The sequence below is a fragment of the Stegodyphus dumicola genome, chromosome 9 (genome assembly GCF_044657685.1).
Source record: "Stegodyphus dumicola isolate Sdum_Otavi_A_Nest chromosome 9, ASM4465768v1".
Lineage (NCBI taxonomy): Eukaryota > Metazoa > Arthropoda > Arachnida > Araneae > Eresidae > Stegodyphus > Stegodyphus dumicola.
Window position 1 is genome coordinate 22,397,427 of NC_140776.1, and position 121,896 is coordinate 22,519,322.

The 121,896-nt window shown below is 33.2% G+C and overlaps 1 protein-coding gene across 3 annotated transcripts; it reads left to right on the forward strand.

Annotated features, from left to right (window-relative positions):
• The first annotated feature begins 7,768 nt into the window (after positions 1 to 7,768).
• LOC118198685 (stomatin-2-like) lies at positions 7,769 to 121,628 on the forward strand. 3 transcript variants are annotated; one of them, XM_035370422.2, is made up of 9 exons: positions 7,769 to 8,191; positions 54,913 to 54,984; positions 80,297 to 80,403; positions 99,727 to 99,799; positions 101,785 to 101,867; positions 104,960 to 105,163; positions 107,575 to 107,630; positions 110,275 to 110,353; positions 117,180 to 121,628. In XM_035370422.2, the coding sequence occupies exons 1-9, from the start codon at positions 8,101 to 8,103 to the stop codon at positions 117,387 to 117,389; spliced, it is 975 nt and encodes a 324-aa protein (XP_035226313.1). In that variant the 5' UTR covers positions 7,769 to 8,100; the 3' UTR covers positions 117,390 to 121,628. The 3 variants fall into 3 exon arrangements, with proteins under 3 accessions (XP_035226313.1, XP_035226314.1, XP_035226315.1); XM_035370423.2 differs by lacking the exon at positions 54,913 to 54,984; XM_035370424.2 differs by lacking the exons at positions 7,769 to 8,191; positions 54,913 to 54,984 and adding an exon at positions 76,875 to 76,990.
• Positions 121,629 to 121,896: the final 268 nt, after the last annotated feature.

Consider the following 121,896-nt stretch of genomic DNA (forward strand, 5'->3'; position numbering starts at 1 on the left):
CTTTCAGTGTCAAGTTGTAACGTTTCATGTTCAATTCCACATAAAAAAAATACTAGACAGTGTCTGAGATATTCTTGTTTCTCGATTATCGCGCTATGTTGATTTCTTAGCATGGAGTGTCCACTAACGACCGAGCAGTCAAGTCTCTGAACACTGATAGCTAGAAACGGGCTCAATCGAACCGAATGGACAGGTTACGATGGACATTTTCGTGACCTTTCCCATGTGTGAGGTAAATAAGAGCCAGTTTCCCTCATAAAATCCTCTCTGAATGTATCTCTTCTCTTAGGGAATAGCCCTAGCGTGCTTTACCATAACTAAATAAACCAAAACCACCTTAACATGGAAGGTAGAAGTATACTTCTTACCTTCGTGTTTCTTTGGCGGTATGAAAGAAAATCTTATCTGATTTTTCTGCATTTTGCTCATTGTTGGCATGATTTTCCTATATCTAGACGATCAATTACTGCCATTATCCATGCAAGCTCTGAATGCTATTAGCGGGTGTTCAATGAGTTCCAAAGCCGACACCGAATGCTGAATGCCTTTCACTGAAATCTCAAAAAGTTCTATGTGCAAAAAGTTACTACTCTAGAGCAACTGGCCTGTACACATATTTTCATAAAAACTGATTGGCGCTCTAAGCTTTAGAAGCTCTGAGCCTCTGGGTGACGCTTTAAGCTTTAAAAGTTTCCATTTATATTTTAAATAATATGAAATGTGTATTAACTTAATATATATCACACTAAAATGCAAAATATCTATATTAAACTAGATCACGTTTAATGGATATGGAAATACGCTTTTCTGAAATAAAATAAATTATTTTGAGCAATCCAGTATCCCATAGATAGAAAAAATATTTACTTTTCAAATAAAATTAATAGGAAACTATTTTACATAAAGGGGAAAAAATGGAAAAGAAATATTGTAGTTCTTACACTATACTTTAGTGCTTTACTTGAGGAATTTTAAATGAAGTAAGACAGCAAAATACACTATTGACCAAACAGAAGGTCATCTTATTCGCAACAGCGATAACACGTTAAATTATATTCTGATTTTAAAATGGTTAATAATTTTTACTTCCTGGTAAGTTCGGATTTCATATTTCATCAGAAATATACATTTCCATCGCAATTCTGCAGTTTGAAAGATATTTCCTATAGGAGTGGGAGGGATTATCCCAGTCCCTCATTGATTCCACGCTTTATAGGTGTATAACATTGCTTTCCGCTTCAGGGGATACCATACCCCTGATGGAAACTCATTTGTATCCGAAAAATGGCATTTTTTGTTTACTTGCATAATATGCACAGATTGCACATTTTCTGTTTATTGACAAATATTGTCAATAAAATAAAACTATTTCTTGTACGTTGCTTCTTTTTCTTTCCTGATATCTTACGAAACCTACTCATCATACAGAGTGTTTCATAGATAATGGGACAAACTTGGAGGGGTGGTAGAGCGTACTAAAACATGCATTTTTTTGTATAGGAATGTAGGGTCTAAAGTGACGGGTTAAGGTAGAAACGCACAGTATTCACAATAAATATTTAAAAAGGGGAACACTAACAGTAATAGGAACTACAGCTGTGATTGGCTGGCAATGCAGCGGTAGAGGGCGGTACGGAGCGGGACAAACCCACGATCCGGATACATCAGAAGATCATTCGCAACTCTGGATGTCGAGCGTGGTGGGTGAGTTTGCGCACAGGGAAAATGCTGACATGCATCTCATGTATGGCGCTGCTAATGGGAACGGCAGAGCAGAGTTACGATTGTACAAGGAACGGTTTCCGAACAGACGTATGTCGAAGCACATAATGTTCGAGAGGTTGCATCGGTTTCTATGTGAAAACGGGTCATTTACACCCACCTCTGACACTAGGAGTGGAAGACCCCTCTGACATTAGGAATTCAATGCACGAAAACCTCGCATTGAAGAATCCGTCTTGAACATTCTGCATGAATCACCTCAGACAAGTACAAGAGCTATTGCACGTCGTCTGCAGCTGAGTCATTCCACCGTTTGGAGAGTATTGCATGAAAATGGTTTGCACCCATACCATTTGCAGAGAGTCCAAGCCTTGCAAGAGACAGATTACCCTCTTCGATTTCATTTCTGTCATTAGTTCTTGCAGCAGTATGCGGTGCAGGCGGATTTCCCATCGGATGTGCTATTCACGGACGAGGCAACTTTCTCACAGGACGGCATCTTCAATAGCCACAACATGCACGTGGGGGCAACTCATAATCTACCGGCACACATCCACATGCATTCCAAACCCGCTTCTCCGTGAATGTGTGGGCGGGTATTGTTAACGAATACCTCATAGGCCCATACCTGCACGTACAAATGGCTTATCATATTTTTCTGCAAGAGGTGCTACCGGAATTGCTGCGGGATGTTCCGGCTGTCGTTCGTGATCGCATGTGGTTGCAGCATGATGGTGCACCAGCCCACAACCATGTGCGGTCCGCAATTATTTGGATGGGACATTTCCGGGCCGATGGATTGGTCGTGGTGGACCCGTTCGATGGCCACCCCGTTCGCCAGATTTATCCAGCTTGGATTTTTTATGGGGCCATATGAAGAGCATCATTTACGAGACTCCCGTTGACTCATTGGAGGACCTCGTTGTACGACTATCCATTGCGGCTGCAAGCATGCGCGAAATGCCTGTCGTTTTTTCAAAATGTTTGTCAATCCCTTCTGCGACGTTGCCAAGCATGTATTACTGCTGTTGGTCGCAATTTTGAACATTTATTGTGAGTACTGTATTGCTACAAAGAAGCACTTTAGATTGAAATTTTGTACATAAACACATTTTCCTCTCGTGTCGTTTTTTACGTTCCTGCCTTAACCCGTCCTACATTACTACTTTAGATTCTACATTCCTTTAAAATGTAAATGTTCTAAATTCCTTAAAATCCTACAACTTTAGATCCTACATTCCTTTAAAAAAATGCATGTTTTAGTACGCTCTACCACCCCTCCAAGTTTGTCCCATGATCTATGAAACACCCCGCCAAAGCATTTCCTTGCCCGCAGTTTATATCCAAAATCATAATATCCTCTAATTGTTTTGAGCATTTTATATTAGGAATGTAATAGTAATAGCTAACTAGCTGCTGTATGTTGATTTCCTTTTCTTCAGTTATGATATTAAATCTAGCAAAATATACCATTTGAAGATTTTTGATTTCGAATTAATGTTTATAGGTTCGGCGAATGAACATTTTAATCGGTTTCATGGCACTGAAATTTGTATTCAGTGATGATAATTTATACAGTTTTGTAACGTCTAGTGTTCTGAAACATTCTTGATCTTGTCCGAGATTTCAATGCATATTGTAACTATTATAACTTAAATAATGTCAATATTCCGACTGAAACAGTTTACAAATATGAGTGAAAAAAAATTTACAGCGTGACACAGCCAATAGTAATAAAATATGTCATGTCAAAGCATAAGAATCAACATTATTATTTGTGAGCCTAGAAAATTAAGCACAACAGCCATAGACCATTTTGGAGCGGAATGTAAAAAATATATATACAAAAAGGAACAACAAAAAAAAAAAAAAAAAAAAGCTTTGTTGCAAATGGTCATAACATAAATCAATTTCAGACGTTGGATGGGAGTGAGATCACTTTCTTTTTATGAAACTTTTTATACTCGCTAATGTTTTAATTTTCAGGAAACACTTAAAATGCTGCCATACCACGGAAGCTGATTTCAGATTATATGGCACAATACATTTATGTTCCCAAATCATAACAGCAAAATGTTTACTTGTGAAATGAAAAGAAAAAAGGGTCAAATGGAGATGTTCGTAAATACTATTCGCAGCAAGTTATTAGTGGAATACTTCTGTTTGAATCACTGCTTCTAAACAATCATTACATTGATGTTTGAAGATTATTAAAATTAATTGGTTTAGAAATATTTAAAGCGTAACTATACATTATTAAAACTTTACCTTTCTAAATTCATAAATTACATATCACAGGTATAAATGTTCTCTCTACCTTACGTACCTGTGCACTACAAAGTTGAATCGTATGCATTAATTATAAAAAGTTAATGATAATAATAAAATTCTATAGGAATTTCTTCTTGTTGCTAATGCTTACTTGTCTGACCTGTGGTCAGCCCAAGCCCACGAAGTTTCCCATGGCAAGAAGCGCAAGTTTTACACCTATCATTGGCAACAGCCTTGAGCACCTTAGAGGTGACAGTGCGATTTAGCTCATTCCGCCCCCAATTCTGATGGAGAATACCCCGGAAATACTACCAAAATGACCACCGACACTAGGACTTAACGAGTCTCTCAGTGCAATTATTAAATTGGCAATGTCTCCAAAAGGTTACAGTGTCACATATACATACAATTTTACGTAGATATTTTTACATATAATACTATACATTTTCGATGTTAGGATGTTAAATACAGCTATTTGCTATGACTTATTTAGCAGTTAAATTTCCTATTTGTTGGAAATTACTAAAGATTCAGACAGGTTCGAGGGATCTCCCACCCCTCTTTTCCTACCACTAATGTCTCGAGAGTACTTTCGACTCGCCGCATATTTAGAGTGTTCCCATGCCGCATGGACACCATATATTTACAAACATTCACGCCTTCTCCGAGATTCGAACCCAGACCCTACAGTACGGCAGTCAGCGACCCTACCCCCTACACCGTTCGGTAGACTTAGTGATTTATAGATCGCTGATTATGCTTTCTTTAATTAAATGGTAAATAACTAGTTTCATTAGGGGGTAACAGTCATAAAGCCTTTGTATGTTGTACTACTGGTTAGCGTTTCAACAGAATTCAGTTCTTAGAATTTGGAACCTGCTTAATTCCTATTTAATTTATGTAATGTATTTATGTATATAATTTATGTAGTGTGCTGGAACACTCCTGGCCGGTAATAATCGGCCTCATGGTGAAAGCGGCACACCAAAGCAGATTAAAACAAAAATTTAATTTATGTATCACACTTTAGACTGAATAAATACATATATGAAGTTGATGAAGACCTTACTTCAAAAATGAATTATTTGCTTATTTGCATAACAAACAGAGAACCGAAATCGTTTTTATGCTCGATCGATAGCGTAAGATATTTAATCGAAAAGAAAAGCGGCGACCGGAACTGCGTTTCCCTAGATCTTTGCCTTTTCTCTACTCCTGGATTCTTATTTTCAGCGGAACTTTGAATGTGGGCCTATCTGAATGAGAGAGAGTATAGGGATAACTGGAGAGCTGTGGCCATGCATTTGAAGAACATGCAAAGGTACTTTTGCGATGTTTGGCTTCCAAATCTAACTTAAAAATTATTTTGTTAATATGTATACTACATACTTGGACCTTCTGCCTGTTTATCAGGAATAGTTAATTAACATTACAGTATTTCTTGGGGTTTTCTGTTGGTGTCATATATTGGTTTTGGTTCGGTATAAAGAAAAACCTCGAGGGCTATTTGCCTTAGGGGAGGGATGCTTTCGTGGAGGACTTTCTAAAGGAATACAGGTTACACATGGTGAAAACCACGAAAACGTCCATGCGGCCAGCCCGTTCGCGGGATTCGAAACTTTGAACGAACTACCAGTGCTCAGGGACATTACCGCTCGACCGCCGGTGAGCTCGTTATACATTGGGATCTTGCTGAATGCTGGAAGAATTTCCACCCTGCAGAATGTAAAAAATGCTTTCACTGCATGTTGTATGACATGTGTAGCCACATTACAGGCATAATATCCTGAATTAAAAGTGTTATGTTTTATTCTACGTAATCCATGATTCCTTTTAGATAATTTCAAACGGAAAAATAAAGGCCTGAAAGCTTTCAGATTTTATATTACGCCCATAAGGGAGTTTTTTTTTAACGTTTTGTGTGTTACCTTTATTAATTAAATTTCATGTTTTTTGCACTTAAAACACACAAAACTCAATTTAGCAGCAAAATCACAAAATATTTAAAAACCACAAAACAGCATATCTTTAGAATTTCCATACACAGTCTCGCGCGCTGGAGATAAAAATATTTTTTTTGTTTTGTTTTTTGTTCGTACAGTGTTGCCATTGCTCCCTTTGAAATCGTTGATTTGCTAATAAGAAGTTTCACAAAATTTGAAATAGACAACAAAGCAAATTCAAAATTCAAAATTCGGGCTTTTAAGTGCCCATGTTAAGTTGAAGGGCTACGTTATTCAGAATTGGATGGCTCTAGGTACCATTGTTTTTTCACAATGCGAGAAACATCCATTCATTTATGCAGATTCTTCATTATTTAGTTTCTTTAAATATAATACAGGGCGATAATATTCGGTAGCAACAGTTTGAAAAGTGAATCAATGCAAAATGCCAATTCAAACTTAATAGTCCTTCTGGGCTAACGCCCTATGGGCTAAAAATACAAAGTCTGCAAAAGTACAAATTAAAATGTGTAGGTCTAGTATAATGCACTTTGCATTTTAAACCTTCCACTGAACATGAAAAAATAATTGGTCGCACAAGCTATGCAAATGCCTATTTTCAAAGCTACGGATTCTGGATTTTACGAGCATTCATAAATTTCTAATCATTTATATGAAAATTTTTGGAATTTTCAAACTGCATCTATAACGGATTATAATTATCAAGCTTGAAGGTGCTAATCTAAATGATCAAATAATAGCTCCCTTTTTAAGATCAAAAATATAAAATGTCTAAGAAACACTTAAAAATTAATACTTTTTCTAAAATTGCAAAAACAGACCATTGAAACTGTTCCCTCCAAATATTATCGCCATGTATTATATTTAAAGAAACTATAAATAATGAAGAATCTGCATGAAATCATAAAAGTTTCTCGCATTTTGAAGAAATAATGTTACCTAGAGCCATCAAAGTTTCAGTAACGTAGTCCTCTAACCAAGCACGAGCACTTCGAAACCCGATTTCGAATTTGTTTTATTATCTGTTTCAAATTTTGTAAACCTTTAACGAATTTTTGATTAAGAAACTCAACGATTTTAAAGCGAGCAATGGCAACACAGTACAGAAAAAAAAAAAAAAAAAAAAGTCTCCATCGCGCGAGACTGTGTGTCGGAAATTCTAAAGATATGTTGTTTTTAAATATTTTGTGATATTGCTGTTGAATTTAATTTTATGTGTTTTAAGAGCGAAGAACATGATATTTAATAAATAAAGATAACATACAAAAAGTTAAGAAAACGCCCTTTTGTTCGTCATATAAAATCTGAAAGCATTCAAATTTTTTTTAAAAATTAATTTCCATTTTTTTATCGTTATAAAGAACATGAGAAAAACAGCTATATTTATTATTTATTCGGAAACTTTTACTATTTTCCTTTCAACATAAGTTCTTTCACTATATAGGATAACTGAAATTTCAAAACAGCACTCAAAAATTTGAATTCTTTTAATTCTAAATTAGCTATTGAGGAAAGCATGTAGCACGAATCAGCTTTAAATCGTCGTTCTTTTCCCAGAACATTGTTTTTGGAACATGGATAAGAACTTCAGTTTCCCTAAGATAAGCAGATTATTCTTACTCTTATAATGTGCCCATTGTGACAGTTTGATGCTGAAATTAGTTTCCAAAACACAAAATTTATTTTTCTGTTTAATATGCATTCCCGAATTTTGGCGAAACAATTGGCGAGAAATCAGTATCTTGGCAACCCGAAGATCCAAGCATACGCGTTCTCCCGAAAGCTGGATGCAAAGCCGGTTTTCTTCGAACTGTAACTGTTGTTTGTAGGGCTTCACTACTGACAGATGTGTACAGTTTAGCTATTAATATCCACCAAATAACTTTGCAATTGCTTAATCACGCGATTTAACTTTTATTTCTTTTTATCACGTTTAAAAGAGAACATTTTACTCCTCAAATCCCAGATAATTATGTTATAAATATATTCAGATGTGATTTATTTGGCTTTGCGTTTTTCATAAGAGTAAATTCGTAAATAACCTTAAAACGAAATAAAATTCGGAAGTGTTTGATAAGTAGATACATAGAAGAAACACACGACTAATACGTGAGGAAAATTTGCAGATTCATTTTTAAAATACATGCAGGCAAAAGTGTCTCCACAAACTGATGAGGAAGAAGCAATGCCGCAAGAAAAAGGAACGAAACATGTTGAAATACGCCATTTCGGAGGTATGTCAATATATATAATTTAAACTTTAATGTCTAATGTAATCTCGATGCATATTTCACTTTACCATTGCACTTTTAATTGACGCATGAAACTGCTATTTAATTTATTAGAAAGCTTAATGATTATGTATGCTTTGATTGTAAGATTATAATTTAAACAAGAAGTACGCTTTTAATTTATGTGATATGTGTAAAATTTATTATAATTTTAAATATTGTAACTATTGTAGCTTCTTTTTAAACGAAGCATATTCACAATACTCTGATTCCCGTCGTTAAAGTAAAATCGAGTTTAATTTCTTTTTATTATTTCATAGCTTGCGAATATTCTAAATTTTTATTATTTTAATAGTTCTGCACTAGTATTTTCGTACTTGTATATATGATTTTTGAATGAAATTTGTATTCACCAACATCAGAGTTTTAATAATAATTTTTCAAAGTGTATAGGAAAGCACATAAAATGGAAAGAATAATATAAGAAAGAAAAGTCTAAGAAACCAAATGTGCTTCACAGAACACAAAAGACGGTTAAAAATAGAAGAATTCAATTATCCTTATTATTCTATATACATGTCTTAATACTTTCCTGTAAAATTTTCTCCTAACTATGTATTACAGAAATGCTCTCATACACAAAAATCTTTTTCTGCAGAAATCTGTTTTACATGTAGTGTTTCATATACTACGTGTATAAGACTGGTACTATTAAATACGTTTTCTTGCTTAGATTAGATTTATTCTGTAGGGAAGGAGTTTTTAATTTTCAGGGTTCTGATAATATTTATATTATTAATTCAGTGCTCCAGATAATTTTAAGCTTACAGAAACAATAAATCTGTCCGAAAAAATGTATTATTATAAAAAGGCTATACTTCCTCTCGACAGAGTAAGAGTCTGAAGAAAATAATGTATCTTTTTTCACTTTTTGGTAATTTCTACAGCTACATTTTAATTTACATAGTTTGGCATATATTATTTTAACTCCATTCTTAAATTTTAATTAAAAAATTTAGTTTTTGAAAAATTTTAATTTTTAAAATTATCTTAGTTAACTCTATTTATAGTTTGCTGTGCTCTCAATTTGTTCAATTAATAATATAATGTTTAATTTTTTTTCTTGCCTTTCTTTTGCCTGTTCAGTTTTTAATTTGAACTTAATTGATATAGCTGTATATATATATATATATATATATATATATATATATATCTGTATCTATCTTCTATCTATATATTTATAAATATTTCCCAAATATTAGCATTTATGAAAGCCAGAGGAATAATTTCTCCGCGTGTTTTTCCCGGAAGCATAACTATTCATATAATACAAAATTAATGAAGAAAGGGCTATCAGATTTTTTTATCCTCATCTTGGAAAATGAAGATTTTTTCATTTGTTATTACATACATCAGTTATAAAACATAAGTTATAAACTTTCCTTATTACTTATATTAGTTATACCTTCTTACCTATCAGTATTTCCTTTTACTTACTTGTTATTTCTTATAACATTTATACATGCCAACTGTTCTGGGAAAAAATATTTCAATAATACAGATTAGATAAATAAATACTACTTAATAATTTTGTAATTTAATAAATAATTGATATTTTCATGTTATTTAAACAAAAGGACTCTTAAGCTGAAAATCAAATTAGTAGAATTTGTTATAATAATGCCGATTACATTATTTACGTTCCTGCCGAAGTTAATTTGCGTATATATTTATTGTGTATTAAAATTAGCATTTTGGAATTTTTCTAAAAGAGCAGTTGTTATAAATATAAATAAGCTAACTAAGATAAAACCCAGTAGGAGGGGGGCTGCCATGGGATGAGAATATGTTAAAACAGTTGGTATAAATCTTTTCTGCTGGGAAAAGCAATTAGAGTGAAGACAGGTATAACAAGTAACTTTCATACTTCCTTCATAGGTTTATATTTATTGTGTTCAAGAATACAAGAGATTTTCATCAAATTATAGTTGTGTATTATATGTTTCATCTTCAAAATATAGAAACACGGTACAAGAAGAAATGGTAATATGTGTGAGTAAATACGGGATATGTAGAATAAATTGAAAGTTTAGAAAAAGTGTGTATGAGAGAGAGAGCTAAACTTCAAACTAAAGATAAACTTTAAGCAGAAGACCAATAGCCCAATTATGTTCAAAATAAAAATGAAAGCTGTTAAATTTTTATTAGCTAGTTGTGCATTTGTTTTCAGGAAGAAAATATTTAAATTGATAATTAATTCGTTAAATATGTAAGGTTTATCTTAAGTTTTTAACAGTTATCTTTAGTTAAAGCTACCTTCCTATCTCTCCTAGTTTCAGCTTACAGTTTTCTAACAGAATGTGTTTTTAGATTCGCGGTTAATGCAAATGCGTAAGAGAGGTATTTAAATCGAAGTTCCACTGACTTTGTGAGAGAGCCAGAGATTCTGACCAGCGCGCGTTTGCGTTTTGGCTACACTCTCTCTAAGCTATTACTACGCTCGGCTGTATTTCAGGCCCTTGATAGCTTTGCCAGTATAGTTGATATAGAATTTTGATAGATTTATATATATTTTTAGTTAAGTTTTATTTCTTGGTACTCTTGAGTTTAAGCCCAAGTGGAGGATTTGCTGTACTCTCTGAGAAAGGAGTCGACTGTTAAATTCTTATTTTGATAAATAAATGGTAATTATCCCTTCTGGAGTTTACGCCTCTGTTCCTGAACTAAAGCGAATATTCGATTACCAGTTCACGAGGTTCCCACGCTTTTTGCTGTTAGATAAAGGTTGGAACCCCACAAATATCTGGCACTAATTTTCAGTTACTACTGATTTGATAAAACTGGCAGATAAAATCAGTTTACTAATAATTTACCGGTATTCCTGGAAACAGGTTTTGTTAAATATAAAATAAATGATGAAAATTTCGCGCTTTACTTAAAAGTTATTAGGACACATTACCACACATTTTTGTAATGCAAAAATGTGTGGAAATTAATTTTATTTTATAACATAAAATGTAAAATTATATAGCATGCATTTAACTGTACTAGAGCCATCAAATTTTGAATAATGTACGTCTCCACCCGAATATGGACATCTGGAAGCCTAAATTTGTAATTTCTTTAATTATCTATTTAATATTTTGTAAAACACTTATGAGTTTTTGATTAAGAAACTCAACGATTTCAAAGCGAGAAATGGCAACACTGTACGAAAAAAAAAAAAAACATTTTTATCTCCAGCGCGCGAGGCTGTGTATCGAAAATTCTAAAGATATGCTCTTTTAAATATTTTGTGATATTGCTGTTGAATTTAATTTTATGATTTAAGTGCGAAGAACATGATCTTTAATAAATAAAGGTAACACACAAAACGTTAAAAAAGTCTCTTTGGGCGTAATATATAATCAGATAGCTTTCAGATTTTTTTATTCATGAACTCTTTTTTAAAAAGTAGAAACTTAAAAAACATTGTTTATGAACTCTTTTTTAAAAAGTAGAAACTTAAAAAACATTGTTTGTACAAACTATGACTTAACTGAGAATCTACCTTTTTGTATGAAAATACGTCAACTGACGAGAAAAATGTTTCAGGTACAGAACTTGTTGTTTGGAAGTTGTTAGAAAATTAAACGCTGTTTTAATATACTATTTTCACATTATTTTCTTTCTAAATTGCTCCATTTCATTTTGGAAATGAGCTCATTCCTCAAGGGATACAAAAGTTTGGTCTTTATTAGGAAGAGAACTTTTTTTTCATCGATAACATAGCAGACCTGTGGAGTTCGGTCTAGAAATCATTCCACAGCAAACCATAATTTTTTGAAATAGTGGGTTGTCATAAAGTATTGTGTTTTATTATTTACTCACTGTATTATATTTTAGTATGTATTACTTATTTAACTGACGGAAAAAAAAATATGTACGTATTTTTAAGGTACAGTCAGTGAAAAATACCATATTTTAAAAATCATAGTTAATGAAAGAACATTTATTTTTTATTTTAATGAAAGGAATGAAGAAAATCTACAAAAACAAAATCTGAAGTGTTTCATATTTTAAATTACGTTCAAAGGGGCGTTTTTATAGCATTTTGTGTATTACCTTTATTTCTTGAATATCATGTTCTTCGCACTTAAACCATAAAATTCAGTTCAAGAGCAATATCGCAAAAACATTTTAAACACAGCATATCCTTAGAATTTTCGATATACAGTCTCTCGCGCTGAAGATAAAAATATTTTTTCTGAACAACGTTGCCATTGCTCGCTTTGAAATCCTTCAGTTTATTAATAAAAAATTCGTTAAAGTTTTTCAAAATATAAAATCTATAATAAAATAAATTCCAAATTTCAAATTTGGGTTTCCAGATGCCCATATTCGCAGTAGGATAAGGTCATTGTCTTCATTACTTAAGTTCTTCATATATAATACAGCGCGATAATACTGTGGCAACAGTTTGAAAAGTGAAACGCACATGCAGAGTGATTCGACGCAAAATCGCAAAACGAGAACAATAGTCCCTCAGGAACAAAGCCCCTTTGGACTTTAAAAATCAATTTTTCCTATATATATATATATTCTTTTTGTTTTAGATAAGTAATTTTTTAAATATGATGTTAAATATTTTTATTTTCGTTAAATAATTATGATGTTTTTAACTATTAATCTCCTATTCTTAGTGCCCTTCGTGAAGCTTTCCAATAGTACTGAATTCATAACTTTTAAAGGAGAACGTTTCATAAAACTAAACGCTTATTTCAGATTTATGAAGCGTTCTTCATGGATTAATTATCACATTCAAGATTATTTATAAAATCGTTGATTGCACTTGTTTTCTAATCGTACTCCAATTTCTTATTAAATGAAAATTATTTACCATGATTATTCTTAATTTTCCAAGACATTAGGTTTTAACTATTTCCTAAGGCATTCATTTCATTACCAAGGTGCTTCTGGCCCAAATTCAATATTTTACTTCATTCTCTTATATTCTGTTTTTGGTCAAAGAAACAGTCAAAATTGTGGGTTAGAAAGGTGGAAATGTTTTATTCCAAATACAATTCAGCATAATTTGTTTTCCTTTCCAAAATACAAAAGGCTGCAATATTAAGGCGTTTTATTTTGCCAATTGCTTTTTATTGTTATCTTTAATAAGCAGCTTTTTTAAATTCAAGGGAATGCATTAGCTATCACTCAAAGTAATATTTATTGAACCATTTATGCACCATTTAATCGAAAATTTGCAATGTTTCCAATTACTTTGTCTATGCTTGACTTCGTAGAAACCTAGCTGAACTACGTAGCGATTTATCGCGGAGTCCAGGTGTGTAGATGAAAATGTCTGGGGAAGGGTTAAATTCAGCCTTTATTATCTCAAACTAAGGACACAAACACGCGCCACTAAGGATTTATAATAACAAAATTCTCGGGAACTACCCACCTTAGATAGGATGCGTTCATTATATCCTTTTCAGAAAAACTAGCTTATAACGCCTGGAGAAGCTACAGAAGGCTTTTTTTTTTTTTTTTTTTTTTTTTTTTCTTCTCAGCAGGGGGGGGGCACTAACCATTATAAGCGTTGGCTGCAACTAAGGCAGGAAGCGGTGGTCACTTTATTATGGAGGCGCTTAATAGGTAGGCCTTTGTTGCATTTTACGAAAGGACAGATAATTTACATCCACACCTTTATCGAGATTCGAAACCGCGCAATTTGTGACCTCAGTCAGAGTCTCTAACCACTTACCATGCTCACCAGCGGCCGAGCGGTATTGCATATTGGTAATTCGGTCCAATCGCTGAGTCCCAGCGAAAGGGCTGGCTACATGGGCGTTTTCGTGGTTTTCCGCAAATTTAACGTAGTTACTAGCCAGTTTCCCTTAAAAAGTCCTTCACGGACATCCCTTCCTTTCCGTGTAATACTTGAGCGCGTAAAAAGGTCAGTTAACCACTCGCCTGTTTGGGTGGCAACTGCAAAAGTTCCATGAAGTATTCTGTTGATCTACTGCAGTTGAAATTTAAATGAACTATCAGTAATCAGAAATATTTTGTTTTCTCGGTGATTGTACTACTTGTCTATGAATACTTTATATCTACTTAAAAAGAATCCCTTTTTTATACGAATATAAAATATTAAGTCTTTCTGAAGTTTAATGATGATGTTCTGCGGCATTCGGCTGGTAATGTTTAAAGTGTTTTATCGGTAGAATTCAGACTGACTTGTGACGAAAGAAAATTGAAAATAAAATAATGGTAACTAAGGGCAATATTATCTAAAAGATAGAGTAAAAAAAAAAAAAATTAAAAAAAAAAAAAAAGAAAAACCTGAAAGTTTTCAGATTTTACATTACGCCCAAACGGAAATTTTTTTAACCTTTTATGTGTTACATTTATTTATTAAATGTTCTTTGAATTTAAACCATAAAATTCAATTCAACAGCAATATCTCAAAATAATTTTAAAATGAACATATCTTTAGTTTCTGATACAGAGTCTCACGCGCTGGAGATAAAAATGTTCCCCGCCTGTACAGTGTTGCCATTTCTCGCTTTGAAATCGTTGAGTTTCTCAATCAGAAATTCTTGAAATGTTGCAAAATATGAAATCGATAATAAAACAAATTTCAAATTCCAAATTAGGGTTTCCAGATGCCCATATTCGATGAAAGATTACGTTATTCAAAATTGGATGGCTCTAGATACCGTTGTTTTATCACAATGCGAGAAACATACATACATTTATGCAGATTCTTCATCATATATTTTTTTTAAATATAGCACAGGGCGATAATATTTGGTAACAAAAATTTGAAAACTGAACCGACATTTAAAAATTTCAACACAAAATGCCAAAACGAAGTTAATAGCCCATCTGGGGTAACTCTCTTTGGGATAAAAAGAAAATCCGATGTGTACACCATATTACTTCCTTGTACGGAATATTAAATTACACGCACTTTTTGCTGCATTTCATTTAAACTTATTTCCTGGAATTCCATTAGAGATACATATCTGATTCAATTAATTCTGTCCGTAGTTCGCGACAAGACAAAAATATATAAATCTTCAAAATATCTTCACTAAAAATTGAAAAATATAGAAATACATTTAAAACAATAAAAAATTACAATTTAAATTAGAGTTTTTACGCAGAAATAAATAATTCGGCCAGCCGGCAACAAGGCAGATTTTTCTGTGCACAAAAATGAAAGTTTAATTTTGATCCTTTTTTTTTTATTAAATATCATGTTATTAACACTTAAACCACATAAAATTCAATTCAGCAGCAATATTACAAAATATTTAAAAATAGCAAAACAGCATATTTCTAGAATTTCCGAAACACAGTCTCGCGCGCTGGAGATAAAAATGTTTGCAGTATTCACATTGCTCGCGTTGAAATCATTTAATTTATTAATCAAAAATTCTTTACAGTTTTACAAAATATGAAATAGACATAAAATAAACTACACATTCCAAATTTAGGCTTACAGATGCTCATATTCGAGTAGAACATTATGTTATTCAAAATTTGATGTCTCTAGGTATCGTTGTTTTTCCACAATGCGAGAAACATACACACATTCATGTAAATTCTTCATTATTTAATTTCTTTAAATATAATGGAGATGTAATATTTGATAGCACTAATTTAAAAGATGAAACGTCGTTTTATAATGGACGACTCAAAATTCCAAAACGAAATTCATTTGCCTTGTGGGCAAATTGCTCCTTTGGGTTCAAAATGCATACTTTAGAATTATTTTGTTTCATTCAAGATTAATAGAAGAAACAAAAATTGAAATATGGCGCATTAAAAGATTAAAACTAAATTTTAACGGTAAGCAAATTTCTTTTATAGAATTTTGCTTTTTTATTTTCGTTTTTTGTTATTGAAAGAAAGTTTATAACTCATGTGGGGATTTTCTGAAAAGCATATTCTTTTCCTAATAGTTTTCCGAAAATAAAGCTCTGATATACTTCTGAAGTTTGCAAATATTTACTGTGAAAAGGTTATAGAGCTCCTTTTCTTATTTTTATCGTTAAAGCTTGTTTTTTCAAGATTTCAAGTATAGAATGTAATGTAAGAGAAAAAAAGATTTATTAAATGAAAAATAAAATTGCGTGTAAGTTTTCATGCTCCGTAAATATACCGAGCGTGAAAAGAATATTATATTCGCGCTTACACTGAAAAAATATTTTTTGAAAATAGATTAAGTGAACGAAACTTTTTCTTAAATTTAAAAATATGTACTTGGAAGCGAAGATCTCCTCCATGGCTTCATCTAAGGATGCTGTTTTGCATGTTTATTAAAATATTCCTTGAATTATATTTATTCATTATATTTATGAGAGCGATATGATCAGCCAAATGCCAGTGTTCAAAGTTAAAATTAATTAGATTAAACAAAAAGGGAAGCTAGTGAACATTCAAATGATATCTTCTTTATTCCATTTTTATAGCATCCCAGATGCCGCTCTTCAGATCTTTAATCAATATATTTGTTGTTCAATATATTTGTATAATCGTCAAATATATTTGTTGTTGTTGTTGACTAATGCTCACTTGTCTGACCTATAGTCGGCCCAAGCCCACGAAATTCATCGTGGCAAGGAGTTCAAGATTACTATTGTCGTTGGCAGCAGCCTTGAGCACCTTGCAGATGATAGTGCGCGGTCTCCTACAGATCTTTCCCCTACCCACAACCTCTCGAGAGGACTTTCGGCTCGTCGAATATTTAGAGTGCCCCCATGTCGAACGGACAATATACATTTACAAACATCCATGCTTTTTCCGGAATTCGCACCTGGGCCCTTCGGCACATCAGTCAGCGACACGTTAGGTTGGGCGGCACGTTAGATAAGTAGGAATTATATGCGAACTCGGATATTAAAAATAAAAAATTCAGTTATTTTTAGTGATTCTGATTAAAAATTCCCTATATTTCATGATATAAATAAGTAACCTGTCTATTTTGATAATTTGCTTCTGAAAAAGAGAAACTGCTCTTTAATTTTTCAACACATAATGATTTCATTTGACATCTAAAAAACTTTCCTGATTGATAATTTGTTGTGTGTGCTATAACATTTGCAAGGGCATGTCGCCCTTACAAATGTTGTGCATATCAATGCTAATTATTGTGCTTATCAATGCTAACTGCCACATCACCAGGCCCGTGTTCGAATACATGGGAAGGCTTGGATGAGTGAAAGTATATAGTGCATTTGCGGCATCAGGTCCTTAAAATGCACCGGTGGTGACTAGTGACGGAGAGCAGGAACACCTGATGTCTAACATAGGTAAGCAGGCGTATGTCCCACGCCCTCTCCAATCCAGAGCAACAGCTCCCAATACTACAACAAGAGAGCCTCACTGGAAACCTAATTCCCAAGTGCACATCAGTATCGTCACTGAGAGAGGGGATTCAATAATGGACCAATGAACTTCTGTTGCTCTTGTGACGCTGAATCCCTGAAACTACGTATACGCATGTTGTTGTTTACGTTTTGTTTCGCAGTTACATATGTATGGCGTATAAATGCTGCTACCATTTTAGAAGAAAATCTCGTAGTACTTTCATTTTATAAGTTTATGTAATTAGTACTTTCATTTTATAAGTTTATGTAATCCTGAACATTTCGTTTTCGTAAAACTTATCACGCGTTTATATTCGGATTAATGTTCGTAGCATATTATATCGAGAAAATGATTCAAGGTACAATTAGCCCCGAATATTATTCGCTTACTAACACCTGTGGATTAAGTGAATTCAAGTGTACATTTTTTATCAAGCTGAGAATACCTGGAAGTATTATAATGAATCTGCACTGCTGGCCGTTAAAATTGCAACACCATGAAGGAAAACAAACACAAGAAAGATACTTAACGTGCGTAAACAGTACATGAAGACAAAATAATTAAATTTATAAGCATTTTGAGCGTTTACAGGGGTGCGAAATTAATAGAAACAGCTCTTTCACGGTTAGGCATGGAGTCGAACTGAGCTTGGATGACACAAACTGCTTCAAGTCTATACCACACTTCATCAACCGTATTAGTTAGAGAGGGGTGGCGGGCTAGTCTCTCAGCAACACATAGCTAAATGGTTTCATTGGGTAACAGGTCTGGAAACCGTGCAGGCCAAGGCAACAACTGAATAAACTGTGCATCAAAAAAGGTCAGAACACATCGTGCAACATGTGGTCTTGTATTATTTTGTTTAATGATGGCGGTTGGCAGGTCTCGAAGATAGAGCACAAACACTGGACGTAAGATGTCAGAAATGTATCCATCTGCGTTTAAATTACCTTGGGTCCGAAGTAGAGATGTGCGTGTTGTATACCCAATGGCTGCCCAAACCATCACACCAGGTGCAGAGCGCCTGTGCCGCTATCGAGTGCAAACAGGCGACGTGCAGCCTTCTCGGTTCAGACCCGTATACGGCCATCAGAATACTGCATGCTAACTCGGGACTCGTCTTGAAAAGACGACATCGTGCCACTCCTGTATTCAGCTTTGTCGTTCGGCGCACCAGAGTCGCCGTCTCTCTCTATGCTGCATTGCCAAGGGAAGACGAAAGTAATGGTCGCCGTGCTGATAGTCCATGCTGTTGCAAATGTCGATACACCATACGAGCGGATACTGTACGTGCTAGCCAAACATACCTATTTCCTGACTAGTGGTCCGTGATGTGGTTGCATGTTTTTACAGGGCTAACCTCACAAAATGTCTGTCATCTCAGGGTTAGTCATGAGAGGGCATTGAGATTCTGCATGTAATTCAGTATGACCCTCAGCAACCCATTGATTCCATATTCGCAGGGCAGTGGTTGGATTCGACTAATGCGACGGTTGATATCACGGATGATAATCCACACGCTTGATAGGCAACGATCCTGCCTCTCCCGAATATTGACATTTGCTGGTAAGCATGTCTTCCTCTTATTTGAGGCACAACACGATATTCTGAGCGAACTCCGACCTTACAAAGTTAGTTAGAGAGGGGTGGCGGGCTAGTCTCTCAGCAACACATAGCTAAATGGTTTCATTGGGTAACAGGTCTGGAAACCGTGCAGGCCAAGGCAACAACTGAATAAACTGTGCATCAAAAAAGGTCAGAACACATCGTGCAACATGTGGTCTTGCATTATTTTGTTTAATGATGGCGGTTGGCAGGTCTCGAAGATAGAGCACAAACACTGGACGTAAGATGTCAGAAATGTATCCATCTGCGTTTAAATTACCTTGGGTCCGAAGTAGAGATGTGCGTGTTGTATACCCAATCCACTACATAGCTAAATCCACTACACAGCTTTTCTTTTATGGAATGCTTCAGATGTAATTCCTCTCTCCAGCGTCGTCTAAATGCGCTGAAACGTGGAAAGCACTTGAATTTGGGAGAAAGGATGAATTTAGGCAGGTGAACATGAAATCTAAAGTAGTTATTTTAAGGTCGTCAATCATTTCTTAAAGCAGCTATCGTATTTTGTTATACCTTACCTATACATAATTTTCCTCTTATTTGAGGCATAACACGATATTCCTCTTATTTGAGGCATAACACGATATTCCTCTTATTTGTCTCCATTTCTTCCTCGTGTTTGAGGCATAACACGATATTCTGAGCAAACTCCGACCTTACAAAGCGCTAAATCCACTACACAGCTTTTCTTTTATGTAGTGCCGTACTCGAAATCTACACCTCTCAAATACGAGTCGAGCATGTTCCCAACTACACAACGAAGGCATGCATAAAGAAAGGAAAAAATAACTTATAAAATAACAGTAAAATGATATTCTAAAAATTGTAATATTTTTTCCGAAAGTGAGTCATATCTGAAATATTTAATTCTGAATTATGTTGTCTTAACCTTCTGCACTGCATTTCGTTCTTAGCCAATCAGATTAATGAAAACTTTTACAATAAATACCGCTGCAATCCAGCTACGCACTATCTTTTGCTAGCTAACGGACATCTCTTGCCTGGCTACTTCTGTTCGTTATTGAAAATGTAATACATCGTAATTAAAACTGGGTGCAGATTGCGTTCATTGTGCTGTGACCTTCCATACAGTAATCAACAAGTAATATATATATATATATATATATATATATATATATATATATGTTGGGATTATCAAGTGATTTTTTAATTCTTCAAAAGTTCCCGGCATCTTCTAATGCGTAATCCATCTCTACTCACGACCAAATAATAACATCTGCCCCAGTCAAGCTTTCATCTGATATCAAATGATCTGCTCTGAACTAAATTATCATCATATGTATATATTGCATTACTTTTATGTAAGATAGATAAATAATTAAACTATTAATTGCTACATCTTAGAGTAGCGACAGCAAAAGGGAGAGAAATGTTATTTATTTCTGGTACAGAAAAATAACAACGACAATCGCTCTTCGCTCAACTAAATAATAAATGAGAGAGAGAGAAAATCGATTTCTCGCTTTCCTAAAAGAAATAAAATACAAATAAAAAGGTGTTTTCCTATTTTTGGTTCTGTTAGATGCTGATGATAAATTTTGATGCTTTGGCTAGACAAAGTATAGCAAATAAATACGACAAACTATTTTTAACTGCTTATTAAAATCACTTTCTGTATAATATTACAAACTTTAATAACAAATTATCAAACAATAACACTTTTTTGAAGCATAAATTATAAATAAATAAAAGAAACATCTGAAAGCTTTCAGATTTTGTATTACGCATAAAGGGGCGTAATTTTAACGTTTTGTGTGCATGTTCATCGCACTTAAACCATAAAATTCAATTCAACCGCAATATCACAAAATATTGAAAAAGAGCATATCTTTAGAATTTGCGACAGAGAGTTTCGCGCGCTGGAGATAAAAACGCTTCCCTCCCTTATAGTGTTTCCATTGCTCACTTTAAAATCGTTGAGGTTGTTAATTAAAACGTCGCTAAGGTTTTACAAACTATGAAATAGATAATAAAACAGATTCCAAAATTTGGACTTCCAAGATGCCCGTATTCGAGTGGAGGTCTACGTTATTTAAAATTTGATGTGTCTAGTTTCCGTTGTTTTTACACAATGCGAAAAACGTACATACATTCATGCATATTCTTCATTATTTAATTTCTTTAACTAAAATGCAGGGTCCTAAATTTGTTTTGCTATCTATATCATATTTTGTAAAACTTTAACACATTTAATTACTTATTTATTTTTGCAGTTATTGACTTTATGATTTAACAAAAAATGTTGCTTTATATTTTCTAATACCATACAATACTTTTATACCAGTACTGCCTATTTTCTGTAAAAATCGTGCTCCGTAACTCATTTCTTTTTTTTTTTTTTTTTTTTTTTTTTTTTTTTCTAGAAACTAAATATTTTGATAACGGGTACAAGGCACTACCTAAATTTGATAAAATAGGATGGCGGAAAGGAATACCACTTTTATGAATTTTGGGAAGAGCATATAATCTGGTACAGTTCGCAACAGATGGGATAAGCGGCTGTTGTTCAAAAGGATTTGCGAAGATTTGATCCCAGTTTTTATTTTTGAGAGGTCCGAAGGTGAAGAGTCTTTAAGAATCCGATTATATGGTCCTTCGTTTAAGAGTTTAGCGACACCATTCAATATACGTGTTCTTGTCCATGACGACTATCTCTCTACCTTTGTCGGCCTTTGAAATGATAGTGTCCGGGTTAGAATTAATTTCGCGCAGTTAGATTTGATTTTAGATTTGATTTCAAAGGCTTATTGTTGAATTTCACATTATTGGCGATATTATTGGCGCTAATGATTTATTTCTGTGTATCTGAAACTTTACTGAAATTGAAAGCTGTTTATTGTTTGACTTCTAAATTAATATTTTTTGGCGTGCTATATATGCCTAAATTCTGTATAACTGTTAAAGGCACCTATTATTATATATAAAAGAATATGCCGAAACATTATCTGCTTCATGGTTACAGGAGTTTTAAAAAAGGATTAAAAACATTGGTTTACTGCGATAATTTTTTATCATTAATTAATATATATTATTTACGAATTAAAATATTCATTATTTCTCTTTAAACACCCTAAAAAAGCTGCCTTCTGTATTTGTGAAATGCTGTATAGCAGAAATCTACACAAACATTTTCATCACAAATATCACCTGGGGTAAAAACGTCTTCTCCAAAATTTATATTTAAGCACGCGTATGAAAAATATATTAGCTGATACGGATAACAAACAAAGTATCGATGACGAAAATGTATGATGTCATACTTACCTTATTGAAAAACAGATCAATATTATTCACTTATTCTTAAGATAAAAAAGCTTGTAGGAGAGCAATTTGTAAAGGTGAACGGCCTTCGGATAAAAAAAAAAAAAAAAAAAAAAAAAAAAAAAGGCTGTTACAACTCTACAAATACAGAACCAAAATGAAAATAAATTACTTATTTTCCTTTAGCTAATCCATTTAAATAGATAAAACATTGGGTTAATAATATGCGACTTTTTTCTATTTAAATGACTCCAATGCTTAAAATGTTAAAATAGCTTTGCATTTAAGATGGAATGTGTCGGACTAGTATTTAATTAATTAGCCCAAAGGGTGTAATTTACACAGGGCTATTTATTTTGTTTTGGCATTTTGCGTTGATTCACTGTAAACGACGTTTCACTTTTCAAATTGTTGCCATCAAATCTTAGAGACCTGCATTATATTTTAAAAAAATTAAATGGTGAAGAATCTGCATGAATATATGTATGTTTCTCGCACTGTGGAAAAACAACGGTAACAACGGTAATTTGAATAACATAGTCCTCCAATGGAATATGTGCGTCTGGAAGTCCAAATTCGGAATGTGGTTTATTATCTATTTCATATTTTGTAAAGAATTTATGTAGTTTTGATTAAAATCTCAACGATTAATTTAGAAGTCAAACAACAAAACTCAAATTTGTCTTACATTCAACGATTTTAAAGCAAGCAATGGCAACACTGTACGAGGGAAAAAAAAAACATTCTTATCTTCAGCGTGCGAGACTGTGTATCGGAAATTCTAAAGATATGGTCTGCTCTTTCTAAATTATTTTATGATATTGCTGTTGAGATAATGAGAGCATCGGTTTCGAATTCATGGTAATTGATAGTGTTTTGCCATTTTAACGCTAACGCCTCTCTTATGATTCTAAAAAGAAATTAAATGGTTTTGCCATCACGATATTTTATATTTTGTCATTATAAATGAGTATTTTGTCACTACAATAGAAGAAGATAAAAAAAAAAAAAGAAAATTTAAAAAATCATACCAATAGAATATGCTGTTCTAAAGTCATTAAGTCTTTGATTAAAATAAATTTATAATAGAAGAAAGGAGAAACAAAATAAATAGGAATTGTTTTCCACAAAATTTGAATTTATTCGTGTCATACTATAACTTCAAAATAGAATAGTGAAAGGGCAAACATGTTTACAGCTAACTACTATCAAGAGCTGTGAAAGAAAAAGTACTTGAAATAAAGTCATTAAGTGTAATAACATATTTCCGAAGTTGTCTGTAAAAATTAAGCAAGTTTAATAATAAAATGTTTAACAAAAGCTATGAATAATACATCACTTTACTTTTGTTTGCAATACGTTACGTCACGGTATGTTACTTCAGGTTACTTTTGTATCAGTTACGAAATTTTTAAAGTTGTGCGTTTATAGAATTAAAACTGCTTTTCGTTGTCTCTATAGCAGACTCAAATCAAAATATGACTAGGAAAAAAAATAACGCGTTGTTTATAAGCTGTCAAATGATAATGCTATGACATAAGGAAAAATATTTCCAATCAGTTTCCAAAATATTTCCAATTTTTTTAATGTTATCTTTATAAAGATAACATTAAATCGTATGATCATGCAATATCCTGACATGCATCCTGGCATCAAAACATCTATGCAGATGCATTAGATGTTTTGATGCTAGTGATAGGAAAAATGAGCAATGGGCTCACCAGAACTCGAACCTAGACCTCTCGAATACGCGCCGAGTGTGCCACCGTTACACCACGAAGGCATGCTGGAAGGGGGGGGAGAAAATACCTTATATATTCCCAACGGCCATACCATGCTGAAAGTACCAGTTCTCGTCCGACTACCGAAGTCAAGCAGCATCAGGCGCAGTCAGTACTTAGGGTGACTTTATATACTTCCCCTTTTAAAGGGTGACTGAGAATTAGAGGACCCAATTGCCAAAACCTGGTGGTGACGAATTATTGTCCACCATATTTTAGTTCGGACGACACTCTAGAGTCAGGTTATTTTGAAGCAGGAGACATGAGAAATGAGCAATCCCCTCGCTGGGACTTGAACCTGGACCTCTCGAATACGCTTTGGGTGTGCTATGATTACACTACGAAAGCATGCTGAAAGGAGGGGAAAAAAATGTAACTATTTCCATTAGTTACTGTTCCCAACAAATTTTGAAAATTGAAGGTATTAAATTATTGAAATACGGCAAACCCACGGCTATCTTTCGATAAGAAGGGATATCTTTGTGCAGGAATTTCTGAAGTAAGGTAGCTCGTATTTACGCTACACATGGAAAAAGCCAGAAGATCCAACCGTACAACCAGCTCATTCTCCTGATAAGGTAGCTCGTATTTACGCTACACATGGAAAAAGCCAGGAGATCCAACCATACAACCAGCTCATTCTCCTGGGTTCGAGCACCAAGCCAGGTCTCCCTACTAATATTCAGCAGCCGTAACCACTCGGCCACTTGAACGGGAGCGAAAATTAAAAACATAAACATTTATAAGCTTCCAAACGTGTGCCAAGGGTAACATAGAGAAATACAGCATCCCAAGCTCATAACGCAATGAATATTGTCTTCCCATACCAGCCTCAATCTCAGATAGGAATATGTGTGCGTGATTCACAATGATGCTTCAATGATAATGCAGCGCTTTGATAGGAAAACATAATCTTTTTATTATCATTTCATTCTTGATAGAATAATACACAGAGCAAGATAATATGCAGTACAGGAAAGCATTATTCCTTTGCATTATTTCTAAACTTTTAAACTCCAGAATGCTCTTCTTTGATGTATATGTTCCCTTATCACAAAGCACCACGATCAAAAACATTTATACCTTATGAAGCTTGTTGTGGAAATGGAAGCATTCAGCTTCCTTTCACCGTTATACTATCTGATGCAACAAGTGTCTTCAAATATCTTCTACCAGCTTCAATTCTTCGCTAAATTAAAATTGCCATTTTCCCCCCTCTGTAGACTGGGGCGGATTTCTCTGTTACTTCTTGAAAAACTTTGGTTCCGAAATCCCAGTTTCATTAGGTATGCGAATTTGGAATTTCTGCAATATGTTTAGCATTGATTTGCTATACTAGGTTTTTTACTTCCTTGTACGAAGTAAAAGAAGTATTGTAATCGCGAAAAATTTTAGTAATCATATTTCAAGGAGAATATCCATATTGACCATTCCCGAATCCATCTAGACGATTGTTTTGGTGCTATCTGTATATACGAAAAGAAAAAAGGACCATTTTACTATTTTTTCCAAACCAGATTGTCAAATGATTTAAAATGCGTTCAGAACGGACTTTTTCGGGATACCTGTACGTGCATACATACGTATATATATATATATACATTTATCTCGCATAACTCAAGAGCAATTGGCGTTGAAATTTTGTATATGAGACTGCTGTAATATCTAATTGGGCACTCCCTTTTTTATTGCTATCGGCCGCAAACAAAGTAACCACCCTCTTTCCGGCTCGGTGAGCTCTGTTTTGTTTTCTTATGTCCTGGTAAATTGTGCATTTTTTGCTTTAAAAGTGATTCAATTATGTTGTCCTTATGTTCCAGTTAAGTTTTTATGCCTTTAGTTAATCTGCATGCAATAATTGTAGAATTATCGACAGTTTAAAAGTATGCAACTAAGCCTAACGTGGCGGCTCGTCGTAATGTGACCGCATATTAAGCCTAATGTAACGACTCGGGTTTACATCTGGAACTCACATTAGTATAGTAAATTTAGTTGGTGCACCTACTTCAGTGTCTTTTTGCCTAGTGGGACCAAAAGTTATCTTTAAATTTTGGTTCAATAAAAATTTTGTCTCTTCTCCCGTTAAATAAATTGCCTGCCTTTTACGTGAAACTCTAATTTTAATTGCAATTTTTTTTAAGTGTTTTTATTTTATTAAGGGTTTTAGATTTTTGTATTTTACAAATTTTAATGAAGATGATTTCAGTTTTTGTGTATTTTTTTCTCACCGCTGAATGAGAACTAAATTCATTGAATAAGAAATACATCTTTAATGCAATTCGACGAAATAAATTTAAATTAAGTGAAGAAAAAAGCATGTACCATTTAAAGAGCCGTACAAGGAAGTCAGTCATATGGTTAGCACATCAGATGTTTTGATACTCATTATCGTTCAACTCTTTTTTGTTTAGGAACTGCTAATTATTAGCTCACTAAACGATCATTTAATACCAAAACAATAATGAAAAACATTTAAAAATTGATTCATATTTTATTCCTAGAAGAAAAGAAAGATGGTTTCTAATTCAATTTAATTATCGTATTAAAAAGGTGCTACAAATTTAGCACTATCGTTAAAAAATAATTTCCTCTGATCCTTACTTCCGTAACAAAGGCGATAAACGTTGGCCAAACTTATGATTTATTCTGCCTCTAGGGGAATAAAAAAGCAAGTGGAAAGACCCTAATAAAGGAAAGTACATAACAACCCATTTATTGAATAATGGGACGCTGTTAGTCGCACTTAAGTGAGATCGCGAAAATAACGCAATCACATACATCTTAATTTACTCCGATGCTTAAGACTTCATTGCTTGAACAAATATAACACGAGAGAAGATTATTCAGCTAAATAAAACATTTAACAGTAATTTATTCAAATGTATCGATTCCTTTTGCGAGAATATTTATAAATCTTTTACCTACTCTACCATTCTTAAATCTTAAGTTTTCTATTATTACACATAAATTCCATTTAAAGAAATATTTTTACTTTCTTGTACGAAGTAAAAGAAATATTGTAATCACAAAAAATTCTGGGTACCATATTTCAACAAAAATATACATATTGACGGTTATCGAATGCAATTTAATGATGTTTTTGCATGGCATCTGTACATAAGGATAGAATAAAGGACTATTTTTCCCAAAACGAATTACAGAAGCATTTAAAATGTATTCAGAAGAGATTTTTTTCGGTGGCGTCTATATATACACCCTCTGTTACTCCGTTCAGTGAGCTCAGTTTTTTATTCTTATATGTTGGTAAACTGCGCATTTTTTACTATAAAAATTATTGAATTATGTTGTTTTTATCTTCCGGTTAAGGTTTTAATGCCTTTAGTTAATCTGCGTGCAATAGATGTAGAATTATCAACAGTTTAAAAGAACCATCCAAACTAGTCCTTTGGAAATTTGCGAATGTAACGCCGAATTTTGTTGCTTGACTTCTAAATTAATACTTGTTCGGCGTGTTATTTTATCTTAATTTAAAATTTGGTAAAATACTGTTAAGCCTAATATTTTTTTTTAACCTTAGCAACCATATTTGTTTACATTTGAAACTTAGAGGAATAGTGAATTAAGTCTTTCTGCATTTTCAGCGTCTTTTTGCCGAGTGGGACCAAAAGGGAACTTTTAGTTTTGTGCATCGAAAAATCTGTTTTCTTGCCTACTGGCTGAATTGCTTGTTTTTGCGTAAAAATTGTTTTTTTAATTGTTTAAACTGTATTTGTGTTTTATGTTTTTCTATATCTTTCAATTTTTAATGAAGCTATTTTGAGTTTTTATGTATTTTTTCCTTGAAGGTGAAGTGAGAACTGAGTTAACAGAATGAGAATTATATGTCTAATGAAATTCGAGGAAAGAAGTTTAAATGAAATGCAGGAAAAATGCGTATGATTTAATATTCTGTACATGGAAGTAATGTGGCGTACACATCAGATTTTTTTAGTATTTCAAATAAGCTGCAGTGACCGCTTTAAAAGTGTTAGTTTCAGAGGTGTTATTGAAAGCATTTAGAGAAATGAAGTTTGGATGCTATTATTAAATATTCTAAACTGCTTCATCTCTCAGGAGAGTGAAATTGTTCTTGTGACGTTATTATCGGCATAGATTGGCATTTCGGAAAACCTTCAGCTCAGCAGCGGCTGGGCGATAAAATCACTGAATATTGGTAATTCTGATCTGGGTTCGAGTACCAGACGAATGGGCTGGCTGCATTGGCATTTTTATGGTTTTTCCCATGTGTAACGTGTGCAGGAGCCCTTAGAAAGTTCTCCACGAAGTGTGCTTAATAAACCAAACCAAATCAAACTCAAAATATACATTTGGAAAATGATATTCTATTACAATAACCGCTCCGGAGGTAAGCAAATAACACGTACCGTAAGATTTAATTGCAGTTGATTATATATTAAAAGTTGTAATAAATTTAATCTGTAAATTGTGTAAGTATAACATCTTAAGAAACTGTAATATTTATTATTATACGTATGTACACATATTTTAAAATTTGAAAATAAATATGTTCATAAAAACCTGTAACTAAAAAGAGGTTATGGCTGCATTTCTCGTATCCCCAACCCTCTGAAGAATATGCTACGAGAAATATAAGAGCATGTTTTGGGTTTTCTTTCTTTTTCTATTTCTGTTTTATGCTCTGATGTGCCTCTTTCCTCTCCGCAGTTGATTATAGTACTCTTTTATGTTACATTTGTTGTTGTTTTAGGATTTTTAAACTAGTTTCGTTTACAGTATTTTATTTTTGTTGTTAGGGATTAATATGGTTTCAAGGATTCAGGCTCCGCTTATTCTGTGCACGTGTGAGGATCACCAGTTGCCAAGTGGTATAGCAGCTGAAAATTTGTAGTTCAGTGTGGGTTTAGAATTCCAGCGAATGGGCTGGTACCTGGGCGTTTTCATAGTTTTTCCCAAGATTTAATGTTCATAGTTTTAATGTGGACAGAAGTCAGTTTCCCTTAAAAATTCTGCACGGGACATCCCTTTCTTCAGCAGAAACGGTTATGTGCTAGCTAAAAATTAGTTAAAATATTAACTTTAATTTGCTATAGTCCTTTAACTCTCCCTCTTTCTTCTTTCTTTTTGATTTGGATATTTCCCCTATCTGTCCTAAAATAGTTATTGGTTATAATAAGTCTTCCTAACCAGCATCGTTTCAAAAATAATATTCCCCACATTACTGCTGTATGACATTCATGAGGCGAGTACTTCCTCGAAACTCGAACAGCCAATCCAAAGGAGCCTGAACCAGAACTTGTTGGTTCTAAACCAGTGTTGCATATTAAACACGTCCCATTTCTTCTCTGGCTTCTTTGGCTTGCAAGTGGGCTGTCTGTTGACCACTTGCAAGCCAGAGAAGCCAAAGAAGCCATTTTCTTTTACTCGAACAATCCTAAATGCTGTTAACCCTTTCCGGCATGCTACCTTTTAAGTCGGAGTTTTGATTTAAAAAAAGATAGGCAGTCTAATTATGCATAGAGGATTACACAAGTGAAATTTTGTCAAGATAGCACTTATCTTTTAATTCTGTGGGTGTGCCCAAAGTGGGCACACTGATTCAATAGATCTTCAAAAAGAGTGCTGAAACGAGCATTGGTGTCAATGAACTGACTGATGAGATGCGGAGAAACAAACAAAAAAAAAAAAATACAGACTCTCAGTTGTCCTAGATTATCGGTGAGCCTGGTCTGCGCACACCAACGGTTCGCCGTTTGAATTTAGGCAACATTTCAAGGTAAAAATTTAAAACTAATATAGAATAAGGAGATAATATATAGCCAAAAAAATAACATTTAAATTTCTTTTCAAACAATTCCTTTTATACCCTAAAAAATCTGGAAGATTTCTTTGAAAAATGAGGGTCTTAAAAAAACTAAACATGGCTGAAATATATGGACTGCTTTGTGTTGAGCTGCCATCTACTATAAATAAAGAAGGTTCAGAGTAACCTATAGTAACCTATAAATCCCTTTTCATTCAATTTTTCTGTGCGTACAGAAGGAAATGTTTAGGTGTGTCCAGACCGGACATCCTGTGCCGCAAATGGTTAAAGAATGGGTGGGCTAACTGCGCCAGTTTATTTGTATCTACATCTAAAATATGATGTCAGCAATGAAAGAACTGTTCAACTGTCCTCGATTGCAAGAATCTTTGTCTTAACATCTAAGTTATCTCATGCAGTAGCATATCTCAACAGGTAGCAACTATACCTAGCCCATTGCGGATAATTGAATTTATATTTCTGAACTTACTTGTTCATGTTTTGTGATGCCATCTGTGGGAACTCCAGCATGCTAAATCCATTGGTCGTGTTTTTGATCGATCGGACACAATTAAATAATGAGGAAACTCGTACAGATTATTTACAGCAGATCTTACACATACCCTATACAACAGGTCATACACAGGCTGGTGGTGACGATATCATGCTTCGGGGAACTTTTTTATGGGCTGCTCTGGGACCCTTTTTTGTGGTAAAACAGACCGTGAAAGCTGCGGACTATCTGAACGTAACTGCGGTTTAATTGTACCCTTACATGGCGTCTGTCTTCCCAACTGGAAATGGGATCTTCCAGCAGCCCCATGTCACAAGGCTCGAATTGTGTTGGAGTGGATCGAGGAGCATAAGGATGTATTCAATTTAATGCCCTTGCCACCTGACTCGTCGGATCGTAACCTGATAGAGCATATTTGGGATGTCAAGAAGGACAGCTCAGAGCTCAAACACACCGATGTTGGAAAATCTCGACTTTCCTTTACCACTGCTGATACATTTGGTACAATTTGTTTCCAGTCATCTTCCAAGAAGTTATGGCAAGAAGCAAGGCGAGTTGCAGCTGTTTAGAGGACAAAGGTAGGGCAAGGCGTTAATGAGTAGGTGGACGTAATGTTTTGGCTCTTCAGTGTAGATTGTTACAGGTCTTTCTGGTTTCTAAAATGGAGCGTATGGCGATGAGAGACGTTGAACTGCAGATCTTTTTTCAGCAAGATTGAAAAGCACTCTGTTTACTGAATAACATGCAAGACGAGCGTAACTCACGATTTCCAGGATGGTTGACTGGTAGAAATGGATTTCTTCCATGGCCTTTAAGAAGTCGTCTTATCCCACAAGCTATTTTTCTTTGGGCCTTTGCGGAAAGTAAAGTTTATAGTGACAGAATTAATTATTTTGATTACCAGACGCTGTTGTGAAACGAAATTGAATTTCGCTTAATGACTTTTCTTCTGGTAATGTTGCACGTATCGAAACTAATTAATTTTGAGCTTAATCGTTGTGAGTAAATGAATTAAATAAAGGCCCCTTCATTTTTTCAAGCAATGCATATTTCAGCAGAGCTCAGGAAATTCCCATCATTTATTCTTGGAGGCTTGCATTTTCAACATATGTTGCGCCCAGTTTATAGTACCGTATTTGCCGGCATATAAGACGCCAACGGTCTAAAAGCCCCCCTTTTTTATACATATTTTTAAAGGATAAAATTTCATTACTGATCATTATAATGAATTTACAGTATTTTAAATATAAAGTAATACAAATACAAAGTAATACTTTCTGCAAATACCCAATCTATCTGAGAAAGAACACCTTTTAATCTTCTTCGTCAAAACCCAGATACTCATCTCCAGAGTTAAATGAAGAGTCACTTGCAATCTCTTCTAAATCAAACATCTGAGTCCTCATACAACAAAAAAGACTGCATCTAGCTGTTCCACTTCTCCTTCATAAATTCCTTAATAAGTTTATTAAGGCAGACGTCTAAAGGTTGAAACTGACTAAGTAGGCCTCCTGGAATTACAGCTAACTGAGTTTTCAATTCTTTGAGTTTATTTTTAACATCATCTGCTCTGTGAGAACAAACTGATCCCATACTAGTAGGGCAGGTTTCTTCAACAGTCCGCCAGGTCCGCTCGACCAAATTTTATCTATCCATAAGACGCAGTATCGAAGTATAAGATGCACTCCGTTTCTCGGACCTATTTTCAAAGAAAAAAGTGCGTCTTACGCCGGCAAATACGGTACTTCCAGAAGCAACTACTGGTTGAAAAATTCTATTAAAAATATTTTGTTTTTTTATTTACTTTACTATACTTAAATTTTATGTTATGAAGATCAGAATTAAGCTACAAAAATTGGAAAAAGATTATGCTATGAAAGTTAGAAAACATTTTATGCTATGACACAAAATGTTATGGTGTCAAAATTATAATTATTTTTGAATTATTCTAATTTTTACAGTTGTAGGGTTTCCCTTAGTTTGAATAACCAGTTATTCTAATTTTTGTTATCTTTTCTGAACTCCTCAATTTCCTTCCTATTTCCTCGCCAGGATGCAAATTAAGTTAAAGTGAAGGAGAGTATTTAAAAGAGAAAGTTAGTCAAAGCATGATTTCTCTAGCATAGCGCACGTTGCTCTTCTGTCCTTTCTGCTCTTACTCTGAGTTGCTGATACGCCTTCTGGCCCTTTAGTTAAAGTCTATGGAGGATGTAGGTTGCTGAGTCTGCTAGTTTTAGGTAGTGCAGCACTACGTTTTGCCATTTAAAGTTATTGTTAAATTATTCTTAAGTTCCCACACCTGTGTTATTGTGAGTACGATGTACGTGGGTTTCTGTTAAAGAGTTTAATCAAATAAAAGGTCAATTTAAACCCTTTCCCTGCTTGCAGAAGTCTCCTGGATTGTTATTAAGGACGCATCTTTGCATCATAGCTAAACGAATACGAGCCTCCAGAGTTAAGTAATGTATTAATTGAGATTATAAAGTAATTCCATTGAAGTACACTGACAAATACTCGTCGAAATCGTTTCTTTTCATAAAAAAAATCCTAAGTAATATCTCCTGAATGTATTTACGTGTTATTTAAAGGAAAAGCGCATTTAAATAATATGCCTTAAGATTCGAAATCCATTTCCTAGATTCTTAAAAATTCTGGAAAGCTCTTATAATGCATTTTCGCCTTTCTGTTTAGCACTTAGAAAGGGAAAATGCATAAAAAAGTGATTGATGGGCTGCCATAGTTAAGAAAGAAACGAGCAAAGATTTATAATCAATAGTCATTGCATCCTAAATGTTGTGTTGTACAGATGCAAAGTTTTCTTAAAGATGGGAAATTCTGTGTTTATTATAAAAAGTGAGATAAAAATTTTAGTTGTATGATTTTATGGGAATTTAATTTTTTACCGTTACTTTAAAAAGTAGGAAACATATTTTTATTAGAATTCTTACAATTTATAAAAATCTAAGATTACGGGTTAATGTGCGTAGCACACTTTCTAAAGTAAGCTGTAAAATCCAAGCCGAGCATAAAAAATGAAATAATAAAATTATTTAAAGATTAAAGCTTTTGTCATTTTATTACTTTACATAGTATTACGGCTTTTGCATTTGTGTACTGTAGCTAGTTTTAATAGAATTTGTAATAAAAATTGTTTTATATTCCGGAGCAATGCAGCACGAGACTTATTTGAAGAGAAAGCTGCGCCGGAAAAGTTAAAATACAGGAGCACGCGCATTTAATAAATAGATATCTCGTAATTGTACTCTTTGGCTTTCCATAAAACTCGAGAAATTACGAGAAGCTTCTCGTGACAGATTAAAAAGCTTATAAAAGCTGGAGGAAAACATCTCATTTTAGTTGTTTAGAAGACTGTTGTTGTTCACTGTAGCAAATTCGCAGTAAGATCGGATTAGCTTTCTCTACATTTCTCTGTTTTGAATTGTGTTCTGTAAAACGTTTTAGTAGCTACGTACAGCTACTGTGAGATATTGGGATATTGTACGATTACCTCTGAGGAAATTTAAGAATTTTGTATTTATTCTAGGGATAAGAATACATTTTATTCACTTTTCATTGGACTTGTGCATTCAATTCATTACGAACCCGCACACATGCAACAATAGGTATCTAATTAACAACTTCGGTAAGTAATTAACAACTATTAAAATATATTTAATTAATTATTTCGAAAGAGTTAAAATTTAAGTATAAAATATTACATAGTCACAGTTTATAACACACTCAGATCCAAATAGTTTCTTTGTTATAAAGAATCATCTCAATTTCAATTATATATACTTTTTTGAATTCATATATAAAAAGATTGTATTTTAATATAATCATAAAAGAGAGTTTATGTTCTTGGAAAAGTATTTTCATTCCGAATAAAATAACGTTAATCGTTCTATTTCTTCATATTATGTATCAGAGGTTTCATAATAAGAAAATATCTGATGCCGCCTAACTTCCTTCCTTGTAAGATCTATTTAAATGTAGACGTAAAACGTATTAAAAGTTCTAAAAGTATTGAAATATCAGTCATCCAACAGTAATGTTAAAAACAATAACTTAAATTTACGTCTATTAAAAAAAAGTTTTCAAAATGTAATTAATGAAAATATCATTATTGCAAGTTTTATTTAAAACGGTTGCTATGGCGATGTTTTTTTAAAAAATATATCTATTTAGAATGTTAGTTTTTAATGAATGGATTTAAAAACTGCTTTATAAGTATCGACACTTTTTTTTTCACAGTAATGTTTATTTGGTGACTACAAAATTATATACTATTTTACCGCAGTTCATTTAAACTTATTTCTTCGAATTTCATTAGATGTATATTTCTATTCAATCAGTTCAATTCTCACTTCGCGGCAAGGAAAAAATGCATAAAAATTAAAAACAACTTCATTAAAAATTATTAAATACAGAAAACCTTAAGAGAACAAATGCAGTTAAAAGAGCTGAAAAAAATTTTACAAATAAAATTAGTTTCTAAGTAAAAGCAAGTAATTCGACCCGCGTTCTCAAAATCAAAAGTTAACCTTTGGTCTAACTATGCAAAAGGACACTGAAGTTAGTGCATCAAGTGACTTAATTTACAGCTTTTTTAAGAATTTCAAACGTAAACAAACGGGAGCATCGTTAGGCATATCGTCACTTTAACTTTTAAATTGTTGATAATTTTACAACTCTTACATGCAGATTAGCTAAAGGCATAAAAACCTTAACCGGAAGATAAGAATAACACAATTCAATCGCTTTTAAAGCAAAAATGCCTAATTTCTTAACGTATAAAAACAGCCAAAAAAACTGAGCTTACCGAGTCGGGTAACAAAGTGGAAAATATATATATATATATATATATACATATATATGCGTATGTGTATATATGTATATATACTGCGGCCTCTAAAAAATCGTTCAAATGGATTTGAGAGCGATAAAAATGGATAATTTCTTTGAAATATGCTACCCGAAATTTTTTGCGATTACCACCCTTTCATTGCTTCGTACAAGGAAGTAAAAAAGGTGAGGTAGTTGTTTATTATTGTGAAAATTAAATGACTAAATATTTCGTAAACTCTTAATCACAAAGTTCATTAGAAACGAATTTTAATCTTAATAACGATTGCAGCAGAGCTAATATTATGAGTTTGAATGTTAACTAAAATTTTAAAACATTAAGACTTGAAAATTAAAGAAAGGGATTCCTGAGAGGATGGTAGCGTACATTTTTATAAATTATTATTATGATTCAAGATTTTGCCATATCCATATATAAAGCATGAGTACTAAGTGAAAAAAATTAAAGAACACGAGAAACATAAAACCATCTTATTTGGAATTTTAATCACTTAAAATTTGTTCATGTCAAAATAAATAGATAAGATTTTACACGAAAGAGGATAATTTATTTTCTTGAAGTGTATTTTGCATGAAATCTTATGAAAGGGTTATTTAAGAAGGTTTGGTTATCTTCGATAACCTCGCAGAAAAAACAACGCGATGGAAAAACTTCGCCATGCAGAACAGTACGACAGAAAAGAAAGCAAGGAGAAAATAGAGCAATTCTAAAACACTGTGGTAAAAAATTCGTTACAGAAAATAAAGAGGAAACAAAATTTCGCAATTTTAAAACATCGCTGTGTAAAATTTCTTGATAAAAAATAAAACAACTGTAAAAACGTGTGAAATGGATCGAGAATATGAATTTTATGTAAAAATAAAAAATTGTGCAAAATAAATTTCTGTAAGAACAATATTATTGTGATTTTTTTAACTAGAAAGGGAAAAAATATAGTTTTCAATTGTTTTGTTTTGCTTCTTCTGCTCCGGAATTTTATATGTTTTTGATGTGCAACTCAAAATTATTTATTAATGTTGTAGAGATATTAGGTTATTTGGGATGTCGGGAAGTTGAAGAAATGAGTAGTGCCCTCGCCGGATCTCTCAATTTCCGAGCATGCTGACCATAACACCACGAAGGCGGGAGGAATACCTTATAACGTTTTTTAATACCTCTGCTTATTTATATTATGTGTTAAAAGTCAGAAATTTAAACATGAAAGTTTCGTATGCTTAAATAATTTTGACATAGATTTATGAATCATTGTGAAATAATCTATTATTCTCTTAATTACCCAGAAATTACTAGCATCTTACAATTTTTTTAAAATTATTTTATGATTATAAAAAAATTAGCTTCAAAATTATCATCGTTTCGCGAGAATATCGGCATCAATGTCGCTTTTTAGGTCAAAACTTCGAAAGCTGCAAATAATAATATGAATTTAAATTAAGCTAACTTTACATCTCTTTGGCAATTGAGTTGTGAATTAATTTTTAATGATATTCATGAATTTTTAACCTTGTTTATTAGTCTTAAAATTTAAAAATTATGTATTCAATCAGCTTGTTAGGAAATATGGCTTTCTAAGGGAAAACGCTTTTGGTTTCAAATAAAATATTGAGTTGGCAAAAAAGTAATTTCGGTTTTTCGGTTTATTCAAATAGGTGACATTATATTCTTTTTGTTATTCTTCTGTCAATCTTACGTTTTTTTCTTTTGAGATTTGGCAGCTGAGGCTTTTAGGTTGCTAAAGAAACAAATTCTGTGTTCTTTATTCGCAATTGTTAGTTTACTGTCAATTTGAACACGTGGGACAAAAATAAACATTTTTCAACATATTTTTACATTTTTACTTTCATAAAATTATTGAAATTATTGAGGAAATTATTGATGTTTGATTGGGACGTGAGGTCGCATTCCCCATATAGTCCCGACCGAGCATCATCGGTTGGTTTGGTTTATTTGATTTGCAAAGCACTCGAGGGCTATCTGCCTAAGGGGAGAAAGCCGCCTTGGTTGAGTTTTTGCTGACAAAGACCAGAAGTTGTATGAGTGCGGAACCTTGAAAATATCAGAAAGGTAACAAATGATTACAAAAAAGAATGGAAAATATTTGACCGATTAAGTGATGTATATTTAATACGTAAATAAGTTTCTTTATTTTTTTCTTTCATAGAAAAAACTGAGTTTTATTTCAGACTAAAAAACCGAAATTGCTTTCTGGCGAACCCAGAAGAAACTCTACATAGATTTATTTGTTTCTTTCTTGAAGTCACGCTTTTATTTATGTTTCGTTACTTTTGGAAGCGTATAGGAAATCCTATGCATAGACATTCTAGAAATCAGTCAAAGTATTTTATTTAAGGGTGATCTTTCCCTGAGTAGATAAAACTACAATCTAAAATTCAGTTTTATCATCAGATAAACACAAGATATATTGCTGAATGTCTATGTATTTATATAGTTTATTATGTGATGTTTCATAGTTTCTTTTATTTTTTACCACAATATTTTAAACAAAAGTGTTTTGAAATTGCGAAGCTTTCTAGTCTCTTTATTTTTTATTCCAATAGTTTAGAATTCCTACGTTTATACTTTCTTTTTTCTTCTGAAATATTTTGTATAACAATGTTTTCCCGTCCTATTGTCTTCTTTACGATGTTTTCGTTCGTAATATTTTTGATGTTTCCCACAGACACTAAAAATTCAACAAAAGCGTGTCCAAGCATATGTGGCCAACAAATCAAAGCACATTACTTCGGTTTAAAATGCTTGAAATTTTTAGTTTAACCAAGTTTCTAAGGAATTTCGGTGATAAAGGACTTTAAAGAAAGTTTGTAGCAAACATTTAAAAATCCTTTCAGTCTTTATAAATCTTTTCTATAATCCTTTCTTTCTGTCGTAAAATTCCTTCTTCAAGCAATTAAATATTTGATTCTCCTCATGATATCAATTTACGTATTAAATGTATATTAAAGGTGTAATAGCTTCAAATATGGTCACTGTTTAGATTTGTGATTTAATTAACATGCGTGTCATACAAACGTTTTTGAAAGTTAGGCAGTTCATTTGGGACTTAAAGAAAATACTCTACTCCTATGTCAAATTGATGCATAGTTATTTTGCATAGTAAAAGTGAAATTAGTAAGTAAATAGTGTAATGATTCCTGACACTGAGAACCTTTATACATGCAAATACAGCAAGTTTTTTAATCATAAATTCTCAAAATAATGTGCATAGAGCAAAACAGTCCTTGTTTCCCTTTTAACAGAGATTCAGGATCATTTTATACAAGAAATCTGATGTGGTCATCACATGACTTGTACGCCTATTAAATTATACACATTTTTTAGTTGTACATAATTTAAACTTATTTCCTTGAATTATTTTGACTAAGCAGTCCCTTAGGCAAGTTGAAAACGACATAAAAAATTCCACATATTTTTATTATACTGAAATATCCCGGTTATTTTTTGGCCTTCAGGAATCAAACCCATTGTAATTTTATTTTTTCATAACTAGTAAAAACCATCTCCCCAAATATACGTATAGGGAGTAAATGGGTATCTCAAATATAAAGAGCGAGATCGCATTACGAGTTATAATTCGTTATTTCCGCAAAAAAAAATTTTTTCATTTGAAATTACTCAAATATGAATATTTTCGTCATTTAAAGCATGCATTCGACAGTATATATGTACCGACGATTGCATAAAAATTAGGAGGTGCACAACTAAAAGTTACACTTGTCCCATATACACAAATCCAACGGTCTATAGGTAATCGTTTTTGAGTTATGCGAGGCACAGACGTCACGAAAAAATCCATTGAAACCAGATCGTTTTCGAGAAAAGAGCCCTTTATTTTGACTGTACGTATAGATGTCATGTAAAAAATAGTCAAAATAGATTCGGGAGAGGTCGAAACGAATATTTCCGTTGAAATATGAAAACCGAATTTTTTAAGTTACCTCAGGTTCTTTAATCATAAATTTAGAAAATATGTGCATATAACAAAACACTATTTTTTAGTAGGAATTCAAGACCATTTTATAGTCCATATTATTAAATGTGCCTGAATTGAATCTTTCCCAGAAAACAAAATTCAGTCATGTGTTAATTTGTTTATAATTTTCTACTTTAAAGATGAAATATGCAAAATTGTTTTTTAGTTTTAAATGTTGTGTATGTCTAAAGTGTTAAGGCATGTACGTCTCTCTTTCTCATACAAAATTTATACCTTTAGTCTGTGCATGATATTTCTAGTCTCTTTCTGGATTATGACGGTGTCAGCAGTCGTATCACTTGAAACGTGTTGTGCAAAGTAATAATTTTTGCTTAACTTTATATAAAAGCTAGGAATAAAATGTGAAATACTGATAATCTTACCTTCCTCTTCTTTGCTATGTTTTGAATTTATCCTCACAAGTCCCAGGCTAGATAATAAAAACAATTACTTTCATGAATTTCATTATTCAAAAACAGCAATTTTGGAACCACGGAGGGGGTTTGGAATCATTTGCCGAAATTGTGAAGAAAAATTTGAAAAATATTTCTCTGTAAGAATCTGCCTTTTTCACAGATAACTCTCACACGCTTAGTTCATTTATTACCATCCAGTGACATTCCAAGCAGGAGAATTTTCATTGATCCTATGAAAGGTATTTTACAATGTGTGAAAATGCAGGGATTTTTATAAGTCCTGTATTTGTGAACCATTCTATTCATTTAAAGTAATCATACTAAAATTGTGTTTTCTTCTAGAGAGAATAAATGTTTTAGTATGATTACTTCACATAAAGAAAATGAATGTTAAACCTGTGAAAAAAAGCTCATTTAAATTTAAATTTTGCATATATAGTGCACGATATTAACACTTATTATTTGAAAATGATTTGATTTACTTGTGATTATGAAAAAGTACTTACAATAATCGTGGAATTAGAAATTATTAATACTGAAAAACATTTCACACTTTTCTGCATCAAAACGAGCCTTTCAGAGAAAACTTTGAACCCGTAAGCAAATTTCTCTTACTATAAATTCACTTCAGTGGAGTAGTTTAAGTATATTGTAAGAAAGATGACCGTTTTTTTAGTTCTGTTATTTCCAAATTTTAAACTTGGAAAGCAATTTGAAACATAATCTTTTTATTGACTTTAATATCATAATATTATTTGAATTGTGTATAAAATGTAGAAAATAACTTCTTATGTTGTAAGTTTATCAAATATTAAATAAATTAAAAATTAATAATTCGAATTACAAAGCCAACATTAGCAACCTTAGATAATTCATAAACATTATTATAATTAGAACATTACGTTTTTAAATAATTCACCATAATAAGCATGTGCAGTAAGCATATGAAAATTAGCACGTCTTTCAAAAAGAGCACATATCATTGCATGTTAATGGAGAATACCTAAATTTTTTTGTATTTACATCTTTGAAGCTCTAAAAAAGATCTATATTTATTTATTCGTTTTTAAATAAAACTGTTAAGGAAACTTTATGAGATAAGATTACCCTTACTCTGCAGAGGAACTATCTTTGATGGAGTTTAAAGTTTCATTAAATGAATCACTGTCTTTCCATTTCATTTCTCTGTAAAGATAAATTCTCTTGATTTCTTGTTATGCCTTGCAAAATATGTTTTCCTGGCAGATAACAATCATTTAACGGTGAGCGGCAAGTGATTCTATCTGTGACGACTTTCTTAACCAAAAATATTCTTTTTAGTTATGGTTAGAAATTCATTTTTTTATGGCGAATACTTACCAGATTAGGCTTTGTACTAAGGCTAGAAGCGAGGGTCATTTTATTTTAGAAGCACCTAATAGGCGGTCACCTTTACCTTCTATGAAGGAATAGACAATTTACATCAGTACTGCAGTCAGAACCACTAACCATTTTCTCGTCTAGGCAGCCTTACCAATTAAAACTGTAATGTTTCTAACTACTCTATCTATGCTTGACTTCGTAGAACCTAGTTGATAGATCAAGATAAAAAAATCAAGATAAAAAAATAAGAAACTATGTGCCAAGACAAGAAGATGTGTCAAGATAAGAAAATAAGAAATCTAATGCTAAGCTAAATTGCAGTTAGTCAAAGCTGTACAAAATTATTTAACGTAGATGCCCCTTAATTAAAGTAACCGGCAAATATCAGCAGGCACATACAATACGGCCGAGAGTAGTTAGCTTTAAACAACGAAGCAGCCAAATGGCAAGAACGCGCCACAAAGGGTTCCTAAGCTCTTTCTATTTAAGTAAGCGAAACCTTCCTTTAAATACTCTTTCTACCTCATTTACATGTAACGCGATACTAAAAACTTATTCTGGCCGGGAGTAGTAGGTGGGAAACGAGAATAGACAGTAAAGCATGTTAAAAAATTAAAATAACTGTTAGGTGTTGTTGTTGTATTGAAAATACGGCAAAGCACACTAGGGCTATCTGCCTAAGGGGAGGGATGCCTCCGTGGAGGACTTTCTAAGGGAAACTGGCTCGTATACACGTTACACGTGGGGAAAACCACGAAAACGCCCATGCAGCCAGCCCGTTTGCGGGATTCGAACCTCGGACTGAACTACCAATGTTCAGCGATTTTACCGCTCGGCCGCTGGTGAGCCAGAAAATAACTGTTAGGAATTTAAAATAATATCGAAATATTAAATGAAAGAAAATGTTGATATTTCAGACAGTTAAATACAGCATTAAAATAGACTCGCATATGAATAAACAAAAGTTTAATTCTCAAGTTTCGAATAGCGAAATTTTGTCATAAACAACATAAACTGATTTGATAGGCTGGATTTCTTTCTGTAGCATACTCCTTTAAAATACCACGTGAACGAGATTATATGCAAATGAATGAGTCTTAATTTATAAATGATTTTATTTACAAGAAGCAATAATTTCCTTTTGAAGAAAAATACAATTTTACATTTGACAAGATCTTCCTTTTTACAAAGGTATATGTGAAAGCAGAGCTTATGTTTTCATTTTCTTAAGTTTATTTCCGGAAAGCCTGATTATGGTACGTGACCTCAAAACTGCATTTTATTGATTTACTGCTGATCAGGCAAATAGTTTTTTTTTTTTATATTAGAGACATTTGTTCTCATCCTTAATTATATTCGCAACAAATTATTTGTTGCATCCATTAATCATTACTTCCTAAGCATTTGATAACATTTGCCTTAAAAAGTGACGCGTAAATTAACCACGAAGAAGGAACTCATTATTTCTGAAAAGAACTCATTTTGCTGTTTACGTTGTCATCCAAAATGCAAGACAATCAATCGGTTGTATCGATTATATGCAGATGCTTTATTCTTTCTTGATTAATCTGCAGGAAGGCTGATTACCTCTCTCCTCCGCAAAATATTCATATTCTTTTCATAAAGCCATTCTTGTTGTAAACAAAACAACACAGAATAAAATTTCCTTTTACGTTGTGTAAATATAGCTGACAGAAATATAATTGAAATAACAATGGGGTATGAGAAATTTATAAAGTGCCTATAGTTGTTACGTCTACATAGCGATAAAGGATCTATTAATTATGTACAAGTATTTCAATACAGACTATCTGTATATATAAAGAGGAATGTCTGTTTGTGTGTTTGTTCACGATTAATTCTTTGGAATCGAAGTCGCCCAAAATGCCTGACCATTCAGACATCGGCAGGTCGCCCGAACGCCTGAATTATTTTCTACGCAGTGTTTTCCCCCGTCGCGTTACCGCATTTCTCACTGACTTTCGGAAGTTGTTAAATGACATTCTTCTGAATTGACTAAAAGTACTTCTGTTATTTTAATATATCTTCTTTTGTTTACTCTCAATGTTTAGTTACTCAGGCCCGAAGTTGCAGTCCTGTTCCAAGGGGAAACTGCACACAGTGGTGAAAACGTCCAAGAACGAAGTTGTCGCCTGACTTAAGTAGATTATTGTTAGCGCTGTAGCATTCTGCTTGTCATGGGGGAACTAAATTCTTTTCGTTTGTTAATCAAAAATTTGTAAGTTTTACAAAATCTATATATGTATATAAAGAAGAGTGCCTGTTTGTGTCTTTGTTTGTTCGCGTTATTGATTTTTGATCAATTATGATCTATTATTTGCCACGTTGAATCGACTAAAATTGAATATAAGTGAAATATTGGACGGAATTTCAGCTTTTTCGACCATTTGATTAGAAAGACGAATATATTTAAAAACTGCGTGCCATTGTTGATGACACAATGAGAGAGAGAATTAGTTTATTTTTCTATCAAAATTTTTATGTGGGTACCATCTTGCATCAGACTGAAAAATGTGTAACTATGAATCGTATTTTTTGCATCGTTATTAGAGAAGGATTACAGCGGTATCGTTCGCTCTGTTGTTAGATACATCACTCTCCGTCTAACTGTTCACTGGCATCGGGGACTTCCGCTATTTATCAATATTCTTTTGTATTTTTAAAGAATGCGAAACTCTTTTAACTAAAACAACCTAACTCAGCTTAGTTTTATTCACTTTTAATGATAAAAATCATACGCATGCGTAACTGTGTATATTTGCAAAGCAATCGTCGTCGAAACTATGCCGAAACTACGAATCTGCATTTTTGGCTTTATTCATCTTCTCAGTTTTGACAGCCCCGCCCCTTCCCTTCCCCCCCCAAAAAAAACAAAGTTTCGAGCTATACTATGACAGACAGATTTACATTCTCTTCCATTTATTTCTCTAGAAATCATCACTCAATATATCTTTCAAAAACGTATGCGGTTTTAATGCTTTTTCCTGCCTTTTAATACATTTTTCTCGAAATAATGCTTCTCCAAATTTACAGCTTGGGAAGAAGAGTGCCGATAGTGTATGTGTTATGTATCGAAAGTGTTACTTCTGTAACATATATTTCAGTGTCCATACAGAACCATACATAAATCAGTAGCAGCATGCAGGTTGCTACTTGTTCTTTCATTATATTTAAAACAATGAAAGAACAAAATGAAAAAAATAATATAAGAAACTAATTACCTTATCAAAAATAGCCTGTAGATCACTGTATTTATTTGAAGCAGGAAGATGAGGAAAATGTGCAACGCCCTAGCCAGGACTCGAACCTGAACCTCTCGAATACGCGCCGAGTGTGCTAACCGTTAAACCACAAAGACATGCTGAAAGGAGGGAGAAACCCCATTTTAAAAGGCAACTGGCGATAGGGGACCCAATTGCCAAATTCTGGTGGTGAAGAATTATCATTCACCACCTTTTAGTTCGGAGGCCAAAAGCAGGAGATACGAAAAACGTACAGTGCCCTCCCCGGGACTGGAACCTAGACATCTTGAATATGCGCCGAGTGTGCTAACCGTTACACCACGAAGGCATGCTGGAAGGAGGAAGAAAATAACTTTACAGCCTATGAAGCATTTTCGTAAGTATGAAATTCGAAATGAAATCAAAGATCTCTGTATATTCCTTACATTTTATACCCACTTTTCGAGCTTTGATGATTCTGTGTGCATAGTGAAAAATTTGTTCGGCGAAATTGTGAAATGAGGTTTTTTTCATTAATTTTTACTTCCTCGTACGAAGTAAAGGAAGTGTTGCAATCGTGAAAAATTTCGTGTGTCAAATTTCAGGAAAATATTCATTTTGATCGCTCTCGAATCTATTTAGATGCTTTTTTTGCTTCACATCTAAACGTACCGATATAATAAAGGACTATATTTTCCAAACGAATTGTAAAATGGATTTAGGAGGGACTTTTTCTTGACGTCTGGACATACGTAAGAATATATGTATGTATCTCGCATAACCCAAAAACGATTAGCCGTACAGCTCTGAAATTTTGATAGACTTTATTTGCAATCGGCCGCACAAACGTGTATATATATATATATATATCCACTCTCTTACTAGGCTTGATAAGCTCTGTTCTTTAATTCTTAGATGCTGGTAAATTGTGCGTTTTTTACGTTAAAAGTGATCGAATTATATTTTTCGTATGTTCCGGTTAACCCTTTGTTACATACAAATAATCTAGAGAAGTTAAACGAAAATGTTTGTATTTTTTCTATTTAAAATAACCTTAGTAATAATTTAAAAAGTTAATTTTATTCAAATTTCGTTTAAATAATTGCTACAGTGGATAGCATGCATATGCGTACATGCATACAAATCTCTTCCCAACGATTTACGGTCATTACATTTGAAATCATTTCCTGCGTTGTTTGCAGTGATCATTACCATGTTCCAAATGGTAAATCTATATTTGACATGTACATACAGATCCCCCAAAATACCTTTATTTCGTCGATTGTGATTGAATTCATTTTGCTACGATTTTGTAACCTGTACTTATCGGAAATGCCAAATATTCTAGAAATTCCTTGCCAAACATAAACATTTCCAGTGGCGTTTTGCCTTGATAAGCAGTACATTTGGGTTTCAATTCACTCTTTTCGGTAGATCTTTATCTACCCACTCCACAATTTTCTCAAACCGACATTTGAAATAAAATGTCTAAAATGACTAATTATGAATAAAAAATGGCAGTATAAAAATGTAAGCAATATTATATGAGCAATATTCATGAGAAACTGCAATATTTATAATTTTTAAATACACTTATATTATTTTATAAATTAAACAACACGCAACCATATTTATTAGGCTATACATTATAAAAGTAGGGAAAATATGCAACAAAATCTTAAAATAAACGGAGATAACAGTTTTAAAATAAAGCAATATCTTATGGCAATTAATTCAGTACTGAAATAGGAGAGTGAGAGCTGAAGTTGGATTAGAAATGCTATTCTCTGGTTAACGTCTTAAGTTTCAAGCCTTGCGAAGTATTGAAATACCTCATACTAATGATTTGATCTTTCGCGACTTCCAACATATAATTTTTCTCTTGGGCAATAAATGCCCGTGTTGGCATCATCTTTCAAAAGAGAGCCGTATCGTCAACATTAAATATTTGCTCAGGTAAATATTATCTCTCCTGAATTATTTTTGCCAGAAATTTTGGGCCTGTATCTATATTTGGTGCCTCACCTATGACTTTGGGATTGTATGGATTTATATTTTCTTAAATCGAGCCATCTACAATTTGCTTTAAATGCATTCTCCATGTCATCGTCTTGCCAACCTTTCCCTATCTTTCTATAAAGATATTCACTTCTCCTAATATTCGCTTCTGTATCAAATCTTTGATCCAGTGATCCACCAGTATCTGTAGCTCTGAAATTGGACCTATCCTCTTCTTTGCAATGATTGAGACCATTACTGTGCTTTTCATACTTTAAACAACGCGTATTTTTACCACCACTAAGCGTAACATTTTGTACTGCGAATAATTTCGAATAAGCAAGTCGCACAATGCTTATGCTGGAAGAGCTGTTGTAAGTCAATATATTATAACGAAACGCCCAGCTGCGGTAAGATAGCTTCCCCGCAAAGCAGGTTTAGGGTTCCCAGAAAATGACAAGGGAAGGCAGGGTTGCCAGATTTAGTACGAAATTGTCCATTGGGCGACATTTGGCGACAAAATTGGCGATATGTCATAGGCGGATGGAGAAACTTCTAGAAGGAATTCTTACCGGTTTGGCCCAGAATGTTCTCGAAAGCAGCCCAAAAGCTATATAAACCCTGCCTGTCCGCGGAGTAGGAGTCAATCGTAAGTTTATCGAGTGTCTCGTAGTCTAGTGTCGAGTTCATCGTCGACTGTATCCCGAGTTGGTGCATCGAGAATGTGCATCGTTGAGGCTATCGAGTGTGTATAGTCGAGTGCATCGGGAGTTGTAGCGTGGAAAGTCTCGAGAGTACGTGGAGTTCCGAGAATGACCGAACTGAGCTGTACTCTGATGCTTTGCCGTAAAGCTGCCTTCACCTTTATAGCCTGAAGTGTGTTGCTGATTGTTTCAGCGTGCTTGTCATAGTTTCTCGACGATTGTAAACGTTTTCGACGACTTTAAACGTGTTTTTGGAGCTGTCCTGAGTAATACTGACTAATAAATTGTGTTTTCATTCTTCATCTAGTGTTGTCGTTAATCACGCCAAATCCACGAACCCGTGAAGAACGCAACAATATTATTCTGAAAACATATTTATGCAATTTTACCTGAACGGTCTTCATTATAGGCTCTTCCAAAAAGGTCACTGATAAATCTGCACCCATCATCTTCATCCAAAACTTAACTGCTAGTCATTTTGCACTTGAACTGCTGTTTTGATAGATATTTCTCTTTCTATCACTTGTTTCAGACATTTATTCGTTAAGATGAGCTGCACTAACGTTCAATGCCAAATGACATTTGTTTCAATATTTATACCATTAGTAACTGTACTTTCTCGGGCGCTGCTGCAGGGATGTACTCTAATAACTCCAGGTTTGTTTGTAATTCTTTAAACTTCATAAGGCCAATGCAAAAACTTCAAGAAATTCATTTCATTTATTCAAAGATTAGAACAATCATGGCTCATTAAAATCAAGCCATATAAAGTAATACATTATAGAGATATTAGGATTTTTGATGCTGGAAAAGTGAAAAACGAGCAATGCCCTCGCCGAGACTATATAAACCAGTAAATGTAATGGACAGCACACTCGACGCGTACTCAAGAGGACCTCGGACCTCTTGAGTACGCGTCGAGTGTGCTGTCCATTACATTACGAAGGCATGCTACGAAGGGAGAAATACCTTATAACTTTATTTTATGAGTAGATAATGTAATGCATTTACGACTAAGTCTTGTTCTTAGTGAGTCAAATTTACTTGTGATAAATTATATGAGGATTTACTTAAACTCCAAGTTAATGTTTACAACTTATAGTTTCTCGATAATCTGAAAGGACATTGAGTTAGAAGTTTCGTTCTTTATTCACATTAAAAGACATGCGATTTCTTCTTAGACTGTACTAGTTAGAAAACAAGTTAATAAATCACAGAAAAGTTACTAAATCATTAAATTTATTTCTCATGCGGAGAATAAGTGATTGAATAGAAGCCATGAAGCCAGATGCTAGATAAATCCCATCGCATCAGTTATCATGTATTAACTAGTATAAAGAAAGAAAAATGCAATTAGCGTCCAGTGTGAAATAATTAAATAACAATATGCCAATATAAAATCTCATACACCATTCCTATTCTTATATTTCACTATATTTCTGAAAACAGTAGTTTTCTGTGTAGAATGAACCGTAGATTTTATAATCCGAAACCAAAGCTACTTCGACGGTAAATCAGTAAATAACGTAATGACAGTAAAATAAAGATAATGTAGGAAACAAATCATGAAAATGAGATACCAGGCTTGTAGGTAAATCGCTTTGCACAGGTCACTTGCAAAAGTATCTTATAAAATATAAAAGGGACATGATTTGTGTGTAAGAAATACAAAGCGCATTTAAATATCTGTTGTTTTCTTAATATTCAAGGTAAGTAAAATACTAAGATTTTTGTGGTTATGTAATTTGACACATATTTTTGAATACAATAAAAAAGATACAAATAATTTCAAAACTGAACATGTTATAATGTTATACATATAATATTCATTTTGAATAACCTTAAATAAATAATGCATAAATAAATAATAAAGCCTTTTGAATATATTTAAAATTTTCTCACATTAACTTAATCGGTTGAGCTCCAGAACGATTAATTCTAAGAAACAAAAGAGTAGGTACTAAATAAAGGTATTTTGATTTATGTTTGCATTATATGTATTTATACATGGATTATATGATTATTATGTTATAGAGACATTAGGTTAATTGGGTAAAGCCGGAGAGATGAAAAATAAGCAAGCTCCTTCGCCGGGAATTGAACCAAGGACCTCTGGAATACCGGCCCAGCGTGCAGAACCACTGCAGCACGAAGGCACGCTAGGAAGCCGGGAGAAACACCTTATAATGTATATTCGATGTCTTCAGCCAATTTTACTACTTCTGTAACATAAATATCGTGTTATATTAACGAAATGTTGCTTTATAAGTGCGTTTAATAAAAGCCTATAGGCTATTAGGTTTTTCTGGACAATCAGGAACCTTAGAAAAATAAATACACCAAATCTACGCCGACACCAGATCCATAAACGTTTTACTTGCTAGCTGAAACCGCTGCCCACTAAACCGCAAGGACCCCAGAGATGTGTGCTTTAAAACTATACAAAAAACGACCGCCAATGGGGTATAATAGATAGGAGAACCTTCTGCGTTACTGAAGGGCTCCAGTTCGAATCCCGAAGAAGGCATTTATGTTTGAATAGTGTCTTTTCGGCATGGGGGCACTTTTAATATACGGAGAGCCAAAAGTCCTTTCGTGTGGTTTGGTGGTTTGGAGAAAGTTTGGAGACCCTAGAAACACCCCCTGGGGTGCTTTACTTCAAAACTGGAGTGGAAGTAGAAGTCCAACTTCCTTGATGCACTGGAAATTATTCTTCCATGAAAAACATAGACAAGACAACAGCAACTACATGTAAACGGTAGTTACAAGGAAAGACAGTGGATCCATTGTAAGATTTTCACTAGTGTAATTCTCAGTTACTGTAGAAAGTGACGAATCTTAAGAACTAGTTAGCGAATAATCGCTGAAGTTTGTGTGACAAGAAACAATAAGATCGAAGGGTAACAAACCCTTTATTATTTCAATAAGATTTAACAAAACTCCGTCTTGGAGTGCACATCAAAGCCGACACTTGGGCTTAAACTTAAGAGACTAAGAATTAAACTAAAACTAAGATTAACTAAAGAAATAAAACCGAAGCTATCAAGTTCAAATCGAGTCGGCCCCTTAACTTTATTTTTGACTACGAAGCTTGTCAAGGGGTTGAGTACGGCCGAGCGCAATAACAGCTTTGAGAGAGAGAGTGGCCAAAAGGCAGACGCGCGTAAATCAGAAACTCAGCTTCTCTCTCGCTAAGACCAAAGAACTTCGCGGTTAAATACCGCTCTTCCTCATTTTGTATTTAGACGTGATTCTAAAACTACGTTCTAGCCGGAAGTAGTAAGTTAAGAATTTGATAGGAAAGGAACTTAAAATTTAACTGTTAATAAAATTAACATAATCCTTACACCATATTTATAAGTGATTTAATTAAAGGTTAAAAAAGTAATCCTTGGTTTTTTTTTTTCGTAATAGCACTTGCAATGTGACTTCATTAAATAACTATGAAAAACTGCTTCAGTAATTTAATCGCGTTTTTCAGCTAATCGGCGTAAAATTAAATAAAGTGAAATAAAATAAATGAATGCATTAAGATTTTGAGCTGCTCAGTTGCATGTTTTTATAGGTATTATAACTTATTCAATACCAGACCTAAATCTTCAATGTTTTGCTTCAAATGTTTGTAAACAAATGCTCTTATTTCAGTACATTGCACTAGATTTAAGACGTGTGCGCTTGTACTAAAATCATCTTAATCACCTGCAACTGCTATAGGATCCTGCAACTGCTATCCAGAATTGCGCTATAGGATTTAACTCTATGCCGAGCGATTCCCAACCGGTGGTACGCAAAGAAATAAAGTATTTTTAACTATTAAATTAAAAAATCTCGTGAAGAGAAAGAAAAATTGATAGATATTTTCTTGTGATTGAAACCTAACCGAAGATTTAAAAAATAACATACTTGTTAACTTTCGGCTGACCCCACCCCCCGAAAAAAGGAATTTAAAGGCGTTTCAAATAAAGCTATTAAATTTTTATTGCCTTTTTACAGAATCTATTTATGTGAACAAGGATTTCCTTCCACGTTTTATTTGAAAAATAAATACTGAACAAAATTAAAAATGGATCTTAAGCTACGGTTAGAGTTAAGTGAAATAAGACCAGACATTAAGAAACTAATCTCTCTTAAACAGGCCCAATTTTCCCACTAAATTTTAGAATTAAAGTATTATAACTTAAATTTTGATCATTAAAATGGTAACTAATTTTTTATCTAATATTTTTACTGTGTACATATTTAATACAAATAGCCAATAGGTTGTGTAAATAGCAAAATATATGTTTTTTAATATTTCTATTGAGAAATCGAAAAATAATCGTTGTAAAATGTAGTGGTGTTACTAAAGTTCTTCGTTTTTTGTTTAGATGATACGCGTTAATCAAAAGGTTGAGAACCGCTGCTGTATACTTTTATATTGCGAACCTCTAGCTGATTTTTGATTCGCCGGAGAATCACCACGGTTATTTTACTGTCTCGTCGCTGAAAAGGTTGTGCAGGACATAGACCAATCCGCAAGCATAGGAAAAGGCAGTAAAGTAACTAGACTTTTTTCATGAATAAGATTCCTGGTGTGGGAGTGATTAAGTGTTATAACCACCGACGTTGCCATGTAGATATTTTTTATATTCAGCCAATATAAAAATGAAGATAGAATTTATCTTAGTAAACAATTTTTTGTTGAAATAGACTGAAACTGAATTAAAGCAGTGACGTAAGGAAAGCATAAATGCTTGCGATATCCTCTCTATCTCATCTAATACACATATTATAAAAATGAAAGTGGCAACGCCGGCGATGTTGACGTCATACGTTAGGTTAATCCATTGATCAAGAGTTGCCATGACGACCGTGACGCATGCGCCAGGAAAACATTAGGAGACAGCACTCATATTCATTTGTATACACACCAAGCCTATCCCCATGTGTAAGTATTGATTCGTATTATTTTCCATCTCTGTCATCTGATTATCGTTTAGTAATCGGTCCGTTATGCCAATTTTAACTTTTTTTTTTTTACGCAGATTAATGGTCTTACAGAATACATTTGATTTGCTATTTTACCTGGTTAGTGGTGAAAAAACATACATAGCTAATGCTTCAATAATTTTGGAAATAAAGTATGGGTTATTTTTAAGTGCTTTTGCAATTGGAATGTTATACAAATGCTCACAAGCTTCTTCTTAGTTGTATCAATATTTAAATGTTTATGTGTTTGGGAAACTTAAGCAATTAGAATAGCAACATTATTACTTTAATGCTGTCTAAAAATAATAAATAATAAATAATGTCTACTCATAATAAATCATATTCGTTTTGATGCATATATATTTGTGAATATACATCATTGTTATGATTTTGTTTAGAGTTAAAAAAATTTTTTGAATATTTTGAATGCAAGAAAACTTTTAGAAATGTATTCAAATATATTCATCAAAAATATTTATAACAGCATAAAAAAAGATGTAGACTGTAGATTGTATGCATGGTTTTTATATTTTTATAGCGATTTGAAATAGAAAAAAATTAGTAAGTTTTGGTTTACATCTAGCAATTCAAATTAAATTTAGTTGAAGATCAATTTTTGGGGGGGGGCGGGGGGGGATAAAATGCTGTCTGCTAGACTGATTATCTCTGTACTTAAGAATAAATTATGTTAAGGGGTAAATACTAATTAAATATAATATTGAAATTACAGTTATATCCATAAATATTCGGCATTATTACTTAACTGAAACAATTTTTATGTAATTATATGAACTTAATATATCTTACTACTAATATACGGAAATAATTTTTAGTGTAATTATATGAACACTTTTCTAGCTAAATTTAACGTTCTTTCTATTAATTTAATCTGAAAAAATAATAATTCATAAAATTAATTTGGTGATAATAGATAATTCACAAGGAATGCACTGCGCGTGACATTTTGTATAGCGAATAATTTCATAATCTAATTATTGGCCGAAATGTAAGAACTATTAGTCTGCACGCTCATTGAGAAGTTACTGCATTCATTTGATATGATAGAAAATGCAACTATCACATGCATTTAAGCATTCCTTTAAATTATGTTTATAATTCTTGCCTTTGTAATAATTTAGGAATAAATTTTGTAATAAAGTTTCTGCGTAATATATAACTATAGTTTAATTTTCTAATATAATTCAGTCAACTTTTTTTTTAACAAATATGTTTTTTTTTCCTTCTCATTACTGGTTATATTTCCCAGCAAGGCAACATCATCTATCAAAAGATTTAGTTTCAAATAATTTTAATTTTCAGAGGAGTCATGAGTGATGATATACTATATCACTTTATTTTAGTAATGCAGTAATGTTCTACCAGTGTACAGTGGAAGTTAACATAATACTTTTTTATGAGATTTAATATTCTGAGACAATTATCCATACTGACTGTACTAAATTCTATAGAATATGAAAATGGTTTTGAACAGGTGTTAAAAATCGGCTCTCAGGGAAGAGGCATATATAATGCACACATAAAATTTATGAATAATTTAACTAATTGGGGATGAAGTGCGCACGATATGTATGCTATGCAAGTTTTGTGGCTAAATTACTTCACGAAATCGCTATAAAGTAGTTTATAACACAAAATATGAAAAATATAGAGAAAGTGCAAATTAAAATTTTCTTAGATTCGAATTCTAGAAATTTCTGGAAGTTCTTGAATTTTTATAACCTCAAATCTTTTGAATGCTTCATATAAGAATAACAATGAGAACAAAAATTTTATTTAATGCTAGAAGTTTTTGAATTAAAAAAAATTGTAATTTGCTTTTGATAAAGAGTTTAAGAAACACAGTTTTTGAACCTGTACCTATGTTTATTAAGGTGAAACTAATTAAATAACCATAAAATTAACCATAAAACGTATACCATAAAAATGAATTCAACAGCAATATCACAAAATAATTTAAAAAGACCATATCTTTAGAATATCCGATGCGCAGTCTCGCGAGCTGGAGATAGAAATGTTTTCTTTTCTTTACAGTGTTGCCATTGCTTTCTTTAAAATCATTGAGTTTATTAATCAAAAATACGTTAAAGTTTTACAAAATATAAAAATTCCAAATTAGGGCTTCCAGATGCCTATATTTGGTTCGAAGGTTACGTTATTCAAATTTGATGGCTCTAGGTACCGTTGTTTTATCACAATGCGTGAAACATACATACATTCAATCATATTCTTCATTATTTAATTTCTTTAAATGTAATGCAGGGCTCTAACATTCGGTAGCAACAATTTGCAAATTGATACGCAGTTTATAGTGATTCGACGCAAAATGCCAAAACGAAATTAATAGCCCTTTGGTCCTAAAAAAATAAAGTTTCAGATTCGATTGATGGGAATAGCTCGAACATTCGAGTATTCGTATCTTTTTCAAGATTCATTAGATTCAAGCCTAATGTTAAAAGAGTGATACTGAATTAATAATAACACTACTGCAGGTCAACGGTAAGAAATACTGAAAAGTAATTACATTTTATGGCGTGAAATTACCTTACCTAATAAAAAGTAGGTAATTAAATATAATTATTTATTACCAGGTTTTATTACATTGATGTGTATTGTCCCTAACTTTGATATTTCATTCTTAGGTAAATAGTTTGTATAATTTTTTAAACTAAAAAGTATACTAATTTTATTATGATTACTTGGATGTTGAGAATAATATGCATTTTTTTATTCTTTCAACTTCTGTGTAATACATGCAATATAAAATTTGTATTCTTATCTAAAAAGGCCTTAAAATAAATTTTATTGTTCATTAGAGTATGACCGCATCCGGCTCCCAGCTGAAATGGTAGTTCGAAATTCCTCAGAAAGAATCTCCTTCGTCCCATGTATGTATAAACGTTCTTCTTTGCACAATATGTAGCACCTTTTTATTGCAACATAGCACTACATTTGCAATTCTTTTTGTTGCAAATTTAACTTAATAATTGTAAATTTTAATTAAAATATATTTTGTATTTACGCATGCATAGCGAATGAAAATACTCTGTGCAAGAAAAGTGAAATTCTTTTTAAGGAATTAAAAAAAAAGTATTTATACTTTTGCGTTAATTGCACATGCATTTGCATTAACAATTGCACGCTTCAATTGTTAATGCAGAAAAAAAAATGTAACATATCATCTCAGGGCAGTAACACCTACATGTGCAATTACATATATTGAGGAAAGACTGTTACATTGTAGAGATTTATATTCATTTCGAATAACCAGTTAAATTTACGTTTTCTTTCTTATACACCTTCATTTTTCTAACTTTCAATGCCAGAATATTTAAATTTGGTAGAGCGCGTGGAGAGATGCAAATTCTACCATGAGAAGAAAAAATTTAAATCCTAAGTTCTAGAAGGGAAGTTAGAGAGTGGGAGCAAGCGCTGTGCCTTTGTAGCGTAAACTTCTGGTTCTGCATTTATTGCTGGTTAAAGTGACGTAGCAGCTATTGCTTTGCTGCCACGAGACGCGGTTTTATGTAGGTAGGTAGTTAACGAAAGACGAGGACTCCTGGTGGCTACCAGAGATAAACAGGCATGTGTGCCTCGCCTTCCACTGTCGAGCGGCAAAAACTCCCTGGAGCCTCAAGAGTAAAAGGGAGTAAAAGAAGTTTACATGGCCAAACAGGGTTGAATTATTGACATTGCTTTACTGATTACAGTTGTGAGACTTGTGGGACGGATTTACAGATGAGGAGCTCAGAGCTAAGCACAAAATATATGAAAGCGGGAAAACATAGAGATGTACAGAAAAAACACAAAAAATACACAAAGATGCACTTACTTAACACTGAAAACTTAAGACACATAAAACACACTTAAAAACACATAAATACATATATATAACATATTAGGTACATATTTGGCCTCATTGACGATATATTAGGTGCATTGTGGTGTGTGTTTACAGAAAAGGGACCATGATATGGGATTAACATGTGATTGCTAGGCATTGATGTAGGGGACACGGAGAGGTCCTGGCGAATATATATTTGTGAAGCGCATAGGTGTGTGAACACGCATAGCGCGGTGACATGTTGGCAGCACAGGGACTTCTGAACATGTTGACTTCTGAACAGGATTATCTGATCCCTGGGAGGAATTCTACTGTTTTGTTAATATCTTTGAATTTTAAGTTTGTTGTTGTTACTAATCTCCATGTCTAGGAATATACTAGACGAGGTCGAGTCCATTCACCTTCAGAAAATCGAAAACAAGCTTAGGAGACTTGTGAAGGTAACTCAAGGATATATGCCGGTGATGCCGGTGCATTTTGACATTTAGAACAAATTGGGTGCATCTTGAGACCTATCTCAAAAGTAAGTCCTTTCAGGTGTCCACTGAAGTATCAGGAAAGTGTTGTGTGAACAAATCTATCGCAATCAATAGCAAGAGATCTTCCAGAACAATCAGCTTGATACCAGGGATGATTCGGGGGAACAAGCCATCTATCGCAATCAATAGCAAGAGATCTTCCAGAACAATCAGCTTGATACCAGGGATGATTCGGGGGAACGAGCCAAATTTGCCTGTCTGCATGTATTCTAATGGAATACAGTTCAAGATATGTCAATGAATTGGTAACTGGTAATGGTTCTTCAGAACCCTCCGTCGACAGAATGTCTGCCATTTCATTCCCCCATATGTCAACATGGGAAGGAATCCACTGAAGGTGCGCTTCATAGAGTGGCGAGACTTGCTTAAAAATCGTCACAGAGTGACGAGACTTGCTAAGAATTGCAATTCCGGCCCTATCACCAACTCTTCGCCAGTTTGAAAGATACTGAATGATATTCACCCATGAGTCATGAATTTTAAGTTTAATTCTTGTTAGCTGAATTACCGCTTAAGCGAGGCGTATTTGTTAGCGTCAAGTCGACGCATTGTGAATTTTAAAGAGTTTTAATAAAGGGTTCTCTTAACCCTTCTCTTGTCTGGTTCCTGCACGTACTTCAGCTGTCACACCAAAAGCTTTTAAGTAGATATTGTAACATGTGCCCGACTGCAAACATATAATATTTTGGCAGTCGGACAGATGAATGAAGCTTGGCATGAAATGATGACACAGAAGAAGTTAGCTGTTTTGATTCCACATCTTTATTCAATTCAAAAGGCAGGCCATTATTCTTTACTAAGATTAACTTTAAATTTACTACGTCATATTATTCGAACAAAGGGAGGCAGATGAGAAGAGCAGCAGCATTGGTCTTAACAGCAGAAGGAGAAAGCGGTCTCTCTCGCAAAATGACGCGAATTCTCTATTTATAGCAGAGGTTACGTAATAGGTTCGAATGTTCTCGAAAGTACTGGCCTAGGGCAAGATTCTGAAATTGCGGAAAGTTAAATTAGAGGTTGCTTGTTCACATAGAGCAAGGCCATCGTGTTTTTTATATTTTACATATAGAGAGAGAAAAGAGATGAATCTTACAGGTGAGTGTGCGGCAGCAATTATCATTCATTTTAATCTTCCACCGGTTTTTCTATTTAAGGATCGGCTTTCAAAAAAGGCTTTTTGAAGCTGTCTTTGAGCCGAGTTCGAGGGAAAAATTTTTTTTATTCCTAATTACATTTATTCTTTAATCTGTATGGACGTAGTTTCCATATGATAACACACCCATATCTAAAGACAGAGCGCGTAAATGATAGAAATATAAACTGAATACTCGAATAATTCTTTGAATGTTTAAATGCAGCAACTGGTTAATTATAATATTGCTTTTAAATGCTTAATCAGATATTTAAATGCTTACTATGGTAAATCCTTTCCTACACTAGCAAACTATACTTTGAATTTCATGAAAGATGGATATTTCTTAATTTTACTGAGGAATTCTTTCCCACCCCTCTTTTGCAATTTCTTCCCCCCTTTTTCTAAGTCCCACCTTCGGACGACTCGTAGCAAGTACTTTATCTAACATCCGAAAGTCCAATAAGCTCTGGTAGTTCGGCCCGAGGTTTGAGTCTCGGGAAACGGGATGGTTACATAGGCGTTTCAGTGCTTTTCCGCCATGTGTAAAGTGGATACGAGCCAGTTTCTCTTTAAAAGACCCTCCAATGGGCCATCCCTCCGTTTCCGTGTAGTGCCTAATGGCGCAGCACGTAGTAATAAATAAATAAAAAAGAAAGAAATCACATTAATCCATCGTTGTTACATCAGGATATTTTGGTGGAAATATACGAGGGACATGTATTTTATGCGAGTCTTCTTTTGATTTTTGTGAAAATTTAGTCCTAGATATTTACGCATGATTCGTTGTTCTATTCTGGTCCTTCATACTGAATGGATAAACACAGTAACGCTTTAATAATAGAGTTTATTTTGACAATTTTTTACAAGCAGTATTTTAAATAACTTCGATCGTCTTACGGGTATTCACTTCCAAAATTTCTTTCCTTTCCAGAAATAAATTCATTTTAGACATTTTCCTTGAGCATTAAATTTCAATAAATTAATTATCGTTTCTTGATTTATTATCAACTTATAATTTAATCATATCACGAAAACGCAAAATATTTTCAGCTGTTCAGACAGAAAACCAATATTTATTTCAAGTACATAAGGGAAGATATTAAGAAGTGATTATTGTGTTTTTAATGTTATGATAGCATAAAATTATGATTTAAATATTCTGTGATATAATGATTCTCTGAAGAAAGAGTATAAGGTATTTCTCCCACTTTTCTAACGTGCCTTTCTTGGTGTAGTGGTTCTGCATGCTGGGCCGGTATTCCAGAGGTCCGTGGTTCGATTCCCGGTGAAGGCGGTTGCTAATTTTTCATCTCTTCGGCTTCCAAAATATCCTAATGTCTCTACAAGAGAGCATCAGAAATGTATCAAAAATTCAGCGAATAAGATGTAGCATTCCGTTGCTTAGACAAATGTCCAGTTTTTACTTCTATAATAACATATTGTAAAATATGATTTTGCCCTCCTTCCAGAATGCCTTCGAAGGGGTAACAGTAGCACACTCGGCGCGTATTCGAGAGGTTGGGGGTTCGAGTCCCGGAGAGGGACATGGCACAAAGGTAGCACATTAGGCACGTATTCAGGAGCTCCAGATTCGAGTTTCGGTGAGGGTATTGCTCATTTTTCACATCTCCTGCTTCAAAATACCTAATGACTTTACAACTGAAGCGCTTAGGAAGCTTCTATGCATGCGCCTGGTTTTTGCAATAACTCCATTAAAAACGAATAGCATAGATCATGGGTTCTCAACCGGTGGTACGCAAGAGAAAAATAGGTGGTACGCAAAGAAGCAAAGTTTTTTTAAGAATTAAATTCAAAAATTAAAACCCCAACATCATGATTGAGTTCTTTCTCTAACACTCGTAAATTTATGCGATCTGAAGCTTTTTTCAAGAGTGGTGGCGATGGTAGTACTTTGTAGTGGTGTTGCTAAAGGTTTTCAATTTTTGTTTAGATGGTACGCGTTAGTCAAAAGGTTGAGAACCGCTGGTATAGAGTCTAGCAAAAGCGTATTTTATAATTCAGAAATTAATGAAATAAATATGATTTAAAAATATAAATGATTCTTCATATCAGTTTTATGATATACAGTATTCGTTATTCGTTGATTAATGTACGCTTACCCGGAGTGCAAGAGAGAAATGTAGAAAGAATTTTAAGGAAGATTTTAGAAGAAACTATTAAAATTTGAAAGATTTTGCAGAGACAATAATGAAGATTATAAATACGAACAAAGACAGAATTGGAATTCGACATTGAGACTCAGATTTTAGACTTATGTTTTTTCTTATATATATATATATATATATATATATATATATATATTTCCCTGGCCAGTCGAATTTTTTAATAATACGGCCGGCTTGTGCCGGCTAGGAGAATGGGAGCTGTGCCCTTATAATAATAATAATATAGTATGACAGTTAGATATACAGTATGACATTTGTTATATAGTATGACAGTTTGATATATAGTATGACAGTTAGGTATATAGTATGACATTTGTTATATAGTATGACAGTTAGATATATAGTATGGCAGTTAGATATACAGTATGACATTTGTTATATAGTATGACGCATGATTCGTTAGATGATAGTATGACGTATGACAGTTAAATATACAGTATGACATTTGTTATATAGTATGACAGTTACATATACAGTATGACATTTGTTATATAGTATGACAGTTAAGATATACAGTATGACATTTTTTATATAGTATGACAGTTAGATATATAGTATGACAGTTAAGATATACAGTATGACATTTTTTATATAGTATGACAGTTAGATATATAGTATGACAGTTAAGATATACAGTATGACATTTTTTATATAGTATGACATTTAGATATATAGTATTACAGATAGGTATATAGTATGACATTTGTTATATAGTATAACAGTTAGATATACAGTATGACATTTGTTATATAGTATGACGCATGATTTTTAGATGATAGTATCACGTATGACAGTTAGATATATAGTATGGCAGTTAGATATACAGTATGACATTTGTTATATAGTATGACGCATGATTCGTTAGATAGTATGACGTATGACAGTTAGATATACAGTATGACATTTGTTATATAGTATGACAGTTAGATATACAGTATGATATTTGTTATATAGTATGACAGTTAGATATACAGTATGACATTTGTTATATAGTATGACAGTTAGATATATAGTATGACAGTTAGATATATAGTATGACAGTTAAGATATACAGTATGACATTTTTATATAGTATGACATTTAGATATATAGTATGACAGATATACAGTATGACAGATATATAGCATGACAGTTAGATATACAGTATGACAGTTAGATATACAGTATGACAATTATATATATAGTATGACAGTTAGACATACAGTATGACATTTGTTATATAGTATGACAGTTAGATATGCAGTATGACAGTTATATATATAGTATGACAGTTAGATATACAGTATGACATTTTTACATAGTATGACAGTTAGATATACAGTATGACATATGTTATATAGTATCACAGATAGATGTACAGTATGACATTTGTTATATGGTATGACATTTGTTATATAGTATGACAGTTAGATATATAGTATGACAGAATAGTATAGTATGAAGAATAGTAATATGACAGAATAGTATAGTATGACAGTTAGATATATAGTATGACAGAATAGTATAGTATGAAGAATAGTAATATGACAGAATAGTATAGTATGACAGAATAGTATAGTATGACAGTTAGATATATAGTATGACAGAATAGTATAGTTTTATATAGACATGTTTTTTTTTTTTTTTTTTTTTTTTTTTTTTAGGATTTGTTTTAATTCACTAGAAATAAGGATAAAAAGTAAATTTAATACTAAATTGCATTTTTAATACTAAATTGCATAAATTTAATACCATGTGCGCAATATTCAGATCCTCAACAGACTATAAAAATTGAACACAACCATTATTTAAAAGTACTCTACTTAAAATAATGGACACATGGTAATTTTAAGTATACATAATTGTCAAGTTTTCTATAGACAAACAAATAAACTGCGTTATTTTGTAGAATGATTGTTTCAAAGAAAGAAACTTAAAAAGTGTGCAATGCCCTCTTTGAGATTCGAACTTCGGTTCCCCCAATTACTAATTAGGTGTGCTTCCAAAAACACCTCGATGGGGGGAGTTAAGGAGTGAGAAAAAAGTCTCATATACTTCCCAATTTAAAGACGACTGGGAAGGACGGAATCCAATGGCCAGATCTTGGTGCAATTATTGCCCACCATATTTTAGCTGGGATTCCACTGTAGAGTCGTTAGGTACTACGAAACTAGGAAAGCATGAGAAATGTGCAATGTCTTCGCCGGCATTCGAACTTCAGGAACTTACCGGGATTCGAATTTTCGACTATTAGCCGGACGGCGTTAGAGTTACATTATGAAGTCACGTGGCAAGAAGGAAAATACCTTACAATTTTCGTTTCCTAAAACAGTTATTTGTTATTGCTATCTAGCTTATTAGAAACCTATCAGTTGAGATAATAGTATTTGATTGTTTTTGGGATATCTTACTTCTTCGCAAGATAACGACTGGGTGTATAATCTCAAACACACATCACCCTATAAAATGACGAAATTTTTATTAGATATTCAGCCTACCAGCAGCCAAACGATAAAGTTGCTGAACACTGGTAGTTCGCAATGCCGCAAACAGGCTGGCTGCATGGGCGTTTTCGTCTTTGTCGTAATCACACCAAACCAAACCAAAATTATTAGATATTCATGTTATATGAAATAAATAAATGTGAAGTATAATCAAATATTAATTATGATGGTGTTAAATATTGTGCAGAAGAAATTTCCATGCTTACACAAATCATTTGCTAACGTAATTTTTATGCTTTCGAGAACTATATATGATGCTCGTAGAGGACTATGTATGATGCTTCCACTAGTTTATGTTTTATTTATCACGATGCAAATGCAAAAAAGAAGCAGAATTACAGAATAAAGTGAGAACCTACGAATAGTTGGCAGCGAGTCAATCTAATGCAGTCAAGTTCTGCGGACCAAAATCTAATCTTAAATAGAAAAGAGGACGTTTCTGCCCTCATAAGAAGTCCAAGTGGCAAATCTTGGCAGAAATGCAAAATATAAGAACCAAAAATTTGCATTTATAGATTTTCTTTCATTTGAAAAGTTTTCGTTTCTGTATTATAACCCTGCACATACGGCGCTAAGTTTTAAGATTTTTATTTTACATATTGATAAGTCAGTCAAACAATAGTAAAATGTTGATTTCAGTCTCTTTATCAGCAAAAATTTAAAAACAGAAGAAATAAAACATTTATTCAAGATTATAACTATTTGTGATTGTTTTAACTGCTCCTGAACGTAGTCTTTAAAGAAGTGAATCAAATCAAATCAGCATCATCTTTAGGAAAGGCATAGTCTAAAAATTAAAACCGCTGAGCTGAGAAAGGTTCAGAAAAAAGTGAAGATTCTAAAATCAATAGAGACATAAATATTTATTTATCTTTAGAGAAAAGTCACGGATTTTGTATGATGATTAACTTATGTCACTGTCGCTTTACTTATCAGTCATGAAAAATAACGTATATAAAAGTACGGCAGCTTTTAAACACTTAGTATGGTCTGTGACCTACATTCACCAATGAGCTTTTGTATTAAGATAAAAATAGACGGCGCTCAGTCTAAATTTTTAAGAGATTATTTTCTGGTAAATGCTACCAAAAGAAAACAAAAAAAAAAAAAAAAAAAGAAAAAAAGAAAAAAATATTTTTTAAGCTACTGTTACAATAAACTTTATTAACCCTTTGAAGGTTACGCGTCTAGCCCTGAAATTTCAAAATTCCTCAAATTGTCATGAATAAATGGTATTTTCTTGGTAATAACTAAAAAACGACTCTCTCACTTTGTACCTTCATTTCTTTTCTTCCAATATCCATCCAACCCAAAATCGGATACACTAAAAGCTGTCAGAAATTTTCATGCGTAATGAATAAAAAAGCCACCCCTTCTATACGGAATTTTTTGTACATAACGCTGAAACAAAGCTCTAGAAATAGATATTTTTTGATATAACTGTTTCCTTAGAACAACGCACACAATTTTATGTATAACGTCAACAATGAGATCCACCTATCTTTCATTGCATATCTCCTTCACTAGTTAGTGTTATAAAGATTTATTATGAATGCGAGTAGCTTTAATGTCTAAGGGCGAAGGCAAAACCAAGGTTTATGAAAGCTTTGAACAAATCTGAATATTTACTTAACAGAATGAAACTGAAGTAAAAAGACCAAGGGCCTCGTTATTTGTTTCTATGAATCTGTTTAAATTGTAGGGTAAAATTTAAAAAAAAATGTTGTTGTTGTTGTTCTTGCTAATGTTCATTTGTCTGACCTATAGTCAGCTCAAGCCCACGAAAATCATCTTGGCAAGGAGCTCAAGTTTACGCCTGTCGTTGGCAACAGCCTTTAGCACCTTGCAGGTGACAATACGATTTAGCTCAGTCCCGCTCCCAGTTTTGATGGAGAGCACCCTGGGGGGAACGAATCCGAGGGTATCCCACCCCTCTTATCCTACCATCAGCCTCCCATGCCGCACGGTCAATATACATTTACAAACATCCATGCCTTCTCTGGGATTCGAGCCCAGAGATATGGCCTCTTCGATATGGTAATCAGCAAAGCTAACCACAATACAGGTTGGATGGCATATAATTTTAAGATAAAAATCGTTTTCCTAGTGCAACTTGCTCTACCTTCTTCCTACTGGAGAACGCATCCAAATGCTTTCATACAGAAGTGTTCATGGAAACATAAAAACTAGAGCTAATAATCTCTCTACAGAAGCATCAAATTTCAGTTTTCAAAAGTTTTAATCTCAATCATTAAACCCGGAAGGAAATACCCCATTAAGAATTAGATAACAAGATTTCTTTGGAGGCTGGGCCTTATACACTGCTGGCCATTAAAATTGCAACATCAGGAAGGAATGATCTGACGAATGTAAAAATCACATGAAAGGAAGAAGAGGTTGTGTTATGCAAATGATTAGTATTTCAGCCCATTTAGACGAGGCAGGAGGGAGGAACGACATCTGAAGATCTGAGTAAAAGAAAAGTTGTGCAGTGAATTTTTCATTCGGTAAGCGCTTTGTAAGGTCGGAGGTTCCTCAGAATACCTTGTTATGTCTCGAATAATAAGAAGAAATGCTTACCAGCAAATGTCAGAATGCGATAGAGGCTGGATCGTTGCCTATCGAGAGTGCCACGTCCAGTGGTTGTGTCCTATCTTCGAGGCCAGCCAAACGCCATCTTCCAACAAGATAATGCAAGACGTGGTTTGACCTTCCTCGATACACAGGGTATTTAATTGCTGCCCTTGCCTGCACGGTCTCCAGATCTGCGACACGCATTGAAAACATCTGGTCGTGGGTTGCTGAGAGACTGGCCCGCCACCCCACTCCAGCTAATGCTGTTGATGAAGTGGGACATAGACTTAAAGTAGCATGAGATGAGTTGCCCATTTCTGTCATCCAAACTCAAATCGACTCCATACCTAGCCAGAGGGCCGTTTTAGATGACAAGGGTGGCAGCTGTTTCTACTAATTTCGTAACCCTCTAAACCCCCAAACTGCTAACAAATTTAATCATTTTATCTTCATGCCATACTACTTACGTACAATAAATATCCTGGAATGAGTGCGTCTTTACATCCTTGTCCTTGTATGACTGCTCTCTTCGATAGCTTCTTTTACTATAGAGATATTCATAGAATGCCTGGTCAAGCATGCTAATGAAATGGCATGAGAATGTTTTTTCCATATTTCGATTCTATCACTCAAATTATGGCTAAATATTAAGTTTCGTAAGATTTGGTACGAAATTTATGGAGAAATTCAATATATAGCATTATATTATAGCATTTTTTTTTTTCAGTTTGCGCCAAGAATAATTAACTTGGCGAAATTCTTAATTTATAGCAATCTATCTTCCTTTCCTTTTTTTCATTGTAAAACGAGCGTAAAAATGTCGTCGTTCATTACTTCAAATAATTTTAACAAAGTACGTAAACCATATTTAGTGTTATTATCGCTTATAACAAATATGCCCAATTTCAAAACGCGCCAATATGTAAATTAACGTCCATCCTAGGAAATTTTGAATAAAAAACTCTAATTTTTGCAGGTTTGCTTAGAAATACATCTAATTTAGAATGATGGTAAAAATGTTATAGGTTATAATTCAAAATGTTTTTCGAAAAATTAAAAAAAAAAATTTTAAATACAAATTTTAAAAATAAATCATAAAAAATGGGCGAATGCTATTCGGAATGAACCTAAATTTCGAATTCTGGAAGAAGGAATCAAGTAAGTATAATAAAAAGAGATATTAATAAATATATATCCAATTTAATTAACATTGATGAGTTAAAATTTTAAGAGCTAATGTTGTAATAACTACCCATGCGAATTTTGCAAAACTTGGCAGTTTGGCATAATTTGAGTAATGGAATCGTCGAAATATGGCAAGAAATTGACTGGTATGTTACTTCAGAAAAATCCCGATTTTGTCTCAAAATACTTATATTAGAGCAATGCTATATATAAATCTAATGTAAATCCTTAGTCACGCTTTTGAGATATGAAAAACGCAATTTGAATTTCGTCAATCGACCCAGTAGAGATTTAGAAATGACCCATTTTTTTTAAAAAATTTATTTAGTTATTTATTTATTAATTCTTATTTTATTTATTTATTAATTCTTATTTTATTTATTTATTAATTCTTATTAGTCCAAAGGGACCCGAAGGACTATTAGTTTCGTTTTGGCATTTTGCGTCGGACGGATAAATGTCGGTTCACTTTTCAAACTGTTGCCATAAAATGTTAGAGTCCTGCATTATATTTGAAGAAATTAAATAATGAAAATCTGCGTAAATGTATGTATATTTCTCACATTGTCATAAAATAACGGTACATAGAGTCATCGAATTTTGAATAACGTAATCCTCCAACGAATATGAGCATGTGGAAGACCAAATTTGAAATTTGAAATTTGTTTTATGATCGATTTCCTATTTTTTTAAAACTTTGACGAATTTTTGATTAACAAACTCAAGGATTTCAAAGCGAGCAATGGCAACGTTGTGCAGAAAAAACATTTTTATCTCCAGCGCGTGAGTCTCTGTATCGGAAATTCTAAAGATATGCTCGTTTTAAAACTATTTTGCGATATTGCTGTTGCACTGGATCTTATGGTTTAAGTGCGAGGAACATGATATTTAATAAAGAAAGGTAACACACAAAATGTTAAAAAACGCCCCTTTGGACGTAATTTAAAATCTGAAACACTTCAGATTTTTTTTTTTTTTTTTTTTTTTTTTTTTTTTAGTCCAAAGGGATTTGAATCCCGAAGGACTATTAGTTTCGTTTTGGCATTTTGAGTCGGACGGATAAATGTCGGTTCACTTTTCAAACTGTTGCCATAAAATGTTAGAGTCCTGCATTATATTTGAAGAAATTAAATAATGAAAATCTGCGTAAATGTATGTATATTTCTCACATTGTCATAAAATAACGGTACATAGAGTCATCGAATTTTGAATAACGTAATCCTCCAACGAATATGAACATGTGGAAGACCAAATTTGAAATTTGAAATTTGTTTTATGATCGATTTCCTATTTTTTTAAAACTTTGACGAATTTTTGATTAACAAACTCAAGGATTTCAAAGCGAGCAATGGCAACGTTGTGCAGAAAAAACATTTTTATCTCCAGCGCGTGAGTCTCTGTATCGGAAATTCTAAAGATATGCTCGTTTTAAAACTATTTTGCGATATTGCTGTTGCACTGGATCTTATGGTTTAAGTGCGAGGAACATGATATTTAATAAAGAAAGGTAACACACAAAATGTTAAAAAACGCCCCTTTGGACGTAATTTAAAATCTGAAACACTTCAGATTTTTTTTTTTTTTTTTTTTTTTTTTTTTTTAGTCCAAAGGGATTTGAATCCCGAAGGACTATTAGTTTCGTTTTGGCATTTTGAGTCGGACGGATAAATGTCGGTTCACTTTTCAAACTGTTGCCATAAAATGTTAGAGTCCTGCATTATATTTGAAGAAATTAAATAATGAAAATCTGCGTAAATGTATGTATATTTCTCACATTGTCATAAAATAACGGTACATAGAGTCATCGAATTTTGAATAACGTAATCCTCCAACGAATATGAGCATGTGGAAGACCAAATTTGAAATTTGAAATTTGTTTTATGATCGATTTCCTATTTTTTTAAAACTTTGACGAATTTTTGATTAACAAACTCAAGGATTTCAAAGCGAGCAATGGCAACGTTGTGCAGAAAAAACATTTTTATCTCCAGCGCGTGAGTCTCTGTATCGGAAATTCTAAAGATATGCTCGTTTTAAAACTATTTTGCGATATTGCTGTTGCACTGGATCTTATGGTTTAAGTGCGAGGAACATGATATTTAATAAAGAAAGGTAACACACAAAATGTTAAAAAACGCCCCTTTGGACGTAATTTAAAATCTGAAACACTTCAGATTTTTTTTTTTTTTTTTTTTTTTTTTTTTAGTCCAAAGGGATTTGAATCCCGAAGGACTATTAGTTTCGTTTTGGCATTTTGAGTCGGACGGATAAATGTCGGTTCACTTTTCAAACTGTTGCCATAAAATGTTAGAGTCCTGCATTATATTTGAAGAAATTAAATAATGAAAATCTGCGTAAATGTATGTATATTTCTCACATTGTCATAAAATAACGGTACATAGAGTCATCGAATTTTGAATAACGTAATCCTCCAACGAATATGAGCATGTGGAAGACCAAATTTGAAATTTGAAATTTGTTTTATGATCGATTTCCTATTTTTTTAAAACTTTGACGAATTTTTGATTAACAAACTCAAGGATTTCAAAGCGAGCAATGGCAACGTTGTGCAGAAAAAACATTTTTATCTCCAGCGCGTGAGTCTCTGTATCGGAAATTCTAAAGATATGCTCGTTTTAAAACTATTTTGCGATATTGCTGTTGCACTGGATCTTATGGTTTAAGTGCGAGGAACATGATATTTAATAAAGAAAGGTAACACACAAAATGTTAAAAAACGCCCCTTTGGACGTAATTTAAAATCTGAAACATTTCAGATTTTGTTGTTTTTTTATTTATTTATTTATTTTATTTTTTTGCGCAGTGTACCTCATGTATATCTTAAGAAGTCAAGGTAATCCATTGTGATAAGGTGGCATAAAGGTTCTTTGTGTAGGATGAGTGATTTGAGAGTGCAATAATTTTCATCAGTGGTGAAATCCTGTGCCTTTGTTAATGATTCCGGTTGCAGCCTGGAGGGTCACTCCCGTGGACAAAAAGGAAAAGAAGTCTTTTTAGCAGGGTCAGGAGATGGACACTTTGTTATGTATGAGTGAAAGAATCATTCCGCTCTGGGATTTTAGCGTAAGTAAACACAGGGAGATATATAAGGTGGTTTCCTGAGAAGAGGGGACGAACTTTCCTGTTTAGAGCTATGGGCATGTTGGCCTGCTAAGAACGATCATTCCTTGTGCATAATGCGTTAGTGCATTTTTTCTGTAACAAAATTCTGAAATCACGGTACTAAATGTATACAAGTCCCATATTGTCAAGAATCGCAACTATTAATGTTTTTAGCTTATTAAAATTTATATTATGGTTAGAACTTGAGTTTGAAGTTCATTTCAACCCTGCATCACAACCCGGGGTTTGTGTAGCTGTTTCGGCCATTACACCACACCATATTTAAGACGTTTCCATATTTCTGTGGTGAAGCTTAATTTTTATACTTTTCAGTACATTACCACATATATCAAAATTTTGAGTTCGTATTTAAAATTTTATACTCTAATTTTCCCGTATTTATGCATTTTAACAGGTCTAATATTTAAATCCTCCGTTAGCATTTGCTTTCTTTATGCAAGATCAACTCTCACTCTTTGATTTTTTACTTGTCTTTTATAAGCATCGCCACCTTTTTAGACGAAATTTAAATATGGTACTCTATTATGATGAGGCAAAAAAGGCAATTGTCTAAAATAATGCCATATTCATTTAATCATACAAAAGTTTTTTAAAGAAATAATTTTTTATAAAAAAATTTCCTTATCGATGAAAAGAAGTCTTAATACTTTTGAAAGTGGTAAGAAGGTTTAATATTAACATTTAAGGCAGATAAAGTCATTACTTTCGTAATGGTAATAATTTGATTTAGAGATTATTTTTACGTTACTAATCGTCACTATTTTAATAAATGTATCTCATTTTAAATAAAGGGAATTATTAAAATCTAAAATTGCCGGGAAAAATTCCTCTTTGGCATGCCATAATGCTTAAAATGGCTTCCATTTTAATAACCCATTTTTTCTTTTATCCTATAAAAGGATTTTAATTCTTTTATCACTTCTGCCTAATCGAATATCATATTAACTCACTTCAGGGCAATGGTAATAGAAGGAGAATAAAGCTTAGATTTGAGAAGTCAACTGGTGGATTTTTATGAAAGTATCTCTGTCACGTCATTATCAGTTTCCGATTTTAAGTAGCAGTGTTAATATATTTAAAATGCTTTCTTGGAATTTAATATTCTATTATGCTTAGAGCATTATTCGAGCTATCCGAAATCAATAACTGGAGAAATAAATGACTTGAAAGAGGTTTTGCAAAGGAAAATCAAAACATATTGCAAACTTCACGTAAGTTTTATTCGCAGAGAATTTTAAATTAATTCTATCTATTGTATCACAAATGTTTATTATGCAGTATCAAACAAATCACGAACAAACTATAATCTATTTTAAGATTTTTATTGATCTAATAAATATTAACAACGAAAATAGTTTTTCCGAAAGAATGGTACAGTAATAGTAATTTTTAATAATGATGTTCACAAGCCTCACATTTTCTTACACGCAAGGTAAATATCGTATAAAATATTAACCTATTGTTCCTAGAAATGTCATTTACGAGTTATAATAATTAGAAGCTCTGATTTTTTTATGCTGAAAGGTGGTGGTGTGGTGTATTTAATTACGGCAAAGCACACTAGGGCTATTTGCCTAAGGGGAGGGATGCCTTCGTGGAGGACTTTTTAAGGGAAACTGTCTCGTATACACGTTACACATTGGGAAAGCCACGAAAACGCCCATGCAGCCAGCCCATTCGCGGGATTCGAACCTCGGATCGAACTACCGGTGTTCAGCGACTTTACCGCTCGGCCGCTGGTGGGCATTATGCTGAAAGGTCTCTTCCTAATTGAAGTATCGTTTATTTTTTGTGTGATTTGATGCAGCTGTTTCAGTACTTTAATGAAAGGCTGTTCCTTTATTTTTTATCTTTGCGCTGTAAACTTGTTTCTTCAAAAATTTTATAAAATGAAAGCTGTCCATCGTTTTTGGTAACATGTTTCATTTTCTTGAAAGCAAAATATAAATGAGTACTATTTTGCGGAATTTTCATTTTCTTCATGTACTTTCAAATCACTTTTAAATATAACACTTTGAGCTTATTTAAAGCATTATTATGAAATGATATTTAGCCTTTACATTTCATAAATTAAAAGGAAAGTTATAAGAAAGACAGTTGTATAACTTTCTTACTAAAATTCTCATCTATAAAAGAATTTGGCCATTTTTCCATGGGACTATTATTGCTTCTTTAAAAGAGACAGGAAACTTTTAAAGTTTCTATTAAAAGTCTGTAATCCACTCAAATGAGGAATTGGACTACAAAGCATCTAAATCTGGACCCATTTTGATACGTAAAATTTCTTTAAATGTTTCTATTATGTTCTATTCGCAAATAAGAGCAATTTCTTATCTGGGCCATTATCTCTGTTCGTATTTGCCACGTTGCCACACTTTTTATCAGAAACACTCTCCAAGAAAATATAAGTTGTCCCTTTTCGGGCGTTTTCTGTTTCTTTTGTGTTTCGTCTGCTTGTTTAGTTTCGTTTGCGTCCAGACGATATAGTGATTAGTGACGCTGATTGCCAAACCGATGGACCCGGCTTCGAGACCCGGAGAAGGCATGGGTATTTGTAATTATATAGTGTCTGTGAGGCAAGGGGGCACTCAAATATCTAGCCAGCCGAAAGTGCTATCGAGGGGTTGCTGGTAGGAAAAGCGGGGTGGCAGACCTTCGGACCATTACCTGGGGTGCTCTTCCTCAAAATTAGGGCGGATCTCTATAGTTAGTGCGGCAAGACTATACGTGTACAATATATGGTGAAATTCTAGTACTCAGCCCAGATTTGTGCCTGTTCCAGTTTTATTACGTTACTAGTGGTTATCGCATAATATTCAGCATCAGTACATAAAATTTGATTGCAATAAACCATTTTTTTCCAGATATGTCGTATGTTTCATATTTGTAATCTTAACTTTGAGACACAGTGTGTTACAAGAACAGTGAACTGCTAAATAATTCAGACGGAAGCGAAGGGGAAATAAATGCTAAAAATAAGCTCAACAAGGAATAAGTAACATGCTAAAGTTTTATGTAAGACAGGATAATCTTATTCAATGGCATAAAATGTCATACAAAATTAAATTTGACGAAAGTTATCACTGAAACATAATAGCAAATTTTATTGTTACAATTTGCTAAAATTCTTTAAATTAATTAGCAATTATGAAATACTGGAATAACAAATATTATCTAAATGCAATTCTAACCGAAAATTTCCGATGACACATTATTGCTTTCGCTGCCCTTCTTGTAAACATTTATACCTCATCCACTCGAGGATTAAAATAATTATCTGGGATCAAATGATTGAAATATCTAATTATAACCTCAAATTAAATTATAGGTAATAAAGGATTGAGACACAATTAATTGCTTGTTACTTTCTGCATATCTAACTGAATAATTTTCTGTGATTTTAAAGACGGTAGCCTAGAGTCATTCTGAAACTTTCAAGTATTGGTGAAGTATCCAAAATGATTTCAAAGTAATATGATGATAGTGTGTTGAATGATGTCAAAATGATGTCAACAAAATATGATAAACCAGTTAATTAAATAACTTGCTGAAATGAAACTATATATGCACAATACGTCTGATAATTGTTCCAAATGCTAGGCAGTAGAATGGCTTCTCGCTTGCAGCACTGAATTTCTGTCTGAAGCTTTTTAAAATAACTTTCTATTAAGGTATTGAATTTTTAATTCTTGTCATCGGCCACGCATTTCTGAAAGAATCTGTGGGAAAAGAAATAAGTTCTGCTTTTGTTGCTGCTAATGCTCTCTTGTCTGACCTACACCGTGGGCTGACGCCCAAGCCCACAAAATTCCTCGTGTAAAGGAGCGCAAGTTTACATCTGTCGTTGGCAACAGCACTGAGTACCTTACAGGTGGCAGTGGGATTTAGCTCAGTTCCGCCCCCAATTTTCATTGAGATCACCTCGAGGAACGGGACGAGTCCAAGGGTCTCCCAGCCCTCTTTCCCTACCACAAACCTCTAGAGGGCTTTCGGCTCGGCGCATATTTAGAGTGCCCCATGCCGCACGGAAACTATACATTTACAAAAATCCATGCCTTCTCCTGGATTCGAACCCGAGTCCTTCGACACGGCAGTCAGCGACGCTAACCACTATACTGATTGGGTGGAAAACAAGTTCCTCAATTTCATTACGTAATTACCCTTCGAAGCAAAACTATTTTGATTTAACTTAGCAAAATTATAATGATATCTATTTAAATTAGATTAGTGAAATGTTATTACCTAGGTTTTAAAGACGAAGTATCAAATCCTGTTCCGAAGTGCTTGCCAAATGCATGTCTTTCTCGAATATTTTTTTTCGTATTAATTAATCTATATTCGGAGGTATTATTTTGTATTTTATGAGGATAAATAAATCGCATTGGAATAAAATAATAATATGAATAATAGTATATTAATAAAATATTATTGTCATTCGATAGTTTCTTTCTCATCGCGAAAGAAAATATCTGTGTATTCTCAAATATTATATCTTACAAAAAGCTGTCGCCCATTAACACAAATGTACAGTAATATAAAAACAGAAAAAGAACATATTCATTAATAGAAAAAGAGGGCTAAATATTTTTAGCAGATATGAATATGTAAAAACCATTCCCCAAACTCGCTAGCGTGGAATGAGAGAAATAACTGGAAAGAAGATAGACTGACTATGAACAAACATCGTAACTGTTAGCACGAAATGGAACTGTGCCATTTAATAAATGGACATTGCCGCTCCCTAGTGAGAACCGAGCTGACTCATATATAAATATATAGCTTTAATGTATTTTATAATTATACAAGCATAATAATATGCAAGTTGTTAAAGTATATTAAATAGAACATGATATTCATCATGATTTAATGCTCGTCTTAATCACTCAAGACGGGCATTGAAAAGATGTCTTGAATAATCTTTGAATTGAATGTGACATTCATTGAAAAATTATGTTAATTTTGAAATGAAAATACTGAAGCCAAAACGAACGGATGTATAATTCACAACAGAATAAAAAATTTGCAGGTTGATAGTTATATCAATTAAGTAATTTAGGAATTATGCCTAAGGTAGCAATCTTATCGGGGCGCGAAATTCAACTTTTCACAAATATCAAGTATATACACGAATTTCAGATTTTTATCCATTTTTTTTTACTTCCACTTGAATTACGAGATTATTTTTCTTTTTTAAATAATTTTAATACTAAATTCCTTTAGAGCAGGAGTTCTCAACCAGGAGTTGTCTTAGAGAAGGAATACGGTTAGCCTTTTATTTGACTATTTAGTTTTAGTTTATGAATGTAAAAAACTACTTTTATTCACGTCCTGTTATTTTTCAAAATTTCCTATACGTCTTTGTAATTAATTTATGAAATACATAAAGACATCTAAATTTAAATAACGCGGAACAAGTATTAATTTAGAAACTACAAAAATCAATAAACGGTAATAAAGATGATTTAAATAAAGTTCTTTCAACAATGAATTTCATTGATCCTGCTATTCAGTCACTTTTGAACTGAGACATTCAATTCTCTTCCATTCCTCAACATTTTGGTCACACGTAACACATCCAACTTCAGTACTACGGCTTACCGTAAACCTTCATCGGTTTGCCTTCCACCACTATTCGAATTATGTTATCCGACTAAAGAAAAGTTAGCTTCATTTCATTCCGATGTTTTCCGTGCACTTCAAGTTTGCTCCTCCAAATTGGCTCTTGATCAAGAACTAAATTATTTAAAAGCAGCAGTTATTGACAGGAGCTTTTCACCCAACATAATTAATCAGGCATTTAAAAAATTCTCATCTCAACACACCACAAGGCACACTTTTGTTTTAGATTAGAGGAATTCTCCCATTCCTTTCATTCGTTGTCATTCCTTTCTTTCCTTCGACTAGCTAAAAAATTGCACGTATTTTACAGAAATTTAACTTTCGCGTCGTTTATTCTCCTATCAATACAATTCCGAGTTCAAGGACCCTATTCCGGATATGAATTCCTGGAGTATTTACGAGACTCCTTGCCAGTGTGATTTAATTTACATTGGTCGAACTAAGAGAGCCTCAAAACTGCGTTAAGGAACATGAGGCATATGTTATAAAAAAGGAACCACAGAAGTCTTCTGTTGCCCAGCACTGTTGGCCCGAAAATCACACTTTCAATTTTTCTGCAGCCAAAATCATTCAAAAACATCTTCCATTGGTGAATTGGATTTTCTAGAGGAGTTTCACATTCAAAAAATTCTTTCTGTTCTAGTTAACGACTCTAATTCCAATCCATCTTTGACTTCAGAATTTAACTAAATTATATTTTAACTCTCATTTCATCAATAGATGATGCCAGTGGCTTAACACCTGTCCATCCATTCTTATCTTATCTAATCATTATATCTTATCTCATTCATTTGCGCTTTGGCAGCTGAGGCTGATGGTTCGGTAAAACCATCGAAACTAGTCCTGTGAAAATTTGCAAATATAAACACTGATTTTTGTTGTTTGACTTCTAAATTAAACGTATAGGTATTTTCGAGTTTTAGAAAAAACGAGAGAGAAGGATTAGCTGTGGTGATCTCTAACGGTAATGAAAGGGCTGAGTTACGTAATCTTCTTTTATATTTCAATACTGAGAAACAGTTTCGATATAGAAAAGTTCTCTCTCTATGTATATATGTATAATAGTTAAAATTTTGATATAGAATAGTTCTCTATATATTATAATTAAAATTTAAAGTTATAAGAAAAAGATTATATTATTCTGGAAATTTTTTTAAATGAATTAAAATAAAACATAAAAGGAGTTATTAAATTTCAGAACTAAGTAACATGCAAATTGAAAGGTTAAAATATATTAAAATTTCTTACTAAAAATATTACTAAAAAATATTAAGTACTTTAAACTAAAAAATATGAAAATACAACTTTATTATATTTTATTATTCAGATTTTAGTGCTTCATATCAACTCGTAAGGAGATAATAATTTAAAACATTAAAACTTGAACAATTAAGCAGTATTGAACTTATGCCTCCTTCCACTTAAGTTTGTTAATCAAAAATTCGTTAAAGTTTTACAAAATATGAAATCGATAATAAAACAAGTTCTAGATTTCAAATCTGGGCTTTCAGCCCATATTCGCAGGAGAATTATGTTATTCAAAATTGGTTGGCTCTAGATACCCTTGTTTTATCACAATGCGGGAAACATACATACATATATGCAGATTCTTCATTATTTAATTTCTTCAAATATAATACAGGGCGATAATATTGGGTGGCAACAGTTTGAAAAGTGAAACGGATATTCAAAGTGATTCGACACAAAATCGCAAAACGAAAACAATATTCCCTCAGAGACAAAGCTCCTTTGGACTAAAAATTAAAACTTGCGACGTGACAACTTTAAGAACCTCTCAGAAAAATTTTTCCATGAATAATTCGATCACAGAGTTGATCAGATGCAGTTCTACAGTAGGATAAATTACTTTTCGGTTATCAATATCTGCTGAATGTTTATAGCATTTTAGAAACAAATATTTAAGGAGTTTCCTTTAAACATAATTATGCGCTACAAAAACTCTGAGGCGGAGTTGTTGCTACGACAACAGGAATCACGTGAGGAAAAGCTGCCAATACTATTATCTTTTTAGAGGCTTTTTTCCCGCTGAATATTCAGCAACAGCAGAAGGGTAGGAAAACCGTGGTGATATTTTACTCATTTAAAAGAGCGCGGTAAAATAATGAAATGAAAGTTAGCTGCTGATGAAAGGTGTTATGCATTTTCATGTCTATGTACGCAAAAGGTATGTTATGTTTTTATCTAAGTTGGATTTGTTTTAAAGTTTAATTTTATAAAATTTCTTTCAAAAGTATAATGCAGTCTAAAAGTTATGAATATATTTCCTCTTTCGAAGGAGGGAAAAAAATCTAAGTTTTGATTTAATATCGAAAGGTTATTTTAGATGATTCATGCTTTTATATTATTTAGTATTTATTGATCAATATCTGTTATAAATGCCAAATTATCATTTATTTACGAAATTTCACTTTTAGAAAATCTTTAGTCACAAATATTTAGGTTAAGAAAATTTTGTTAAGGAGTTTGTTGAGATTGATATTTTATGCACATTTAAAACGAAAATGACAAATACAGAAATATTTTCTGCATTCATCTCTGGGAGATAAATATTGGAACCTTTTTTTTTTTTTTTTTTTCATAAATGTAAAATGAAGAAACTGCAAGATGTTGGACACTTTGAATTGTTAAAAAACTGGTAGATTCGATTCTGTGTTAATTAAACTATAAGGTATTTTCTCCCTTCTTCGTGATGTAACTCTAGCACACTCGGCGCGTATTTAGAGAAGGTCAGATTCGAGTCCGGGCCAGGTCATTGCTCATTTTTCATGTCTCCTACTTCAAAAATACATAATATTTCTACAGTGGCGCTCGAACAAGTGGGTGGTGGACAATAATTCGTCACCACCAAGATTTGGCGACTGGGTCGCCTCATCCCCAGTCGTCCTTTAAAATGGAGAGTATGTGAGGTACCAGAGATGGGCGTAGCCCGACCCGACCCAGCTAACCAAACAAGCTGGTCTTATGGTCATAACAGGCCACAAGAGTATATAAGGTATTTTCACTCTCCTTCTAGCATGCCTTCATGGTGTAACGGTAGAACACTCGACGTGTATACGAGATATCTAGGTTCGAGTCCGGGTGAGGGCATTGAATAAATTTCACGCCTCTTTCTTCAATATAACCTAATGACTCTATAAAACAATTATATTAGTTGATAAGTCTCGTTTAATGTACGGAATTGCGCACACCGTATTCCAAATCTGTTTTCAAAGTGTATTAATTCAGTAGTAAAAGAAGAAGAACGACGATAATTTTACGGTTAAGGTTAGGTTCGGTTATTTAATTATGGCAAAGCCTCGAGGGCTATCTGCCTACGGGGAGGGATGCCTTTCTGGAGGACTTTCTAAGGGAACTGGCTCGTATACACGTTACACGTGATTAAAACCACAAAAACACCCATTCAGCCAGCCCGTTCGCGGGATTCGAACCTGTGACCGAACTACCAGTGTTCAGCGACTTTACCGTTCGGCCGCTGGTGGGCCGTCGATGATTTTACGGAATTAAAAAATGTAGTCAACATTTTTTAATTCCGTAAAATTATCGTAAAATATACATAAAATGTAGTCAGAGGAAAAACAATAAAGTTGGTAAGGTAAACTTGTATTAATTTAGAAGTCAAACAACAAAATTCAGCGTTATATATTCAAATTTTCACAGGACTGAGGATGATGGTTCGGTAAAAGCCATCGAAACTAGTCCTGTGAAAATTTGAAAATATAACCTTGATTTTTGTTGTTTGACTTCTAAATTAATATTTGTTCGGCGTGTTATTGTATCATAAAGGTAAACTTTGTATAGCGCAGCGTATAGGGTTTGTAAATATTCGTGTTGAAAAAGAAATTTGAAAGAGATGATGTCATAAAAATCTCTAATAAAATAAAGCAAATGCAATACTGAAATATTATGAGTGTGGATAGCATGTTAAAATCTCTGAAACCTGCCTTAAAATACTATTATACTTCCTTTAGAGTAACACGTTAGTCTTGAGTTATGTTACAGTCAATATGTGAGATGCATTGCACATACCTAAAGAATGGTCATAATACGATGCAAGCACAAGAGCTAATTCAATAATATTATTATTACAGATATAAATTATAATACTGGAAACTTTATGAATTATGAATGGATGTCAAAGTCTTTTAAACTGATTATATTATGCAGAGTGGTGTTTCAATTATATCGGATTAGATGTATAGAGTGATACAATACATGTACAATGCGACAGAAAATGGGACAGTTATATATCTTCTGCTCTCCTGGGCCGATTGACGAAATTCAACTTGCGTTTTTCCTGTCTTGAAAGCGCGACTTAGGATACGTTATAAATTTATGTATAGCATTGTAATAATATAGATATTTTAACACAAAAATCGGACTTTTTCTGAAATGACATGCGAATTGTTTTTCCATATTTCGATTCTACGACTCAAATTATGCCAAACTGCCAGCATTTGTAAAAACCGCACGAGTAGTTTTTAAAAAATTTGCTCTTTAGCTCCTCAATATTAATTGAATTTGGTATGCATTTGTTAATGTCTCTTTATTTATTAAACTTATTTAATTCTTACTTTCACATTTCGAAATTTAAACTCATTTCAAATAAAATTCGCCCATTTTTATGATTTATTTTTAAATAATTTTTATACATTTTCCGAAAAAACGTTTGAATTATAATCAATACAAGTTTTAACATAATCTTAAAACAAGTGTATTTCTAGGCACATGTGCAGAAAATTAGAGTTTTTTATTCAAAATTTTCGAAGATATACATGAATCGAAGATATATATGATTCGAAGATATACATTTTGGCGCGTATTGAAATTTTACATATTTGTTGTAAGCTATAATAACGACAAATGTGATTTACGCATTTAAATTTAAATTATTTGAAAGTAAGAATGATGACTTTTTTTCTGCTAGTGTACAATGAAAAAAAGGAAAGGAAAATAGGTAGCTATAAATTAAAAAAGTTCGCCAAATGAATTATTCTTGGCGCAAACTAAAAACAAACATGCGCCAAGACAAATTTCTGAATTCCTGCGTAAATCCCACGAGAAATTTTACAACATTTAATATTTAGGCAAACTTTGAGTCACAGAATCGAAATATGGAAAAACATTGGCATGTCATTTCAGATAAAGTCCGATTTTGTATCAAAATACCTATATTAAAGCATGTTATATATAAATCTAATATATATCCTAAGTCGAGCTTTTGAGACATGAAAAACTCGATTTGAATTCCGTCAATTGGCCCAGTAGAATGGGAGATACAGAAATGTCCCCCCCCTTTCATTTTGCGTAGTGTACAATTCTGTAAATCTTCTGATCGTAAACATAAATTCCAGAGTTACCAATTAAAAGTAGAAATAAAAGATCTATTCAAAATGTACTATAAACAACTATATATGTTAAGTTTTACAAAGCAAAATAAAAATTTCTGATTATCCTTTTTTTTTCTTTTCAGCTGATTCTTCGGAAACAGGAATAGGAATATGTGGATGGATTCTGACTGCTCTTTCTATGCTTATTGCTCTTGCCACATTTCCCCTCTCAATCTTCTTTTGCATTAAGGTAAGGACTAAGAAAAACTAAACATTAGGAAGCTTACAAAATTAAAATTTTAAGGATTTGCATAATCATTAAGAACTGTTATGTTAACTCATAAGCAAAAGGCATTCGTCATAAAGAAAGAGTGATTACAGAAGAAAACACCGTGGACGACAACGGCCTGTAGAAAGCAATGCAAAGAGAAAATGTCGTCTTACTGTTTCGTTTTTTTCTGACACCAGTTGTAAAGTTATTTCTTTCTTAATTTACGTTTGTACGTCCGCTACATATCGCCAATGTTTTCGCCAAATATGGTAACCCTGCCTTCCTTTGCCATTTTATGGCAACCCTTAACCTGCTTTGCGGGGAAGCTATCTTACTGCGCCTGGGAAGCCCATAAAATTCATCACATGATTCATCGCAGCATGCGTTTTCTGAATATGAAAATTTTAAGTGAGTTTTCAGCAATGATTTGTAGACGCAAGAATAAGTAATATTTTTTGCCTTATTGTGTCATATTTTATTAATAATAAATAAATTTTTACCGAAAAAGCAAGAAAATTTAAGCACTAAAAACCTGGAAATTAGTAAAAATTAATGATAGCAATAAACAGAATTTTAAGTTTTTGCGTCTCCTTGCTGAATGCTTAAGATACCTTCTTGCTTTTTGAGTAAATATTTATTTGTTAATACAAAAATAGGAAATATAGAGGTAAAAATATTATTTCCTTCTTCTTATATTCACAAATCATTACGCGAAAATTCATTTAAAACTTTGGCAGTCAGGAAATGCATATCATCATGCAATAATTTTTATGTGCTAAAATTTTTAGCAAGATATTTTGCACGGTGATGCTTTATAATTTTGAAGTTTTTGCTCCGATTTGTTTTCTACAAAGGTGTTTCAGAGCTGTGATGTTTTCTCCTTGCTTTCGTTTCTTACACGATGTTTTTCACAATCGCATTTTCTCCTTGGGTAGTTTTCCTGGCGAAATTTTTCTTCACGATGTTTTCGGCGGCCACCAGTATACTAGCTACTGATATTAAAATCTGATAATTCTAGTTCTGACAGACTATTTCATTGTCTTGTAAAAATGCTTTTACTGGTATCTAATTTTTGTATTGGAAATACAAATTGGGGTTTATGCCAGCATCATTCAAATTTTCAGTAATATATACAAGCTGTAATTTTTGTCAGTATTTACTGTTAGACCTAGTTGAACGCAGCTGTCTGTAATGGAGAGAAATTCATTCAGCAATTATAATCATAATGTAAAAATTATATCTTTTCAAATTACAATATTTCATTTTGTTGAATAACTCTTTTACAGTAGCATTCTTTTACAAAATGATTTTTAAACGGAACGTGCGCTGATGCTGATGACATTAGTAATTGGACTCGATTTTAAATTCTGCCAAACGGGCTCACAGTAAGGCCGTTTTCCTAGTTTGATCCCTGTGTAACATGAATAAGAAACAGTTTTCCTTAGGAAGTCCTGCACGAACGCACCCCTTCCTTTAGACCAAGGGTTCTCAACCACGGAGAAATCTTCCCGAGGGAGGAATATCATAGTTTTAAGGACAGGAATGCGGCCAGCCTTTTATTTACCAGTTAAGCATTAAGTTTTATTTTATGAATATCTAAAAAAACCTGAAAGATTTTAGATTTTATATTACGTCCAAAGGGGCATTTTTTAACGTTTTGTGTGTTGCCAGTATTTATTAAATATCATGTTCTTAGCACTTAATGCAACTCAATGCACCAGCAGTATAACAAAACAATTTAAAAAGAGCATACGTACATTTAGAAGTTCCGATGCACAGTCTCGCAGACTGGGGATAATTTTTTTCCCGTACAGTGTTGCCATTGCTCGCTTTGAAATCGTTGAGTTTGATAATCAAAATTTTGTTAAATTTTGCAAAATATGAAACTGAATTAGTAAAACAAATTCTAAATTCCAAATGCCAATATTCGAATGGAGGGCTACGTTATTCAATATTTGATGTATCTAGGTACGGTGTTTCATTCATAGTGTGAGAAACATATATACATTCTTGCAGATTTTTCATTATTTAATTTCTTTAAATATAATACAGGGCTCTAATAGTTGGTGGCAACAGTTTAAAAAGTGAAACGCCGTTTAAAGTGAACCAACGCAAAATGCCTGCCTCTTTGGGCTAAAAAAAATACTTTTATTCAAGTTTTGGTATTTCTTAACCGTTTCTGTACTTTTTCTGGTTTATTGGGTTTTCCTTGATATGATATAAGTTAATTAGTCTAAAACCCCTACCGTACTTGAAGCAAATTATCGTTATGTCAGTTATAAATACAGAGTCAGAGAAAGGTTTAAATAAACCCTTTTATTTAAACAGGATGTAGAATATAAATGCACTTTATTATGCTTACAATATCAGTCATAGTTCCTGGTGATGCAACTAAACAGAACAATCAAATTTAAGAGTAACAGTAGTCAAAGACTACACAATCAAGTTTCACTCTAAGCTGGCTTGGAAATTTTAACCGAAGTGGCAAAATCAAGGTGTTATCAGCGGTATAATTTTAAATACTACAGAACTCATTTACTTACTGCTGAGAATACGGACAGGAGAAGTCAAAGTAAGGATCCGAAACAAAATAACTGGTTAGTTTAAAATATTAACCCAACAGGTTTATAGAACACATAAAAAATAATCTAAATTTAAATAAATGTAAATGTATTTTTCGAATGGGGTGAGGGAAATGATAGTGTAGCAATGGTGAAAGGGATGCATGTATGCAACAAAAAAGCTTGAGAATCCTTGCTTTAGATCCTCGTGTACCTATCCGTAATCAAATAAAGGATAAACTAATCTAACGTAACTTAATTAATACATAACATAAAGAAAATACTAACTAATGGACGATAAGGGTTTATATAATATTATAAGGTATTTTTCCTCCTTTCAGCATGCCTTCGGGGTGTAACGGTAGCACACTCGGCGCGTATGCACATTTTTCACATCACCTGCTTAGAAATACCTAAAGACTCTACAAGTGGAGCCCGAACTATAAGGTGGTGGACAATAATTCATCACTACCAGGATTTGGCGACTGGGTCCCTAATCTCCAGTCGCCTTTTAAAAAGAGGGAGTATATAAGTTATCTTCTTCCTCCTTCCAGCATTCGTGATGTAACGGTAGCACACTCGTGGGTATTCAAGAGGTCTAGGTTCGAGTACCTGCGAGGGCATTACACATTTTTCACATCACCTGCTTCAGAAAAAACATTATGACTCTACAGAATAGTGAAGAAATTAGTGTAACAAAAAAAGACCTAATTAACTTTTCATCTTCAACTTTCTTATAAAATTCATAGTAAAATAATCTTGGGAAGCATATGTGAAGAAGAGAAAGGTTTTGAAAATAGAAGATTAGAAAAAAAAAAAAAAAAAAGCAAAAAATACAGTTGTATATGCAAACAAAAAATATCATTTCTATAGCATTCTTAATAGTCGAATGAGCCAAAACTAAATTTAAAAGAATTTTAAAGAAACGTTAATTTAAAAGAATGCAGGAAGAAATATTTGCCATCAGCAAATGCAGTGGTGTGGATAACAATGTTTTATATAAATCGAGCTAAATGAAGACTCATAATATTATTTTACACATGGAAAATCTGTGATGTGTTCTAGGCTACATCCAATTTCATTCCATTAATATTGGTACAAAACCGATCTATTTAACATCAGCGTTCTCTTCGATAGCGCTATAAAGCACTAGAAACTATAAAATCAGACTTTCCCTGCAGTCTACTTATACTGCTAATACTACTTTCTCTGCTGTCTGCCTTTAATGTAATAGCAGAATAAGATGAATTAGATAACAGTCAAAGCATCTCAAAAGTTACATCATTTATACTTATCCATGTAATAAAGTCGAATATAATTAGGTACCAGAAAAGAAAGAAATCTGATATAGTTTTGACACATAAATTTGCAAAAATTAAAAATGTAGAAAATATGTTTTTGTTTTGCTCAAGATATAAAATGTGTAACGGTTAGGCTATAGTAATTTGTAGAGAACAAACTTATTAACCTGATTCAAAGTACTTTAATATGAGAAATTGCAGTCCTAAACTACAATAAGAGATAGCCTAATGATGTATGCCAGGTGGAAATTTTTTTACTTTTCTTTTGTGCGTGCAATATTCGTCAGGGAAGTTATAGTCAGAACGCAAGCGGTTAGAAGTTAAATGGTAGTTTTCCACTGTCACGTTTAAAGAATTAACATAAGAATGAGAAGAGATATTTCATAAAATATTTTATTAACATTAATGTAATTGATGTACACTGCGAAAAGAACAATTCTATATCTCCTGTTCTAATAGGCCGATTGACGAAACTGAAATTCTTTTTCCATGTCTCGAAAATGCGACTTAGGATATATATTAGATTTATATCTAGCATTGTTCTAACATAGGTATTTTGACACAAAATCGTACTTTTTCTGAAATAACATTGCAATTTTTCCATATTTTGATTCTACGACTCAAATTATGCTTAGATATTCAATTTTGTATTTTTCGGTGAGAAATTTATGGAGAAATTTAAAAATTTATCTTGGCGAATTTTTTTCAGTTTGCGCCAAGAATAATTCACTTGGCGAACTTCTTAATTTATAGCAACCTTTCCTTTTCTTCATTGTCCACGAGCGGGAAAAAAGTCATCATTTATACTTTCAAATAATTTTAAAAAGTGCGTAAAAAACATTATCATTATTACCGCTTATATTAAATACAACAAATGTAGATTCACATATATCTTAGGAAATTTTGAATAAAAAACTAATTTTTTTGCAAGTATTCTTAGAAATACATCTACTTTACATTGATGACAAAACTTTTACAGGTTATAATTCAAAATTTTGTTTTTGAAAAATTTATAAAAATTATTTAAAAATACAAATTTAAAAAATAAATCATAAAACATGGGCGAATGGTATTTGGAAGGAACCTAAATTTTGAAATATGAAAGGAAGAATTAAATAAGTTTAATAAAAAAAGATTTTAATAAATATTAATCAAATTCAATTAGCATTGAGGAGCTAAAATGTGAGAACTAATTTTTTGAAAACTACTCCTGTGATTCTTTCAAAACTCGGCAGTTTAAAATAATCGGATTCGTAGACTCGAAATATGGAAAAAAACTGGCATTTTATTTCAGAAAAAATCCGATTTTTCGTCAAAATACCTATATTAGAACAGCGATATATATAAATCTAATACATGTTCTAAGGCGCGCTTTCGAGATATGAAAAATGCAAGTTGAATTTCGTCAATCGGTCGATACAGAACTGTCCTTTTTTTATGTGCAGTGTACATGCTTAAAGAAATTGCTTGAAAGACCTTTCGCCGTCTGTAATGCAGGCTTCACACCTGCGGGATAGAGAGTGACGCACATTTGCGAAGACACCAGGCATTTTCCAAGAATCGCCGGTAACAAAGGCGATCTTTGCGATTAGATCCATGTTGGTTTCAAAGGGGCTCTCGTATATTAGGCTTTCCATATGGTCCCAGAATAAAACTCCAAATATGAGAGATCCGGTGATCTTGGTGGCGAAGGTACGGGACCACCTCGACCAATCCATCGCCCTGGCAATTTCGTGGCTCATATAACCAGCCATCCTCTCGACAATCCAAGGTGAAACCACCATTGGGTACAAGGAAAGACCCTCTTTATACCATTTACAATGCCACATAGTGGCTTGCTGTTTGCGCTCCACGCAGACTTTCTATGACGAATATTGCATGTGTAGCAGCATTCTACACCCTGTAAAGTTTTGCCCACTTTTTCAGATTCAGTCTGTGTATTTTGAAGAAAATTATTTTTAAACTAAATAATTTTACGCAATAAATACATATATAGTAAAGTTGTAAAGTTCTTCAGGAACCCGAAAAAAGTGCAGTGCAGTCACAGAGATTCGAACTCCGGACCTTCGGAATAAGCATCGAGCATGCTTCCATTTACACCACGAAGGCATGCGGAAATGAGGGAGAAAATATCTTATACACTCCCTCTTTTAAAGATCAACTGGGGATTAACCCATTAAAGACCAAAAACGCTTTAGATATCCCTTCATTCAAACGACAACAACCGCCCGAAACGGCCGAGATTGTGATGTTGTTTTCCTTGCTCCCAAGGCGTGCTGTAGCAGGTGCAGTTTCCTCAATTGCATCGTATCAGTTTATTGCACATATTGCTCACAGTTTCTTTGTTAGAAAGTAGGAAGGATGTCATGGTTAGCGAAGTCTTCTGTTTTCTAAATGTTCATCACGAAATCCTGCGAGAGGGAGAATTATAGCCCACCATCTTTAAAGTTCGGGCGCCACCTAGAGTCTCTGAAAATTTTTCGATGTCAAGAAGCTGAAAAAATTCGCAGCGCCTTCGCTGAAGTTCGAATCTCCGAATCTCCTGAATACTCACAAGCGTGCGCTCCAGTTACACCACGAAGGCATGCGGAAAGAAGGGAGAAATAAAATAAGTTGTGTTGAATATTTATTAAAAAATATGAATTCTGACTTCTATCTTCTGCATTTCCTTATTTCTTCCAAATTCCTGCCATAACGTTTTAGTTCATAGATTTTTCTCTAAATTTCATTACATTTTCATAATTTGAATATTAAGTCCAAAACCCAAATACTCGTCAGTACTCTCCGACATCCAACAATTTAGTTAACATTTTTCGATTTTGCATGAAATGTTTCTTTATACAAAAGAGCAATGAATTTGAAATTAGAATAATTCATCTTTAAACTGGCATTAGTTTTGCAGAAAAGATTTTAAATTTCAAAGAAATGTGGTAAAGGCATTCTTCTTCAAGTAACAAAAAATAAGTGTGTAAGGTATTTTCTGTCTCCTTTCCGCATGCCTTCGGGGTGTAACGGTAGCAGCACACTCGACACGTATTCGAGAGGTCTAGATTCGAATCTCGGCGAAGGAATTGCACATTTTTCAAGATTCCTACTTAAAAAAAAAAAAAAAAAAAAAAAAAAAAAAAAGTCTATACATGAGTTATTTTTGAGAACTACTTAAACAAGCAAAATGAAGTAACAAATGGAACTCTCTCTTGAAATGTTGAAAAAAGAGAGGAGAAAAAATTATGTGAGGCATTTAAAGCACTTTAGAAAGAAATCGATTCGAATTAAAGTCATTAACTGAAAATGAGAGATCTTGATCATCGGGAAGACTTTAAGGAATTTTAATTAACCAAGAAGAATTTTCTAAATGATTTTGCTTGAACTAAAATTTAAAATATTTTTAAGGTATTTCTCCCGCTTCCTTAGCGTGCCTTCGTGGTGTAGTGGTTCTGCACTCTGGGCCGGTATTCCAGAGGTCCGTGGTTCGATTCCCGGCGAAGGCGTTTGCTAATTTTTAATCTTTCCTGCTTCCAAAAAAAATCCTAATGTCTCTACATATTGAATAAGGGATTATTTAAATTTAATGCACAAGATTTATTATTTAATTTTTTTCTGACAACACATATACATGTTCTTTAACATGTATATATGTCAATATGTATATGCGTCAATACGTATATGTATATGTGTCTTTGAATATGGTGGGTGTATGTTAAAACACTATTTTAAGGATTTTAATGAAATGTCCTAAAATTAAATCTGAGGAAGGGCTTTTTAAAAATGAGCAGCGAATTTTAATAATAAAGAAAAAAATGTAACTAACAGAAAATCCAAGTATCTGGTTAACTAGCAAAAAAGTATACGAGATGATATTATAATTAGTATGGTTGTTTCTATTGAGAGATATGTTGCCAATAATAGCAAGGAAAAAAATTCTTTAAATCCTTTATCGATTGCAAAAGAAATATCTGTATTAATAGAAACAGTTTGTTCGAGGATTTCTTGAAAAACAAAAAAATAAAAAATATTAAAAATAGAAAAAGGGCTGTAGCAGAAAAAAACGTTTCTTTTCTTAACGGAAAGATGAGATTTTGAAAGAAGTGGAAGGCAAACAGGAAAAGGTTTCCGATAAAGCAAATACTTCTTAAATTAAATTTGTTGCATTTGGTACATAGTTCTTACAAATATACGGAAGTGCTGGACTTGAAATTTTCCTACAGTTACTCTTCAAACTAGTGTCAAGAATTATACTGAATACCTGGATTAAAAGGAATTTTAATAACCTCGTGAATACATGATTAATTCCCGTGTGAAAAAAACAGTGTCCTCGGAGTCTATTTAAAGGCCTTTTAGAGTCCTTCCACTTACCGTATTCAAAATTTCAAATGGTCCTTATTTTATTACTCTCTATGAACAAATACGAAGCTGAATTCTACACTTTAAACAATGCTGAAAAGTAATGAAGGAGCGCTTATGCTTAAATATTTGGTTAACAGAATATGATGCAATTTTTGTAGCTAATAAATATAATTGTATGAATCCATTGAGTATAAATCCTTTATCAGCGCTTCTTAAACTGTGGGTCGCGAGTCCAAATGAATTCCCAAAGCGAAATGCTGTGCTTGAGAAAATTTAATTGCGATGCGCGAATTTAAGGTACCATTAGTCGCAATCCCTTCATTACCTTTAATTTAATAAATTACAGTTTCTGTACAGCGCAGTTATAAATCCGTATTAGTGGTCAAGTTGAGTTGTAGATTATATTTACATATTGCAATATCGAATAAGACAAAGTGCATCATAATAGGGGTGTTGTATTGAAATTTCGGAATATTTAAAACCCTTATCACATACGATATTTGTTGCCGGAACAAAACGTTTGCAGCAACAGTTCTGAGAAAAGCCCTTTGGCGAAATAGGGTTACCATCTTCACTTGGTAAACAGGCTGAAAGCCAAACAAGAATCAGTTATCGCTCATATTGGCGAAAGTGACGTTTCTTTTCAAGTGACATTCGCTTCTTCGTGTTGTTTTGTATCTCTCACACGCATTCATTTTAAACTTTATTGTTAGTAATGGAAGATAATAGAAAGGTGATTGCTATCAAGTTAATCATTTTGATCTCCACTCTGGCACTTCAAGTAACAGATAAACACACTTCTGGTTATAGTAATCAATTACATCAGTAATTGCCAAATTCTGTATACACTAAAAATAGTTTAAAACGTGTGCTGGATAAGTCTATTTATCAGACATTATTTATGTGTATTTTCTGTTGTCTGCATTGCAATGAAAATTTGATAGTTCACTGGAAAATTTGTGACCTGGTGACCACCTTCTGACCTTGACTAACTTTATGGCTCATAATTACTGTCCTGTCCATTCAAACATACAAACAGTCAACAACAACAACAACAACAACAAAAAAAAAAAAAAAAAAAAAGATCTTTTATGACAAAAGTCTATATGGCTGATATTTACATCCTCACAGCCAGCAGATACTATTCAGCAAAATGAAGCTCAAATAAAGCATATGAATACATGAGCAATCAAACATGTGCGAGTTGTTTACTGTCCCATAGAACACTCGGTAATACACCTAAAACACATTAATTATACCAACTCTAGAAATTAGCTGGTGCACATCTTGTAGACACACGTAGATCATATATAATTATGAATTAACCCAATAACAAAATGCGTACACTCTTTAGCACTCAAATACTCATCAATTATTTTTCAACTGATTATTAAATTCCATAATAATTAGAAAAGAACTGATAACTATAGTTGCTGCCAATTACATAATCGTTATCTGAATTAAAAGTAACTTCAAATAAACTTCTTGGCAATGTTCATTTTTGTATTCATACATACATATATATATATATACACATCTAATAAGTCATATATTTACATACAGATAGATAGATGCGATGGTTTAGAAGTTGTTAATATATATTTATTAGTATTAATGTAATGACTTAGATTTATATTAATGAATGTATATACAAATTTTTTTCATCATGCATAATAATAAATCCATAAATTTCCAATGTTTCAATATGTAGCAGTTACAATAAAAGTATAGTTTCTAATGTATTCATAATTCAAAAAGTATTTCATTAATAACATGAAAATAATAGACAAATTTAATGAGTATTCTCATTATTACATAAGCTGTGTTTTTGTTTTTTTATGCATCTTTTATGCTGTTTAAAATGTGTCACTGATTATGCAATTAACAATTTAAAAGATAAGTAATTAGGAGAAAAGCCGCGCTTATACAAACGGATTTTAAAAAATTATTCAACTTAAATTTAAGAAATAAAATTCTATTATATAACAGTGATAATACAGGATCAGCACGAAATACGACAAATTTGGCGAACTTTTGGCGACGAACAATTTGTAAACAAATCCGAACTGCAAGAACGTCGTAAAATACTGTCAACTCTGAAATTTCCACGATTATATATTTAATGAATATATACACATTTAAAAAATGACTCAGGTAGTTGTATTACAACAAAACAGCAATAATGAAATCGGCCTCTATTTCTACCGTCCATGACTTCACAGTGAGAGCCATCGCCATATTGAAAGTTACCCGTGATTCTTCAGAAGCAGAACTTTCGTCTGATTGGTTGAACGTTCGAGGAACACGTTCCCAGCCGGAACATTTTCGGACAAGTTTTAAAATGTTGCTCGTAGCCGGGACATGTCCTAGCTACCATGTTCCTCCTCCTAGCTCCTCCTAGCTCCTAGCCATTTCTCGGAAGCCTGCCGCTTAAAGCCGTGCTACTAGAATCTCGTTTCTCGGAATTGTCCCGGGAAAGCGCGCGCATCCATAGAAGTGATAGGGCCATAACGCTTTGAAGGCCGAAACGCCTGAGACACTCTTTCATTCAAACCACCAGAACCGTCCGAAACGGCCGATATTGCGATGTTGTTTTCTTCCTTTTCCTAAAGTATGCAGTAGCAGGTGCAATTTCCCCAAATGCATTTTGTCAGTTTATTGCAGACACTTGTCCCCTGGATGGTCTCCAGAGTACGGACGCAATTCCCGGAACACATAGTACCATGTCGAGTTTCGTCTCAGGTGTTCTGTACTAAAAGGCTAATGGAAGTTTCTTTGTTAGTAGAAAGGATGTCATTTAAAATCTTCACACCTTTTTTTGTCTTAAAGGACGGAGAAGAGAGGACACGGATTGGACGGGGAAAGGTGTTTTAATATTTTAAGCATACATGTTCATGTTTACGTAGAAGTGCAAAAGGACACCCATTGTTTCCTATGAGTAAATGGGTATAATCCAATTGCACTTCCATTATTTATTAAAATTTAGAGCATATCCGTTACATAATACACAATTAAGAACATATGATTAAAGAGATTACAAGAAATGTTAACAGTCTGCCATTGCACTTACATACTTTGGATGCATATCCAATAGTTTTATAATACTTAGAATATTTCATACTAATGTTACTTACACTAAAATTTTGTAAAAAAAATAGTAATAATAATAATTTGGTGTATAACAATGAATTATGTAATAAACGGATAATAATCAATAATAAATCAAATGGTGTTCGTATAAAAAAATCCTAAAAGAAAACATAACATTGAAGTGATTAATTAAAAGAGTTCTTCTCCTCTTGATGACAAATAAATTTTCGTCTTTTCTATTTTTTCCGCAGGTATTTATTTTTTTTATTGCAAATTTTATGAAAGCTTTAATGTTTGTGTTAGGGATTCTGATGTGTGATGCTCTTGTAAGGGAGCATGTACTAATATAATGTTCTAAATCTCCTATTTCCCCACATACACACAAATTTGTTGTTGAAATATTCTTTTGATGAAAGTATGTGGGGAATGGATCATGTCCTGTGAGAAAGCAGTTAATATGATGGTTAGCTTTTAGATAGGTTTCAGATACTTGTGGGTTAAACTGATATAGTTTTCTGCCTGTTTCTCCATATTGCCAGTCATTTTCCCACATGTTCAATTTTATATTATTAAGTTGAAATTTTAGGTATAATTTAGGCCATAGGGGAGAAATAAATGGTGTATCTTCACTTGCTAGCGCTCGTTTGGCAGCTGCATCAGCTTCCTCATTCCCTTGGATGCCTACATGAGCTTGAAACCATGAGATTCTAGGGAATAGACTGAGATGTTCCGTGGTGCTATTGATGATGTCTTCAACTAGTTGAGAATTATATTTATTATTTTGAAGTGCACGTTTTGCAGATTGGCAATCACTAATAATATTTATGTAATGCAGGTTGTTTTCAATTGAATAATTTATTGCTAATTTTATTAGTTCAGCTTATTATTGCTAATTCTATTAGTTCAGCTTGGAAGGTGCTATTTTCCTTTGCTAAACGTGCTTTGAGTATTCTTTTTTCATTTGAATTTGTTAATACAACAAATGCACTTCCAACTCCTGTTTCCATTTTTGAACCATCCGTATAAATTATTGGATATGCATAATTTATAAGAAGTGGTTTTATTGAGCAGTAGATTCTTGGATTGAGCAGTTGGATCTAGAGCAATAGATTTTAAGCATACAGGTTAATGAAGGCTTTGGTTTTCTAAAGTTAGGAATCAAAATATGCCTCAAATACTTAAACCTCTTGCAGTACCCACCCACTTGCGCCACGCTCGCATGGGGAGAATAAGGTCAGGGCCATTGCCATTAATGTAATGGCAGTACTTTTCCAGTATTCTGCTTGGTGGCAACAAATCTAGGCATTTCAAGAATAATACAGTACTGTATTTTACAGTTTTACTCTATTAACTTTGGTATTTATTTGAAGAATTACTTTACCACTGGATAAATAGCTGTACTTGAGTAACAAAGGTAATAATGCAGATGACAATGCTACGAAACCTTTCCAAGCTGGATCTTATAATCAGGAAAAATCATCTAAGATGAGAAAAAGAAAGCATGATGAGGCATTTTTCTAATTTGGCTTCTGTAATGGTTTAAGAGCAGTCTCTTTGCTTAATTTGAATAACTGAATAACCGTCTATGGAGAGAATAAGAACACCAGATTTAAAAAGGAATATATCTAGGTGAGCTTTTTTCCGTGTGAGCATATTTCTAAGTAAGGTTTTTTTCTATGTGAGCTTTTTTCTGTCGGGGATTTTTTCCTGTGAGCATTTATACCTGTGAGCATTATTCCTGTGGGATTTTTTCCTTAAACCGTAGCCGATTGCAACCAAAAAGGGAGATGCACAACTACATGCTAGAGCAGTCTTAGATACAAAATTTCAACCTTCTGAGGCAACTCGTTTTTGAGTTATACGAAAGATATACATACATACGTACAGACACCACTAAAAATCTCTTCTGAATCCATTTTAAATTAGTTTTATAATTCATTTTGGTAAAAACGAGTCCTATATTGTGTCCTTGTGTACAGACGTTAAGCAAAAACACCGTTAAATTGCATTCGATAGCGGTCAAAATGGATATTTTCTTTGAAATATGATACCCGAAAATTTTCGAGATTACAGCTTTTGCTTCCTACAAGGAAGTAAAAAAGGGCGGAATGAAAAAGAAAATTGAAATGAACAAAATATCTCTTTTATAGTTGATCGCTACTTAAATCGGATAATAAATATGTTAGCAATTACTTCCTTTATTCAAAATTATTTCCGTCAAACATTACAGTTCAAACATTTATTGTTAGATACTTGCTTTATTCAGAAACATTGCCGTCAAACATTACCGTTCTTAAAAAAAAAAAAAAAAAAAAAAAACTCGTGTTGCCAATCGGGAAAATACATTAAAAAAAACTTTTACATTCGGACATCCTGACTTTGTTCCGACTTCGAAACATTAAGAAATTATACTTAAAAATTAAATCTGTAATATTATAGTTCGAAAGTCTTTAACTGTCATATAAATTCACCGTTATTTTCTATCCTTTCTCCGTGTCCTAGTTTTAGTAATATGCTGCGTTGTTATCGTTATCCCCAGCAACACTAATGTCATCACCATCATCATCGTTTTCCTCTGATTCTGCTTGACACTACCATGACTTTAATTGGCTCACATGAGCTGTCGTACTAAAGTAACGTTCTTTCACCTTCTCTTCTAATTGAGTCACTATATAGGTACCACTTGGTAAATCTTCTGTAACTATGAAAGGTGCTCGATATTTTTGTTATGTTTTGGTGGATTCTCCAGTTGATTTAGATACTCTTCTCATAGCTACTATCTCTCCTCGTTCGAATGTTAAAGAATTGCTTTTCTTTCTGTCATAATTTGCTTTCATTTTCCTCTGCATATCTTCAGTTCTTTTCTTTAACTTCTTCCTTTTTAGATACTCTCTTTTAACAGTAATTACTTTCTTTGGAGATCTGTCTATTCCTTCATTTATCTTAGATTGTTTTACAGATGAATTTACATCTTCCCGAGGTTTATTTCCTTTTGATTTGAATCAGTTTTCTGATCTGGACTTGGTTCAACTAATTCTGCTACTTCCGCTCTACCGATACATTCTCTTTCAAAATTAATTTTCGATCGCTGTAGTTAGTGGCTGGAATCACTGTTTCTCCCTGTATTACTTCCAATAATGAGCCCAACTCATCTTCCGATCCACTTATTAAAACATAACCGTTATTTTCTTCATTACTTACACGAAATTAACCGTATTACTATCGATTTCAGTTTCTTGGGAAGCCTTCAGTTTCATTCGCGGAGTGTTGATATCATTTTGCAACTGTGAAAATCGACAATCATTAGCATAGCGTATGTGCAAGGTATTACCTATTTTAGCGTATGCAATATATGGAAAATCAATCCATGTTCGACCAACTAATAAGTCGCCCGGTTACGTTTCATCTCCTACAATTAGAACTGTAATGTCCTTTCTTTCCACATTATCAATCTCTAAATTAACAGTTACTTTCCCAATGTTCTAGCGGCTGGTTTACTCTGGTTTCCAAAGCCAAAAATTTCCTCCACATCAGGTTTTATAATAAGATTCAGTTTCTTAGCCGCAGACTGTTTCAATAAACACGAACTAGAACCCGTATCTATGATTGAAGTAATTTCTTCTCGATTATTGATGAGAGCATACTTTAGTTGGTGAAAAATCTGAATTCTTTTCCACAAATAAATTATTTTTAACACTTTTCAAGTCTGAGCTCTTAGACGTACACTTTTTAAAAGTATGACCCTTTTCATTACATTTCCTGCAAATAATTTTTTTTGGGGGGGGGACATTCCGTCGCTATATGTCTATAATCATTACAAATGAAGCATTTCAGGTTATCCTTTTCATTGCGGACACCAGAATTATATTCCCTTTTCCTATCGTCTATTTTATAAAATTTATCTCTCAAATTGTATTTATTATCAAAATTGTTTTTAAAACCCATTTTGAAATTACCATCTGTCTGCATAGAATCGTTAACATTTCTGGGTCTTGAATACTGATTATAGGATCTCTCAGAAAATTTAGAACCAAATTTAGGCTTAGGATTATGCTTAAAAGTTTTGTTTTCTGCTTGAAGTACTTTTATCCCTGATCGAATATTTTCATATGCATCTAGTTTTTCAGCCAACTCTACAGGATTAATGAATTTAGACCAATCATCAATGAAATGATCTCGTATAGCAGCGGGGACACTTTTCTTTAATTGATGCGTAATAATAAGTTGTTTTAAAGAATCAAAATGTGTGACATTTAATCCAACAAGCCACTCTTCAAAATAATGTTTTAATTCAAACGTGAAATCTGTCCACGTATTACGTAACGTTTTAATATGATCAACGAACTTTTGACGAAACTGGCCAACGCTTAACTTAAATTTTCTCAGTAGCAGTTGTTTAACGTGCTTATAGTCGTTAGCTTTATGTTTGGATTCACGGGAAATTAATTGAGTTATTTCATAAGGCAATAGACCCAACAGCTGAGAAACCCAATTTTGTTCTTCTAACCCAATACGTCGTACCTGTCTCTCAGATAAGACTAAATAAAAACTTATATCACATTCATTCAAATCATACTTATGCATTAATTTACTCATATCACAAATATTACTTTTACTAACATTAGAAGGAACAGAATCATTTACATTACTACTTCTGATCTCCGCTTCTGTTTTCAATTTCTCAAGTTCAAATGCTCTTTGCTTATCTTTTTCTAATTCTTCTGATCTCCGCTTCTATTTTCAGTTTTTCAAGTTCAAATGCTCTTTGCTTATCTTTTTCTAAAAGTTCCATCTTTTCCTTTTCGAGTTAAAATGTTCTTTGCTTATCTTTCTCTAAAATTTCTAACTTTTCCGTGTCTAAACGATCACACATAATTCTATCTAGCATTTGTTTAGTAAAGTCTTCGTTATACTTCTTACTATTCAAAATCATATCCCTTTAGCCTACAATTTTATTATCAGAAGGGATATCTACATCAAGTTCCAAGGCAAGTTTTTTTTTTTTTTTTTAATCAGATTTCTTGCCCCTTGCCAAATAAGCCATCTTAGAATTCAATTTTCAAATAATAATAAAAAAATTAAGTTCTTTCCGATTTATACTTAAACATAACATAAACGGTTTATAAATGCACGCACCTTTCTACCTTCAGTTTTAGTGAGCTTCTGCATTAAGTTTAGTAAATGAAAAATGTATGTAATGAAAATGTAAAGGAAAATTTATGTAAATAAAAAACGCCCCTTTGGGCGTAACATAAAATCTGGAAACTTTCAGATTTTATTTATCTATTTATTTGTTTTGAAGTTTTAAAAATACTGCGTGGAAATCCGAAATTAATTTTGACCTAGTCTCCATCACGGAGATTTGTTTTTACATATGTTGTAATTTTTCATTGCAAAAATTGTATCAAAAGATAAATTAGTGTCAAAGGTAAATGAACTGGAATATTTTAAAGCACTGATAACAGTGTCGGTTATTACCAATCTTTAGAGTACTGCTGTTGTTTTTCCTTTAACGAATACCATGAAAAATGTTAATAACCTAATTTAACTAATTCACGAAAAAAATCCCAATTTCCATATAGCAAACGGTATAAAGTGTCAAAGCAATACGGTTATGTTTTAAAATTCTTGTATTAATAATTTCAATAACCTGGCATTTTGCCTCTCACACAAGCATGACATGCATTTTCGAAAAGAAACTTTTGTTTTAAAACTCAAATCTCGTCACCATTATAGATTGCCTGTTAACAACGCATCCTAAATGGTACTTCATCTCAATAGCGTCTAATGCTTGCGTGCCTGCTTTTCGTGGTAAATCGATCGATATCAACAATCAGCAATGCTACTGAAGTCTCATCTGTTTCGCTTGATTTGTTTCTTTTACATCGAAGTGGTCGATTTTTCTTTTCAATCGAAACCGTCTGTCGTATAAAAGGTGTTTTCAGCATGCAAGGCCTAAAAGAACTGAACAATTGTCTTAATGCTTTTTCTGTTTATGCAGGAAACTGTCAATAACGTATTTCCGTTATATCGATTAGGTAGAATTGCTTGGTCGATGGGCATAAACATCCTTTCACTCTCGTAAATAGGATGAGTTTCCTATATGTTTTATGTCCTAATTGGACAGAATAGGATTCTTTGCGCTGGTCATAGAACTATACCAAATCGTTTAATTAATTCTCAATCGATTAGCATACAGTTGTTAAACACAATCAATGCGAAAAATTCTCGTAAAAACATATAATTTAATTAAATATAAGTTAATTAAATAAATCTTCTACGATTTTTTTTTTTTTTTTTTTTTTTTTACAATGGCAGATTGTGAACAATTACTAATGTAACCCAGTCTATTTAATCTATACGAGGCCAGATGTGCTGGTGTCTTTCTTATGGAGGGACCTAATAGGTGGACCACCATCACCTTTCCTATGAAGGGACGACAGTTACAGCCATGCCTTCTCCGGGATTCGAACCCAGGCCCTTCGTCATCGCAGTCAGCTTTCCTGACAACTATACCGACTAAATTAAATTTGAAAAAAATCTGATGGAGATACTACATGAATTCCTTGTACAGTTTATATAAAATTATACATATTTTTTGCTGCTCTTCATCTAAACTTATTACCTCAAATTTTATTAGATATATTTCTCGTTCAATCAATTCATTTCTTACTTCACGGGAAGGCAAAAATACATAAAAACTCAAATCATCTTCATTAAAAATTGTAAAATACAGAAAAACCTAAAACACCAAACACACTTAAAAACAATTAAAAAACAATATTTACAAATAAAATTATCATTTCTCGGCAACACCAAGCAATTCTGTCAGCGGGCAGGAAGACAAATTTTTGATTCAAAAAATAGAAAGTTGACTTTCTGTCCCACTGGACAAAACGACACTGAAGTTTGTGCACCAACTGACTGAATTAACTATTTAAAAGGATTTCAAATGTTAACAAATGATTACCTCATTATCCCTATAGCCACTTTTTAAATTGCTCATAATTGTACAAATATTGAATGCAGATTAACTAAAGGCATACAAATCTTAACCCTATAACATGATGACGACATAATTAAATCAGTTTTAAAGTAAAAAATGCACAATTTGCTAACATAGAATAAAGAAAAATAACTCACCGAGGCGGCCAACAGGGTGTATATGTATATATATATATAGATATATATATATATATATCTATATATATCTATATATATATATATATATATATATATATATATAGATATAGATATATATATATGTTTGGTGCGGCTGACTGCAACAAAAAAGGGGAAGTTCATAACTAGATATAATAGCAGTCCTACATACAAAATTTTAACGTTCTACAGCTAATCGTTTTTGAGTTATGTGAGGTAAATACAGAGTTTACGAATGGATATTTTCGTTGAAATATGATACCCGAAAGTTTCCGAGATTACAAGACTTTACTTCGTACAAAGAAGTATAATAGAATTCATTCTTGTAAAATTGTCCGAGTTTAACAGCTTTAAAAATATTAAAAAGTGTTCGCATTAGAAAATATAAAAGTTTAGAACAGAGCTTCTTAAACCTTTTTCAGTGGCGACATCTTTTTATTACTGAGAATTTTTTTTTTTTTTGCGACCCCAGGACCCCATAATATTTATGAAAATTTTCTGGGACCCCATAAGCACTGCGCAAATCCGACACACGCGTGAGTTAAACTGTTAATTTTGTCACTTGTACTGTAACACACTATTGCAGTTTTAGGTCATTAATTTTAATTTCTAATTTTAAGACATAGAATAATATGAAAATTTTGAATAAGCAACAGACGAAATGACAACATCACGTGCAAAGCAAGTAAAACGAACGCTTATACTATAAAAAAGAATGCGTCGAAATGTTTTCGTTTTTCTTTGTCCGTATTGCTTTAGCTTTATCTATTTATTAAGATGTAAAAATGATTGGTAAAAATAATTGGTAAAAATAATTGGTAACTGTAAAATTATTATAATAGGTTGTACAAGAATATGAGCGTGCTGTTATATTCCGTCTTGGTCGACTGCTGCATGGAGGATCTAAAGGACCAGGTAATTTTACTTATTACCTTTTTATGGTTCTTTTTATGTTATAATTACATACTTCAGTACTGTTAACCTTGTATCAACGTTTAAAGTGGACGATTTATTTAAAATTAAATATTTTTACACATTAAAATATTGAATACTATGTTTAAAGTTCGATAATAAATCAAAATGAGTTTTGAATAAAAATATAAAATTTGGAAAACAAAACTCGTTTAGGATAAAAAAGGAAGTTTAAAATGTGTATTACAGCGTGTTTAAAATAATAACTATTAAAATTTCATAGTTTTTTAATTAAAAATTTATGAATCTAAACGTTTTCAATGAAATATAATTCAGAAACCAAAATTTTCATTTAAAAAATTTTGAGGAAAAAATATGTACGTAATTGTTCACAACAGTAAAAAAAGTTTGAAAAATGGAAGAAATTAGAAATTGTGAACAAAAAACGCTTTGAAAAGGTTAATTATAACTTCACAATACGGAAAGTAAAAAGAACATTACGACTAGCAAACATTAAAATGAAAATTCAAGAATCTGTAGTAAAAAATTTACTCTCTGCGCTGCAGATGAGATGAATTACTTTTTTCTTGCTTTGCTGATTACAAATGACTGTTAGATTTGTTGATTACAACAGGAGGGCTGTAAGGTCAATAACAGCTAAAAGGGCGTTTGAGAATAATATAGAAGTTACAGATCATTATCATCTGCTGATCTGCTGATGGAATAGCACAGACGAACAGTGTTTTTAATTTGTAATTTTTGTTTATAAACTTAATAACGAGCAGTCATTAAAGATACATTTTTAGTGAAACATCTCTTTGAATGTTGATATGTATATGGCATGAAAATAAAAATCAACATTAATAAAAATATGAGCAAGTATATTTGATAAATATCAGCATTAATAACAACACTAACTTAAAGATGAAAAATTTAAGAATTTATTCCAAATGCAAGTTTCATTTCATGACCTGAAGATCTTCAAGGAATCAAGGATAAAGGAATTCCCTTGGGGTTTAAAATCAGGGATAAAATCTTTTGAGAGCAAAATATTTAAAATTATTATTATGTCTTTTATTGTTGGAATCAAAGGCAATTTGAAAGATAAACATAAAAGTTATCTGAATTGATTAAATTAGATAAAGGCCATTCCTTAGGCAAGCAAAATGTTTCTCACTTGTTGGATGAGGAAAATGTCAATATCAAGATCGCCTAAATAATTGTATTCAAGAATAACAATAAGTTATAAAGGAGAGTCTAAATTAATAATTAAAAAGTGGGGTAAATTGTGTTTATTTAGTAATAACTTGTATGTTTTGCCATGCAGGACAAACCAAGCTGGAAATAGTAACCAGTTAAAGATCTGAAAAAATTCTTTTTATGTTTATGAAGAGTAAATGCTTAAAATAATGCTTATGATATGTTTATCATAACCCCATGGAAAACGGAACATTTAAATTTTAGTTTTAAATGCAATGATGAAACGCAGAGTCGAAAGATTCTCCTTATTTGCATACATTTGTAAACTTTTGGCAAGACATTTAGTACTAAAATTTGAATATGTAAATATCAAAATATTTTAATTTTTATGCTGATTAATTATGCAAATTGAGGCCCGGTGGCGCAGTGGCTAGCGCGTCACGCATCAGCACCGCAAGTCCGGGTTCGATCTCCGGACTGGGCAAGGCTGACTTAGCCTTTCATCGCTTGAGTGGGTCGATAAAATTAGTATTAAGTTCGCTTGGGGAGTAAAGACTGGGAGTCCTACGACAAGCTGACCAGTTTTCCAGGCCCATCCAGTTCATGCATCTCGGGGCCCACGGTCAAGAAAGCAGGTATCAGGTTACTACAGGCCATGACTCTCTAAGAGTCCACTGAGTCTAATTTAGTTTAATTATGTAAATTAATAAGTTGTTGAAGGTTTTTCATGTTGATTAACTTACAAGTAGATTATTCTTTGCAACTACAATACTTAACACATTTTGCAGGAATTTTTTTCATCCTCCCATGCATTGAAAACTATACTAAAGTAGATCTCCGAACTCTGACATTTGATGTCCCTCCACAAGAGGTAAGAACATGATTATTCCTATCGAATACTTTGTTTTGATATTTTCCATTCGTTATTTTCAAGAGATTCGTATTATATTTTTCAGTCCTTTATTAAATTTTGAACAGATTGGTAAATTCTGGTGTTATTTAAAAAGGAGTTCTGGGAAATAATCAAATCAAGCAAAGAGTTCACAGGCATAGTAAATTCTGCGGTATTGTTTAAACGGGATTTTTTTCTGGGAATAACCAAATTATACAAAGCGTTTCAAGGACTTAATTTAATAACAAATATGCTATGCAGTTAAGTTTTATTGAAGCGAAAAAACTGTGATAAATTCCTCATGAAGAAATCATGAAGAAAAATAGTTCAGTAAAAGTCTTATTCTAAGAGACAGTAATAAACTGAGAGATATTCAGAAACGAATGCAATAAATAAATTTATACAAAGCAAAAATAATTTTATTTTAAGTAGTTCACTTAGTAATTATTATTACTCTTAGTATTTGAAGTAATACTGCGTTATCCAATTAAACATTTTAATAAAGACAATTTTTAATAAATGGCAAGTATAGTTTTTAAAGATTGTGAGGCTTATCTATTTATTTTTAATTAAGAGTTCATTTTAACTTAGCACTTTCTTTTCTCTTTTCATCCACATTTTTCATGCCCAAATGTAAATGAGACAGCGAGAGTTTATTCAGATTAAGGTAAAAAGAAGTGTTATATAAGTAAGAGTTTCGACAGTGTCTGTCTATTCCAGGCCACATTGTACCGTGATTATTAGATTTAGTGTCGTTGAGTGCTTCTAGCCATTCAGCTTTGTTTCGCTGGTCTTGCCTGAGCATTAAAGTATAATGTGAGCCGTTAGGCTAATCTACCACATTTTGAATTTGTTCATCGTTACATATTTATGTTAAACCAGAAGTTCTTCTTGGCTTATGTAAACCCAAGCTGTGTAATTGTTAAGTTTGTGTTCGAATAAGAGGGTTTTATACAAACCCTTCGTTTGACTTTTGTTTTGTTTCACAAGGCTAGAATTTTTTTCTCAGTCCATAGTGTATGCTCCCTAAGAAAATTAGACTTTGCAGAATATTCTTCGTTACATTTATTAAGTTTACGCTTTGATTCTCTAGAAGGGAAAGTTATATCTCCTACATTCTTATCAATAAATACGGTTATATGGTACAATTCCTGGTAGTTAAATTTATATCAATGCAAAAGTTTTTAAAAGAAAGTCCCATGTGAAATTAATATATTAATTAAATGCTTCCAATTTTTTTTTTTTTTTTTTTTTTTTTTTTTTTTTTTTTTTGAAATTTTCCAAACGCATACCCGGTGTACAAGTATGAAATGCGGATTTCACACATTAGATGGGCCACCAATGCAGTTTGTGCTATAAAGATTTGACACTGCGGCATTTTATTGTGTCATCCACAAGTGTCAGACGCACACGAGTGATAAATTGGAAAAGTGTATGCATATAGTGTTGTGTTCAATGTGTCGAAATTTATAACGAACACAAAGAGCATTCGAGGACAGCATTTTTTTTCCATTTGAGTTTCCATTTGAAAAAAAAAAAAAAAAAAAACTGCTCAATCATACCGATTACTTCGAGAAGCTTATGATGGCCATGCTCCATCGCAAGACACGTGTGAACGATGGTTTCGACGGATCAAAAGTAGTGACTTTGATGTTGCAGACGAGGAAAATGGAAAACCGCCAAAAAATACGAACATTTGGAATGACAAGCATTGTTGGACGAAGATGACTCTCAAACACATAAACAACTCGCCGAGCAACTGGCAGTTAGTCAACAAGCTGCTTTCAGTTGGCTACGAGAGATGGTAAAGATTCAGAAGACGGGTAGATGGGCACATCATCTACCGGTCTTCTGAATCTTTAGTTGAACAACAGGCAAATGGAAAAACTCAAAAACAGTGTGACATTTGGCTCGCTCGTAAGAAAGGAAGTCGTTTTTGCATTCCGTAGTTACAAGGGATAAAAAATGCATTTATTTTAAGAATCCTAAGCACAAAAAATTATGGGTAGACCCAAGCCCACCATCCACATTGACTGCAAGACTGAATTGCTTTGGCAGAAAGACAATGCTCTGTGTTTGAATTAGACCAGAGGGGCGTGGGCTAATATGAGCTGTTAAAAACCTGGAGAAACGGTTAATAAGTAAACGTTACCAACAACAACTGACCGATTTGAACCGTTCCCTGCTTGGAAAAAGGCCATAATAACGAAAATGGCAACGCTAAGTCATTTTTCTTCATGACAATACTCCATCACATATGGCAAAACCTGCTGGCGACACATTGGAAGCTCTCAGCTGGGAAGTTCTACACCATGCGGCTTACTCATCAGACTTTGTTCCTTCCGATTATCACTTGTTTGTATCGATGTACTCACTTGCTGAGCAGCGCTTTGGTTCGTACGAAGATGTGAAAAAGGGCTAGGTGAATAGTTTGCAGCAAAAGGGGAAGATTTTTATTGGCGTGGTATTCACAAATTGCCCGAAAGGTGGAAAATATGTATAACAGGCGATGTATTATACTCTGAATAAAGCACATGTTATCATTCTTCCGAACTGAACATGTTCTTTTTAGAAAAAAAAGTTCCCCATTTCAATCTTGTACACCTGGTACCTTTATTATTTTAAAATCAGATTTCATAAATCTTTCAATAATGTCTAGCAAAATAACTTCCAAAATATTCTCTGTGTATAAAATTTGGTAATACACATAAATATTCATCTTGTCGAAAATGCGAATATTGCATCAGCTTAAACTATATTATAAAATACAATGTATAATACTGGGTAAAACATAAATGGTATTATTTCATCAATATATTAAGTTAAATTTATCATTTTTTCAGGTTGAAAATTCATGGTACCGAAGTTTAAAACCATAAAAGGCAATTATTAAAGAGAAATAATGGCCAGTAATCATTTCAACCTAAATAATTTTAACTAATAATCTCGGAGAATTATTTCTTCGCTTTAAAATAAGTTTATGGAAATTCATAAAACGAAATGCTTTAAATTTTCATTAAAATTATATGTTAGAAAAATTTATATATATATATATATTTTAACTACTTCAGGTATTGACCAAAGATTCAGTTACTGTATCGGTAGATGCTGTCGTTTACTACCGTGTCCACAATGCAACCGTCTCCGTGGCAAATGTTGAAAATGCACACCACAGTACTCGTTTGCTAGCCCAGACTACCCTCAGGAATATGCTTGGAACTCATAACCTGCATGAAATTCTTGCTGACAGGGAAACAATTTCAAACACAATGCAGGTAAGCGAAAAGATTTCCTGAATTTATACGGCATACTTTCGATTAACTTCATTTGTGACTGAGCATCTTTGGATTTTAAATGCCTGTATTTTTTATTAATACGAAGATAGCTATTTATATTTCTGGCTTTGGCAACGGTAAGTGTTACAAGGCGACGGCAGACGAATCCAACTGAAAGTTTGACATTTTTAACCGTAACATCTTCAGAAAGTTTTGCAATTTACTATAATGGAATGCCAAAGCTTTCATGAACTCCTTGTAAAGACTGCATCTCTTATGTTCTTTTCCTTGTTGTTTAAATTTTAACTTTTTACTTTTGTTCCCGTGTTCATTTATTCTGATTCTTTATAAATGTTTGCCTTTTTTTATTATTTATCATTACTCTTGTGTGATACTTGAGCTGTTTTATATGTTTGGATTGATCTTTCCAATAAAGCCATATGTAACAACAGCAACAGTTTTGCAATTTTAGCATGATTTGTGTCTAGACTGACTCGAGAAATTTTCGTGCGATTATTTTTCATAACTTCCTAGATTATCAATATGAGAGTGCTTCGATGAACTTAATTCTTTAGACAGCGATAAAGCTCCAGCACTGTAAAAAACTTGTATAACGAATTCAGTCCTGCTCGATATTCGCTCCAGGACGAATTACCGTATTTGACGGCATATATGACGCACTTTGTTTCCTAAATTTGGACTCAAAAAAATTTACCTGCGTCTTATACGTGAAGGACACAAGTCAACTTTCAATACTGAATGCTATTTTTAGCCCGGATAAAGCCAATATGTTTGGTAATTGCATTCAATGATTGTTTATTTGGCTTTTACGAAACGTGAGAACTAAAAGAAACCATATTTTAAGTTATTGTGGTACCGTGCTGTCGCGCGGACTATTAAAACTTTTTTTCCTTGTGTGTGGCCTTCCAAATAAGGGTGCGTCTTATATGCCGTCAAATACGGTACGTGAAGTTCTTCCAAATCCGGTTGTTGTGCCAGAAAATATCGATGCTGTGCGTAAACTGATAAACCAACATCGTCATGGGACATACCGTGAGATTGAGACATCTTTGAGCATCGGTATGACAAGCATCAATAAGATATTAGATGAATATTTGGCCGTAAAAAAGATTTTTTCTCGTTGAATCTCGCATGATGTGACAAACGCTGGATTGGTGCAACTAAATGTTCGAAAAATACATTCAAGGTGCATCATAGGCTGTGTATAATAACTACACAGGTGACGAATCATAGATTTATGAATATGACCTCTAATTAAAATAGCAGTCGACTGTATGGATCTTCCAAGACGAGCCAAATCAAACAAAAGTTGTTCGTGGAACATCGGCTCAAACAGAGGAATTTTTGACTGACTAAAACATCTAATTGATGGGTCATCCGCCGTATAGCCCTGATTTGGCACACAATGACTGTTTTTTAATTTCCGCTCATCCAAAATCAATTACGTGGTCAGCGATTTGTGACACCCGAAGAAGCAGTTGATGCATTCAAAACGCATGTTTTGGAGTTACCTCAATCAGAGTGGAAAAAGTGCTTCGAAAATTAGTTCAAACGTATGCAAAAGTGTATTGATCTTCACGAAGAATATTTTGAAAAGCAATAAAACAAATTTCTATCATAATTATCGTTTTTTGTTTCATTATTAGACCAGAAATATAAACAGCAACCCTCGTAAGTACGGTAATTTTAAGCTTATCAGTAATTGCTGAAATAAAAGCATAAAAGCATGTTTTCGGAATTATCTAATGCAATTTAAAAGAAGATAGTTTAGCCACAGTATGGATGCGGAGTATAATTTTCAAACGATTAAAAAGCAGTCGTTATTTGCAGATTGATACTGAATTATTGCTGAAAGAAATTACTGTTGAGATTCGATAAGCCGAAACTTCAGGATTACATTTAACATTTTTACAGTCGCAATAATTTTATAGTTTCATAACCATTGGAATTGGTCTATATTACGTAGGACACAGCATACGATACGCACATGGATCTCCAGGACAGCATCTCCAGCGATCGAGACTCTACTATGATCGAGACTATATCGAAAATTCTAAATATATGCTGTTTTAAATTATTTTGCGATATTGTTGTACATCATATACAAAATGTAAAGTTCAGTTGCCTATATTATATATTTAAAAAGACAGGAAATAAATTAATTCATGTTTAAAAGTTCCTTTTGTTCTTAAAAAAATTAATTTCTTATGATTTACTTGCAGTTTTGCGCCCCAACTATTTGAGTGCCGCAGGCAAGTGCCTCATTCACCTCACGTTTGTCACGGCTTTGAATTTAAATTTCAGGTTCCTTTTATTACAGGTGTTAGAAGTTCTTATATTAATATACTGATTTTTTATATATATATATATATATATATATTTTATTTCAGAACTGCTTAGACGAAGCTACCGACCGCTGGGGGATCAAGGTAGAACGAGTTGAAATGTAAGTTGACACTTTTTAACCTTTAAAACAATAATTGTTAAGCTTACAGATTATATAATATTTAGAATAAGAGAGCGAAGGTTTTCAACTCTGTCCAATTGTATATAAAATAATTATTCATTTAAACGATTTAATATCGGGTTTTAACGAATCTTTCCTGCCACCGCAAATATCGTCTCCGCAAACAGTTCGCGTTGGAGTGTTTAATCAGATTTTGTCAAATGATATTTGGCATTTGAAGGAAAGAGACTTGCTTTAGAACACTGCGTTGTGAAATTTGTAAAAACATCGTTATCATTATGTACAAGGCTTCTGAAGTGGAACTACCACGTTACCAGACAGAAACCTCATTTACTTCCGGTTCTGTTGCAAAACGTCAGGAACAAAATGTCACCAAATCATGTGTTCAACTTTAGGTTCTATTGTATCATATGACACTGTGAAGGTTGGTACTGTTCAATATATAAGTTCAAAAACAAGGATTATGACATTCAACAAGTAGAGCGCAACAAGTGGCTGGCCTACTGATGTTGATGAGGCCCGCCAGCGAGAACTTGTGGAAGAAGATCAGTATGCAGCCAGTCGAGAGCTTTTTGAGGAGTTAGATGTTAGTGCCACGTACATTATTCGTGCTATGCATTGCATATAAACTTGACGTACAAGTTCAATCGCTGGGTGCTACATGGGCTATTTCAAGCAGATGATGACAGACGTGTTTGGCCTGCACTAAGCTGCTGGAATATCAACGCAAGGACAAAATTCTGGACAAGATAGTCACTTGGGATGAAAAGTGTATTTACTTCAAAAACACAGGCCAAAACGTGGGTTGATCTGCGCCCGGTGAGCCTGTCGGCAGCGTCGCAAAGCGCAGTTTGACTAGCAAAAGACCATGCTTTGCATCTGACGGCATTGCCGTGGTATTTATTCACAAAACGTATCTGGAAAAAGGTAAGGTCTCACTGTAAGTAAGGTGTACAGCGAGATGCTAGTTCGTGTTGACGCTGCTGTAAAAGAAAAACGTCTATCTGAGTTCGGGCCCAAAAATGGTAATGTCCCATCAAGATAATGCAAGACCACATGTGTCTGGATTCACAGGCTTCATTCTGTACGAACAGGCATTCTGTCTACATTTACAGGCTGGACTCAAATGCGATCTTTTGTCACACCCACCATATAACCCCCAACATCGCTCCTTCGGTCTTCTACCTTTTTTCACAACTGCAGCTGCATCTTGCGCGTGCTATCTTCTATTCTGCGCATGACGTCCGAAATGAGGTTGATATTCAAAATCATAAAAACAACCTTGTATTTAGCGTAGGTATAATGAAACACAAATAGATTTTGAAGGTTGCTTTCCATTATTTGAAGTTCAGATTTTGAGCGTGAAGGTGCATTTGCCGCTCGCTCCCTATTTTAACTTCGCTAATTTTTCTTGTCCTTTATGCTTGATCAGATAGCCTGGCTCAGTAAAAGTAGGCGGCCAGTGCAACTCTGATTAAAAATCCAGTTATAACCACGTGCAGTGCTGATAAGGACCACGTGTTTCTGAGACTCCTTCTCCTTTATTTTCTTCTTTCTAGGTATTTCTTTCTCCTGATGAGGAGGGACCTTTAGCTGCCCTCGAAATCGATTGAGTGTTTCATTATACCTACGCTAAATGCAAGGTTGTTTTTACGATTTTGATTGTCACATTAGCATGTTTCTCTTCTAGTCGAGGTTGATATGTTTTTGGACGAGCGGCCACCAAGTTTCTCGGGCGAAGTTTTTGAAAAACTACCAAAACGTTGACAAAAAAGTCATAGATATGGGTTGTGATTACTACACGCACTAAAAATTCTGCTTTCATGTCTTTTTCTAACTTTATTAAAAACATTTTCTGGCGCAAAACGTTTGTTACAACCAGACAGTATTTTCTCTGAAATAGAAATAGTATAGACGTTGGAAACACTAATTCTTAGAGTTTTCTTACCATTATGAATGCGCATTAATTATTAAAGTGAACTTCTCTAGAAGTTTCGGTCAAAGCATATCCTTGTTCCTAGTTACTTTTTTCTTTAATAATAACCTATAAGTTATTCTAACTTGCAACCGTTAATAAATTAATTGCAACCGTTTCCTTTCCTACACATTGATTAAACACTGCTCGGGCTATGAGGAATAACTAAATTCCTAACTTACAGTTACTATTGCGTAACATTACAACACGAAGTTTTTACCAGTCCAAAAAATAGGCATAAAGGCATTATAAAATCATATATAGTATTCCGCGCATGTGTAATTTTAATAGTATAAATACGTCTGTAGCTGTACAATTTACGCATTTAAAAATGCATTATAAATTAACTGAAATAAAAATTGGGAAATAAAGATTTTAAAATATTATATTCACAATCAGGAAGAAGAATAAATAAAAAGTGTAAGGAATAAATAATGCCAAGGAATATAAATATGACTTAATCAATTAATAAAATCAGTAGAACTTGTATATAAAAAGAAATTGTATACAAGAAGCTGAAATATATGAACTTTGATATCGACTATTGGCCTTGCATTAATTGTAACTATTAGTTAATGTTACTCAATTCTATGTTTCTGTCTAAACTTTATTTTCGGCTTTGAAGAATCTCGAATATTTTTTTAACAGCAAAGATGTACGCTTGCCTGTTCAGCTACAAAGAGCAATGGCGGCAGAAGCTGAAGCTGCACGAGAAGCTAGAGCTAAGGTAAGAAACCACTTTACTCACATTTTTCCTCCTCCAATAATCACTAAATTTGAAAAATCCATGTTTTATTTTTTATATGAACAATTTACACAACGAAAGCAAAATCATCTAATATCTGTTTAAAAAAACAAATTGTGGAAACTGTATCCTTTTAAGCTTGCATTTTTCCAGAAATTTCGAGAATTTATGTACCCATTTAAATAAATATAACAGTTCTCAAGGCAATAACAATAACCGTAATTAACATATAAGAACAGCTCAAGTTTTACGAATATGTTGTGGAATCATTAGGTTATTTTGTTGCTCGAGACGTGAAAAATGTGCAAAGCCCTCGCCGGAACTCGAATCCTGGATCGCTCAATTACGCGTCGAATATGCTAACCGTTATACCACGAAGACATTCAAAAAATACGTTATAACGTTTTAAAGATTTTGTTTTTAAAAAGCTATATTTCATAATCATACTGCGTATCAAATCTCTCTAACATAAATTTGTACGATTTCAAAAATGTGAATAAAATATTTATATTTCTTTCCATGATGTAAAGTACCGTCGACGTTTGTTCAGAAAATTTTACATTCCATGATAAAATCTTTTGCTATTATACAACTGTGAATAATAATTCCTATCCCATTCGGGCAAATTCAGTTTCTGAAAGAAGGGAAATCCTACTTTGGGCCAGCTGTATAATTGTATATGTACAGGCTAATGAGGAACGTTCTGACTATTTCAGGAGCGTATGATAAATATCTATATTGCGTAAAAGTGAAACTTATCTTCGCAAAATTTAAGCGATGAATCAGCACGGATGAATTTTTGCTAACGTTCAGGAAATTTACGGAACTAACTTCGGCAGAACAAATCTTCTCTAGACGCTTGATTTTATTTAAGGGGAGTCGGAATTCTCTATACAAACAATGTTAAAATGGCCATTTTCGACGTATCTTTCTCAAAATCTGCTATACATACACGTTTGAAATTTTTTGTGTAATTAAAGTACACCTATCTTTATACTGAAATTGATTTATCTATTTGATTATACTGAAATGAGCTTTTGAATCCTTTTTGACTTTTAGAGTAATTTATAGAAAATTTATCACTTTTCTCAGAAAAATATTGTGAATTTTTTCCTTAGTTTATCACAAAAGCACATTTCAATAACTATTAGGAAACATAATAAATAAGCCATAAAAAATGTACATACCTGTGAGCAGTAGTTCCTGAGAAAAGGTACATCGAGTATAAAAAACACATTTGGAGAAAACCGCATTTTTATGTAAAAGTCCTCATTTATGAGAGCATTCGATGATAAATTAAAACTAGAATTTTTACAACTATAATTTTCATAGTGATTACTGCATGGTATTTTAGAGAGCTAAAAGTGAAGAGAATTTGAAAATGCAAAAATCCCAAATCACTATTTTTTTAAGATTGTTCCTCTTCCAACACTCCTTAATATATCAAAGCGCAATACGACTATCTACCTAAGGGGAGAGATGCCATATCGTGGTGGAATTTTTAAGGGACATTTTCTCTTATCCACGTTACACATGGGAAAACCACAAAACGGCGCATACAGCCAGCCCGTTTACCTGGAATCGTTCCCAGATCCGGAACTACCAATACTGCTTTAGAAGTGAAGAAATCCGCTAACTATGTAATCCCCTTTGTATCACTGTTGACTAACTGTTTCTAAATAGTACAACTTAGCCACCTGAAAGTGTGGCAATATGATAAGATCTAGACTACACAGAATATAAAGAAAACTATTTAACGCAAATCTCTTCAAACTTCTAGTAATTCACCTTGCACCTTATCTTAGAGAATAGAATAATTCCATGCTATAGACATATTTCAACATGTTTGTTAGCCATATGCTGTGATTGCTCAAACGTTAGATTGGTGGTTATCTTAATGCTTGGCAGATTGCTCCCGTAAATCCCATGGAAAAGTTTTATTTGTGTTGGTGGACTTGTAGTAAAAGCAGTTCGGATTTTATTGATATATCGTTCATGTTGACACAGAGACCCTACTCTTCAAATATAACTTCTAGTAATTTTGATAGTAGAAATCCTGCGAAGTATCAATGCAGCGGTAAGACATCTGAAGGAAAACTTCCTTGCTCTGTGTTCAGATACATATACCACCACTGCTGTAGCTTGCTTCCCGAGAGCTAAAATATGACAGCTGGTCTATCATATTTGCTGACAACGGATCTTCATTTATGAGAAGCAGAATGACTTTTCTGAAGATCTTGTAGCCAGAATTAACATTGCTCTTGTAAAAGCACGCGGCATGTTAGTCATTTTCTAAATCGTAACGAACCCGTTGTCAGGCATGCGTTGCAATTAATGCCCGTTCGTTTAAACAATTCTTGGAACTATCAAATATTAGTTCTTGTAAATATCCATGATTAAAACGTCTTTTCGTTTTCCATATTCTTCATACTCACTGTGCTTCCACTACACATGACTTGCAAATCGCGCACATACACACAGTGACTTGCAAATCGCGCACATATACACTTTGCATTCAATACATTATTCTCATTTCGCACTCCAATACCCATTATGGGACGAAAACATGTTACTTTTGCATGTTTTATTGCTTCTTAAAAGTGCGAATATCAGTTCTGTTACACCCTCTGTAATTTTCAAAGCTGTACATGTTTTATTGCAAGAAGTAATTTGAACATCGACGAATGATTGCTATACACTACCCACGAATGTAAATGTAGCTATAAAAACTATGTAAAATTTTATTTTAATATTGTGTAAATTTCTCATTGGCTGAAAACGTATTCCTTTAATAATGTCAACTCTTCGGCCTATGTGGCTAAGCACTATTCGAAGCTGAAGTGCCGTCCTGAATGGAACTGTGGGAATCTTTAGCTTTTACTTATATTATATACATAGTACTTTCGGGGTTGCAATTGTTAATGTTACGATTCGGTTTGGATCATTAAACGCATATCTTTAGAGTAAACAACCATAATCAGAAAACTTAGCCAAAGGAGCATGCCTAAAGGATGTGTTTCGTGTAGCTTCATACCTTCAATTTTTGTATCCCTACAAAATGAATCTTGAGAAAATTCCAGTAAAAAAATCTTTCACCGGATTCAGAAAGGGACATAAATTTTCACCAACCTAATATTAATCAGTCTTTTGTAAGATAAGAGTAAGATGCGCAAGTTACAGTTTTTAGTTTAAACAAACATTTTAAAATGTATTCTTATGTTTTCAACATTATATCCGTCTTAATTGATATTTTGTGAAACTTAAACAAAGAAATGGATTAGCATGCCTTAAGAAAATTTGCTCACTGCTTTGTTAGCTGTAAAACCACTTCTTGAGGAACTTCGAGACTACACAAAATTTCAGAAAAACTGCAACCAAATGAAGTTTGATGTGGGGAAAAAAATTCAAGTACCTTCGTTGTAACTCCCGTTGCTTAATCTGATCTGAGAACACAGATGTTAGCAACGCGCTGCAACAATTGGCCACCTCCCGTTGCTTAATCTGATCTGAGAACACAGATGTTAGCAACGCGTTGCAACAATTGACCATCTTCGTAAATGCTCATGTTCATACAAATATCAGCAAACGAAAAATTCAAACTTTTTTATATTAGGTTAGCTTATTCTGATGGATAAGCAATGGGTTTTGAAATGAATTTCTCATGAAGTGTAAGCAAAGAGCTCTTGATGGAGGCATTAACATGTTAACTCTGTGCATTACACTGCGTGCATTACACTCAATTGCGTATTAAATTATCCCACTTGTACTCTAGAGCACAAGTGGGATAATTTAATACGCAATGATTTGGTAATCGATACGAATACCAGTGAAGTGAAACAGCCGATGATCAGTCCAAATTTCCATACTGATAAAAGCCAACTGAGTTAGACACCTTTTTCTGGCTAAAAGCACATTGCTAATGGGCATCCATTAAACTGGTGCAACACTGCTCGAAACTGGTGGGTACTTAACGGTTCAGTATAGCTAATAAGTCGTGATACCAGCTGTTCATGCCAATGGATGTATACAGGTTTGACATTAACCCATGAAGCAACAGTCCCAGCGAGCAAGATGACTACTGTTCAGCTTGTGAAGGGTTCCTACTTGTGTAAAGATCCTCATTTTGCATTTACTGAGATTATTGGTGAGTCAACTAATATCTGCACTGCGGAAAACTCCACGTGCATATATTAGATTGCCATTTGTATTTTTACACTTCAGTTGTCTATCTTGTTGGGGATATAGACCAATATAAAAACCGAATATCTTTCGGAATAATTTAAGGGTAAATATAATCAGATTTTTTATTTCAAGTCTAAGAACTTTCGATATAAATTTGTAGTCGAAAGATTTTTAATTCTAAAATTTCGCTGTACGATATTAAGAGTTCTTTAAGATGTGATATTAGAGCGTTATTTATATAACAATTGCTAGCATGTAAGGGTTAGTTTGTTATAAGCTCGAATTTTTATTTCAAGAAAAGACGTTATTGTTGTCGCATTAGCAATAAAAAAGTCAAGTATTATTTTTTCATTTGAGTGTGACAGTTTTTAGCAGTTTTACGAGTTAAGTACTATTCCCAAAAGGTAACTATTCCCTAAACCGCATTTTATAAAATGTACAAATGTACGTGAATCGTTTGTTGATTCTAAAAACAATATAAAGTAAATATATCGATAATGCACATTTGGCTGAGTAAACTAATTATTACAAAATTTGCGTGAACTGTACTCGTAGAAGTCACTCCTAAAGTAGCAGACGCTTTAGTGCTCACGCAGACTCTTATAAACACGCTATATAGATTTTTGTTAAATATTTCTGTAGATTTTTTGAAACAGTTTTGGCGTTGCTATTTAGTACATTATTCTAATTCTGCATTTTGTTCAAATTTTATATTTCTATATTTGCATTCTTTCTGCTCACATAACATAACACGCTTCATACACTAATGAAAGAAGATTATAAATTAAATATTTAAATCTTCTTTGCTTAGAGTCGGTTTTGTTTGGGTATTGCCTTACTCTGAAGTCGGTCTCAATCCGGATTGTTAGCCGCATGGAGTTTTAGACGCTAAATTGTTAGGAGATTTTAGGGCTGTAGTGTACTAGGACAGAGATATGAGTTCTATGGATCTGACAGCGTAAAGTATGGCAACATTTTTGTTGTTTGGCTACTAAAAATTCACGTTATTTCTTTTCGTTTCTCGCAAAAGACCATAAAACACATTAACATGGGATGTTTCTTAAATGAACGTAAAAATAATATATATATGTTAGAATAAATTAGTGTCAAGCTATGTATTGGAGAGATTGGATTCCCATTTTGCCTTGTAACTATGCCAGAGTATCAGTTACTCAGTTTTCCTCTTTCAGCCATGTTGTAGAGACATTAGGTTAATTGGAAAAGCCGGAGAGATGAAAAATTAGCAAACTCCTTCGCCGAGAATCGAACCACGGACCTCTGAAATACCGGCTCAGTGTGCTGACCACTACACGACGAAGGCACGCTAGAAAGGCGGGAGAAATACCTTATAATGTTACTTTCCATTTAGGGTGTAACTATTGCCTAATACAGGTGCGTCAGAGAAATGTAGACACACTTTGAACTGTCATAGAAAATTTATTTTCCAACCCACAAGGTTAAAGTTTTGCGAAAAATAAGTGTGGCGAAACTGATATTCCAAGTGGTGAAACTGGATGTTCCAAATCGTGAAAATGAGTCTTATAATGAAACGGAATGACCAAATGGTGTTTAAAGCAAATGTTCAAAATGATGGCCTTCAGCTTCGAAACATTTCTGAGTAAGACTCACCACTGATTCCGTGATTAAAAAGTGATTAAAAAGTGTCCGTTGGGATTTCAGCGCACACCGCTTGAATCTTATCCCAAAGGGTGTCAAGGATACGTGATTTACCTCATCTTTTACTGTGCCACATAAAAACAAAATTGAGTAACGTAAGGTCTGGAGATCGTGCAGGAAACTTAGCCCTGCATAATTGGTCCCCTGCGACCTCTCCTTTGACATGATTTATTTTGATCCAGGTATGCTCGCACATTCCTATGATAGGGAGGAAGGGCGTAATCTTATTGGTAATTGAACTTGTCATTGCCATACATTGCAAAATGGCATAGAAAATGGAATCAGAAAGCACTGCTAGGTACTTTCATCCACTTATAGTACTTTTAAAATGGAAAGGTCCAATGAGTACATTAGGAGATAAACTACAACACACATTTCAAATTTACAGCCGTTTTAATAGTAATGTGGGGATTATCTTCAACCCTAACCATCTCCTGAACCCATTCCCAAAGAACCCATCCGACTGCCGCTGCCGCTCTATTTTTTATGGGGCACAGAAAGAAATGAGGTGTACTGTCGGATGATTGCGATGGACGCGAGACAATACCACCTAACCTCTTGGTACAATGATGGTGTCTCTGTCTCCCGTCAGCTGGCTGCGTTGCTGTTTCTCGTGGTTTTCCCTGTGTGTAACGTGAACGAGCTGCTTACCCTTAGAAAGCCTTCCATGGAGGCATCTGTCCTCTTAGGCAGGTAGCCTTCGCGTGCTTTTAAATAACCTAACCTAATAAAAGATTTTGGGCAACCTATACAATAGAATTTTAATAGTGAGTTAGATTACTTTTTATATTGGAATAACATGTTCAAATATGGCTACAACAGAGATTAATTAATTAAAATGGAATTGTTTTGAAATACTTTCTGAAGCAAATGTGTTCGAATTTGTTTGTTACCTTTTTAGATCTCATTTTACATTTTTACACCTTATTTTTTTTCGTTCTTCTTTTAGGTTATTGCTGCAGAAGGAGAACAAAAAGCTTCCCGAGCCTTGAAGGAAGCCGCTGAAGTAATTGCCCAATCCCCAGCTGCTCTCCAGCTTCGCTATCTCCAGACATTGAATACCATCTCGGCAGAAAAGAATTCCACCATTATCTTTCCGCTGCCTATCGATTTTCTGAGCCAGTTTTTGCCCTCCAGGCTTCAGGCTGCTTCTGACTGAAGCTACTGATAAATCCAGACTCATGCTTTAAACGTGACAGCCATTGAGTTTTATGTTTTGTCTGATTTCACACGTTGGAAAAAGTTCCACTTTAATGACCTAAGCACACTCGCTCACGTAAATGTATCCGGATTGTGGCCGTGTAAGATCTCAGCTGTTGTATTCAGTGTTTCTCATTGTTCAATACCTATACGCTCGAACACAAACTTAAAACTATCTTTAAATGCAGTGAAAGATTTTTGGAAGTAGCTGTTTAAAAAGGAGCTCAGAATACAATTACTTTTATTTAAACAGGTATTTCTTTTTAATTATATGCTTTATTTTCAAAATTGCAAAAGAGTTAATACTTAATAGAATACTACTTTTATTTTCAATTTTTAATGCAAATTTCAGAACCTTATTACTCATATTAAAATAAATGAATGAAGTACAAATTTGTGGAAAGTAGTTCAAAGACATTTTGCAGTCATCTCAAAATTTTAGAAAAGGTAATAGTTCAACTAATATAATTAATGGTATTTCTACAGCAAGCATATCATAAATTAATATTACGAAAATTTAGTAAATATGCAGTTTTTTTTTTTTTTTGCTTAGTTTGGTAATGTTTAAGATGATTTTCCAGAGCATTTGTCCACACATTTCTGAAACATTTGTTTGTACTGGAGACAAACGTATCACCTGCAGATAAGTATAGAATTCCTGACTCCTTTGCTTTTGTAAAAATCCATGGGAAAAGAAATGCCATTGGAAAAGAAATCAAGCAGCTTTATCAAAACTTTATGTACTTTTTGGTGACTTATAAAATGGCTTTACATATATTAAACTTTATTTAAATTTAGAATTAAATTAAAATATTTCAATGCTTAGTATAACAGAAAACTTTTACTATAAACGTGTGGGGTTCCACCCTTTTATCTAACAACTGGATGTGGAAGAACCTAATGAACAGCTAAGGGAATAATCGCTTTAGTTCAGTAATAGAGGCGTAAACTCCAGAAGAGTTAATTATTTTTTATTGTTCAAAATAAGAGTTTCGCAGAAAGCCCCTTTCTCAGGCCGTATAGCAAAGCCTCCACTTGGCTTTAACTCAAAATAATAAGGATAAGACATAACTAAAGAGATATAGATAAAGCTATCAAAATTCTAAGTGATTGGCCCTTAAATATCGAATAAGCTAGCGAAGCTATGAAGGGCCTGTAATACGACCGAGCACAGTAACAACTTAGAGAGACTTAGCCAAAAGACAAACGCGCGCTAGTCAGAAAGTCTGAGACTCTCTCCCGAAGTCAGTGAAACTTCGACTACTCATTTGCATTAAACGCGATTCTAAAAACATATTCTGGTAGGAAATCCTAAGCTGAAATATCTTATTAGGAATTATTAGGCTGAAATTAGGAAGGACAGGAAAGTATCTTTAACTAAAATTAACTGCTAGAAACTTAGGATAAAGCTTACAAACGTATTGACATTTTTTGAACACCCATTGCAAAATCAAGTGGACATGTTAATAAAAGCATACGTGTTATCTACTGAGTAAACGTTTCTTGAGTAGGCATCACTATAAATTCTGTAACATTTACATATATAACAAATATTTTGTTCCTTTTATGAAGGGATTCGAACAAATATTAAAAAGCTGAATGAGAAATTCTTTGCTTTTCGTCAAAACTCCTTAATTCAGTCCCCACTGAAAAATTCACTCACGCCATGATGCTATTTCAGTACGTAACAAAATGTGTGCTTATGTTATCTAGGCTTATATTTCAGGATGTCATAGCTAGCAGAAAAGCATAGTCACCCTCATTTGTGATTTGTTTTTATTAGAAAAACAATGCATATATTTGAAGCTTGCTGCAAGCTTGTTGGTTGAGTTCCAAAAATATACGACGTACTTTGTTGGTTTAATATCAGTTAAGTCCTTTACAAGTACTCTTGTTTATATTCCAAGGAACTTCAAGGTTTAAGCCTATTTATCGTTCCTCCTATAAGGTATTTCTCCCGCCTTCTTAGCGTGACTGCATGGTGTAGTGGTTCTGCACGCTGGGCCGGTATTCCAGAGGTCCGTGGTTCAATTCCCGTCGAAGGCGATTGCTCATTTTTCACCTTACTTGCTTCCAAAAAATACCTAATGTCTCTACAGTGGCGCCTGAACTAAAAGGGATGATGACTCTCCACACCCAAAATTTGGCGAATGGGTCCCCTAAAAACACCAGTCGCCCTTTAAAAGAGGGAGTATATAATGTATTTCTCCCACCTTCTTAGCGTGCGTTCGTGGTGTAGTGGTTCTGCACGCTTGGCCGGTATTCCAGAGGTCCATGGTTTGATTCCTGGCCAAGGCAATTCATTCATTTTTCACCTTGCTTGCTTCCAAAAAATACCTAATATCTCTACACTACCTCAATAGTTCTCTTTATTATCTTTCACTCTGAAGTTCTGCAATTCTCTTTAAATCAAATATGAGCTTTGTTGGACTGGAAGTGAAGTTGTTGATTGCTCTGGTAACAGACCATTTCACCTTATTGCGTGTTTTCAGAAACGTTCTCCTACGTAATGGCTTTTATGTGTTCTAATGAAAGCTTCAATTTTGAAACGGCGATCTTATAAAAGTAAGTTTCTGTTTCTCACCTGTGTCTTTGAATTTCTTGCTGTAATGAATAGCTATATGTTTCTGTGGTCTATTGGTGATACAGGAATCAGAAAACTAAGATGTTGTGTAATGTTGAAAGCAAAATCAGCTGTGTTATGAAATGTTAGCGATTTACTAAATAATGAGCTTTACTACTTATGTTAAATAACTTATGATTTAAGGGAAAGATAGATAGTTATTGTGTTGATTATTGATTGCAAAGGAGTTAGATAACTAGAAACGTTTAATACTTAGCAAAATTCGTAATGGTTATTATACTCACCAAGATTTTTCTGCATTGAAATCAATCTGCATTTATCGAAAGATGAAATATATTGTACACTGTGCCAAAAAAAGGGACAGTTCTATATCTCCCGTTCTACTGGGCCGATTGACGAAATTCAACTTACGTTTTTCGTGTCTCGAAAGCGCGACTTAGGATATGTATTAGATTTATATATAGCATTGTTCTAAGATAGGTATTTTGACACAAAATCGGACTTCTGAAATGACATGCCAATTGTTTTTCCTTACTTGGATTCTATGGCTCTTATGTCAAACTGCCAAATTTTGTAAAAACCGCACGAGTAGTTTTTTAAAATTTAGGTCTCAAAATTTTACCTCCTCCATGTTAACTGAATTTGATATGTATTTATTAATATATCTTTTATTAAACTTATTTGATTCTTCTTTTCACATTTCGAAATTTAGGTTCCTTCCAAATACCATTCGCCCATGTTTTATGATTTATTTTTTAAATTTGTATTTTTAAATAATTTTTATAAATTTTTCAAAAACAAAATTTTGAATTATAACCTGTAAAAGTTTCGTCATCAATGTAAAGTAGATGTATTTCTAAGAATACCTGCAAAAAAATTAGTTTTTTATTCAAAATTTCCTAAGATATATGTGAATCTACATTTGTTGTATTTAATATAAGCGGTAATAATGATAATGTTTTTTACGCACTTTTTAAAATTATTTGAAAGTATAAATGATGACTTTTTTCCCGCTCGTAGACAATGAAGAAAAGGAATGGGTAAGTCCAAATAGAACTTACCCATTTGTATGATCTATTTTTAAAATTTGCACTTCTAAATAATTTTTATAAATTTTTCGAAAACAAATTTGAATTATAACCTATAAAAGTTTTACCATCCTCTTAATGTAGATGTATTTCTAAGCATACTTGCAAAAAATTAGAGTTTTTTTTATTCAAAATTTCGTAAGATATACGTGAATTTATATATTGCCGTGTTTTGAAATTTGGCATATTTGTTATAAGTGATAATAACTCCAATGTGATTTACGCACTTTGTTAATATTATTTGAAAGTAGGAACGATGACATTTTTTCCGCTCGTGTACAGTGAAAAAAAAGGGAAAAGAAAATAGGTTGCTTTAAATTAAGAAGTTCACCAAGTGAATTATTCTTAGCGCAAACTAAAAAGATGCGCCAAGATAAATTTTTGAATTTCTCCGTAAGTTTCCCACCAAATATTACAAAATTTACCATTTAGCCATAATTTAAGCCGTACAATCGAAATATGGAAAACATTGGCATGTCATTTCAGGAAAGTCCGATTTTGCGTCAAAATACCTGTATTAGAACAATGCTATATAAAAATGTAATACATATCCTAAGTCGCGCTTTCGAGACACGAAAATGTTGAATTTCGTCAATCGGCCCAGTATAAAGGGAAATATAGAACTGTCCTTTTTTTTTCCGCAGTGTATATTGTTTGAAATGATTACAATTGTTTTTCAAACATTAAATGCTAACACTTTTGTGAAAAGAACATAATTAAAATTTTTAGAGGTAATGTAAATTGTAAAGTTAGTTTATTTATAAGCTTCAAAGTTTTATTTGGGTATAAAAATT

Bases quoted from the DNA above. Each gene is read 5' to 3' on its own strand.
- LOC118198685 (XM_035370422.2), top strand. From the start codon at position 8,101: ATGCAGGCAAAAGTGTCTCCACAAACTGATGAGGAAGAAGCAATGCCG. The intron at 105,164-107,574 runs GTAAGCGAAAAG...ATTTTATTTCAG, and splicing joins CAATTTCAAACACAATGCAG to AACTGCTTAGACGAAGCTAC. The intron at 107,631-110,274 runs GTAAGTTGACAC...TTTTTTTAACAG, and splicing joins AAGGTAGAACGAGTTGAAAT to CAAAGATGTACGCTTGCCTG.